Source organism: Cricetulus griseus, chromosome 3, assembly GCF_003668045.3.
Source record: "Cricetulus griseus strain 17A/GY chromosome 3, alternate assembly CriGri-PICRH-1.0, whole genome shotgun sequence".
NCBI classification, from domain to species: domain Eukaryota; kingdom Metazoa; phylum Chordata; class Mammalia; order Rodentia; family Cricetidae; genus Cricetulus; species Cricetulus griseus.
The window spans coordinates 231,176,348-231,320,526 of record NC_048596.1 but is presented as its reverse complement, the minus strand read 5'-3'; the positions used below and the strand labels follow the sequence as shown (position 1 = coordinate 231,320,526).

Genomic DNA, 144,179 nt, shown 5'->3' with positions numbered 1-144,179 from the left:
TATTAGTAAATGAAGGAATAAAAAAAATGTTGTAATGTGAGGTCATGGGGTCTGAGGAGAAACTTCTGCCATGTTCCTAAACCAGTATAATTCCCAACTGCATTCTAAATGTTTATCCTTATACCCAAAGGTGCATGTAAATCTTCCTATCTTCAAAGAATCATCATTTTGCACATACAGACATTGTAGAAATTTGCAACTGGTCAAAATGCAGAAAATGACTTGGGGTACAGGCTATGATAGATACTTCTACAACACAACTGTTACAATTAAGGGTAGGGAAAGTTCATAGAATAGGAGAGCAGAAAGATCATAAGATCAAAAGTTCTGCTGTGAGATAGTGTCTTCTCTCTATGATAGGAAGTTGCATCCATGAAACCTCAACAATATGGTCACCTAAACAAGACCTGCACAATCACAAAACCAGTTAGTATGTCAGTAGACTAAGAGAGTCTCAAAAGACCTCTTCCCTAGATGAAGAGCTATAGGCAATTAATGACAGCTTAGAGATAGAGAGTGGGAGAGTCAGTCTGTTTCAGGGACAGGCCTCCTGATAGGTTAACCAGTCCCAAATTGTCAATCTTAAGCAGATATGAGATATGCATGTATGTACATGAAAGTAATACTAAAGTCACTCAACAGGGTGTTGCAGGGATGGTGTAAAACAATGGTAACTAAAGAAGAAATCATAAATTTGAGAGGGAGTTGAATGGACAGAGGGGAGTTGTAAGAGGGGGTGGAGGGATAAAATTGAGGCAAATATAGTACTCATATATGAAATTTTAAAAGGATAAGCAGTATACATAAACACCTTAGTCACAATGGTGTTTTTTTTTTCACAAATGTCACTTGCTTTTCACTCAGTTTTGTAGAAACCACCAACATTTGTCACTGGTGAATGAATAAATCATAATTTGATAGTTAGAGACCTCAATCAACAATATAGACAATGGGACCTGAGTCTATTTCTATCTTCCAAGTGCTGCCAAGGTAGCTTACATAGGGATACTTATTCATCCATAAGATGAGAAGAATTCTCTGTCCCCAAGAAGCCACAATGAGGTTCCAAATGGGGCTTGCACACCTCCTGGAATGTAGCCATGGTTCTTTCCTCAGTGCTTTATCGTATCCTATTCCAGATAATATCACAACTCTGAGATAAATAGAGCAGCCGTTATTGTTGCTACTTTATAGATGAGAGTACAGAGGCACTCAATAAGGAAAAGCCCCACAGTGACACGGAAAACAAATGAGGCTACTCTAGATCTCATATCCCCTGTCTGTTATCACAGAGCCTTCTCACTGCACTGGGAGACATGTACAAAAAGCACCACACATTTCTGCTTCTAGGGGGAAGTAGTCTGATTTCTTTCTAGCAAAAGGAAAATCAGCAAGGAGTAACAAAGTTGATGCCCTTTCTTGTCAAAAGTTTACTATTTCTGCTGGGGCAATGGTTCAGACAGAGGCTGAAGAAACTGTTTGTTAGACAGCCCGGTTATAAGTTGTACTGTTATAGCATACATTATTCAAGCATCAGAATGTCGTGGGAATACATAGACCAAAACCCAGTGACATCAGTGAGAAAAACTCATTGCTCAGTGGCAGGCAGGTACCTACCATAGGACCACGTGTTCTGTAGCTGTTCAGCATGTGCCAAGACTTGTATTGTGAGACATGTGATTGACATGGATGAACTAAAGCTAGTCCACACTAGTTGTAACTGGTTGAGGAGAGAAGGCTTTCTGAGAATAAAGATTATTAAGAACGTTGAAGAAAGGAATATCCATCCCTTGTGTGCCTGGTGCATGCAGAGTACAGACAAATAGCCTCAGTGAACCTTTAGAATAGTGCCAAAGGTGATTTTTAAATGATGATAATAAGCAGCTTAAAAATACTTTAAAGAGCCATTAAAAAATGCACAGGTGGGAGAGACATAGTATACAGATCATGTCATTTCTATGTGCAGGACCTGTGTGTAAGTCACACATGCTCGTGTGTGTGTGTGTGTGTGTGTGTGTGTGTGTGTGTGTGTGTGTGTGTGTGTTCATCACTGGCTGTCATTCCTTGGGAGCTAGGCACCTTGTTTTTATAGTGTTTAATTTTATTTTATTTTTTATTTCTGGGTGAGTAACATAGGGGTGCGTGTGTACTGTGATATACATTTGGTGGTTAGAGTACAAATTTGACAATTGTTTTTTTTTTTCCTTGCATCTTTATGTGGGTTCTGGGAACCAAGATCCAGTCATCAGGATTAGCAGCAAGCACCTTTACTCACTGAGCCACCTCAGCTGTCCCCACAGTTTGTTGTTATTGTTTTAAGAGTGTCTGATTTGGTTAGGCTGTCTTACCAGCAAGCCCCAGGTAAATAAATGTCATGTCTTATTTAATTTCTGGGAGACACAAAATATTACACTCAACTTTCCTTGTACTTCTCATCTAAAAACAGGATTCAGAATAACAATCAAGGAGCTTTGTGCGATTGCGTGAATCTGTGTAAAGTGCTGCGCAAATATCCGGGTACATCATCTGGGTGTCTGCCACTTAGTGAAAACTATAAGTGCCTATCAATTCATTATAATGACCATGAGTCCCTGCTGCAGACTGCCTCTACTATGCTATGCTATGCAGGAAGAAAGCTACCTGTGTTTAGAGAAGTTGGTTCAGTGAAGGGTAGCAAGGTGAATAATTTGAGACTTAGAATAACAATCTGCCTTAGCCTGGCTTGAGAAAGGTAATGGGAGATGATAGAAAGGTCTTGGGTTGTTTAATTCTTCTATAGTAAGGACAGTTATGTGCATTCCAATGCATAAATTTTCATGCAAGAGGGCAGTAAGCTCTGTGTCTACCATTCTCCCCCAAAAGCCTTGAAAACGATGTAGAGATGTGTAAGTAATATACCAATGCCCGTTGCCTAAAAGTTATTTTGAACTGAAATGACAATTTTGAGGCCTTTGCACCAAAGACAAAAGGTTACATCTGTACAGCTCACTTGTGACAAAATAAACTGCTGTTTGTCCAACAGCATCTGTTTTCAGTTATGTACCAGCCTCTGCTAATCCTGCAGGCTATGAAAAACTAACTCTTCTATAATTCATCATTTGCATTTTTGTTATTAACCCTCCACACTAAGCACAGCTTGGGGATTCAAAGGTCAAGAAAGGGTCTCTGCCCATCCTGCTAAGAGCAGGACTAATGTTAAGTGGATATCCATTGCTGATTAGCTAGTGTTGGCCTCCCTCTAGTGGCTTGGTGATTTTAAACATACTGGCAGGTACAGATTTTAAGGAGGTATCAAGGTTAAAAAAAAAAAAAAACAATTTAAAAACCTCTGAGCTAAGTAGCAAATAAAACTATTCTCAAAACTAGAGGAAATCCCCCTATAGCAAATGATGGCCTGCTTTGTGGTATTTATTAATGAAGTGACTTAAACAAAAATGATGTGGGTGGGGGTTGTGGCTTTTTGTTTTTCTTTTTCTTTTTTAAATATCTACTACAGGTAGCTGGAGAGCTGCTTAACAATAATGCATGCTGCTCTTTCAGTGACCTAAGCTGGATTCTCAACACCCACATAAGACAGTTCACAACCACCAGTAAGTCAAGCTCCTCTGCCTTTGCAAGCAAGTGCACTTGTGAATACCCACAGCACACACACATACACACAACACACACACACACACACACACACACACACACACACACACACACACACACACACTTAATAATGAAAAATAAAATGTCCTCTATGGAAGACTAAAGGACAGGATTTGTACTATTTCAAGGCTTTTTATAGGTTAACATGGATTTATCAATTAGGTTTAATTGTAAATTATGTACCTGTAGATGCTTCACACATTCTGAGTCATTTACCACTTTCTGTGCATCATACTAGTGTTGGCTATAACAAAATCAAGCTCTGTCTGCAACCTTTACCTCTGGTGTTCCTTTGATCCTCTCTGGACTCTATGTGATGTGTACACTGCTGTGGCTCTCATTTTCCTGGTAGATGGAGTCATGTCCATTCTGAACAGTAAGTGTAGCAAATAGCCATGACTGAATTCCAGCACAGAGGCTCTGCATTACCCTCTGCAGAGATGAAAGGGAGCATCCAGAAGCAAGGTAGACAAGAAGGCTAATCCAAAATGGAAGGGAATAGTGCCACTTTTGTTTTTATTTACTAGATTGAGATGGCTAATCTTTGTTGTCAACAGGACTACATCAGGAATCAACCAAACCCCAAGCTGCTGGTCACCCATGTGAGAGATTTCTGAATCAGATTATTTGAACAGGAAGAGTCAGACTGAATCTGGGACTTCTAATGACAGCCTACGTAAAAGGGCTTGGAAGAAGGAAGATTGTATATGTTTCTTCCCTGTCTTCACTCTTGCTGGAAAGTTCATCCATCCTGTTGCTGAGGCATTGCTGATGTACTAGAACCAACTTTTGGGGGATTCCAAAGTAAATCAATGGTCAACAGCTCTTAAGGAATCTTCCAGAACTCCAACAACAGATTTAGATGGCTTAGACATCCAGCCTCACATAATGAACAACTACTGGATTCTCATCCTTTCTGTCATAAGACACACATTGCTGGATTACAAGGACCTAACCTCCTGTGACCAGTCTAATAACCCCTATTTATAGTGTGTGTGTGTGTGTGTGTGTGTGTGTGTGTGTGTGTGTGTAAGTGCTCTTGAAGGGCCATTCTTACAGTTCCTTTACAGAATCCTGACTAATGATGAACATATTAACAAACATTAACAAAATTTCAGGATTAAGTATCAGTACACAGACCTAGCAGGTTCTAGTTGGGGATATAAAAATATGTACATATATGAATGTAACAATGATTAATGACAGAAAGAGGCCACAAATTTGAAAGAGCAAAAAGGGGTCTGTAGAAGGGCTTGTGGGGAGTAAAGGGAAGAGGGTATTGGTAGAATTATGTAATAATCTCAACTTGCAATAAGCAGATGTAATTTTAATCTGTACACAGTAACTTTCACACCAACAAGATATCCAGGGAAGAGTATGACCGATGTGAAGCCCTTGCTGATTTCTCTCCCAACAAGGAAGATGTATAGCAGATCCAGCCTCTTGTATGTAAGGAAGGTGACTGTGGGAAAACCATGGTGCTGTTCTACCCTTGATCATTACGTTGGTGACCATCTCAGTACTGCAGTCCTTGGACCATCATATATGCAATGTGAGAGAGGGAAAGCAAGTTCAAGCCAGCTCCAGCATCTCCACATCTGGATGCAGATGAGAGGAGATACAATAAAGAGTATCAATAAAGAACTCAGTAGTGAGAACTCAGGGCTTTGGAGAAATGACCCAATTAGGAACAGGACACAAACACAGTCGAGCCAGAGCACAACCAATTTACTAGTTACAAATTATTGTGACTCAAAGCCAACATGAACATTATGACACTGGACAGCTGTGAGACAATTTGAATTTCAGAAAGGGTAGCTCAACAATGAGATCCATCAAATATGTCTATGAGTTCAGATTGACGTTAAATGTAAAGTAACAGGTAGTCTTTAGAAAGTGATGGGTGTATTAGTTATCTTTCCATTACTATAGCAAAACACCCGAGAAAATTAAATTATAAAGAGAAAAGGTTTATTTATGCCTGATGTTTTGGTGCAGGGTCTGTTATCAGCACTGATTTTAGGCCTGTAGCAAGGTGGCAAGTGTGTGGTAGAGAAAAGGTGCTCATGTTCACTTCATAGTTACCAGGAAGGAGTTGGAGAGTCTGGAGTCTCAACTGTGCTTTCAAGTGCCTACCCCATTGACATTGTGCCATTAAGCCCCACCACCTAAACATCTCACCCACTGCCCAATGCCTCATCACCCAGCAAACATGCCTTTGGAGGACATTTAAGATCCAGGAAAAACAATAGAAAATTAATTCGTCGTGTTGCAAACTATTTAGTCCATAGAATGGATGAACAATGTCCTCTTATCAGAAGTATCCAGTGCACAATCAAATAGTTACTGTAACTGGAAGCCATCACAGCATTAAATCATCCCATTAGTGAATCAAATGAATTATTAAGTTAGGATAACACTATTTTGTATGCTCCAGTAAATTAATAGACACAGGAGTAATAACTGAAAAGCAACAGCTGCCAACATCACAAAATGAGACAACGGGTCTTATATGGTTTCTAGAAAAGGAAAGTGTGTCCCCTGGCCCTGTTAAAATGATCTAATGATATGTCCAACCCAGTTTCCAGATCTCGCTGCCCATCCTCGGGAACATAGCTTATGGTAAACGAAGTCAAACTTCACCATGAGTATGCTATCACCAAAACTCAGACTTCGAGAAACTACAACTCAGTCAGGCCTGGCTCTGCAAGAATTAGGTACAACCAGCTATAAAGGCTCATGCCTGCAATTCCAGACTCAGGAAGTTGAGGCAGGAGGATTGCCAGACATTTGAGGCTAGAATGGGCTACCGAATGAAAGGGTGGGAGGATAGAATTTTTAAAGAAAAAATAGGAAGTAATGAAGGAGAGACCATAGATTAGAAGAGACTTAAAGATAGTAAAGGGAACCGGGCGTTGGTGGCTCACGCCTTTAATCCCAGCACTCAGGAGGCAGAGGCAGGCAGATCTCTATGAGTTTGAGACCAACCTGGTCTACAAGAGCTAGTTCCAGGGCAGCCTCCAAAGCCACAGAGATACCCTGTCTCAAAAAAAAAAAAAAAAAAAAAAAAAAAAAAAAGATAATAAAGGGACTGGCAATTTGGGTCAGTAGTACAGTAATTGCCAGACATGAAAGAGGCTCTGAGTTCAAAACTTTAACTGCAACTGATTTAAGAGCTCCCTGATTGGTTGTACAATACCAAGTGGTCAGCTCTGAAACTGACTATATCCCAGCAACATTAAGTGGACTTATCAGCTTGTTTATATATATTTATGCATTATATATATATATATATATATATATATATATATAACATCAATAATCAAAGGAAAAAGATGCCATGCTAAAGGATGAAGACATGGGGTGGATTAGAGGGAGGAAAGGGAAAGAGGGAAAAGACCTAACTATGTTTTAATTACATTTTTAAAATAATAATAGGAGAAAAATCTAAACAACTGTGTCTCAAAACTTACATTTATGTGTTATAACTGCTTTTCTGTGAGTCAGAACAGCCACTCACAGAAGGAAAGAATCACACTGTGAGCATGGGGTGGCAGGTGGGTGTTGTTTCTCTGACAAAATGGCCAGATTCCTGTTCCTGAAATAAGGCTGAGCACAAAGCATAATTTAGTTCACACATCCATGTCTGCATGCTTTTCTTTGCTTATATTTTCTTTAACATGAAAATGATTTTTAGATTTGTCACTGTCACATAACCCAGATGGAATTCTTAAATTCAATGTATGGGGGAGGGGCATGTATAACCCCGTAGCCTTTTTGCTTCAGCATTTCTTTCCAGGGTAATTCTGTCACAAGCAGCTCACACTCTGGCTGGCACCTGTTCCTAAGATCAGGACCACAATGCTGGCTAGATCTTTCCTTGGGCTTATCAGGGTTTTGCCTTGAAACTGTTGCAATCTCCCATGGGAAGAGCACTGGCTGCACTACAGCATGTTCATTTCTTTGGACCAATGAAGAATAGCACATCCTTCTCTGACTTCCTGGGACCTTGTAGCTGTACTTTGCATTATTCCTGCAATAATGAACGAGCTTCCTCAGCCTCAGCTGTGGCCCTATTCATTTCCACCTTTATGTCTCATTCTGCCCAGTGCACTAACTGAAGTACACAAACTCTGATCAATGATTGGCCAGGAGTCTATCTTTTGATTGGTACTCCTCCAAACCCTGTCCCACACTGAAACCATAAACACAACCACAAGCACAAAAGACCAGTCTCCTAACATAGCCACAGCCCATGAAGGCATGATGTTAAAATGAGGAACTCTATTCAGTAGGACTGAGGTAAGGCACATTGATTTTAGTTAACACTTTGTGTGGGAGGGTGTGTGTGTGTGTGTATGTGTGTACATATGTAACAGCATGAATGTGGAGGTCACAGGACAAATTGTGAGAGTTGGTTCTCTCTTTTCACTATGTGGATTCCAGGGAGAAAACTCAAGTGATAAAGCTTGGTAGAAACAGCCAGCACACATGGGGGAGGGCCTAGGCCCAGCCCAGGATGATACGGTGGACGTTGGGGAGCCCCCATCCAGGGTCCTACCCTGCCTGGGGAGTGGAGGGAAGACGGGGTGGAGGGGTAGGTCAGGCGTAGGGGAGTAGGGGGAAGGAGGAGGGGAGGGAGAGGGAGAAGGGATTGACATGTGAAATAAGCTTGTTCCTAATTTGAACTAATAAAAAAAATTGCAAAAAAAAAAAAAAGCTAGGTAGAAAATGCCTTTACCTACTGAGCCAACTCTTCAGCCTCTATTTCCTTTCTAATAAGATGGTACCAAATAACCTGGGTGGGATGTTGCATGCTCCTTCCATGACATACTACCAGCAAAAGCATGTAGTGAACTTATAAATCAGAAAAGAACAAACTAAAGTGTCGTTTTGGTAGCCAGAGCACTCCTACTCTAAGCCATTGTAAGAACTACCGTTATGTCCAACCACTAGGCCCAGTTATATTGATAGTCTAACAGTTTAGCCTGACTAACTCATTGCAAATTTGATGACAATCAGACACACCTAGTTTACAGCACGAAGAGCATAGGCATTCTACTCTAGAAGCATGATGCCTGCTAAGAACACTCAGAAAAATGTGGGAGCTTTGCCTGCAACCCATTGAGGAGACTCAGGCAATTCCCCAAAAGTGACAAGTATAGGAATGGAAGCACGATGCATAATGATTACAAAAAAATAATTTGACATCTTTGCCTACCATCACGCCATTAATCAGAAATTATCTTCTGTTCTAGATTTTTGTTGTTGTTGTTGTTGTTGTTGTTGTTGTTGTGATAAAATGCTGTGGCCAAAGCAACTTAGGTAAGAAAGGGCTTACTTCATCTTACTCTTCACATATAAGTCACAAGCAAGACAGTTTCTGATAGACATGGCCACAGGCCAATTTGACCTAACCAATCCCTCAGCAGGCATTCCCTCAGATGACTCTAGTCTGTCAAGTTGAAAGCTGAAACTAACTAGGACATCTTCCTTAAGAACTAGATTTTTAAGGAGACTTTTAACCTGGCATTTTATTCTTTGGTATCAGGTAATGCTAATGTAATACATGGAAAACAATTCATTAATTGGAGCTTCACAAAAATGAAGAACTAGAAAATTAAGTGGAACAATGACTAAATACTCAGTTACTATCTAAGCTATGAAAGCATTAACTGAATGACAATTCATTGTGCTCATGCCTCAATAAGTGACTAGTGACAACCTGGACCTGATATGACTCCAAGGATGTGCAATACCTGTGCAACTTACCTTTTCTGGTCCAGATAAATTCATATCTCCTCTGAGGAACCTGCTCCTCTTCTCAAGGTTTTTATTTCTTGGTTTAGTCTTTTCTTGTAAACTCATTCAGGTAATCTCTGTGTGTTTAAATGTTTATGATGAACTGTGGTCCTCTTCTGCATGTTCTAGGGAATTTTAGACCTCTTTATATGAGTCCTGCCTCTGTGTTCCCTTCAGAGGGTTTGTTTTCATCTCCTCTGTGGCCAAGGAGGTAGGCTATAAGGCTCACTTTTTATCAACAAATCACTTTCTGCTTAGAAGAGAAACCGAAAATGGTTTGGGATTTGACAAGCTCCATGACATACATGTTTTGTGACATTAGACTTTAGACTCCTCTCTCCCTCCCTCCCTCCCTCCCTCCCTCCCTCCCTCCCTCCCTCCCTCCCTCCCTCCCTCCCTCCTTCTCCCTCTCTCTCTTTCTCTCTCTCTCTCTCTCTCTCTCTCTCTCTCTCTCTCTCTCTCTCTCTCTCTCTCTCTCTCATACACACACACACACACACACACACACACACACACACACACACACACACCTTCATGCACATACATTTATACCAATAGTCCTCAGGAACATCGCTGTTTAATCACCCCAAACTCAATGTCATGAGGGTTAATCATGGTTATAAAACATCTCAGAATTCATGATTATCCTTACATATTGACTGGCCAGATGTATAATGGGACCATTCAGTAACATTATTGCTAGCATTAGAAAAGACAGTATAAACCTACACCATGATAGATAGCCACTCTTGCTTTAATGGTACAGCCCCATCTGTGCCAGATAATGGTCTACTTCAGAACTGTCTTTAGTTTTGGGCAAATTAGAAGCTTGATATTCTGAAGAAAAATGTTTCCATATGTAATGATACAATGCATTTAGTGTAGAAAGTATTCAAGGTTGTATATGTTACTTCTTACTGATGGAAAGTGGTATGGATATCCAACCATTTGCCAATGACAAAGAAACCATCACAGAAATGACCCGTTAACTTATTTCTTCATTATACTCTCATTATGGTGTGTTACACAAACTTAGATCATATGGCCTTACTATATTCCTAGGCTATAAGTATGTGTGAGCGGGGTGTGCTTGTAAAATAACTTTTATCCTTAAAAACAGGTACTAGACTACAAGAAAATTAAAACAAGCACAAAAGGAAGTGACTCAGTGTGAGAGAGGCAGTTCGGAGCTCTTCTCGTAAGTGTGAAGACCTGAGTTTAATCCCAGAACCCATTTTTAAAAGCTGGGCATTGTGGCACATGGTTATAATCCCAACACTGGAAGAGATGGAGACAGGTAGATCTCTGGGGCTTCCTGGGTAGCCCAAATAGCCTTATGGGTGAGCTCCAAGGCAATGAGAGTCTATTTCAAAACAACAAGGTGGATATTGCCTGAGCAAGGGCAATCAAGTTTGTCCTTTGGCCTCCACTTGCATGTATGTGTGCAGACACACACACACACACACACACACACACACACACACACACTATTGCCTCTTCAGTCTGAGCATTACATTGGTAGAAGTGAGAATTTGCTAGTGGCTGGCCCCTTTGCTTCTCTGGTCTATAACTTTAGCCCCAATATCTGTCTCTGAATTTTTATCATTCATGGTACATGAACACACATGTTATTCTACATTACAAGATTGTGAAAAATGTCAACAAATCTACACAGGCAGGAAGCATATTTTTTTCTGCAGAAAAACAAGAAAGGTGCATAGGGAATATTTTAGGCCAATAAATTTATTTCTTATATTTTTGGGTGTGAGCCTAGCCTTTAATGGCTGAACCATCTCTCCAGCCCTAAATTTATTTCTTATTGTACTTTAAATCTCATTTTGTATGCTTATATAAGAGCTCAATTTATAAGTTATAAATATGGCTTGTTTTATTACGCAACAATGATACCTCAATAAAGCTATAAACAGTATGTGTCAGGTGGAGGGGGGATACTAATAACCACAACAACAAAAACTATTTGTCTTATGTCGGAGGCTGTGAGAGTTATGGCAGGTGACAACTAGTGTTCACATGTCAATCCACCAGAGGCCTTAACTTGAACTTCAAAATATGCAGGAAGACTGTTTAAATTTTAAAAGAGACAGTTTTACTCTAAAATGCTGAGTCCAGAAGCTGGGATGTTGCTCCCTTGGTGAAGGACTTGCCTGACATGCATGAAGCTCTGTATTCCGTCTTTAGGTCCGTATGTAACAGCTAAGATGGCATACACATGAAATCCCTACACTGGGGAAGTTGAAGCATGAGACTCGGGAATGCAGTCATCCTCAACTACATAGCAAGCTTGAGGATAAGCCTGACTCAAAAAAAAATAAAACAAATAATTTTGTTTTGATTTTTCTTGTTGTTTTTCAGTGTTGCGTATTGAACACAAGCACTCTGCCACTGAGCCACCTCCCCAGCTTAAGTAATAACTTGTTATGGTAATAAGTTACAACCTGTTGTAAGTTCATCCTACATGGGGGAAAATGCATTGTGTTGAAATAGATAAAAGCCACATTACTTAAAGAGAGCAGAAAACACTTACAAAGGTGGGAAGTGATGGCTTGGGGTAGAACTACCCACACATCTGCTCCTTATTCACTCTCTTCAAATCTTTCTATCAGAAACCCACTATGCTTTAAGGAGCTACTTAGCGTGCTGTGCCTGTTACACATTTAGCGTGAGTCTGGGGCCATCGTGTGGTGGGATCGAAGAATGCAAATGCCAGATGCTTCTAAGTCTGTTAGAGAAGAGAGATGAATGGAGGTTTTAGACTGAAGATTTTAGGCCGCCAGAGAGTGCACTTACTTAAAGCCTGCAAAGCATCGGCCAGTAGCATAGAAAAATAGGTGCTTCTCAAGTTACTGTAGTAAGAATTGCTTATGGAGCTGTGTTTAAAGACAAAGAGGAGAGCTTGGGGCTGGGACTTACATTCTGCTCAACACCAACCTGGGACCGCTGGATGCAGATCACAGAACATTCTCCAAATTCCAAGGACTTAGAAGGAAGGAAAGAAAAATAGAAATGAATTCAAAGGGATGAGTTTTAATATTTTGAACTAACTCTGAACAAAAATTTAATGTTAGAGTGTTCATAGACACAATGAAAAACTCTAGCCTTGTCACCTATGAGAAGCACTGAAGGGCTCTGAAACTCCCTAATAGCTTGCAGTTTACCAGACAGATACTGAAAACCTTGATAAAGCTCAAGTTAGTGATGCCAGGGTTTTGCTTTCTCAATACACCAGGCACAATAACACTCAAGCAAGACACTTATTTGAAAATGTCATGTTCATGTTTTCCTATCCCCAAGTCAGCTGGCTAAGGAGTAAAGCAAATAAAAGGTCCCAGGAGTTTCCATTAATATAAAAATGGAGAAGGGTGAGGGGATGGCTGTTGGTAAAGTGCGGATAAACAGGAAGACCTGAGTTTGAGCTCCAGAACTGTCTTAACACCAAGTGCCCTGGATCCAAACCCTAGTGGATAGCACTGGAGGATCCAGTTTCCTCAAGCTTTGATATTGCTGGTATCCCCAGTATCCCCTGACACACCAGTGTCTACCTTGTGATTGTACCAGTGCCTGAAATTGGTGTTGGTGCCTATAGGACAGTATACAAGGCCCATGATTTCCACAGTGGCCACTTTGTGGCCCTCAAGAGTGTGGAAGTCTCCAGTGGAAGAAAAGAGGGGAAGCCTTTCCATCATCACAGTTTGTGAGGTGCCCTTACTGAGGAGATGGGAGGCTTTTGAACATACCAGTAGTTGTCGGGCTAGTGATTGATGTTTGTGCTACTTCCCAAACTGACCAAGAGACTGAGATGACCCTAGTGCTTGAGCATATAGACCAGGACCTGAGGACATACCTGGGCCAGGCATTCCCACCAGGCTTTCCAGTTGGGACCATCAGTGACCTTATGCATCAGTTTCTAAGAGGTCTGGATTTGCTTCATGTGAATTACATTGTTCACCAAGACTAAAGACAGAGTACATGCTAGTGACTAATGACAAGCAGTGAAACAATAAAGCCACCTCACTTAGGCCTAGTCAAAATCTACAACTACCACAGGGGCCACAGCAAGCTCCTGAAATTTTTCTGTGCAACTCCTATGGACATGTGCAGTGTTGGGCATCTCTTTGTGAAATGACTAAGGTAATGCCATCCTGTCCTGGCTTAATTTTGTACCTGCCTGGTCACTTCTCAGCTTTCTACCCCCAGCATCCACTTTCACACTGGTGACACTTCTGTGACTGACCATGATCTTGACCATGATTCAAATGTATTATATAGTGTCTTGAAGATACCAGAAGAAAGCAGATGTTACCAGACAATTCTAAATCTCTCACTAATGCAACCAACACATACAACTCATGCACTAATGTAATTATGGTTTTGTCTTTTAAAATGCTGTATTCCTGAGACTGAGCATGAAGAAACTGTCCTCAGGTGAGAGTCTACTTTTGGTCTGGCCATTAATAAAAGAATCAATACTTTTTATTGGCTTAATCAGCATGGTTGTCAGTATAGATCAGGGATCCTCACCATCGATGGGATTCTGCTTAGCTCCTGGTATTCTGACAAGGGAGGCACCCCCTGACACATGATTCAGGGCTCCACTCTTCTCAGTGAGTTCAGAGAGGTCTGGAATCACAGCCATTTTCCAAAACTAGAAAATAGAGTTCTTCTGACACTCCTAAGAAGTAAATGTATATACTGGATTTAGTTCTGATTCTAGTAGAAGAGGAATAAGCCCAAGGAAGTCTCCATGAGATTAGATGGATTCTTTTGGTGGGGAGACCTCTTCCTTATTTGGGAAGAAAAATATCCAACTGAAAATACTTCCCCAGTCCTCCACACTAAGCTGGGACCCCAATCGTGGAGGGTATGGCATCCTGACACTGCTGCTCATGAGTGGGAATAAGCAATATTGCAGTCAGAAATATTGCAAGAATCAAATGCTAGACTGGAAATTGAACCCAATATCAAGAGGCTGTGTCTAGAGAAGGCAGATAAATGGACTCGAATCATTCAACTTACTGGTCCAAATCTGTGTATTTTGCTCAGTCTCCTCACACCAGACCACCAGGTCTACACAGTCCTGGAGGATGCTTTCTTCTCCATTTCCCTGGTGCCAATGAGCCAGCCCATATTTGACGTTTAATGGACTGATCCAATATCCAATGAGGCTAGCCAGCTAACCTTCACATAACTTCCCCAAGGATTCAAAAATTCTCATACACTCTTTGGGAAAGCATTACAAAAATACTTAACAGGACACAGTGTGGCATACCCCAATTCAACTCTGCTTCTGTTGGCAGCAGCCAACACCACCACCTGTTTGAGAGGCACAAAAGACTTCCTCCAACTGCTCCAGATATTGGGATATTGTATCTCCATGAAAATTACTCAGTTCTGACAAATAGAGGTCTCCTATCTGGGATATAGGCTTGCTCAAGGTAGAGAACTTTCAGTGCTGCCAGGAGGAAGTCATCCCCTGTATCTAACTCCACAGACCATGAAGTAGGTGGGAGTACTCATGGCGGCAGCAGTATATTGCAGGTTCTGGATTCCTGAGTTTGCAGAAATAGGCCAGCCCTTTTATTCTGCCACAGTGTGAGACTAGTCTTTGAAGTAGACTGAAACCAGCTCTCTGAGAACTAAAAGCAGACTCTAACCCAAGCCCCAGGTTTAGCTACCAGATGTCACTAAACCATTCCACCTTTTCATCCATGAGACCCAGGCATTGCAAAGGACATTTTGACTCAGACCCTGGAAACCTAGCAGAGGCCTGTAACATGTCTGTCCAAATGGATCCTGGTAGCCTCCCATTGGCTATGCTGTGTTCATGCCATAGCCACAACTGCTATACTGGCAAATAAAGCTGACAAGCTCTCCTTGGACCAGAACCTGATTTTAACAGGAAATTATAAGAGGGGAAAACCTGTGACATTGATGCCTGATGACAATCCTGAAGTCCTCCTCGACGATTGTGAGGACTCACTGGACATTTCTCTGGCAAGTCATCCAATCTCTAGGACACTCCCCTGCCTGAGACAGAGGCCAATCTGTTTACTGATGGAAATAGCCTGATCATCCATAGAGTCAGGAGAGCCAGAGCAGCAGTAACTACCCAATGAGCCACCATACAGACACAAGCCTTGGCACAGGGCACATCAGCTCAAAGGGCAGAGCTGATTGGTCTCATTCAATTCTTACCTAGGGAAAGAACAAACGAGTGGTCGTTTATACAGAAGCAAGTATGGTTTTGCTACCCTTCATGTCCATGCCATGATTTATAAAGAGAGGAACCCATTGACAGCTGAAGAAAAGAAACTACTAAAACAAACAGAAAAGTCTTGCTCTCCTTGAAGTGGTCTGCCTCACCAAGGAGATGGCTGTTATTCATTGCAAGGGGTATCAAACAGTCAACAGACGTGAAGCCTAAGGAAATCAGAGGGCAGGTAAGGCAGCCTGACAAGCAACAGTGGCACCTGTGGAGCCCCTTTCTCTCTTGCCCATTGCTTTTCCTGATGAGCGGCTTCCTCTCCAAGCCACCTACTCCCAGGGTACCACCGTCGGTCTGTATGGAGGGGAACTACAAGGGATGGCTCCAACCCTGCCCCTGTGACTAGTAACCCTGTGTACCTACAAGTAAACAATCCCCTACAATTTTCTTGGGTTGCTGGATCCACCTTGGGAATAAAATTGTATTTAACTGTACACATATGGCGGCGGCGGCGGCGGGCGGTGGTGGTGGTGGTGGTGGTGGTGGTGTGTGTGTGTGTGTGTGTGTGTGTGTGTGTGTGTGTGTGTGGTGGTGATGGTGTTGGTGGTGAGAGGTGTGTTTAACATCCAAAGCAGACTGTGTTGACCCACCCCCTGCCCTATTAGCCAGATAGCCCAGTTGGATAAACCTCTGATTGCCTCCCCTCGTCTTCCCCCTCCAGGTAAATGGGAGCCCAAAGCTCCAAAGGCTGTTGGCAGGTATTTCTTAACCTGGGGGTGGAGGGTAGGGATGGGGGAGAGGAGCTATGCTAATTGACTCCACTCCTAAGGAGGTCCCTGGCTCACCAGACCATTTTATTGTGCTTCAGAGAATGCACCTCCTAAATCACACCTATCCTGAGCTGCGACAAGACTGCTGGACCTGTTTTAAAGTCGGGCTTTCAAAACCACAATTACCATGGGAGACAGTGACTAGAAATGCCTCCTATCTTGACACTGCAAATTACCGCCTTGCTAAATCCCCTTTTCTGCCTCTTGCAACACTAGTGTCATGGTTACTCTCAACTCAGAAGTTTATTTCACTCCTGCAGAAACGTGTATGTCTATTCCACCAGTTTCATCTGCTGTATGGCCCCAGAACATCTGTATGATAATCCAGTGTTGTGTATAGTTGTACATACACTTCCCCAAGTTTATTTTTATTCAGAACCAAAAGGGACCTACCTCTTACTCCCCTTCCAGCTGGATGCCCCACTGGTGGTACAGGAGGGCTGCCCCTCTCCTCCTTCCAATGATGGTAGGAAGAGGGAGGCAGGGACTGCTGCCCTGAGTACTGTAGTCCTAATCAGAGGAGAACTGGGCCCACAACAGATAAGTCATCAGATAGATGCAGATATTAGACACTTCCATTCTCAAGTAAACATCCAAAGAACAGCACTCAGAAGGCAGAGGCAGACAGATTTCTGTGAGTTCGAAGCCAGCCTGGTCTACAGAGCAAATTCCAAGACAGGTTCCAAAGCTACAGAGAAACCCTATCTCAAAAAAAAAAAAAAAAAAAAAAAAAAAAAACAATGAACAAGTGACAAAGAGGCCAGGAAGTCAGAGGAGTGAAGTGATTTTTTTTTTTATTTTGTGGGGGATGCTACAAAGGTGGAAGGACCAGGAAATGAAAGGGATCAGAGTGCATGAGGTGAGATCTGATGGAACCCCTCTGGAAGATGCTTGGCATGCAGGGATATCTCTGCCCCAGAGGGACTCAATAGCACCAGAGTCAGAGGAGCCTGGGGCACAGACAGCTGCAGCTGCAAAACGGACTTTTAACCCACAAAAGGGAATCTGCCTCCCATGTCCTGAAGCAGACCTGAAGCATCCCATCTGCGTAAGGAAGGTGAGATGGAGTGAGTCCCTGAGTGGCTACCATCACCATCTACCCTCCTGCCACTTGAGAGGAAAGGACACCAATGAAAAGGTGGCTGTGCCTTCTTCCAAAGCTGTGAACACTACTCCAGATTTTTACAGAGAATGTTTTACACACTAAAATAACATCCCATCCCTCCTTCTGGGGCTCAACCTCTTGCCCTCCTATTTCTCTACGTTAGAGTGTGTGTAGTTGGGCATGGTGATACACACCTTTAGTCCCATCACTTGGGAAGCAGAGGCAGGTGGATCTCTGAGTTCGAGGCCAGCCTGCTCTACAAAAAGAGTTCCAGGACAGCCAAGGCTAGGAAGAGAAACCCTGTCTCCTATAATGGAGGGGGGAAAAGTGTCTTGTCTTCTTGTCTTCTTCCCTCCCCACGTTCCTATACAGGAAAACAAAATGTTACACAGAAAAAAAGGAAAAAGCCAGGTGCTTGTGATCTCAGTGCTGGACAGGCAGGGACAGGTGAATCCTTGAGGCTGATTGGCCAGGAGCCTCACTGACTTAGAAAGTTGTGAGCCAGTGAGAAACACTGTCTCAAAGAGAAAGGTGAACAGTTCCTGAAGAACAAACCCTGAGGTTGTCCTCTTGTCTGTGTGTGCACAAATCCCCACACATATATGTATACCTACATGCATATGAACAGTAACATGTGCGGGCCCTGAGTTCAATCCCCAGAAATTCAATAATGATAATAATAAAACAGATCATAATAATCACACATAAAAATTAATTTGATTTCATCCACACATATGTAAGTTTCATTTGGCAGTAAGTATGCTATATTCATATATGTGGTGTTCTACTTCATTTTTTTTTTTACTTAAGCAGAAAACATTGCTCATTGCTGTGAACCAGTGTGCACAGCCCACTAACAAGGGTATGCTTTCAGCCAGCACTAACGCCTCCAAGGCCCCATGGAGCTTCTAGCTTTAGCTCATTTTTGTAAGAAAGGGAAAACAGCCTGGGCTATTTTAAGAGCCCTTCTCCCTTCCTCCCCAGCCTGTCTGCTCTTTGGAATCTGCCCAAAGCAACCCAGACAGATACTGCAGGAGGCCCAGGGTCAGGCCATCCAGCACCACCCTCTAGCTCTACATGTCTGACCATACAAGGAAGTCTAGGCAGCACCAGAGTGACTAAGCTGCTGATTGATCCAGGCAAAGGGAGGTCCCGTGGCAGAAACTGGCCTCCTCCTGCCAGCCATCATACCAAGATGGCTCTGATAGTGTCCTGTTAAGAACCAAGATATCCACTAATGTCTAAGCTCACTGAAAAGAGCAAAGTTAGCTTTTGAGGTCAGAAGAGCAGAAGGAGACATATATAGATGACAGCACCTGCACACAGCATCAAATTGAAGAATTAGAGTAGAGGGTCTTGCCCTAGCCTTCCTGGGGCTGCAGCAGGCAGATTCTGACTTGACTTTGCAAGTTACTTCTGACTTAGAGAAGCCCTGTCTCCCAGGGCCAGAGCGTTGTCATCTTTGATTTCAAACTTGAGTCTGTATTGGCAGGTGCTTGCTGATGGGAAACCTGTCAGGCTGTCTGCTTTCTTCTGTCTGCTCCCTCCACCTGTTCTCTCTCTACCTCTTCCCTCCACCTGCTAAGCACTAGTTTCTCTCTCTCATTCTCTCTCTCTCTCTCTCTCTCTCTCTCTCTCTCTCTCTCTCTCTCTCTCTGTCTCTCTCTCTCCCACTCCCTCTCCTCCTCCCTTTTCTCTCTCCTTGTTCCTCCATACCTGTCCAGGTTGATTCCTGGTACAACATAACTAGACCTTCTTCCCACACACATTCTGCTTTCTTAAAGCTTCCAAAAATAAGACCCTCATTTTGAACTCTTTCTGTTTGTTAGGTTGGTTTTTTGTTTGGTTTGGTTTATTTTGTTTTGTTTTGTTTTTCAAGACAGGGTTTTACTGTGTAGCCCTGGTTGTCCTGGAACTTGCTCTGTAGACCAGACTTGCCTGGAACTCACAGAGATTCACCTGCCTCTGCCTCCTGAGTGTTGGGATTAAAGGTGTTCACCATCACTGTCTGGTTTGTTCATCCCTCAGGTCACCATTTCTAGGAAACTAGCTTAGTCCCCAGGGGCTCAGTTGGACCGTCCACTACATGTCTATGTAACCTAGTCACCTCTGCTATCTGTCACTGCTCCTTCATGCTAGGGACATTTAAGCTTGAATTGACTCTAATGACACTGCATATAGAGATGCTGTATCAAAGATACAAGAGGTGATTCCAAGAGAGAAGGTCAAAACTCTGACAACAGTTTGGAATCTTAAAATCATCCTTGTTTTCTAGAAAATATAGGCCAGTGCATGGCTGGAAGGCTGAAGTCACCAATGGGAAATGCAAGCTAATAATGGCAAATAGTTCACACTCCATGTTGATAACCCATTCCTGAAAGCAAGAGATACAAATAAGTTTTCTTAAGCTCCTTTTGTGGTGTGTGAACACACACACACACACACACACACAACACACACACACACACACACACACACGACTCACACTTCAGGTATTCATAACACCTACATGACATTTAAAGGACAGTTCAGGTTCCAGACACAGGTAAATCTGAAGACCTATGAAGAATAGCTAGAAATCAGCAAGCAAAACTAGTGAAGACTAATTACTTTTGATTGAAAATCTCAAAAATTCATAAACCCACTCTGGAGCTAGGTTCTTCAGGAAGAGTTCCAGAAGCAGGTTTCATAGAAGGAGATTTGAGGGCCCAGCACTCAGAAAATTGAAATCGTTTCCAGAATGATACCAAGGTTTGGCTTCGAAGGCAGGAAAACAAGCTGTCCTATAAAGGTTACTTTTCAATGTGGAGAGTAAGGTATACACCAGGCAAGGGAGCGTCTGGTTCTACAACATGAGCAGCCCTAGACAGGTAGTGGTGGAGCATGCCTTTAATCCTAGCACTGAGGGGGCAGAGGCAGGAGGATCTCTGTGAGTTCAAGGCCAGCCTCATCTCCAGAGCAAGTTCCAGTACAGCCAAGGCTACATAGAAAAACAAGCAAACAAAACTCAGAAAACAAAACAAAAAACAACAAAACCCATGAATAGCCAGTGCTCCAGGAACTTCTAAGGAATGGTTTTTGCCCTCAAGACAATTGTTCCTGGTCCCTCTGAAATCATTCTCCTAGTCCCCCGCCCCTCCCCCTCCCATTGTCCTCTCTTCTGCCTGACCCTGTCCTCTTTCTCTCTTTTCTTCTGCTTTTCCCTCTCTGTCTCCATACTACCCCCAGACACTTTGGCAGGAAAAACCTCCTATCTTCACCCAGTGTCCTTGCACTGAGTCCATACATCTCAGCCCACCCTGCCGGGAGCACACATTTGACTGTAATGCTCATATGTTAAGCCCCATTGCTAGGAAGAGATGCTATTTTATTCTTTCTATAAATTCAGTCCTCAGAAGAAAATAAAACCTATAAAATCCATCAACCAAAAAGTGGAATGTTAAGTTGTATTATCCCATCCTCTCTCCCTCCCTTCCTTCCTTTCCTTCAGGACTGGGCTTCTGGAAGCTCAGACACACACAGGATGCCTACAGATAATTCTCTGTGAGCAAATGTGCATATTCTGTCCCGTCATCTAACCTTTCAATTCAATATATATATATATATATATATATATATATATATATATATCTGTGTGTGTGTGTGTGTGTGTGATGTATGTATCTGATATTTTATGGGTGAGTTGTCTACTTACAATATTTTTTTTTTAATTTAAAAGAATGTTCTCCCAATTGAGTCAAAATGTTGAAGCAAATGAAGAAGCAGCCTCAGCCAGGAAGTCAAGCCTTGGCAGCCCTAAGCCTGACACTAACCACAGGCTAATAGAATAAGGCCTTCTCAGAGCAGTGCCTCTGCCAGAGCACTTGAAGAATAAATGTGTCTGAGCCAGATTCAGAGGCCATATCAGAAAATAACACAAAAGGAGAGGCGGCTTTTGCTTGGCTCAAGAACCAGTGTGAGGCCCCAGGAAAGGAGTGAGGACCTGAACCTCAGAGATTCTCATCACAGGAGGATGTTACAGCCAGGTGACAGCCAATGGACATCCATGCTAGAGCTATACAAGGACATCTCTGCCAAGACTGGTACCACTTGTTCTTGTTCTGTCTGGCTGTTGCTGGCATATGAAAGTTTTTGATTGCTTTGAATATTGGCATTTACTGGATTTCATTAATTCAAATAGTGTTTTAGATTACCTTAGTGTTTCCAAGAAACTAATCAAATTGTGCTGAGAACTGTTATCTTACCCAGGTTAATTGTTACACTTCTTCTTTCTGTTTCCTACCCATCTTATGGGGTGTAAGTGGATCTCTGTGAATGTTGGAAGTGAGAAAAGGTACAAGTGGAGATACACACACTCTCACATGTTATCTCCAGCACACACATTCATACATACTCCATCACACGCACACATGTGTGTGTGTGCATTCATGTACATATGAATGCATACATATGCATATGCAAACACAAGCTTACATAATACCTGCAAACTAACACACATGCACAAATAAAAGCACGTTTGTGTACATGTGTACACACAATCATATGCACACACACAAAGGTAAAGGAATATACGCAAGCAAATACAAATATCTATAATATACACACATATCTATGTATACACATACGCAGACACCTGGGAATGTAAAAGTTTACACACACAAAGGCCTAAACATTTGCACAGACTCATCCAGATGAGCACATACATATACACCAACACATATACAAAGACACATTCACACACACACACACACACACACATACACACACACACACACACACACACACACACACACACACACACACACAGGAGACAGTCATATAATCTAGGAAGAGAGTGAGATCCTGAGTCCACAGGCCATCCCTGAGGCTATGAGAAATCACTGTCTGTTATACAACACCTGCACACAATGCAGAGATCAACTGACCCTGGTGAGCCTGACCTTTATAGATACATCTACACCAAAGCTCTTATATCTACAACTCAGGGAACATCAAGGAAGCTGGGGGCAGGGGTGGATTTTAAGAGCCAGAACACCAGTAAGTCTGTTGTGGAAAAATCTCTTCTGCATAAACAAGGCTGGAACAATGGCAACGTCAGTGACCATGCATCTTAGTTAGGGTTCCTATTGCTGTGATCAAACACCATGACCTCATGCAAATTGAGGAGGAAGGGGTATTTGGCTTACACTTCCATATTCATTGTCCATCACTGAAGGAAATCAAGATAGGAACACAAACAGGACAGGATCCTGAAAGCAGGAGCTGATGCAGAGGCCATGGAAGGGTGCTGCTTTCTGGCTTGCTCCTCATGGCTTGCTCAGCCTGCTTTCTTACAAAGCCTAGGATTGCCAGCCTGAGGTAGTATCGCCCACAGTCACTAAGAAAATGCTCAACTGACTTGCCTACAGCCCAATCTCATGGAGACATTTTCTCCTCTCAGATGGCTATAGCTTGTGTCAAGTTAACATAACCAGCCAGCACAACAAATATGTCGATGTGGAAGAAGGAATATTTCACAGTTCCACCCCTAGACAAAGACCTGCAGGCAACTAATGACTATGGGCAGTGAATTAGCCTCTCTCAAGATGAGCTCCCTTATTGGTTGTCAAATGCAGTTGTCCAATGCCGAGTGGTCAACTTTGGAACCATATACACACCACCAACAAAAACAGGCTTAACAGGTTGTAGTTATATATATGTGTGCATACACAAACATACATACACACATATATATGTATGTAGCAATAATAATCAAAGAAAAGAAACTGTCAACTTGAGAGTCGGGGGAACATCGGAGGGGTTTGAGAGAAGATAGCTTGGAAGGGGCTGGAGGAATCCATGGGAAGAGAGACAATGATATAATTCTATTTCAATGAAAAATACACCTTAAATTGTTTTTTTTAAAAAAAAACAATTATTTGCTGTTTAAGACACTGACCTGTGTTATTTTGTTATAGCTGTCTGAGCTGACTAACATAGTCCTGCTCTCCTGAGGTCTGGAAAACAGGCTTTGACCTTTCATATAAGGAAGCCCAGCAAAAGATATAAACTGACCTCTGTATTTTGATCCAGGCAGCCCACAGACAATGAGGCTGAAACCTCACCTAATACCAAAGCTCTAGGCCTTTTGTCTTCACTCATATTTTTCATACCATAAAAAAAAAAAAACCACTTCAAACTGAGCGTGGGTGGGTGGGTGTATTCCTGTAATCCCAGAACCTGGAGAGGGCAGTAAACTCTAGGCTAGCCCCTTGCTGCAAAAAATTATCCTGTCTCAAAAAAACAATAACAAAAACAAAAACACAGAAACAAAATAGGCAGGCACCATTGCATACTTGGAATTCCAGCGCAGAGGAGGCAAAGAGGATCCCTGGGGCTTGCTGGCCATCCAGTCCAGCTGAAGTGCAGAGCTCCAGTTTCAGTGAGAGACCCTGCCTCAAATAACAGGGAGGAGAATGGTAGAAAAAGACAATGTCAACCTCTGGTCTTCATACTTGTGTGTGTACACACAAGCAAACAAGTATGTATACATACACGGACACACAAAAACAACAAAGAAGGAAGGAAATACACAAGAGCAGTACCTGGAGGGGGAGAGCCTTGTGCACAGGCAAAAGAGAATATTGAAACAATGTCAGGATTCTGCCCACTCCGCACCTAGCATCATCTTCATGCCTCCACCCACCCCCTACAGGAAGCCAGGCCAACAGGCAGCTGCAGACCCCACCTCTGCAGATCTGGCTTCCACTTCACTCACAGTGCCTCTGCCAAGAAGATGTGCAAATTCTGAGTCACAGGGAAGAGCAGCTGGCAGTGGCACATTGTGGCTCAGATACTGGGCAGGGGACAGACAGAGAGTATTGCATGAGGATACTATCCAGAAAGCTCCCTTGACACAAAAGACAGGCATAGAAACAGCCACTCTGTGTGGACAAAAATCACATTCCACAGCGTTGAAGAGACAAAACGTTAGAATGAGAGGGTCCTAGGACACTGGAAAAGGATTTGCTCAAAACCCATTTCTGAGTGTAGTAAAGAAAAGGGAGAACCCATCAGTAGACTGAGGAGTATCTTCTCACTGTACAGGTCAGGGCTGTACTGCTAAACACTTCCACATGGTCTGTCGCTGTGTAATCCTGTCACTAAGATGGCTCCATCATAAAAGCAGAAGGCAGAACTGTGGGGAGGGAATGGAGACAGCCAGAGGAGAGACACAAGGAATAGCAGTGGGAGACAAAGTGACTTAGAACAAACCATAGTGAAATAAGGCTAGGTCAGAGGTAGAAAGTTTACCTATCATGTATGAGGCCCTAGGGTCAACACATAGCAACCATCCCCCAAATAAGCTTAATGCTATATATGTGATATATATATACATATATATATATATCATTAAATATTTCACACACACACACACACACATATATATATATATATATATATATATATATAATAGCATAATGAGACCCATTACTTTACATGTCATAACATATATATATATATATATGTTAATATATAACATATATATATATATATATATATATATATACACACACACACACATATATCAGGGACTAAGTGTGTAGATCAGTTGGTAGAGTGCTTATGGTAGGTGTTCGTGAATGCCTGTGTTCAATCCTCGGTACTGCATAAACTAGCTGGGGCAGCACATGCCTGTAATCCCTGCACTTGGGGATGGGGGTGGAGACAGAAGGACCTGGCATTCAAGGTTATTCTCCACTGCACAAAACTCTTTTGTCTATCTCAAAAAAGCATGTCCTTTCTCTGTAGTTGCATGGCAACAGTATGTTGCCTTGTCTTCTGTATTACTTGACAACAAGATGCTGGTGGTGGTGATGATTTTGGTGATGGTGAAAACTAAAGTAAAAATTATTAAAAACCCAAACTTTGCAGAAGAAAAGGCTCTGCAAGACACACAGGGGTGGGCCTAGGCCCTATCCCCAAGGATATGACGGACTCTGATGACCCCCTATGGAAGGCCTCACACTCCCTGCGGGGCAGAAAGGATAGGTGATAGATAGGGTATTAGTTGGGGGGGGGTGTTAGGGGAGGAGGGGAGGGAGTGGGAACTGGGATTGGCATGTAGAACAATCTTATTTCTAATTCAAATAAAAAAAAATAAAGAAAAAAAGCTCTGGTACAGCTTTGTTTGTTGTTGCTAAAAGCAGGTACTGGTCCTAACAAACTGAAGTTACTGACAAAAACTGACACAAGATAATATTAGGGAACTCTGGTGTTCTTGGTGTTCTTGCATGTGACTTAATTCGGGGTGGTGAGGCAATGTCAGGATTCAGGGAATCTTCCAATTCTGTTGCTCAGCAGCTGAAGAACCATCCATCAGTTAGTTCTTGTGGGCTACGTGAAGTAGGCTGAGCTTACTGCAGTCTAGGACACTGGGCCCTAAGCAGCAGCTTCAGCAGGGTTGAATCTGTGATGACAACTGTGTTAGTGACGAACAGGAAGCAGGTGTTAGGGATTTGCAGGAGGGAGATACTACATCTGAGAAGCCTTTGGTTGGAGGGGGACACAAGTCTCATTTGAGAATAGCTCAAGGTGGTTTCTGTTCAGATTTCTTTCTCCAGACACTGTCAGTAGCACTTAGAAGTAGACAGGGGTGGGATTTTGCGAGCAATTCCAAATGACAACAGGGATCTTGTGTAATAAATCTGTTCTCTGGGGGATCATGAAGAACTGGGTGACTGATTAAGGCCTGGAAAGAAACATGCAAAATAAAAGAGAGAACAAGTGTTGAGGATCTCACGCTTCAGGACCAGGAGAAAATATGCTACAATATTCAAGCACTCTGTGTTATTATATTTTGTTTTGAGATGGGATCTCATGCAGCCTAGGCTAGCTTTGAACTTACGTAGCTAAGGATGACCCTGAACTTCCTGCCTTCCTTTTGTATACCTTCTAAGTGTCAGGTTACAGGTGAGCACAGTACTCCCAGTTTTTAGTCAGTCCTGATGATCAAAGCCAGAACTTCCTGCATGAAAGCCAAGCTCTCTACCCAGACTAAGCTACCCCCACAGCTCTCATTCCATGGTCTTGAAGCTGATCCACTGTTAGGCTGACCAGCTGCAATACTTCAGTGAGAGTCCACCTCTGAAAGCCTTCCCAGGATACTTAGTGAGCTTTGGGCTGCACTGGGTCTTCAGTGGGCAGGCTATGGGAAAGAGCCTGTGTAGGAAGCCTGCTGAGCCCTGAAATTCAGCAGGCTGCTGCTACTGGCCCTGTGTGTTTCCCAAATGGGTTTCTGTCCAGAAAGCTCTGCAAGGTGGGAATTAGCAACCCAGAGTAATAAAAATAGAATGTATCAAGCAATTTGGTTTTATTTACCAAGGGAGAGGGAAAGGGAGGGGGAGCAGAGGGAGAGAGAGAGGTAGAGGGAGGAAAGGGAGAGGGAGGAAAGGGAGAGGGAGAAGGAGTTTTAAGAGGAGATTGAGAAAGCATCATGCAATACTGAAAATCTGAGGAAAGAGTAGAAGCAGGTAGATTTTTTTCATTTTTTAGATGTTTAGCCTGTCAGGGAGACATTTCAGAGAAGTTGAGTTCAGAAGGTAGATTTTCAGAGGTTTGAGTGAGACTATATGGAAGGAAGAAGAATTAATGACTTCAAAATATTTCTATTATTACAGACACAAAAATAGAATGGGAACTTGAGTGGGGAAGCAAATTCTAAGAATGGTATATATTTGCTTACTCTGTCTTTCTTCCTATATTTTCTTTTTTCCCCCCTTTCTCCTCCTTCCCTCTCTCTCTCCCTCTTCTCTTTGGCTACACTATGCAAATTTTCTCTGATATTCAAATAAATGCAGAAACTGTCTTTCCCACCAGCGCTTAGTGTGATTGGCAATAAGCCAGTACAGAGTGCTGTATGCAGTACCTGTCCAGGGCCAAAACAGGGGATGATTCACCTTCCAAATTGGCCAGGTTGGCCAGACCCTCTCATTGTGACCTTAGGCTGTGAGAGAAAAGTAGTTTCCAGAAAGGTTATGAGTTCTATGGCATGTAGACAGATGTAGGACAAATCAGAGGGGCCCCAAAATACATTAAGTACAAAAATGATCATTAATACAAAAATGATCTTCATTTGATCCATAGTAGCAATAGCTCAGCATTGCAGGTGTATAGTCCCTGAAGGAATGTCTCAATGTGGTAGAAAGCTTGAGAGACAGAGAGAGGGAGGGAGGTGAGTCTGTGTGTAGGAATCAGGATAATAATAATCTGAAGCCAGGCAGTGGTGGTGCACTCCTTTAATCCCAGCACTCAGGAGGCAGAGACAGGCAGATCCCTGTGAGTTCGAGGCCAGCCTGGTCTACTGAGCGAGTTCCAGGATAGCCAGGACTGTTACACAGAGAAACCCTATCTCAAAACAAAACAAAACAAAACAAAACAAAACAAAACAGCTAATAATCTGTTCCCAAGGAGAGTTCAAATGACAACTGCTTAAGCCATAGAAACAGCTAGAGCTATGAAGTAACCACTTGCCAAAAAATGCAACTAGAGGAAAGACAGAAGGGTGAAATCAGAGCAAGCCTCCAGGTTTGGCCCCCACACTCAGAACCAAAAACCCTGGGTTGTTAATCTATTGGACAGCTTGCTTTGTCTGTGGACCAAGAACTCTCTATGACTTGGCTCACAGTCTGCCAGCTCTGAGACAAACAGGGCATCTCTGCCACTGACAAAGAACCAGGATATCCTCCCCTGACCTCCATTTGGCCCTCAACCAGGGCTGGGCTTTTGCTCTGTCCATTCTTAACTTCCCTTTCTCATTTGCCAGCCTCTGCAAAAGCAGTGGACAAGTGAATAAGGGTTTGGGGCACAAGAAGAGGGTGTGGCTTCTCAAAGAATCTCTGGAAGCTTAGACTCAAACATGTTAAAAACCCCAACTGGACCCAGGCATACTGGCATGTACCACCAGCTCCAGGTATATACATGCCTGCAGATTGAAATAAAATGAGTAGATAGAGAAAATGTCAGAAAAACAGACAGTTACACACAAATGCATACATACAGTGGACTGCTAGTCAGTTTCTGTTAATTTGCCATGGGCAGTGCTAGTTTTACTAATAAAATAAGACATGTTTAAAACTGTTTTTGAAATTTTTTTCCACAACAAAAGTTTCATTAGAAATTCTTCTAGTAGATAAGTATACAAAATGTATTTGATATTAAAGGTGAAAAATTTAATGTGAGGTTTCACAGCTTCTGTTTTGAATGCCAATTCTCATAGTATATGAGTTCATAAATTGTATAGACTGTGAGTCTGGTTAATTTTGGTGTATGATGTTTTTATTTACTAGTAAGTTTTTAATAATAAATATTATAAATAAAATAGCTACTTTAAAAATAAAGAATTTAAAATGGAACAGAATCAACCAAAACAAACTATGAAAATGTCATAAGGAAACAAGTTACTTTGTAAGCTCGTTTAAAACATAGGTTTACTTCAACTGACAAGTCAAGATGTGTTTTGTGATGTGCTGTGCAATGTTTGCTGTGTAGACAATATAAAATAATTGAATCCAGTGATTTGAATACCCATTGTCTCCCTTGAGTCTCACCTGCTCTACGGTGAGAACAGTTAAAAGGTCTCCCAGTTATCTGGAGACATATGATACATTAATGGGTTAGTCACCTTTCTGTTGCTGTGACAAAGTATCTGGCAGTTGGAATGTAAGGGAGGGAGTGTTTCAAAGGGTTCAGTCCATCATGGAGGGAGGCTCTGTCTGTCAGAGCAGCTTCATAGTGGCAGATTTACAGGGTGCAACAGGATGCAGAGAACTAGACCAGGACAGGGTTGAACCATTCATTATGTTTAAAGGCCTCCCCCTAGGGATCTGCTTCTGTCAGCCATTTCCTAAGAGCTCTATAACCTTCCAATTGAAACCATAAACTGGGGGCTGGGGGCTGAATGTTAGAGCAAAAGCCTGTGGGGACACTCCAGATGCAGTCAGTAACCACTGCATTCTACAGGAAGTAGATGTGTCTCTGAACCTTAATCCTGCTACTTAAATGAAACTTTTAAAACTTTGACCTGCATCTCTTCAGTCCCTTCCAGCCTCCAGTACCATCATTCTATTCTCTGTTCCCATTAGTTCGGAGTGTGGGCGATTTTGTTGTTGTTTGTATAAATGAGGTCACCTAATGTTTGGTCTTGTCTTTATTTCACTTAGCAGTTTCACTAAGTTGCCATAATTGACAGGATTTTCTTTTATTTTTAGGGCTGAGTAGCAGTCCACTGTATGTATGCATTTGTGTGTAACTGTCTGTTTTTCTGACATTTTCTCTATCTACTCATCTACTGAAGGACACCTAGGCTGCCCTTTGTTTTGGCTACTATGACTATTGTTGCAACAAACAAGAGGTAAATATGTCTCTTTAACATATCAATCTCATTTCTTTTTTTCAAGTAAACTCAGTAATTACATTGCTGGATTACATGGGAGTCTTATTTTATTATTCAGGGAACCTCCAGACTGTTTTCCATAATGATTGTACTAATTTCCATTCCCATCAACACTGTACAACTGTTCTCCGTAAAGGGAGTTGAAAGAGCTAGTAGTTACAAGCTCACACTTGTAAGTAACAACAAATACCACAGGTCTGTGTTTACACATACAAAGACACACACACTTGCAGCATTTCATAACTGAGGAGGGGACACATTTATTCTTACTGCAACACTGCCAAAATAATATCTTTCTTTTCTCTTTTTAAAGTGTCTATTGTACAAAATAATGAGTGTCATTGTGACTTTCTCATGAATACACATAATGTACTTTGGTTTTATGAATGTTCTTTCTTAAATGTGTGTGTGTGTGCGCGTGTGCGCAATTGCACCCTGGTACATGTGCATAAGCATGCATTCTCACACATACCAAAGTCAGATCACAACTTTCAGGTGTCTGTCCTTTCATTCCACCTTGTTAAAGCAGGGTATCTCTTTTCCCTGCTGCTGTGTTCTGTACTCCAGGCTAGCTGACCCTCACGTGTTAGGTAGCTTCTTACTGTACAAATTCCAGGATTAGAGATGCATGTCACATTATCAGCTTTCTATGTGGGCCCCAGGGATCAACCTTAGCTTGTCAAGCTTGTGCACCTAGCACTTTACCCAGCAATCCACCTCCCCAGCTCATTCATTCTCTCCCGCCTCTAGACAGGGCTCACGAAGGCCAAACTGGCCTCAGACTTACTATGTAGCTGAGGATGAACTTGAACTTCTGATCTCCTGCCTTCACCTCCTGAGTGTTGGGGTTAAAGGCGTACAACACCATTCCCTTTTTTTTCAGGCAGGGCATGGGATCTAGGTCTTGAGGCATGCTAGGCAAGCACTCTATTGCCCAAACTATGTACCTACCCTCACCTTCTCCTCATGCAGTACTTGCCTTCTCCTGCCCCGCCCCACCCACCTGCTACTGGTCCTCTTCCTATTCCCAAATAGCCACCTCTCTGTTTTCAAATTTTAAGTTAAAGTCCAAAATGAGCTCTTTTGTTACCAGGGAAATAAATGTAACTTATTTTCCAATAAATTACCACTCTGCAAAATCCCCAGTAGGTAGCCCTGAAGGGGCAAGTCCATGCTTTCCACTTTGACACCATGCTTGCTATTGTTTTCTTGTTTCACTAGGTGCTGGAAGAAAAAGTGGTCTCTGTTAATTGACCTAAGTACTAAGGAAAAGAAAAAGTTATTCTTCAAGATAGCCTTTAGTACACAACACCGATTCAATGGCTTAGAGAAATTAAAATTAATGATTGGATGCTTTAAATAAATGATGTGATGTCTTAATTTACTTTCATTCCAATTTCTAGATATTGTTTCAGTGCGTCATAGATCTGCTTCAAACTCTTGAGAAACATCCAAGCATACAACTTAGTTTAACAACTAAATAATATACAGGGGTCTGAAAGGGAATGGGTAGGGAAGGCATGGGTTGAAGGAAAAAATTTCTAGGCTAGCACATAATTTCCTTTCTTCCTAAACTTCCCCAAATCTGAAGGAAAGGGACAAGGACATGAGGAGGAGGGAAAGGCATGATGTCAGGGAGGGTGCTTGTATGACTTCGGCTACAGAGGAGTCTAAAGTCCACCAGATGGTTGGAAGAGGAGGAACTACGCCAGCTGGGTGGAGGCACAGTCTGGTTCCTAGGAAGTCTGGCCCACTGGTGGGAGGGCAGAGCACGGAGCCAAGGGGGGCTCTCCTTAGCAACCACAGCCTTTGATAATGCTTGTGTTGTTTACCCATGTTTGATGTATCTTAACCGAGGCACACAGGGTGACTCAATCAAGGAGGAGGATGATGGTGGCTTTGGAGTTCTACCCCATCCTGCTCTTGTCTTCATTCCATTCTACGTCGATTCTGTTAACCAGAATCTCAAGTAAGAGAATATGGTGGTGTAGAAATGTAAGTGAAAGATTTCAGGACTGGAAAATGATGTAAAAAGGAAGCCAGAAGTATCCCTAAATGCGTGAAATATCTTTAATAGTCCATAAAGAGCCACTGCCTGTAAATGTGGTTATTGGAGAAACAAATAAAGCCAAATGATGAGAGAATACATTTCTGCCAGGTATATGTCAGTCTCTTTCCTCAGCCATGACCACTGTGGCATTTATAGGTGGAGCACCATTTCTCCTTCTTTCTGTGAAAGATAAATGTGCTCATTTGTTCATTCATTCATTCATTCATTTATTCAATTCAACATGTGCTCATGGACTGTCTGGACCCTGTTGGAGGATCCAGGGGCAGTAGTTATGAATAACAAAGTCCACTGTGTTCATAGCACTTGGAGCCCAGTGGTAAAAAACCTGCCAAAATCCAAAGTAAGCAGGTGCAGTGAATACAAGGTATACATGACTGGCTAACTGGTCCTTTGGAGAAAAACAGAGAGGTGTCTGTGTTGAAGCCACAGTTTCCAAATGGCCTATCCCAGAAGACCTCACTATGAAGGTGACCTTGATTAAGGCCCCAAGGCAAGAAGGAAGGGTGTGGAAGAGGAGCGCTTCTGTGACAGAAAAGAGCAGGTACAGGTGCAGGGACTGAGGGTCTTAGAAAAGTAACCAGGCCACCCAAGGGGGCAGTGGACAGGGAAGCTGGATGCATTCCAATGGGAGGGAAAGCTTTCACTCTGAGTGAGCAGGTGTCACTGGTGCAGGGACAAGGCCCTGAATTTCTATTAACAAAACAAAGCAAACTTTTGCATGTGTATGTGTGTGCATTTTCATATTATGTGCAGGCTCATGTGTGTGAAGGCTATCTTTGTTGTGTCATTCCCTAGGATGTTCTCCACTTTGTTTGTTTAGAGACAGCCTCCCTGGCTTAAAGCTCACCCATTTGGCTAGGCTGGCTGGCCAGAACTCCCCAGGGATGTGTCTATTTCCGTCTCCCAGAGCTGGTATGTCTATGCTCACCCATTTTACACTGTGCCGGGGATGGACTCAGGTCCTCATGTTCGCAAAGCAAGCACTTTAGTGAGCTATCACTTTAACCCCCAAATTACATTTTAATGGATGCATGTTGACATCTGTGTTGAAGATACACAGTAGGAAGGTAGAGGAAGGGCAGAATATAAGGACCAGAAAGGGAGCTGTTGCTTAGACTAGGGCACTAATACTTGTACAGTCCAGGTGGTAGCAAGGTGATGAGCAGATCTGTCCTCATGGTCTTAGATGTCAGGACTTTACAATTACCCTTAAGGCTTTGGCCTCTGCATCTGGAATAATAGAGACACCAGAAGGGAGATGAGGAAGCCCAAAGAAGGGTGTATACACTGGGTATGGAGACATATAAGCTTAGGCATGGTCGTCACAGGTGTGAGGAGCCAATACCTAAAACTTTCGGACTGTAGCAAGAGAAAGAAGCTCTATCTCATGAGATATAGGCAGCAGCCATAGGCACCCTTTGGGGGTCAAACATCCCTTTCTCAAGGGTCACATATCAGAGGTCCTGCAAATGAGACATTTGCATTATGATTCATAACAGTAGCAAAGTTACAGTTGTGAAATAGCAACAAAAGTAATTTTATGGATGGGTGTCACCACATGAGGAACTGTTTTAAAGCGCTGCAGCATTAGGAAGGTTGAGAGCTACTGATTTAGAGTGTTGTCTGCTCCAGAAAGACATGTTTTAAAATTCCTGGAGCTTCTCCTTGGACCTTGAAATCTCTGTGGGCAGAGGTGCTTGAACTCTGACACCTCCACCCCCCCCAAAAAAAAAAACATAGGCACTGCCTTTGGAAGGTCAAGGGCATCCCACCCACTAGTATTCTCCTCTTCCCTTTTAGAATCATACTCAAGACCAATCCATTATCAAGCCATTAGATTCGTGCTGGTGAATTCAGCACTCATCAGAATAATCTAGAGAACCTGTTAAAATATATATTTCTTGGCTGCTTTCCCAGAAGTTGGAAGGTGGGGGTTGGGACCTGATGATGGCTAACTTCTGTTGATGATGGGAGTTCAGGAATTGCTCAGTGGATTCTGGAAGGCTGAAGAGATCAGACTTTACCCATCCTGGTGTACAGCCAATTGTTTTTCCTTTGAATGTGTGATGCTTAGAGAGTGAATTGGAAGACACAAATGTGTGCCTCCATCTTTTTTTCCTAGGGTTGTCGTAAAAGTAGAAAGACTAATTTACGTTACTTGCATTGTCTTTTGCTTAGTTTTGCTATTTTGTTGCCCATTTTTCTGTGTAGTCAACATGTATCATTTGCACAGGACAGAGGATCAGTGCTGCCAAGCCTTCTGAGGGCCATCCAGTTTAGCTGCTTCAGAGCTCTCATTCTTGGCGTGACTGCTGAAGGAACCTACATGCCTTTGGAGATTAAGCTCCACAACAACACAGGATTTAGGAGGAAGTGGACCTCCAAAACAACTATTAACTACAGGTTGGATATACCCATATTTTAGCATTTGTAGTTTCTAGTAGAACCTTCAGGCAAAGCAAGAGCAGGGCTTCCATTGGATGGGAAATGTCTGTCTTATCACACCTGTCAAACCTTTCTTCTTGTACATTTTTTGGGGGGGGTTTCTTTGGGATTATTCAGAACCCAGGCCTGCCTGCTGAGAGTGTGTCTAAGAAAGGCCTTCTGACATTCGTCTACACCCAACTCCTCCTCTACAGTCAGCGACACTATTCGATCATTCCTTCCTGATTTCGGAATGGAGGTGAAACCTGGGGGATCCTGAACAAAAAGGCTGATGTGCCCTGATCTTCCAATTGTCAGGCCAGGGAAAAATCCGGCTGGAAGCAAGGCGCGTGCCTCTGCTGATGCATAGACTTCTGGGCTTCTTCAACCGCCACCCTAACAGCTAGAGCAGGCTGGGTAATGGACCCGCCACGAGCCTAGGCGCCCACGTGGTGGGCCCGCCGGCTCCGCGCCCATTTGCGGAAGCATCCCCACAGCGGAGCTGCCATTCACTTCTGGGATCTACACCGGGAGATGACCCTTCCATCCCCTGTTTAGAGATGGCACCCCACACCGGACACCACCTCTCAGGGCCAGCGCCGCCGCATCCCAATCACTATGCGATTCCACCCTGTCCTCCTCGCCCATCCCACTGCTTGCAGGAGTCCTAGACCCGATAGGCCCCGCCCTTGCGAGAGCCCCGCCCCTCCACCGCCCATTGGCGCTCGGGCGGAGCGTGGGCGGCTCCTGCGGGTGCAGGCGGGGCAGCGGTTCCAAGGCTGGCGCGCGTGGGCCAGGTCTTTACTGCTTACTGAGCACCGGAGCGGGGGAGCTGTCCGCATCTTTAGATCTCGCAATGGGCTCCGATGACTCCTCGGGCTCCAGTGTCTGCTTACCGAAGTACTTGGAGCACCTCTCTGGGGATGGCAAAGCCATCGGTGTCCTGACCAGCGGCGGGGATGCCCAAGGTGCGCGCCTACTGCCTCTCTAGACTGTCTCCTGGGCCGGGTGGGAGGGGAGGGTGACCAGAGAGAGCTGCAGAAGAAGTTAACCGGGGTGGGCAGAGAGGGAGAGCTGGGGGTAAACGTTGGGGGATGTGGATTTGGGAGGAAAGAAGAGGAAAGGGTTAAAATGACGGATGAGAGCCGAGGCGAACGGTGACCCAGAGCAGGAACAGCCAGCCCTAAGCTAAGAACAAATGGGATGCCTGATTAGCGATCACAGATGGTGGGGTCCCATTGCCGGGTGACGTGAAGAGGATGTGGTGTATGGTTGTAGGATCCTTCATTCGCAAGATGAATAATTTTTCCATCCACAGGTTTTTTAATTGAGCTAGCCAATGGGGTCGTCTAGTGTCTGAGTCATATGATAGAACCAGGCGTTCTTTCCTGAAATTAGGTACAGGGCAACTGCTCAGATGCCACAGCACTCGCCCCACCCCATCTCTGGGCATCGTAGAAAAAGCAGCGGGGGGTCCCCCCAGCGCCTCCTGTCAAGTTCCGCCTCCCACGCGCGGCGTCCCTGCTGCTGCATTGCGGGAAGCAGGGCTGGGGGCGCGCAGGGGTCTCTCTGGGTGTGGCATTGACCGTCAGGCCTCGTGTTTTCACTAGGATGATCCTTTAAAAGGTTTTCTGTCGCCTTCCTGCCCGAGACAAAACTGAAAACTAAGATGGGTCACTAGGCCCTCCCCGCCAGTCTCCCCAGGATGGGAAAGACCAGGAAGCGGGGACTCCGGGACGTCACCGGCACTCACTGGAGCACCAGCTCCAGTCTTCCCTCTTTTCCCAATGGCGAGGTTGATTTCAGAGCTAGAGACCCGATTCCGGGACGCGTGAACTTGATAAACTAAAACTATTTAAGCTTTAAATGAGGTGGGGGTGACCACATCAAGCCCCCGGACTCTGGCCCTTCGTACACTTGGGGAGACAGGGGTTCCCAGACAGTGGAGGTTCCAGTGTTAATTCCTAGATGGGGATGCCCTCTAGAAGCTAGACTTATATTTCTATAGTGTAGATGCCTTCCAAGCCTTGAGGTTAGCGCCGGCAGCAGACAGTTCCCTGAGCTGGGTTTTGCTTTTGATTTTCCGTTCTTTCCTCTGCCCTAGATGAGTCCAAATGTCACATTTTATTTTCCCTGGTTCTATGCCAGCGCAAGATCGGAGGCTTAGGTCGGAGCCCGTTGTCCTTGCCTTCCGCCCACCCTACGGATGACCTTCACTTCGCCCTTGAGCGGGGCGGGGCCGGCGCCGGTGCCGCAGGTTGGGGCTTAGGGCACCGCCCCGCCCGGCGTGGGAGCCTACGTGATGCTGGGCCCGTCGCCTCCGGTGTGCTTAGGTCTTCCACACTGGCCCACACTAGAGTAGCTTCCGAGGCGTCTAGTATCAGGCTTACTGGAAGCTGGGTCTGCCCAGCCTGGGGTCCCCAGTGCTCTCCCTCCCATTATCTTAAAGGCGCCAATGGCAACATCAGTCACCCTAGGCATTGCACCAATCCTTCCTCCCCAGAAAACAGGCTTGCAGCAGTATTAGTATTTTAGTAAGAAGCTCCTTGGTAAAACACTTCTCCATGGAGGGCTGGTTTCTCAGAGACAGAGAATGTTGTGATATACCGGAGCCTGGAGAAACAGCAAATTGAGACGTGAGATAACATCACCAGAGTTACCCAAATTTAAATGCCTGAAGATGCCCATCAATGGGGCAGGCAGGAGTTTGTACCCGGACACCCAGTGGTTCCCCACCAAAATGGAAGGGCTTCAAAGGTACTTGCATCCTTACACAGAACCTTGCTAAGGCAAAGCAGGAAGTACTTTGGATCTTACCCTGGGCAGCAAGAGAAGAAACTGCCACTACAGGAAGAGGCTTAAGGCCCTTAGGGCTGCAGGCTGACGTGGTAAAAGGTTTTGTTTTAGAATTAACATCCTGGATCTGTTAGAAAACCAAGATTGATGGCTTATCCCTTTGAAATCCCTGTCCAAAAAACGTTTCCTGAAATATTTAGACTGTGTACAGCTGAGTGAGATTCTAGGGTATTTGGCCGAAACTCCATTTTCTTTTCTGCTTATCTTGGATCTATCATAGGTGAGAAGTGGGGAATCTGATTTTTAAATTCATTTGCTGTCTCTTCAGTGGAAAAAAGATAGGTTCAAATTAAACATCCCTGGGGTAGTACAGTGCCAGGTTCATGGAACATGGCTGATCTCTGCTAACTAGGGGCATCTAATGTGTCTGTCACACCTTGGCTGTTCCTTGGGCAGTGGTCTGAGCCAGTTGAATGATACTCTGCCTGGTTTTTCTTAGAACTTGTGTAAACAGCCATGTTTTGTTGTGATACTATATTGGACCTGTTTGAGGGGGTGCATGCATTTCTTTTCCTGGAAAATTCTCCCAAGATGCTCAGAGGACTTAGCAGTGTTGCTACTCCTGGGACAGATGGTGTTTATTGTACACCAATTCTTTCACAATTTCATTTTGGCTTTATCAGTTCCTGTTTTTCTTTTTTTTTTTTTTTTCCCTGAGAGAAGGGTTTGTTTATAGCCAGAGGTCAGGGGGCAAATTTAAATTTTACACTGACAGAATGACAGTATGATTTTGTGCTGAAATGGCCATATTTAGCACAGTACATATTCTATACATCTTATATGCCAAAGTCTTGCAGTTCTCATCTCTATGCCTTAAGACACGACTCCAAGATACTGAGTTCTTCATTTTGAAGATGGAAAAAGACACAGCTTTAGTAACTTAGGCAAGGCCATGGGGCTCATACCGGATAGTAGTAGGTTTTAAATGATGCTGTATGAAATCTCATCCTCAAATTCTCTTTATTGGACCATGTCTTCATGGGATCTCTCTCTGTAAGACTGTGAGAGTTATTGCTCAAAAGGGAATGGAGCCCAGCTTTCTCAAAAGTGTACAGAAATCTCTTTGGGCAACTTTGTTAGAGGAAGAGGTAAATGCCTTTTTTTGGTTTTTTCATACTAATAGTAACAGCAAGGTGGCCTAAACAATGTAACATAACAGTACAAAAGCAGCAGAAGACTTTCTTTTTCCAAAGGAATTTACATTGTATCATTATAAAATGAATCTGAAAATTTACCATTAATTTCACAGTAGCCTAAAATCCTTGCCAATCCTTGCTGGATTGGCAAGTTTACTATGACCAAGTGGCCACCTTCAGGCAGTATTACTTCCTGGATAAAAATGGTTAATGATTTTAGATCCACTGTGGCAGGTTGCTGAGATGGCTCAGTGGGTAAATGTGCCTGTTGCCAAGCCTGGTGAGTTCCCTCCTGAGTCCCACATAGTGGAAGGAGAAAACTGAGGACTGGAGATTGTCCTCCGACTTCCGCAGGTGCACCATGGCCCGTTCACACCCCCTCCCATACACAAAAATAATAAATTAATGCAATAAGTAAAAAAAAAAAATATTGTGGCCTCTCTAGGTCTGGTGTCTGGTGGCACTGAAATCAGTTAGAATCCATGGTATGAGTTTAGGGTAGGTTCAGTGGTTTTATTGTCTACGGAGACATCAACATTAATACAATATTTACAAAACATCTACTTAGATTCTTTAAGAATCTCAGGATTAGCCAGGCATTGGTGTTCATGCCTTTAATCACAACACTCAGGATGCAGAGGCAGGTGGATCTGTGTGAGTTTGAGACCAGCCTGGTCTACAGAGTGAGAGCCAGGATAGGCTCCAAAGCTACACAGAGAAACCCTGTCTCGAAAAACCAAAAAAAAAAAAAAAAAAAGATTGTGGAAATAACTAGCCCTTAAAGACTGCTTGCTGTGTGGTATGCTGAAGTACTCTGGGTGCCAAATTACCCCCATCTGATGCATGAGCCAGTGAAGTTTAAGATGAATTGGTTTTCTAAAGTTCACAGAACTGTGTGTCAGGGTTAGAACTTGTGGCTGTAGATGGGATACAGATGCAGTGTGCTGTTGACGTAGTTCCCAGTGCAACTATAGCCACAACATGGTGGGTGGCGAACATTGTGATATTTGTTGACTGCCTCCCACCTGGCATCACCAGTGGAAAGTGACAGGGAGTAAATTTGACCTGTCTTAGGTGAATTAAACCCTCACTAATCGAGATTACTCTTTCAGCCTTTGAGCAATAGGTACCAACTACTGGCAATTGCAAAGAACTTTAAAATTGTGATTAGAAGCTAGAGGTGCCCACAGACTTGACTTAGGCGCTGAGTTGGCTCCTTTCTTTTCTTTCTGCCCTCCATATTTGGGGATTTCACATTTGCAAATGCCATCAAACATGGCTTGAACATATATTTCTAAAATATCTGTGAACTTAGCTATCATTGCCTCCTAATCAATACAGCATAATAACCATTTGCATTCCATTTGCAGAGATACTTTAAGGCATTTGGGAGGATGTGCAAGGTCATGTAAAAACTTTTGTCATTTTTATAGATGGACTTCTGAGTGAAGGATCCAAGAATCAATCAGAAAATGTCAAAGCAAGTCTACATTCATTGAAACTCAGATGAGAGCCCTGGCTGTGCCCCTTCAGTACCCAGAGCTGTACTTGTATGGGACACCAGTATATGCAAAAAAGATTTTTCGAACAATAGACATGTGGCCTCATACAGTTCCACTTGTGTCTGTGTGCATGAGCAAAGCACACACGCACATGTGCTTATTGTCCTAAAACTCTGCCTGTCTGCTCTTTGAGTGCATCTTTCCAGGTCAAAATAATTACTTGAGCAAAAATATAGGGCAAGTCTATCACAGAGGAGGCGATTTGTATGACAGCGTAGTGTTTGTTTATTTTCTTGGTGCTGGGGATCAAACCAGAGCTTTGCTCATGCCATGCAAGTGGTCTACAATTGGGTTGTTCCCCAAGTCACAGTGTATTATCTTCTATAAGGGCAGATATTTTCTTTTCTTTTTTTTTTCTGCAGATATTTCTTATTTGAATTAGAAACAAGATTGTTTTACATGACAATCCCAGTTCCCTCTCCCTCCCCTCCTCCCATACCACCCTCCATCTCCCCCCCCCCCCCAACTAAAACCCTACCTATCACATATCCTTTCTGCTCCCCCTGGATGGTGAGGCCTTCCATAGGGTGTCATCAGAGTCTATCGTATCCTTTGGGATAGGGCCTAGGCCCACCCCCGTGTGTCTTGGCTCAGGGAGTATTCCTCTGTGTGGAATGGGCTAAGGGCAGATATTTTCTGTGACATGTATTTCTATGACCTTTTGCAAGCTAGGTATTTCGTTGAAGTAAGAAGTAAGTAAATAAGATGAAAACCCAAGAGGCATGCTTTCCTCTGGTTAGAGTGAACTCAAAGCTTTTGGTTGGGAAGAAGCCTTTTATCAGGGGAATGAGGCTGTTTAAGATTTGATCTATAGATTTGCTGTCAGAAGCCACCAGAATTAGAAATAAGGTCACCACGTGTTGAAGACAGATGTCAAAATACAACACTGCACTCGTTCACTCCCACAGTCACCACGAGATTACCTTCAGTAGAGTGCACAGAGATGGAGAGCCGCTGGCTGCCTGGATTCAGCAAGCAGCTGAGTCACTCTTTGAGTACTCTTCAACAAGCTTCGACTGATCTTATATTTTTACTTGTTACGAAGTCCCTCTGTAGAGGCTGGATTCTTCCTTCTATTTTCTTTGGAATTACAGTAATTGGGCCTGTCTAAATGGATGAAGCTTTAAAATGGCTGAACAGTCCTCCTAGACTCAGACTTATCTAATATAGAAAGGCAACAGGGGCTTCTTTCTCATTTGCAAGGTGAAGCAGTCAAATGTCCCATCTCTGCCTTTCTTCAGTTCCTTTCCCCACCCCCAGCCTATGCTCCCCTATCTCCTAACATCCTCAGGCAAAAGTAGGACCCACAGCCAAAGAGGAAGGGCTGGACTGTTCTGGGCTTCTAACAGCACTGCCCCAGTAGGATCCATTGGACTACCTTGTCCTTCCTCAGTGTGCTTTCCAGCTATCTGAAATTTGAAAGATGCTGTGAAGATGCCCATGCTGACAGAGTAGGTCTATGAAAGGCTGGAAATGTTCCCTAATATTCCCTCCATCCCCAGGTGTGCGATATGGACCACACAAGATTCAGGAATCAATAGGGCTATTGTTTGTAAACCCAGGCTCCCAGGAGGCTTCCCTAATACATCAACCCAGTGGCCCTATGTTACTGTTTTCTCAGCTTGGTCAGCATTTTGACTGAGAGGATTCCATAACATAGGGTCCGTTATCTAAAAAACGTGACTAGAAATAATTGAAAGGGGTGGGCATGTAGTTGCCCCAAGCAGTCATTCTGTCTGGTGTTTTTCAAACCTGGATTACTTTTATTTGGATTGTTTATGCTCTTATATGACCATTCCACACAGGGACAGGTTGCGGAATATGAGAAGCCGTAGGTAGAATCATGGAGTCCTTTATATCACTGTTATGACGTGAACCAATGGTCTGTATCTCAGAGGCAGCTTCGAGCTAAGAAGGATCCTGTACCAGGATGGGGGAGGGGAGTGTGAGCTACTTTTTCACAAAGGCCTGCAGAACTTTGAAAAGCCTGGAAGGAGCCAGCAGGAAGTAGCCCAAGGCCAGGGAGTCAGCCCTCATGGGGGGTGGGAGGAAGTGGTCTTGGGTAGGTAATAGTCTGCACAGGCTGTGGGTAGATTTTAGATTTACCTTGTGTGAACTGGGAAGCCATGCTGAGGTTGTTGGCTGCCTCTGATAAAAGGTCACTTTGTGGGACTGAAGAGGCAGAGAGTTTAGTGACTCAGAAGAAACAGGAGCAAGTCACAGATAGAGTCTTGAGGAGGCAGGGCCAGGGCATGTGACTGATGGGATGCTACTGTGGACACACAGCCTAGGAAGGGACAGACAGAGGGCTTTTGAGTAAGTGTGGGCACAGGAAGGTATAGGAAGGCTCCTGAGAATACATTCCTTTCAAAGGTGCTGGTAACAGCAACAAATAAATCAGGAGAAAAGTCAGTGAAAAATTATCCATAGGAAGTTGGTCCAATCAGCTCCTGAAATAGAACGTTCACCAGTGTCTAATAAGGACCTAGTTGTGTAGCAGGCTGTGTACAGTACTTGCACATTAACGAGTCGGTTTCAAGAGCACCTCTGGCCATTAAGAATAAGGTTTGCATTGGTAGCCTGTATTTTATAGGTAATTATTGATATAGTAGCCAGATTAATGAAAGTAACAGAAAGAGGTGAGATAATTGTATGTGTAATTAATTCAGTATTTTACAGCATAGCTATTGCATTGGTTATTGATGTGGTCGTCCCCCCCCCCCCATTAAGACTGGAATCTGTTTGTACTCCCATTATAGAGCACATTTAAATTTGGGCAAGAGACATGTGACCAGAAGCTACCCTGATGGTCATTGTGGTCAGAGAGCCACAATGGTGTGTCATCTCCTTCATTTAAAAGATTCTACCTAAAGTGGGGGCATCTGTTCCTCAGGGAAAAGGAGAGACTGTGAAAACTGGAGATGGTAGGGATGCTGCAAACTGCTCTGGCAGTCAGGAGATGCTATCATACATGTGCTGACCGTGACAACGACAGTGTCCAACTGCACAAGACCTGCACAGGGGTGGGCCCACCAACATTCCATTGTCCACAGGAGTGCAGCTCATAAGGTCCCCAGAGGAGTCACAGGAGATGGAAGTGTGTGTATGTGGGGGGAGGATCATATTCCTCAGTGTTATAGCTACTGATACTTTGACCTTACTCAAGCAAATACCCACCCATCCATGTTCTTGCAGAGGTCTCTAATTGCATTTATCACACTATAAACAAAGACAAGAAAAGTAGGGAAGGGGACTTGGGAAGAAGGGATTTGGTGAGAGAGGGAAGATGATAAGAGACGATGATGGGAGAATGTAATTCCTTTGATCAAAGGCACACACACACACACACACACACACACACACACACACACACACACACACACACGAAAATGGGAAGAATTTAGTTTTAAAAATAACTACATGTTTGTCTGGAAGTTGTGAGTATAAGCAGGGATCAGGTGGTCTCTGTTTGCTGTGGACACCGGGACAGCTCACACTCTCTGAACCCTCTAGCTTCAGGGCCTGTAGTATTTTCCAGCTGTCTGCCTGGCCAACTTCTTCCACTTCAGTCTCTTTCTCAAACAGGGCTCTTGAGCAAAGCTCCTGGTTAACCACTGTAGTGCTTCCTGAACCTTCCATGTTCCCAGTCTCCTGTACCACTCTGCTTGACAGTTTCCTCCTTGGCATCTGTGCCCTTTTAATAGTAGCTCTAATGTGTTTATTTGCTACTGATTTATTTATTCAGTGTGTGTGTGTGTGTGTGTGTGTGTGTGTGTGTGTGTGTGTGTTTGTCTTTCTTTATGTATACATTCATGTGTGGGTGCTCTTGCTGTGTAGAAATCTGTGGAGGACAGGAATGCACATCAGAGAACTTATCCAATCACTTCTCTACTCTATTTTATAAGACACTCTTACTTTATATGAACCTGGAGCTCACTGACTCAGCTAGACTGGCTAACCCCCACCCCCACCTGTTTTCATGGGCCCCTCCTTGAAGCACTGGGTTTTCATATGCATGCTGTTGTGTCCATCCTTTACCCACAGAACCATCTTATCAACCCCTCATTCATTTATTTACTCCCATGGCAGGACAAATGCAGGCTCTCCAGATTGTCCTCTCTCACTGAGCTGAATTCCCACATACTGTAGGTGGGCACTATTGGTACTTAGGTTACTGCTCTTTGCCAACTCCTGACTGCACTGAGCTGTTCCATCAGCAAAGTCTCCCAACAACCCCTGGCAAAGAGTAGACAATCAGTTCACATGTATGGGGTGTATATGATGGCCAGACACATGAGGACACCCTTATAGATTTATCTGAACTCTTCTGAGGTTGACTCTTGGACCTGAGGCCAGAGTAGCTCCCAGCCTGATAACTGTGAGGGATCCAGTTGTCTCTCCATCCACACCCCTTCCCTATCAACATCATTTAGAGACAGAGCTTAATGAGTAACCACAGTAGCAAGAATAATATACATACGGCATGCTTTAAGTTACTCTTTTAAGAAGACCTTCCTGTTTTATTTCTGTATATGTGTGTGTCTATGTGAATGAATGCCGCATGTGTGTGTGGGTTCCTGCAGAGGCCAGAAGAGGATGTATGATCCCTGGAGCTAGAGTTACATGGGTTCTGGGAACCAAACTCAGGTTGTCTAGAAAAGTGGTACTCGTTCTTAACCACTGTGGATCTCTCCGGCCCTCATGTTCGTTTGTTTGACATACTAGTAGCCCCATTGAGACACTTGACTTTCTCTTTCCCAAAGGAATTCAGCTGTGGAAATTAATAAGAGAAATGACTGTAAGTACGTTGGAATAGAAATGTACTGTCAAAGATTAAACTAGGAGATTGGTGCACTCTTCAGATCTCAAAGACAGTGAAATGATGAGCCCAGATGGTAGGTTTTTATTAGACAGATTGTTTTTCTTGGTCTTGATTCATTTTACCAGTAGGTAAATATTAGTTAATATTTGTACTACTTTATAGTATATAGGTTTGTTATTAGGTACCGGTAGATCATGGGCAATGGTCGAATGAGGATGATTGGTTCTTTCATCTCAAATAGTATCTTTTAAATGACTCACAGTTTAAGTGTAGCCAGAGTTTCAAAGCCAGCCTTTGCAACTGGGTGGAGGGGGTGGTGTTTGCCCCACGGCAGCAGGTGAATAAAGATTTACCTAATGTTTGCTTGCATGGCCTTTGAGTGAAAGAAAGACTCTGGTCTCAAGAAGTGAGCTTGCTGCTACTTTGCCTCCACTGTTATAAGCACTGTTAGCTGCTTATGACATGTCTGCCCTTTCCATTGCACCTCTGCCCAGTCACACATTTCCTACCTAACAGCACCATCATTGTCTCCATGTTAAATTAGTTTCAGTTCTATAAGAACATTGTCCCTGTTACTGGAGTTGATAGGGCCAGTGCCTGGCTGGCCTGACAAACTAGGCTCTGTCACCAGTCCTCAATATGTTAATTAAACACGAAAAGGAATAGGGAAAAGCAGAAAAAGGAGATTTATTTACTCAGAGTGATGACACCTGAGAAAAGAAACAAAGATGTTCATACCCCAAGTCTTCCATCCAGGTCCTGAAACCTTCAGGGTTCAGGTGAATTTGAAGACAAGAGGTGTGCATAACTGAGAGACCTGGTCTAGCATGAGCATCTGTGACTTACCACTGTCAAGGCTCCAGTCTGTCCTGCAAGGTGTTTAATTTTATTTTTAAAGTTTTTCAAGACAGGGTTTCTCTGTCAGTCCTGGCTGTCCTGGAACTTGTTTTGTAGACCAGGCTGGCCTTGAACTCACAAAGATCCACCTGCTTCTGCTTCCCAATTGCTGGGGTTTAAAGGTGTGTGCCAACAAATCCAGCTACGAGCAAGGTGTTCTGACAGTTTAGCAGAACTATATGCATCTTCCTTTGAGAGAAAACTCACTCTGGCCAGTCCTTTTCTTCTCCCAGCATGAGATTCCTGGGGAAATTCCAGTTCCTTGGGATCCATTGTTTCAATAGTCAAATTGACGAAGGGAGGGACAACAGTGTCTCCTTAGATTATTTTTATCCCTGTTCCAAACCTTCTGTGGAGGACTGGGCTGGGATTTAGATTTCTTTCCAAACACTGTGATTATTGCTTGGTAGGAAGATGACATTTCCCCGGTGGAAACACTCAAGAAGGTTGTTTTGAGTCCCAGGTCAGACCATAAAACCAAAACAAATGAATGAATGAGCCCTATGCTGTAGCTGTTCTGGGAAAAACAGTAGGTGGAGTGTGAGTGAAAACTCTTGAATCTTCTCTTTGTCCCAAACGACCAAGTGGCTGAGGACACGAGGACAGCCCTAAGCAAAATGACAAACCACAGATGTAAACTGTAAGGAGACTGTAAACCCCCAAATTGTGAGGATACATGTCTCTATATTGGTTTCTTTGTTTCCTACTTGATCCCTGTTCACCTCTTCCAGAACCTTCCTGGGGTTCATCTCACTCTGACTGCATTCCTTCAAAAGGAGAGCCTAAAACCTCTGTAGCAGTTAGCTGGGAATCTGGGTCCCACTTGCCATCTTAAAGCACAAGGAACGCTTAAAAGGAAGCTTCTCCTTTAATTAGTTCTGTTACCCCCTGCTGGGCCTTTAGAGCCCACCCGCCCCCCTCCGGCTTTCTCAGGCTTCCTGAGAGGTATCAGGGCCTCAGCAGGCTTCCCCTAGGAGGTTTCACTCCATGCCGGCAACACTTGTGTTGTTCAGGGAGTAAAGTGCTACCTTTGAGGCAGTTAAGGCAATCCCACCCAAAGGACACAGGTGGGTTCCTAGTGTTTAATGTTTTAAGACTAGTTTGCCAGTGAATGAAAGCCTCCAGGACGCAGGGCTGTGTCTCTTAAAGCCTTCTGGGGCTAGCGTGAGTATGGGAGGAATGCACACTCAGCCTGTACCCGAAGCTCCTGAGGCAGCTGACAGCCTATATAGGCCCAGTCTCAGCAGCCTGCCTTGGGCCTGGGGTCAACTGCTGGAGTGTAATCACACCTCTTTCCTGGGAAGTTAGAGGTAATCATGATAATCTCTACAGAGGCAAGTGGTTTCTTTTCAATCCTGGAGTCTAGCCAGATTCCTGTCACTCTTCTCTACAGCACTTTAGCTTTCTCCTTTCCTCATCACCCTCAGCTTTCAGCAATCTCATTCCTTTGGCTTCTTTTACACACACATTTTTCAAACAACCAAGGTTGTTCATGAGATCATGTTTCTGTGGAAAAAGAAAGTTAAAAACAAACAATCTTCAGAGAGGAGAGGAGCAAAAGGGTCCAGGGCATTATTCCTTGGGGTGCTACATCAGCTCATTTTCCCAGGGTTTGTACAGCTCAGGTACCTAGTGGTCTATTTATTACAGCTGGAGCTCAAAGCCCCAGAACCACAGCCGTTCCGCAGGAAGCAAGAAGTGCTGCTTTTATCCATGCAGCTAAAATGGAAGGGCCAACACACAGTTCACCCTTCCCATGGAGAGATGCAGGCATCATTAAGTCATTAACACATAGCTGTGAATACAGAGGGGGCAGGCAGCTCTGGCTGGCTGGGAAAGGGGGAGACTATAGAAGCAGAACTAGGAAGTTAATTAAAGAAGGGCTGCAGGGGAAGAGGATGGGTGGTGGAGATGAGAATGAAGTTCCAGCAGATGTCACAGGTCTCACTGTCACCAACTAGCAAGAGAGTCCTCAGGGTATGGCCAGGTGCCCCCCCTTCCCCATGCCAGTTTGGTTATCATTTCCATGGATCCTTTCAGAGGAGGACCTTGGCATATGTGTGTATGTACACCTTAGCAAAAACAGTTATTCTCTTGGCAAAAAATTCTTCAAACATTGTTGCGTCCAAGAACAAGGGTGAGGCTCTCTGTAGGACAGCAGTTACATGCCTTACCAAGTATTCTAAGGGGTGGGGGTGGGTCTTACTTAAGAGCTAAAGTTAGTGATACAGGATTCTTTAGCTGTTATGCCAAAGGGGACTACCCAAATTAAGTCTTTAGCTTCTAAAATATGACTTCAGTGGAAAGTAAAATTGAGACTATGGATTTACATGATAAAAGCATGTGTGTTTCTAAGAGATTTGCAGAAGTGAAAATGAGAGAAATGTGTGTGCATATTTGTGTGGGCATGCACCCTTTTCTGTGGAAGGCCAGAGTGCCTTTAATTATTCTCCACCTAAGTTTTCAGACAGGGACTGAAATTGAATCTGGAGCTCATTGACTTGGACAGGATAGTTAGCCCCCAAGTTATAGCAATCCTCCAGCCTTCACCTCTTCAGGAGTACAAGCACACCGCCTTGGTTGGCTTTTTACATGGGTGGCAGGGATCAGAACTCAGGTCTTCATGCTGTGCAGCAAACACTGGATGAAGCCATTGCCCCAGTTCCCATTTGATTTTTTGTACTTATTTAAGGGTGTCACTTGTCATCCCTCTGCATTGCAGCATGCCTACTTTTGATGTTTGTTCCCCACAGTTTCAAGGTCCAAGATGGGAGATTTGGAGAGAATGGTAGCCTGGGAGGAACTTGACTGAAAGCCCAGTTGGTCTTCATTTTGAGGCTGAGGACTGCATCCTTTCTTGGCATGGTCGTTCCTCCTTGTCCTCTCTCCTGCTGGGCCTTGGAGCCTAAGCTAAGATGGGAAAAGGTTCTCCAAGTGTTATGCCACTAGCAGGCTATGAAAGCAAGCTCTCAGCTTCCAGAACTGTTACTTTGGTAGAAAGTAAACTTGAGTTTTTGGTCTTGTATTCTAAAACATTGCACACTGTTGTTTTCCCTTTAAGTGTGGAAAATGTTCTTGGTCTATTTTGAGGACGTGCGGTGATTTCTAGTAGGCTGGCTTGTTTTGCCTTCTCTTCTAACAGAAATGCCATGATTTGTTTTGTGGTTAAGACCATGGCCCATTATTTACTTATTTGTTTGTTTATTATGGTTTTTCAAGACAGGGTTTCTCTGTGTAGCTCTGTAGCTCTGTAGATTTGGAGCCTGTCCTGGAACTCGCTCTGTAGACCAGGCTGACCTTGAACTCACAGAGATCCACCTGCCTCTGCCTCCCAAGTGCTGGGATTGAAGGCGTGCACCACTGCCTGGCCCGTTGCCTATTTTTTTTAAAATCACACTGATAGGTAGGGATGAAATAGCTATTCAACTTCTCAAGCCACAGACCCATTGTCCCCTTCACAATTAATTTCTTTAAATTTGGCTATCAACACCTTCCCTCTATTTTCTTTAATGATGTCTGGAGTTGCCTAAAATTTTGAACGGCAGAACACATTTCTGTCATCCCAGCACTCAGGAGGCTAAGGAGTTTGGAGCTCTACTCAGTCTCAAGCTACACTCGAAAAGAGAAAAATCTCTAGCAAGTTGAGCAGTAGTATTCTGAACTGAAAATATCCTTGACGATTTAATAATGTGAAACCACCTTTAGATGAACCCCACTTTTACGGGTACCTTCATTTCCAATCATTGTTTGTATTCACTATACTAATAATCCTTGAGGTATGGGTCATAGTCATGGTTCAGGAGGAAACAGAACAGGCAACTCTGCAGTCCACCCAGGTCTTGGTGAACTAGCCTCCAGCTCTCTACTGACACCTGCTCCCGTTCCTTCCACAGGTATGAACGCTGCTGTCCGTGCTGTGGTGCGCACGGGAATATACGTGGGGGCCAAAGTATACTTTGTATATGAGGTCAGTGCTTGCTTCCCATTTGTGCTTTCTCTGACTCAAGAATTTGGACTGCCCACTGGCTGGAGCCCTGAGCTCATAGGTCTCTCGATCCTGCTGCCAGCCCTGGCTGAGCACCAGAAGTGAGAGGAAGAATGAGATAAGACAGCACAAAAGTCATGCTAGGTATCAACTTCCTGGTCTTGATTACTGGGTTAATGATCCTGAATGTGTTAACTGTGATCTGAAGTCAAAGAATAGTATGAGAAATGGAAAAACAGCCACTTTGAGCTTTCTGTCATTAATGTGAAGCTGGGGCCACTCGCTGGTGTCTGCTCTTGTCTTAGACTCACAGCGAAAAGTCTGTGGGATAAATGGAATTTTATTAGTGCACAAATAAAAATGATGTCATGAATTTGCCTGGAAATGGATGCAACTAGAATCAACACATTAAGCAAAATAAACTAGACTCAGAAAGACATATCCTGCCGATCTTAGATTTTAACGTGTGTGTGTGTGTGTGTGTGTGTGTGTGTGTGTGTGTGTTATGAAACTAGGAAGGAGACTATGGCAGGAAGAAAAGATCTAAAGGGGTAGAAGAAGGTAATAAAATTCCTGTGACTTGAGGACACAGGGGAGATGATGGGAGGGGGAGAGCAAGAGGGGTTAAGAGGGTGGAGGGAGAGGAAGAGAATTAATGAATAGAAATAAGTATGAAGATGCCATAATGAAATCCATTATGTCCTGTGTTAACTTCTACTAAAACTAAGTAAACGGGAACTGCTCTTTGTCTCTTGTGTTCAGATCTTGGCAGCTTAGGAAATATGTAGTATGTGAAGAGGAACCAATATACAATATATACTGAGTCACTTTATTTTCAGAAGTATGGGGGAAAGCATTTGTTGTTGTTGTTTTTCTTTTTCTTTTCTTTTCTTCTTTTTTTGAGACAGGACTTCTCTGGGGCTTCTCTGGTGAAGACTGTCCTGGACCTTGCTTTGTAAACCAGGCTGGCCTGGAACTCACAGACATATGCCTGTTTCTGCCTCCCAAGTTCTGGGATTAAAGGCGTGCACCACCTCATTTTGTTTTTACATCTATAAAATGTAGCTCAAAATAGGAAAGGATTGTTTTCAAGATGATCAGTTCAGGGTTGAGGAGATGGTTCTGTTGGGTAAGAGCTTGCTTGCTACAGAAGCATCAGGACACAACTGTGAGTCCACAGAAGCCTTGTAGAAGCCACTGTGGTCACATCCATCTGTAATCCCATTAAGTCATATGACATGGTTGGAGACAAAGACCGGGGATTGTCCTAGATGCTGGGGGTCAGGGGTAATGTCTTACTTATACATCAAACTGATGTATAATATTCCTGTGTCCAGAAGAAAAGATTCCTATTTAGTTTATTGCCTATTTCTTAAAAGCTACTTCCAGGTCTACATTGCTATTAAAAATTCTGTGTTTTGGATCAATACTTTTGGCCTGTAGATAATGGCATCAATCACTTAAAAGCCATGACCATTGTGATGGATACCTCTGGCTGAAGAAGCATTTTCTGAAAGCCCTCCAACCCTAATTCTCAACCCATTTCAAAGATGATCACTTCAGATCCCTGCAGACAGGGGTCTGAATGCTGCTAGCTGGTTGTCTTAGGGTTTCTGGTGCTGTGAAGAGACACCATGACCATGGCAACTCTTGTAGAAGAAAACATTTAATTAGTGTGCCTTACATGTTCAGGGGTTCAGTCCCTTATCATGGTGGAGAAAATGGCAGTGTGAAGGCAGACATGGTGCTGGCTATATCTTGATATACAGGCAACAGGAAGTAGACTGTGACACTGGCAGTTATTTTGAGCACTCAAAGCTCACCCCCCCACAGGGACACACTTCCTTCAATAAGGCCACACCTACTTCAACTAGGCCACACCTCCTAATAGTGCCACTCTCTTTGAGTTTACCAGGGTCAATTACATCCAAACCACCACATTGGTGCTTACCACAACATCTCCCCTTTTGTGAAATGTTACACCTATGTTTCTTTGCTCATGTGTTTATCATTTGCTTGGGAAAGGTTTCCCTGACCTTTGTGTTTTAATTTGCTTTTCAAAATCCTTGGCTGTGTGATATTTGTTTATTACATTTGGACAGGCTGAAAACAATGGTTCTAACCCTTGGTCCATTTAGACTGTTGTAACATTTACTGTTTGGAGCATGTGAAGGTCAAATTCTCCCTGTGAATTTCCATGCCTGGGCTCCAGTTCTGTTCCTGCCATCTCTTGCTCTGCTCCGAGAGGTGTCAGCACAGATTAGGATCCATGCTACACAGAACACGAGCCCTTCTCCTCTTCCTCCTTGCCTTAGAGGTTGCATTTGTGTGTCAGGGTCTCTGGAGAGAGGCCATCGATTTATTCAGTGGGCTTCAAGTGTCACTACCGTATTTCACCTGGACCTTTGCTTTGTTCCTTTTGTTGTTTCAGAGCTTGCGTGTGAACACAGAGGTAGGTTCTCTCCCCCTTTCCCACCCTCTCTGCTGCTCTCTCCTGCCATGAGCCTTGAGAGAGAACTGTGGCCTGAGAGCAGTTCCTAATTAGTAAATGTGTTTTTAATGAGCTCTTTGGGGCTGGAGCAGTGCCAGATGAGGTTTCCTGTTAAAATTAGCAGCAGTTTCAAATTTGTTAGTAGCTTGGAGTCTATAGAATGTTCCCCCAAGAGCCCATGTGATTTGCACACGGGCCACAGCTAGCCTCTTCTGCTCTTGCTGCATGCAGCTGAGCACCTAAGAAAGGAGAAAGTTCCCCATGAGTCACTGCTTTGATCTGGCTGGTGGCTCTGGAGGGTGTATGAGGTTAGGGCGGAAGTTACTTCTGTCATAGTCAAACTGAATCCTCCACCAAACGGCTAGTGTTCTCTGTGTCCTTTGCAGGACCAGAAAGAGCTCAGCTCTGTGACCCCCCAAGCCTAGTTGTGAGTGATTTAGATCCAAGGACATTTACCTTTGCTTGAAGACATTTTTGAAGATCTCATTGTTAGAGGGAGATTGTTCCTGACATCCAGATGGTAGCTTCAGGATCCTGCCTAACAATTTTAAACCCAATGAGGCAACTCTCAACCTTGAAAAATCTGTGGACCACACGTGTCAGGTCAAATAATGTTGAGAAGCCCACTGTTCCTGAAGAGCCATGTAAATGGAGGTTTCTTTCTCACCCACCAGTTCTCGAATAAACACTCAGAGACTTAATACTAATTGAACTTGTCTGGCTAATGGCTCAGACATATTACTGACTAGCTCTCACAATGAAATTAACCCATGTTTACCTATCTATGTATCACCATGTGGCTGTGGCTTACTGGTAATGTCCTGGCATCTTATCCCTTCAGCAGCTACATAGCCTCTCCCTGTTTCTACCTTCTTTCTGTCTGTATCTCTATCTGGATTTCCTGCCTCGTTATATTCTGCCATGTCATAGGCCAAAACAGCTTTATTCATCGACCAATAAAAGTAACACAATTGACAACACACAGAAGGACATCTTACATCAGAGCCAACTCTGTTTTGAGTGTTGTTAGTTGGGGAAGAGACTAGAAGTTAGTTGGAGAAGACACGTTGGCTGTGTGAGGTTTTAACCTGTGCTAGAGACTGATAAAGTTGTAGTGCTTTCTCAGATGCTCCCTGTATGCAGCTGTTGTTCCTTGTGTGTCTGTATTTCCTCATCCTGTCTTGTGATTGTCTGAGTTCTGCTGATATCTAGCTATCTCCAGACCTGTGTCTACCAGACTCTGCACATTTACAAATTAAAGAAATGTTAGGGGGAACATCTTATGGCCCTACAATGAAGGACTTTTGATCTTTGAAGTTAACCAGATTTATTCTCTTTACTGTCATTTTTAGAGTTCTCTAGAGAAACAGAACCAACAATATGTAATTATAAGACAGGGCTTATTAGATTGGTGCACACACTCAGAGGCTCCCTCTGGCCGGTGAGATGGAGGAAATGAGTAGATGTCCAGTCTAAATGATCTGGAAGCCTCAGTATGAGAGAGAGGTCAGTGACGCTGTAGGACTTGGCACACGTGTAAGATTCTGTAGTAGCAATAAGTATTACTGGAGTTAAATCAACTGGGAGTGTCCTCATCTATATAGATGTAAAACTTCTGCTTCTGTAATTTTAAAATCCAAAAAGAACCGGAAAATGTAAGCTTTTACCTCAATTGCTTGACAGCAAAGCCCTGATGCCCTGGAATGAGACTGAGTATAATCCTGGCTCTGTCTACCCTGGTGTGAGGGGCTGTACCTTTCTCTACAGAAACTGACACCTACAGAGATGGCCTTCACTGACTGAGCTCCTGATCACCTCACGACACATTTGTAGTCATACCCACATTGCCTCTGAATATGCAAGACTTTAGAATCCTAGCATACCTCTTACAGCGGTTAGGTAAGGGATTGTGCATTTCCAGCAGGCAGCCAGTGCCTGGGAATGAGTGAATAACCCTTTGATCCTGTGTCCTCATTTGACCCATGGGGGTAATATTTGTGCTGGGTATGATGGAGGTAGGAAAGCTTCAGGAGTTCAGAATCATCCTTGATTACCTAGTAAGTTCCAGGCCAGCCTGGGCTACATCAGATCTTGCCTCAAAAACCCCTAAGAGAAAAGGAGTAGGGGGTGAGGGAATGGAGGGTGAGGCAAGGGGTAAAAAGAAAGTGAAGGAAGAAAACAGAAATCTTCTGTTTCTCTCCCTCACTGGTAGAAAATGCCTGGAAGAGATTTGAGTACCAGCCCCAAAGGGGCTGTTTGCTGGCTGGATGCAGGACAAGAAGACATACTTGCCTTTGACTCAATTGGTTTGTGGCCAGGCCCAGAACTGAGGCCTGTGACTGAAGTGATGTACTCCTGGACCTTCTGGGAATCATGAGTTGTCTAATATCCAGGCTTCGTTATTAACCTCACGGGTGGGGAAGTCCTGTACATTATAGGACTTTACCCACTGGATGCCAGAGGCACCTCCTCTCCTTAATCATGGCAGTAAAGATTGTCTCCAGGTGGTACTGTTCCCTGGAGGCACAATCCCACTTGTTAGGGACTGCTATTCTCAACCTATTTGATTTGAATTTAAAAGGTGCCCGGTATTATGTTTTTAAGCCTCATTTAGTGATTCATACCAACACGTTTGTTCATGTATACTCTAGTCTCTCAGATTGCCTAGTTACCAGCAGATTAGAACAGTTAAAAGGATTAGTGTTAATTAAACAGTGGGTTCTCCTTCCCCTCCTTTACCCTCTCCTCCTCTTTTCCTCCTCCCTTCTCCTACTCCTCCTCATCTTCATCCTCATCCTCCTGCTCCTCTTTCCCCCTCTCCCCATTTCTTCCGAATGTATGTGAATAATGTATGAAATACTTTGGTATTTCTGGCAAAAGCCTGGCGCCTACTTAGGCTGAGCTGTTTTGTCTGGCTGCTACTTGCAGGCTTGTAGATCTGGGTCAGGCCTACGTGGGATGCATGTGGAGCCCTTGGGCTCCACTCCAGGAGAGATGGGAAGGGTTGGTGGGTTAACCCAGTTTTTTTTCTATGTTGTGAGCTGATTGTTCATTAATTTCTTTCTTAATTGCTCTTAAGCTGGGTTCTTTCCTTAACAGCCCACAGAAGGCCATAGCTACTCAGTAGTGACAGGGAAGATTATGTCCAGAGCAGGCTGCCCTGGATTAAGCGGGTCATACCCAGGGTGGGAAAAAGTGAAATTAAACCTCTTCCTCCCATCATGGCTGAAGAAGATGGGCTTCTCGTTGTTCTTAGTTTAATATGTGGGTTTACTATCCTATTGTTAAAGGTTTCCTGCAGATTTTAAAAGAACCATTCCTAAATGACTTTTATCTTTAAATGAAAGCAGTTTACTATTGTACATGGGCAGCCATTTATAAATGCTGTCCAAACTCATCTCTCAGTCCATACTGTGAACAAAGGCCAGAATTCTTACCTTTTTAGCAGCTGATCTTCTTGCTAGTCTAAATTTTAATTCCAAATTGGAAATGTGTTAGAAATAAAGGTGGAGGAGAACTGTTACTCCCACGTCCTCACAGATCTACCCCACTGGTACCTTTGTCACTTTCCCTGTTTCAGAGGCCTGAGGGTCTCTGCTGTCCTTGTCACCTCCACTTGACATGTCTATTTCTGGTTTCCACCAGACTGGCTTTTCATCTCGAATTCAAATGATTAGCCTGTCATTTTGGCTTCTCCTGTTTCAGGCCCTGAGCACTATGGCCTGACTTAAGATCCTCGGAAAGGCAGTTTGGGGTTGGAATGTGGTACAGGTGGTAGAGTGCATGAAGCTTTGCCTTTGATACCCAACACAGCAAACTTGGGAGAGTTCCTGTGATCCCAGCATTCAGGAGGTGGAGGCAGGAACAACAAAAGCTAACGGCATCCTCCAAGGTCCAAGCTTTTCTGGGCTGCAGGAGAATGTTCCCAAGAGAAAACATAAAATAGAAATATAAAAGCCCAAGAAATTAAAGAAATGAAGGTTGTATGCTAATTAGTGGATTGGCACCAGTTTTTTTTTTTTGCTGTTTTTTTTTTTTTTCCTTCCTTATAGATACTTCTCTACACTCCTCCCTTTGAGAGAGGAGTGATAATTCTTGTTCCCAGAAAGAATGTACTCCCAATGCCTGGTGTTTAAAATGAGAAATGCTAAGCTGTTACTGAAAGCTCTTTTAATTCTGAAGTATGAGTTATTGTTTCGTGCTGTAATCTGGGTAATACTTATGCTCTTGAGATGCATGGACAATGCTAGCTGCTAAGATTCCTTGGCTTGAAAACAGGCCACGGTATCAGTGCTGACTTTTTTGTACATGTCTTGGTTGTTCATTGTTGTCCTCAAATGCCACTCTTTCTTTTCTGATGCTGGCTTCCACTTCCCCCATCAAAGTTTCAAAATTCAGCAATGCTACCCACATCTCATTTAAGCACATCACTAGGATTTTTAACATATCTGTTCACATGCATTTGAACTTCCTGAACACCCAAACTAGTTAACCATTATATCTGCCTAAAACTAAAGGCAATGGCATTTGAAGGTGGAGCTGTATTGCATCACCACAAGCTGTCTCCTGTAGGCTGTTCACCAGCACACTCTGCCAGGCCCAGCCCTTGTATTAACATGCATGACTCTTAACGTCACTGGCTAGATTACATTGATTTACAAGAGGCCAATTCATATGATCAGTGCCTGCTCCTTTCACTGGAACACTGTTTATACTATGTCTTGGGTCATGATAATAGCTGCAGGTCTGAGTACTGTTTTTTTATTAAATGCTAAAACTATGCTGGATGTTACATTAAATTTATATGCCATTTCTAACCAGATAATCCTTACAGCCATATATTTGTATATGTCATATACAAATGTCATAACCACAGTGTAAACTCACAACATTGTTATATTGCAAAAGAGGATGGACACTATTCCCATCTCCACTGTCACCATGGTCACAGTGAAGCTGAGTGGGTTCTCATGGAGGACATTGGTGTCATAATCACCCATGTAGAATTGACTGTTATACTGGAGAAAGGCTGACCTGCCTCCTTGCTGTGGCTGTTAGGTTTATAGTGCGCTGTTAGCTTTGGCTTAAAGAAATCTAATAATGCCAGAGGATCAAATAAATCAAATCAGTGTATCAGGGGTTTGCTCATGCTCCAAGTACAGGACTATACAATGGCTTGCTGTGTTCTTACCTATTTTAGACCTGACCCAGCCTTAGCAAGGACAAGTTCTATGGCTTCTTTCTCTATAGGAATTTTCCATGAAGTAATTAAGCCACTGAGAACATTTTTTTTTTTTTTAAATGGGCAGAGGTGATCAGAGCACTCCTGGTTGGGGAAGGAAACATTCTACACTCTCAGGTTCTGCATGGGCCTTTCCTGTGGGCAAAGTCAAGCCAAGGTCCTGAATTTGAAAAATCATTGGTAACCCTGGCCTAGTGATTCATGTCTGTAATTCCATTGTCAGGAATCTGAGACAGGAGGATTTCCAGGAATCTGAGGTCAGCTTAGCCTCCAGACGGGTCTCGGCTGCAGAGTGAGATCTTGTCTTGGAAGAAAAATGGGGTTGGGACTAGAGAGATGGCCCAGTACTTGCTTGTATTTACATGATTTCAGGGCTGACCACATGGTATTGGATAACCATTTTGGGGGCTCTTCCCTGGGGAAGACCACTTCTCCTACTCTTAGAACTCCTTAGTTGCCTATTGTTCTTTATGTAGGGTTGAGGCCTTATTAGATTTCTCTCTTTTGTGTTTTCATGCCTATTGAAATCATATACACACTAGTAATATAGAGGCTGGGCAGGTTATATTTATATATTTAGGAATATATGTATCCATAGACATATGCACACATACAAATATATAGAAAGAGCAACAGGAGGGGTGTATGGGAAGGGTTGGAGAGAGGAAGAAGAAAGAAAAAAATGAAGAAATTATAATTTACATATATTTAAATAAAAAAATCCCACATGGTTCTTGCTACTCTACTCTTACAGAGGGCTGCAGTTCAGTTCCTAGCACCTACTCCAGTAGGTTCACAGCTGCTCTTAACTCCAAATGCAGGAGATCTGATGCCCTCTTCTGGCTTATAAGAGTACCTATACACATGGCACACACACACACACACACACACACACACAACAATAGAACAAAATCTTAAAAATAAAGAAAGATGCTGGGCAGTGGTGATGTACACTTTTAATTCCAGTACTTGGGAGGCAGAGGCAGGTGGATCTCTGTGAGTTCAAGACTAGAGCTTAGTTTATAGAGCTAGTTCCAAGACAGCCAGGGCTACACAGAAAAACCCTGTCTCGAACCAGGAAAAAGAAAAAGAAAGAAAACCATGGGCATAGAGGAATTTTGCTGCATCTCTCTCTCTTTTTTTTTGAGCAGCTAGTTTTGATCAATAATTTTTTACTAGTATAAATATTCATAGAATGTAAAACTAGAGAGCCATCCAAAGCCTCTCTACATGCCTGCCTGAAAGCATTTTTTTTTTTTTGTTTGTTTGTTTTTGTTTTTACGAGACAGGGTTTCTCTATGTAGCTTTGGAGCCTATCCTGGCACTCGCTCTGGAGACCTGGCTGGCCGCGAACTCACAGAGATCCTCCTGCCTCTGCCTCCCCAGTGCTGGGATTAAAGGCATGCACCACCAACGCCCGGCTGAAAGCATTTTTTTTGTAGCAGAGAAATTCAGGAATTCTCATTGAGACAACACCCTGCAGATGAGAAGAAACTGACCATAGATCTATCAAAAAAGACTAAGAAAGAAAAAGGCCCAATTTAATATGAGATGGTAGTTTTCCATATGGCCTTTTAATTTTGTAGAAAAAAATATGAGATCACTTCCAAAACTACCTGTGAGTGGGCTGGGTCTTATTTTGTTTATGGAAGAGTCAACACATAACTAAACATAGTGGCCGCAAGGTCTCCTAAATATAGCAATGGATTCCTTCAGAATCACTTGGGAGCCACTAATAAATACCCAGTCTGGCAATGTTCAGGATAGAGCCCGTGACCTGTGTTTTCATGGGAGTGAATGACCTGATGAGAGAAGTTCTGGTGGAGGCTGGGTCTGATAGAGCCAGCCAGGGGTCTCTTAGGATTATCATCTAAAGTAGAGTAAACAAAGCTGGTAGTGTTTCTTTGATTAAGAACTTAGTGTGTTTTTAAAAGATTCAATGGTTTGCTTTTCTTAGGTGAGTCATAAAACTGGCTTTGAAGGCAGAGTACAAAGTAGAATTTGAGAAAATGCTTTGGCTACATTAAAATAAGTATTTAGCTTTCTGTTCAATAGGGGAAAAATGATCTAACTTTCTGCATGATAATAAATTAGGATAAAATTAGTTCTAATTTGGTAATCTTTTTAGTAAAAAGCAGCTTAAAGCTGCAGGTGGCAGCTATTATTCTGCTGTGATGTGAGCACAATGACTGTGCAAACTACGGAGTGAGTCATTTCCTAGCAAGTTACCACGTGTACAGTGGAGTGGAAGCTTCCAATGCAATAGTAATTGAGTCATTCTCGTGTCATTTTCTTTCAATTGCTTTCTTCACCAAACATATCTAGACTATGCAAAAATACTTAAATTATTATTGCCAATCACCTTTAAATGTGTTGAGGCTTGTAGAGCATTTTCCTTGTTTTCTAAGTAGCAAAATTCTTTGTAAAAAAATTAAACAAAATTTAAGGTATCTCATCAGTATTTAGGGCTGGGCTAGCACATAGGAAGCCCTGAATTCAATCCCCAGCACCAAATGAAACTGGGTGTGCCAGTACAGTGCACACCTCTAAGGCAGAAGTATCAGAAGTTCAAGGTCATCCTCAGCTGCACAGTAAATTCAAGGCCAGTCTGGGCAGTAGTAGCCTTTGTATCAACAAACAAACAAAACGTAATGTTTAAATTAAAATAATAAAAGGAAGGGAGCATTTCTGTTCACTGTGTGGCATAATGAAATAGTAAAATAGCCTGTGGTAGTTGAGTGGGGAGTAGTTTTGTGAGTGTGGATGCTGCAAGAATACTGTGGACCCTGATGCTACAAAAGGTTTACCTGAATCCAGCTCTGGGACAATCTCAGGATGCATTTGACTTCCAGATATTCCAGAAGAAACATTGCCAAATTAATTTCATGAGGCCACAGTTACTCTGATTCCCAAACCGCAAAAAGTTGCAACAGAGAATTTTCCCTATGGACATAGATGCAAAAATTCTTGCAAACCAAATCCAAGAGTACATTAAAAAGATCATCCACCATGATCAACTAGGCTTTATCCCATAGATGCAGGGATGGCCCAACATATGCAAGTCAGTCAATGTAGTTCACCATATAAACAAACTGAAATAAAACACACACACACACACACACACACACACACACACACACACACACACACACACACACACATGATCATCTCATTTGATGCTGAAAAAGCCTTTGACAAAATCCAACATCCCTTCATGATAAAACTCTTGGAGAGATCAGGGATACAAGGGACATCCTAAACATAATAAAGGCAATTTAGAGCAAGCCTACAGCCAACATCAAATTAAATGGAGAAACTGAAAGCAATTCCACTTAAATCAGGAGCAAGACAAGGCTGTCCACTCAGATGGTCCTCTTCTTCAGTGTGTAAGCTATGGCCTCCTTGTCTCCTTGGGCCTCTTTTTACCCTACCATTGAATGCCAGACCTTATTGCAATGGTGTGTGGGAGCTTGGCCAGTCCTTATGTTACATTGTGTCAAAGCCTTTCGTGAGTGCCACTCTGTGTCCTGGTCTTTTGAGAGTGCTCCTGAGTTGTGACTCTGGCTGCACCTTTCCCTGTTTTCTTTCTGGCTGAGAAGCTTGCGAATTTGGATAAAGACACTGGTACTCTAGGTAGAATCCATTTCATCACAGTGGCAGCTAGGATCTGACCCATGGACAGAGCATGCACCCAAGCTGCTGTTCTACTTGCTTGTTTCCTTCCCTTCCAGGTTTGTAGAAATGAAGGAAGTTTTTCTTTATTATTTAACCATGGTTTACTTTTAGCCAACTCTTGCATTGCACTGTCTTCTAATGGTTACTTTGAAAACTAGGTTCTTTGCCACTTGTGTTTCTATGTTATATAAGTTGTGGATCTATTAATATATAATAAAGTCTAGCATCTTTTTAATAGATGTTTATGTTTTCTCATTCAGGGTTACCAAGGCCTGATGGAAGGAGGCTCCAATATTGTGGAAGCCAAATGGGAGAATGTCTCCAGCATTCTGCAAATAGTAGGTGCCATGCTTCTCTTTGTTTCTCTTTATTAAGGTTAACATTTTAATTTGAAACATTTCATGCCTATGCTTCAGTCAGTTCTCAAGCGAGCTCCCCTCCCAGCTAGCTAATTATAAATTATAATTAGTTCATTGTTTTAAACTAATTATAAAGACAGAAAACACCCATTGCTTACTGAGTACCATGGTTTTTCTTGTCTCTGTGACAAATACCTGACTGAAGGAACCCAGGGAGAATTCATTTGGTTCATGGTTCAGTGGATACAATAGATGAGAGGCTGAGTAGTTCAGTTCCTGGTGGCAGGGGACTTGTGGCCAAGCTTGTAACAGGGAGATTCTTGCATGGTTTCTCACACCTTAGCAGATCAGAAGCAGAGAGCTGGCTGGGGTCAGAAGCCAAGGTGGTTGTCACCTTCGAATATCACCCCAGTAACCCACTTGGACTTCAGCCAGTCTCAAAACAGTCACAATTCTTCCAGACGTTACTGCATGAGGACCAAGGGTTTGACCACACCTGTCTGTGGGGTATACTTCATGTTCAATCTACACTATGGGTCATTTAATGATTTTTTGTTTTCATGTTTTGTGTGTCTGTGTGAGTTTATGTGCATGCGTTTGCACCTGTTCACAGAAAAGCCAGAAAATGATGTTGCATCTCCTGGAGCTGGAGTTTTAGCCATTTGTGCAATACCTGGCTTGTTACAAGGGAGCTTGTTAAATGAGGACCAGAGTCCTCATGATTATGCTGAAAGTTGTTTTAACCAGTGAGTCATCTTCCAGGCTCCTTCATTAAGTCTTAAAAACATCAACATGACCTTAATTCAGGAAGTATCCTTGCAATACAGTCTTGTATGCCTCAGCCTCAGCTACTGTTCATTGTGTTACTTCTGGATATATATATCCAGAAGTAACACAATATATATATATATATATATATATATATATATATATATATATAAATTTTTTTTTTTCTCTTTGAGAGTAGAGGAATGTAGTGGTTACTTGGGTTTGCTGGTGCTATGTGTTCATTGGCTAATCTCTGTGCCCACTGGGTTTTTATATATCCTTTGGCATGAGTAAAACAAAGCTGGGGAAAGATTGTGCCTGGCAGCCCCTAGGGCTGTGAATTTAACAGGGACCTTCATCCCTGCACTAGCTTGAAGCAGACACAGCTAATTTCTGCCTTGTGCATAAGGAAGAAGTAATTGCTACTTCAGGCAACACAGTTGCTTGCTTTGGAATTTAAAAGAAATTTGTTCAGGGAATTTACACCTCATGCATTTTGGCTTAAGAGAGGGTCCAAATTAGCTGAGAAATAAAGGGATGCTGTAGGAAGAAAAGAATATAAAAAGCTCTTTATTTGTGGCTTGAGCTTCTAAAACCTAAGGATTAATCTCTGACTCATCTTTTCCTTTGATTTTTACTTTTTCTTTTTGTTTTTTTTCCCCCAAGACTGGGTTTCTCTGTGTAGCCCTGACTGTCCCTAGAACCCACTCTGTAGACCAGACTGGCCCCTAACTCAGAGATCTGCCTGCCTCCGTCTCCTGTATGCTAGGATTAAAGGTGTGTGTCACCACTGCCCAACTTGAATGCTTTTTTTTTTTTTTAATAATTTTTTCTTTTTCCTTCTTTTTTTTTTTAAAGATTTTATTTATTTATTATGTATACAACATTCTGCTTCCATGTATATCTGCACAGAAGAGGGCACCAAATCTCATAACGGATGGTTGTGAGCCACCATGTGGTTGCTGGGAATTGAACTCAGGACCTCTGGAAGAGCAGTCGGTGCTCTTAACCTTTTAATACAAGTAAAATTGGCAAATTATGCTAAGGGGTTGTGCACTTTAACAAATGTCAAAGACTCTGAGATTGCATTTGGAAATTTCCTAGCTTTGTTATGTACCTGGAAAGACAGTGAAGGACATTTTGGCCCATCCATAATTAGGCAGAGTAATGCTTTCAAGACTTCAGCTCATTATCAACATAGCACATTGTCATTCTGCTGTTGTGATAGAGACAGCAAAATAGGAAATGCACTTGTAGTTGTGAATGGGGAGGCATAGGTTGTCTCTCACCCTTGGATAGAATCCTAGCTCTCCATGGGTCACTCCAGGACTATAACTTCAAAGGAAACCATGGAAACTGTACACCTTTCATATTCCTTTGGTTCATTGATCTGACTCATAGGACAGTCAGGTCACCGTCAGGAGGCAGGGCAGGTTTGCAATGTCCACTCGAGTGTTAACACATCCCTCTTTGTGTACCTGCTCCATTTCATCCCCTGTTGGCACAGCTCTGACCCAAACAAGCTGGGAGGCTGCGGTGACCCTGTAGACACTAGCGCTGTCCCTTTCAGCAGAAGGCTGACATCCATTCGTCCATGGGCATCAGGCTAGTGTGTTTCTTACGGATTTCCAGGGTGGAACTAAAGTGGGGAACTCAGACTTTGACTGCAGGACTGATGGCAGAGATGAAAATGAAGAAAACACGTGGAACGTTCTACATAAATAGTGGATCCATGCCTGTGCTGATCCATCTGGCTTCCTGTCAGTGAGCATGATTTATGTCCTCTCCAGGGTGGAACGATAATCGGGAGTGCCCGTTGCAATGCCTTCCGCAGCCGGGAAGGGCGTCTGAAAGCTGCCTATAACTTGGTGCGTTTGGGCATCACCAACTTGTGTGTGATCGGCGGGGACGGAAGTCTCACGGGAGCCAACATCTTCCGGAAGGAGTGGAACGGACTTCTTGAAGAACTGGCTCAGAATGGTATGGTTTAAGTTTCTGTTTCTGCTCCTGTCACTGCTTTTCTCTGAGCTGCCTGCTTCACATTTCCTTGTCGGCGCTTTTCAGGAGCTTGTAAAGTCATACACGTGCCTTCTTTAAAGAAATACAGAAGGAGGTATTTATAATTGGTATGAGCCTACATACTTTTGAGTCAACTTTTTATTTTTTATTTGATATTAGTTTTTGAGACGTGGTCTCACTATATAGACCAGACTGGCTTTGAACTCACAGTGATAGATGCTTGTGTACCGGCCTCCTGAATTATGGGGATTAAAGGTGTGCACCACCACACCCAGTGCCATTTCATTTTCAGCTGTTGACAAATTGTGGCTGTGGTTTTATTTCAGGATTTGGCAGCACAGGATTTAAATCTGTGCCTCAGATGGTTGCAGCAATAACAACAAGCCCCTGATGTGCTCAGCCTATGGACTCCTCATGACAGCAGTCATATACACCCCTGTTTTCTAAGTGAGGAGACTCAAGCAGCCGAGTCCATGGTCTGGGTGCATACCAGCCCTTGGGTGCCAACATCCACACTTTCAGCCATCACACTGCATTCCTCCTGCTATGCTGGACGTTTCCGGACTTACGCTGTTACAAGAGTTTAGTTAGAAGATGCTGATCTGCTTTTACTCATTTTTTAATTTAAATCGCTTTTGTGTTGCTTAGGAATGGATGTCTGAGAACTCCATATGAATTGTCTCTATCTCTTTAATGCTGTTAATATATAATTGGCAGTTCTATGTCAAGTAAAGCCAGCAAGAATGTGTTACTCAAACAACAACTTGTGAAAATTGGAAGCTTTAGATAAAGCATATGTCCTCAAATTTCATTAAAAAAAAAAAAAAAAAAGCAAAGAAAACCTTCAAAATCTAGCTCTGTGAATTCGAAGCCAGCCTGGTCTACAGAGGGAATTCTAGGACAGCCAAAGCCACACAGAGAAACCTGTCTTGAAAAAGAAGCAAAACAAGTCTACTCAGGAAATAGAGCAGAGAGACCTTACGCCATGTTTTCATTCATCAGCCTGTTGGTCATCATGGATGAAGGCCTAGAGACATTCCCCCTACTCCCACCCCCCAACATTATTCTAATTTCATCTGTGATGAACTACCAGACCAGGTGTATTTATCCTGTGAGGTGTGCTAGCTGCACACGTACATAACTAGTTCCATTGGCATCTTTAAGAATCTATATGAATGTGACCACATGTTTCTAAAGTACTTAATTAGGAAATTATGATGTATTGAAAGTCACTATTGTCCAAAGCCACTGCTAAGAAACACTTAAGTTTTTATCTTAAATTGAAAACTTTGGATTTTTAAATTTTTTTATAGTTCAGTGTTCTTGCTTGATGCCCAATGGCAATTTATATTTTGTGTAATTCCTTCTGTCTTCCCGTGGCTTCTCTTTCCTTCATTGTGCTGATTCAGGGTGTGTATAATTCTGGGCAGATTCATAAAAACAAGCTTAGCGGACTTGCCGTCTATACCACAGCCATTGTCTTTCACTTCTGGTGGAGCACAAGGAGGCACGGCGGCTTTTCCTGGGTGTGACAGGTGTTTCTTGTCTCCAATGCAGGCCAGATCGAAAAAGACGAAGTCCATAAGCATTCCTACCTCAACGTGGTAGGCATGGTGGGCTCCATTGACAATGACTTCTGTGGCACAGACATGACCATTGGGACTGATTCGGCTCTGCACCGGATTATTGAAGTTGTTGATGCCATCATGACCACTGCCCAGAGGTAAAAGGACTCACAGAAACTAATAGGTTATTTCTGCTGACTTCTGCCCATTTCCTAGATAACGCATTAGTATTATTATTTTCCATGTGCTTATGGGAGAGGAACTAGAAAACAGAAAGAAATAATAATAAACAATACCTAAAGCCCCACCCCCTCCCACCAACGGTCTTCTCATGGAATAATAACAAAAGAGAACGATTTAGTGAGTTTGGCACAATTGTTAATGGAGTGAAAAATTATAGTGTTACTTGGGATTCTCAGCTACAGATGAACTGGAATATGAGTGGACATTAACAGCTCATCTGCAGTAATGTAGACGCACGAGGAGGCATCACTAACAACGTTCTAGAGCATCACTGAGTCCCAGAAGCCTTTTCAGGAAAAACATGTGAAACACTGAGTTGGGCAGGTGCCTTTTGTTTTGTGAGTTGGTAGCCTAACGCTTGGAACACTGGAACAAGCACTATTGAGGGAGGCTGGGGCTTCATGGGTTCCTTTGAATATAATCTCTGGTTCTTAGCTGCTCTCTGTCCACTGAACGCTGTGACACTGGAAAATCACATCACCTCTCCAGGACAGGAAGAATGGCTTAGGGCAATTGGGATTTTCCATTTCAAGGAAAGATAGTCATGTGTTGATGGAGCTGGTTTGTAGCATTCATGGTCATGTGCTTACATGGATAAAGGCAGCCTATGGCTTTGCTTTTCCCTCTTAGATCAGAACTCCCAACTTCATGGCCTCTCCAGTTCTGAGATTACAGATATGAGTCTGGCCAACCCCTGGCTTTAAGAAGAATCCAGTTTAGTTCAAGGGTGATGCTTTTTAGAAAAGGCCACAGGAAAGCACCTTCAAAGTATAAAGAGATTTTGGGGAACAAGTGATAGATGTAAAATATGTGACTAGCAGCAGTACCAAGGATGTGATTTAGTTCACATAGTGCTTGCCCAAGCATTTAGGAAGCCCTAGATGTTTTCCAGTACCACACATCTGGAGGTGGTGGTGCAAGCCTGTAGTCCTAGCCTCTTGGATGTGGAGACAGAAGGATCAGAACTCTGTGTACCCACCCTTGGCTACACAGAGAATTAGTTCAAGGTCAGTGTGGGGTGTATGAGAGCCCATTTCAAGAAACAAAACGCCCCCAGTGCAGTTGTTGAAGCCTCAGTACTCCTTAGTTCTGAAACACTGGCAGCAGAGCTTGCTTTTTGCGGAAAATGAGTCAGCTTTTGGAAGCTTGGTGCCAGCCATAGTTGAGAAAGCAGGATCTCTGTTTCTCTTGACTATAAGTACACTTTCTTGTTGTGAGTGGTAACATGTACCCTTTACTGCTTTTCCAGCCACCAGAGGACCTTCGTCCTGGAGGTGATGGGGAGACATTGTGGGTAGGTATCCGCAGACTCCATCATGGTAGGTACAACCTTAGTGGCATCTGTGATCGTTCCACATTGTGTTGTCCACCATTCATTGTAACAGAGGGCAGTCTCACAGACCTCTCCCCCCCAAAAAAAAAGCTCCTGCAGGATATCAAGGGCCGGAGCTGACCAAGGTTGTCTCTGAGCATGGGTGGCACACTAGCCTTGCAAACAGGCGCTCCTTCCTCCCTGTGTGTTAATGACTCCTTTTCCCACACAGTTACTTGGCCTTGGTGAGTGCCTTGGCTTGCGGTGCTGACTGGGTGTTCCTTCCGGAGTCTCCACCCGAGGATGGTTGGGAGGAAAGCATGTGCTTGAAACTCTCAGAGGTAATTGGGAGTCTGGATATGTTGCTCGAGTAAGGATCCACAGGGCCTTTTGGGGTGGCCAACTTGGATGGCTTTGTTTAAACACTTAAAACCTTGCGGCTCATAAAACGAGGTCTAGCCTGTTCCTGTATGGTTCTCTGTCCACTGTTTCCATCGAGAAACAGCTGGAACTGTTGACTGTCTTTCGTCCAAAGCAGTAGTTCTGTTTCTAAGTGGCTCTACACCATGAGACGAAATCATGGTGGTTAAATGAAGTCAAGATTACAGAGAAAACTCTTGTTTGCTGTTTAGGACTTTCTTATCACTGAACTCAGACATGCATTGGACTCTCTAATTTTAAATATTGCCCCCCCCCCCACACACATATAGGGTGAGGTGTTGTGACATTTCTTTCCACAGTGTGTGGGGAATTTTAGGATCTTCTGTTTCCTAACTATTTTGATCCATGGTCCTCTCTTTTCCTGTCAGGAGTATGTTGTACGTTGTCTTTCCTAGGACAGTTGCTTATTAGGGTGGGTGAATAGTCCCCTATGAAGGTCTAATACACAGTGTGGGAGGGCCTTTTTAAGAGCATGTGTAGCTTTCAGGGCAGAGACATTAATAAGGACGTTACTCTTCTCTCCCTTAGTTTTGAAGCAATCTTTTCACTGTTCTACAAGAAAATTATGTAAGTGTTATATCACAGACCAATTTTATTTATAGCCAGCAAGCACATAAAGGTTGTCTGTCTAGGAAAGGCTGTGTGTGTGTGTGTGTGTGTGTGTGTGTGTGTGTGTGTGTGTGTGTGTGTGGAGGGGGAAGGGAATAAAGCATTGCTTTCCAGTAACAGTCTCACAGGAGGGTAATAATGCAAATCTTGAACCAGATAGATTTTGCTGAAATAAAGCCTTATGGGTGGAATGCTATTGATTGAAGTTATATCATAGGGAGGAAAATGAGATTTAGCATCCTTAACTTGAAATAAGCCACCTATAGTAGATAGCCAAAGTGCAGCTTTTGCCACTGGAAGGGAGTTTCCTCTGCTTTGTTCCTGCCTGATCTGGGGGACATTAGCAGTGTCCTTAGATGTCTGGCTCCATGAGATGAGATGAGAGGTGGTATTCCCATATACTGGCTCTTTTGTATGACCCAAAGACTGGATTACCACCACACACAGGACCCCTCTACCTCCTTAGAAGTCATATCTGGTCCCCTTCATGTCTTCTTCCCAACATCCCTTGAAGCCTGATTACACAGTGAATTGTCACAGGTCACAAATCCATAGGTAATGAGTCAGAGATCCGGAAGACTGTAGGAGCTTGGCTGACAGGAAGTACGAAGTCCGTCCATGTGGTCAGAATGGTCATTCAGTTTGTAGATAATTCACTTTAGATTTAAAGACTATTTCTTAAAGTTATCCCATCTGAAAACCTCCTTAGACCCTAGACTTTGTATACTGTGCTCTCAAGTAGGAAAAGGCCAGGATATATACCTTTCTGTTCCTGCAAGTTTTGGCTGAGTTAGGGCAGAAATGTTTGATATCTTTGTACCTGTCATTTGTTTTTATGGCTCACAAATACGATACTGCAAGAAGTTTACCCAACATTTTAGAAGATCACCTAGCCTGAGAAACAATCTCTATAATATGCACTTAAGTTTAAAACCTTTCAGAGCTTTGCATGGCTACAGAATTCCTTGGCCTGAATATTGGCTGCACCACTAATAGGATAGCATTGGTCAAATAACCTCACTTTTCTTTGTCCAGAGGTGCTCCTCCCTTACGTGGAAAAATTATATTCCTCAGTGATTTTGTGAAGGTCAATGGATCAATTAATTCAGTCTAGATACCAAACATGGAGGTGCTCATTAAGTTGTAGTGGCATGGCGCCTATCTTCCTACTTAAATATATGAGGATTCCATTGTTGTGCATGTATTTCCCGTGCATGTATGTTCATGTGTGTGCAGGTACTTAGGCGTATGGAGATATTGTAATTTGTCTCTGTGTTGCTGTGATGAAACATTAGACCAAAATGAACTTTGGGAGAGAAGGGTTTACAGTCTGTCATCTAGAGGAGCTAGGGCAGGAGCTCAAGGCAGGAACCTGGAGGCAGGAACTGACACAGAAACCATGGAGGAATGCTGCTTACTGACTTGCTCTCTCTGGATCATATTCAGCTACGTTTCTTGCTCAGAATAGGTCCAGATGCTCAGGGATATAAGGGATGTCACTGCCCACAGTGGGCATAGCCCTCCTACAATCAAGAAAATGCCTTTGGGTCTTGTTCTTCAGACACTGTCTACCTTTTTTCTCTTTTGGGGAACATTTCTAATTGACAAATTCTGTCTTCATTTCTCCAGTACACTAGAGTTACTAGTTACATTATTTGTCTCCATCTTTTTTCTTTTTCTTTTCTTTAACATACCTTGGGAATCAAATTCAGGTCCTTATGCTTGCAAAGGCAAGTATTTTACCAAAAGAGCTATTTCTGCAGGCCACAGATTCCAGTGTCTTTTAATCACTTCAGAATATTGTGTTGTGTGGCTGAAGCATTTCCATTTAGCTATCCCATATTTATGGGTATTGTCCTTCCAGTACTTTTTCAAGTAGTGCTAAGGTAATTACCCTGTTCTTGTATCTTTATCCTTTAAAGAAGTTTTTTTCTTTTTTTTTTTTTTTTTATGAGCACATTGTTCAAAGCATGGAACAAAAGTCACAACAAGAACAAAGTCTTTGTTACTTTGATGCCATGTACCTCTGATCCATGTCAGCATGTTACTTGCTGCCCTACCTTCAGGCATGGACAGGGCCCCACACACTTATCACTAACCTTGTCTAAGGAACCATATTTTGTTTGGGGCTTTATAGAAAGCAAATCCATTGAGAACGAGCTAACCCAAGTCATGATTAGTTGTCATGCACACTTAGGTTTATCTTAGCCTTGCATGACCTTGTGAGCTAATGTAAGACAGTGTATTAAAGGATAAGTTCATATGACAGTGTTCCAGAGTGTGAGTACAGAAGACAGGGTCCCAGAGTGTGACTACACAAGACAGGCACTGGAGTCTGACATGGGAAATATGGGTAATTGTTTGTCTTAGAGCCTTTATATGGGCTCTGTGTCTGTTAGATTTCTGTTACTGTAGTAAACATTTGAGCTAAATCAACTGTAAAGGAAACCATTTATTTTGGCTCCTGATCTTGGAGGTATTGGCCCATGGTTGGTTGAAACTGTGATGATATCATGAATCATGTCAGGGTTATAGGACAAAAGAGTTCTGTTTACCTTATGGTGGCCAGAAAGAAAAGAAAGAGGAAAAGGAGTAGAAGTGTCTTAGTTAGGGTTTCTATTGCTGTGAAGAAACACACACCATGACCTCAACAACTCTTTGATGGGGAATGTTTTCTGTATATATGTTTGTCTATTTATCAATAGGTTGATGAATAAAGCACTCTTGGAGAGTAGGGAAGCAAGACAGTGGGACTAGGAGAGGAGGATGATTCTGGGAAACGTAGGCAGAGTCAGTCACCATGTAGGATGTGAGAGGAGTAACAGGTCTGGACTCTTTCTTTGGTAAGATACGTCCACTTGGAAATACTTACATTAATAGAAATGGGTTAATAATTTATACAGAGCTAGCCAATAAGAAGCCCAAGCCAATGGCCAACAATTTCAAAATTAATATAAGTCTGGTGTGTTCATTTGGGGCTGATGTGGCAGTAGGCCCAGACTGGTGGGAAGAGTTATCGTAACAACTCTTATAAAGGAATACATTTAATTTGGGTGGCTTACACCTTCAGAGGTTTAGTCCACTGTCATAATGGTAAGACATGGTGGTATGGAGGCGGACACGGTGCTGGAGCTGAGAGTTCTACATCTTAATCTGCATTGGCAAAAGGAAGTGAACTCAGCTCTAGGCATAGATTGAACATAGGAGACACTTTTTCCAACAAAGCCACACCTAATAGTGCCACTTGCTTTGAACTAATGGGGCCAATTATATTCAAACTATCACAAGTAGGGATGGGGTCATAATAACAACCCCCTCCCCACCACACACAGCCAAAACACTGCCTTCTTCCACTAGGCTCCATCTCTTATATTCTCATCTAATTGTTCCATGGGCTGGGGACAATGTGTGGACCTTGTGACATTCCAGTATCCTTTCCTGATTTCTTATCTGATTTCTTACCCACCTGTCAGATACCATGCCTGTGTGCAGTGTTAGCTAACATGATGGGGAAGAATTGTTGGATTCACAAGACTAAGTTTAAGGAATTCCATGGGGCGATGAGAAAAAGCTCAACATAAAGGGAAGAGAAAACATGGTTTGGAGCAGTCAAACTGGGAGAGTCCAGCCTGTGTGTGTTCACTATCAATCTACATGTCCATGCACCCCCCACCTCGGCCCTCACAAAGGCACCTTTCACCTACTTTGGGGGTTACTGAGAAATACTCCTTAGGCAATGCTTTCTACCTGGAAAGAAGCCATTTCCACTTAGGACACATTTCTCTGGGTTTGTTGTCATTAAAAACAGAGTATAAATTTTAGGAGTTTGAATTTTCTCTTTTCTTTAGAACCGTGCCCACAAAAAGAGGCTGAACATTATCATTGTGGCTGAAGGAGCAATCGATAGCCAAAATCAACCAATCAGCTCTGAGAAAATCAAGGAGGTAAGCATGTGTGATACCTTACCTTTGTTCTGCTGCCCAGCTGGACATCAGAGTTGTCAGCATGATGGACAAGACTTAAAAATTAGAATATTAACTCAACTTTCATAGCATGGAGAGCATAAAACTTAGGAGCTCTGGACAGCCAGCATTCCTTGTGTCTTGTCTCCAGTGGTCCTAATGGCTTCATAAATAACAATAGAGGAAGGACAGTTGAGTGGATAAGCATGTTCTTGGGTTAGAAAGGACCGACCCTTAAGCAGACTTTGTACTGAAGATAAGGTCTTGACTACTTGGCAGCCAGCACAGTCTGGGGGCTTCTCTGTTTGGAATGATATACAAGGAAATGTCCGATTTTCCCTCTAATTTCTCTCTAACATGGAGCATCAGCTGGTCACATTCCCACCAATAAAACTGCCTAGTTGACTATGAGTCACTGATTCCTTATGGCCCTGAGGAAGGGCTGGGTCTGACGGGCTGCTGCTGCTCTGCTACTCCTTCAGGCTGGTACTTACCAGTCTCTACAGGACTTTGACACACTCACAAGGATCTCAGAATCACTGAGGAACCTCAAGCTAGGCTGTCTTGTTCTAGCCCTGAGTCAGGGCCCACAGGCATTACTAATCTGGTTTTACAAGTTTGTTTTCTTTCTCTCTCTCTCTTTCTTTCTTTCTTTCTTTCTTTCTTTCTTTCTTTCTTTCTTTCTCTCTTCCGTCTTTCTTTCCTTTTTTCTTTCTTTCCTTCCTCTCTCCCTCCCTCCCCTCCTCTTACTTTTTTTTTTAAATTCTTGCTAATTAGCCCTTGTTGGACTCAAACTGGCCATCTTCCTGCCTCCCCCTCCCAAATGTTAGAATTGCAGGTATGACCATACCATGTCTTACTCGTTGTCTTTTGCATGCAATACTTATGACTGGAATCCATGAGTTCATGTTTCTGGCAAGTGCTTTACCATTGAGCAACACCACTCCCCACCCAGCCCTTATAAGTTGTTTTTATCATTAAGTTATGGTTATTTAATGAGCCAAACTCATTTTTTATTGACTCCAGTACCAGATCAGCACCTCAGCATTAAATCATCAGTAGGTGTCTGTAAGAGATATTCAAGAGTATTGCTGATAGCTCTCTGCAAAAGCAGGGCAGGGGATTTCTTTATCATAAAATAAAATTAAGATTAACTCCAGCAATATGGAATCAAGAAGTGTCAACAAATGGATGTAGGTAGCTCTAATACCATATATATATATATATATATATACATATATATATATATATATATATATATGGTATCAGAAGGTCACCAGCCAGTACAGCTGTTGCTTGGGTTAGTATCTTCACAGTAGAGCTGTACACTGTCAAGGGAAAATGCTTGTAATATAAACAGTGCTTTGCTTTAAATACAGCTACTTGAAGCAGCATCTTTGTAGAAAAGTCGGTGTTACTTATCTCCTTGTTAGCAGATAGAGATTTTAATTTTACTAGTCTGAGTGTGGCGATTCTTGTCCATAACCCCCAAACCCAGGATGCTGAGGCAGGAGGATTGTTAAATTCAAGGCCAACCTGGACTGTGTAGACTGCTTCCAGGAATCAAAACAAACAAATAGCAGCAGCATCAAAAAGATTTTACTTGACAGTGAAAACATTATTTGGAAAAATAAATTTTAGAATTGTGTATAGCTGTTGTTGCAAGGAGAAACGAAGCAACGGTCAGTTTTAACATTTACATCCGAAGACCAAGTAGAGTTCCCTTTCTCAGTGCCAGCACCCTATGACCACACCTGGCTTGATAAAGCCACAGCAAGGTCTGTTTGGTTCTCTGTTTTCTGAGGGACATCTTTCTCCACAGCTTGTGGTGAATCAGCTGGGCTTTGACACCCGGGTGACCATTCTTGGGCATGTGCAACGAGGAGGGACCCCTTCTGCATTTGACAGGATTTTGGTAAGTGGGCATGGAAAGGACTAGACCTTTGCACGAGGCTCCCTAGAAAGATATTTAGAAGCACTAGTTTATTATGGAGGCTGACTAGCAGCCTCATCCCTTGAGACGATAGTGGCCCATGTCCTTATTTAAAGGTCCTTTGAGACTTATTGACGTAGGATCATTTCCTGGGCTGAGGTCACAGCTGACATAGGATGTCAGTATGTCTACTGATAGGGAAGGCATGGGTGCCAGGAGAGAAAAAACAAGGATGTAGGAATGTGTTATCCCAAGTGTAAGCTTCCAGAACTAAACCAAGAGGACAGCAGGTATCCTGAGTACAAACCCTAAGTTCTCAGTATTACCTAGTAGTTCTTACTGGAGTTAAAAATTTTCCTGTTACAGAGATGAGTAGAGATAAGCAAGACAGAAGCAAGGTTGATTGAATCGTTGTTTCACAGCATAGAAAGCAGAGAGGGAATCCTGGTGTGGTCTCGGGCTAGGCACATGGTGCCTTCTGAGCATAGGATGAAGGGCTCACTATCTTTAGTGTTTGTGATTATCATTGGCAGGCCAGCCGCATGGGGGTGGAAGCTGTCATTGCCTTGCTGGAGGGTGATCCTGAAACCCCGGCCTGTGTGGTGTCGCTGAGAGGAAACCAGGCTGTGCGCCTGCCTCTGGTGGAATGTGTGCAAATGGTGAGCTTGGGTATGGGTGGGCATGGACACTGGATAGGCTACCTGTAGGAACAAGTGGATGCTTCATACTGAGTGGTCTGCTTAGGACTCAGTGGAGTACTGGGTCAAGTGGCCTCTTGGAGGGCAGAATTATCTGCCCCATAGATGATGGCAGCAGGCTTCCTGTGTCACTGTCTAGTGTGTAAAAGCATCTCCATCTTTTGCTTCTTTTCTTTTGCCACCCATGAGGCATTTGTAGTGGTCATTTCTCCTAACCTTGAGTCTTCTCCACCAAGAACTGGTAGAGAGTTGGTGACTGTTTCCACCTACAGTCACAGATGGTCCAAGTAGCTCTTGTGCACCAGGAACAGCAAGACTGAGTTCAGGAAAATGGTCCTGCCAGGAATTGGTGCTATAGGTGTGACATGCCCAAGTTTCTGCAGTTTTATTTCTGTCCTTTGTTCCTGAGGACATTCTGATCAGTGATAGGACCTTGATATAGATCCCAGTAATGTTGAGATAGGCCCACTCTTTCAGGTATGTCTACTGATACATGAAAGAAAAATGGATTCTGCTTTTCAGTTTCTCATTAGATTCAGTGACATTGGGGCTTGCTGCATTAGAAACTGCTATTTTCATTTTTCCAATTTTTTTTTCATGAAATGTTGCAATATTTAGGCTTTTGGACCATCCGGACATGTATACCTTTTATAATGCAAACACACACACACACACACACACAAAGTGTGAGTGTCAAGGTACTTGTTGAAAGTACACTTATCTTAGTTCCCAAATAGGGATGAAGGCATTACATATACATATGTGTGGTGATGTATGTATATGTGTGTTCCTGTTTATCCTTGGGGAATGGATGGACAAAAGAAGTGTCTAAAACTATATGATATAGGTTTAAAAGGTTAAAACCCTGAACTATGTAGGTTTCTTTGGAGTTCATCCCTGTGTCTGTGTTCACTTCGGACAATGGATTGCTTGTATCTTGCCTGATATTCAAATAATCACTAGAGCTTTTGTTAATAAACAGCCACAGAGAGCCACTTTCGGGAGTCAGCAGTTAACTGAGGTAGTTGGGATGTGTAGCCCTGAGCTCTCTGCCTTGAGGCTACCTTCGTCCCTCTGTTCCCCTTTGGCACCCGTGAAGCACACTGGAGATCTGCATTCCCCAGTGAGGCAGTGAGATAGCTGTGTTTTCTTTTTCCTTAATTGGGCTGAATTGAGCATTAATCAGATCCTCTCCTAGAAGACCCATTTCCATGAACCTGGCCTTTGTGGACATCAATCTTTTAGATTCTGAGGCCATATCATAGGACCTTGATATAGGCCAGCAAGAATCTTGTATCCCCCCCTCCCCCCAGCTCCCCTGCCCGCCTTTTCTTTGGGGCTCTACCCTCACAGAAGGATACTGCCATGTCAGCTCTCAATTTGGGGACTAGTAACAATCCAATAGGGTCAGACAGTGAAGGTTCAGCCATAGAGCATCATTTATTACCTTTTTTTTAAAGACCCAGGCTGTACAAAAGGCAATGGATGAGAGGAACTTTCATGAAGCCGTAAGACTCCGAGGGAGGTGAGTTATCGTGAATAAAACTCTACTAGAAGTTTAGGTCCTTGTTTGGTGATTGAGACTGTACTTGGCCTCAATATAAAAATTTAAGAGTTTGGGCTGAAAAGATGGTTCAGCAGTTTAGGAAACAACCTAAGATCAGTTCCCAGAACCCATGTGCCATAGCTCTTAATTGCTGTAACTCTAGCTCCAGAGCAATTGATTCCCTCTTCTGGCCTCCACAGGCACTGCACTCATGTGCACAAATCCATATTAAATTAAAACTAAATTGCTGGTTTTCCTTAGGAGTTTTGAGGGAAACCTGAAAACCTACAAACGTCTTGCCATAAAGCAGCATGATGACAAGATCACCAAGGTAGGTAGCCAGCTTCCATCTTCTGAGTGACCCAGGAACCTTTTTACCCCATACCCAGCTCAATGTGGACCCATGGAAACGTATCTTCACCTTTCCATTGCGACCTTAATGGTCACTTCTGCCAAACGTGGCACAGTATGGCCTCTTATAAGTGTGCAACAAATGGGAACTCGCACTCCCATTTGACACTGTCCTCTTCTGTTTTCAGAGCAATTGCAATGTTGCTATCATCAATGTGGGGGCACCTGCAGCTGGAATGAATGCAGCTGTGCGCTCTGCTGTTCGAGTCGGGATTGCAGATGGTCACAAGATGTTTGCCATCTATGATGGATTCGATGGCTTCGCCAAAGGCCAAGTGAGTCTCCCAGGAAGTGAGAATATTATTGCACATGCGGAGGCCAGACTCACCACAGCGCCTAATTCAGGATGGTGGTGGTTCGAGCATACCAATAATGGAGTTGAGGGGTTACCTTCTGCTTAGGAATCCTGCCTTAAGTCAGGTTCTACAGAAAGTTCAGGGTGTCATGTATTTTCAGATTTTCTCAAAAGACACTAAGGCACGGTGATCTGTTGATACTCACCTCACAGGCTGTTAAATTTGGATGGCATGGACAAAGTGCATGGTTTATTCCACACATTAGAACTTTCTAAAACCTTGATTAAAAACAATTGTAGGCTGAGATGTAGCTCAGCAGTGAAATACTAGCTGAGTGCATGTAAGCCTCTGGGTTCCATCCACAGCAAGGGACAACAATCAGAAAACAAAGGTCCGGAGCGTTCACTGTTTTCCTTTTGCTGCATGTGATTTGCATACATTATCCCTTATGACCTTATACCACGTCTAAGTTCTAAGTACCATTTTTCTTATGAAAGAAGTGAGGATTAGAAACATTGACTGACTTTGTCTACTTCTCATGATGTAAGATTTGAAGGAAGATGGTGAGGCATGTCTGTTCTCTGAACCCAGAACTGCTGTAATCAGTAGGTTGGAGATACCAGGTTGGGAGATGTCTGTAACTTACCTAAAGACCTCACCAGAATGCGTTATTAGTAAGAGGTTCAACAAAAATCACATGACTGGAAGCTGTCAGACCTGGAGTTCTGGCCCACTGTGTTCTGCTCTGTGACTAACTCATGCCTCACCTAATATGGGAGTCGCCCCCAGCTGACTAAACTTCACCTACTTAGCCAAACCGTGTTTATGTTTCTCCCTTTACTCTCTTTTTTGCCTCCAGTGATAAATTACTTTAACCTTTACCACTTTAAAAACCGTGGTGTTTATCCGTTTTCTTTACTAGTGACAGATTCTGGTCATCTAAGGTGTCCACCCAGGACACATGCTTAGGGTTAGGGTGTGGATGTCCCCCACAGGCAGGGAAGGAATAGTTTTGTTGAGGCTCTGAGTTTTGTTTAGCCTTAGAAGGACACATCATGTCTTTGCTGAATCAGTACCCGCAGCCTTACCCATCTCCAAGGGACCCAGCCTCTGAGAGAGCTCAGAACCGTGAGCTGTTTTCAGAGCCTTCTATTCCTTCCCTTTCTTCCTCATTTCAACTGTTTCACTCTGTGTTGGAAATTTAGATAAAAGAATTCTCCTGGGAAGATGTCGGAGGTTGGACTGGACAAGGAGGGTCCATTCTTGGGACGAAACGGTAATTGCTAAATTTTAGCTCTTGAACAAGTTCTGTTTATTTTATTTTCATCTTATGTGTATGAATGTTTTGCCTGTATGCATGTCTGTGCACCATGTGAGAGGGCATTAGATCATCTGGAACGGGAATTGAAGATAGTTGTGAGCTGCCATGTGGGTTCTGGGAACCAAAACTCAGTCCTCTGCAAGAGCAGCAAGTGTTCTTACCTGTTGAGCAATCCAACAATCCTTAACAAAGAAGGAAGAAGCAACTCCTAGAGTTAGTGGCTAAATAAATGTAGAGGGTATAGATGCCTCTTGTATGTTTCCTGTAATGAATACCTAATAAACACCTGTCTGCCATTGCCCCAGGAACTCAATCATGTCTTAGGCAGCTCAGTGCTAGGAAAAGCAGGCAGATTGGCACAGATATGTGCCACACTGGTTAGAGTGTTTGCCTACCATCTATGAGGCCTTAGGTTCAATCCCCAGGACTCTAAAAAACGAGAAGTCAAGTACCTGGTGGACCTTTCCATTAATTCCATATTTCCATTTATTTGAAGGGCAAAAACAACATGTGAGAAACTTCTGTCCCATTCTGGTCATTAGAATGAGTGATTATGAAGCTGCCATTAACTGTGCTATTATGTGAACAAACACTTTTATCTCAGCTTTTGGAGAGAAATGTGGTGTGTCTGGGTATAACAGAACAGAGCCACACAGTGACTCCAAGCTAAGTTGCACGGCTGAAGAAATTACCTGAGTATTTTTAAAGTAAAATCATGTTTTTCTGCCTTATAAAATCCTTCAGTTATACAAAACTAGGATTAATGCATTTTAACAAAGTGTGTGTATATTGTTTTATCTTTGCTTATTTCCAGAATGCAAGTATTTATACCAGCTATTATTGTAACATTGTAACTTACTTTTTTTTTTTTTTTTTTTTTTTTTTTGTAAGGAAGCAAAGTAGTTTTTAGGTATAGGTTCAGTCATTGTGGCATTTTAGCCTGACAAGACTCAACTTTTTTTTTTTTTTTTTTTTTTTTTTTTTTTTTTTTGCTCACTTCAAAATCAGGGTTCTGGTGTCAGCTAGACAGGTGGGGATTCTACATGGTGGCTTCCCAGCCATCTGGATTGCTTCTTTGGTGCCATGGCAGTGGTGCTTTGGATGGCAAAGCCCCATCAGACTGATGGTTATGCAAATAGACTCCTAGGCAGAGAGGCTGATCCCCTGCAAATGCAGCTGTACTTCTTATAAAGGAACCCGAGCATCACTCTTGAGCAATGTGGGAGGGAGCTGACAGCTTGAGACCCTGCTGCAGATACCAGGTTTGCCCCTTGGGTAGATTCACTTGTCTCTTTTTTTCCATATTCCATTTCCAATATCTATTTCCATATTCCAATAGCTTCACCTTAAATTTACATGTCTACCAACCATATAAATACTTCATTTTCTCCTCTAAGCGTGAAAGAAAGGTTAGGGGTGGTTGTGAGGTGAAATGTTAGAATGGGGCATAAATCAGTTTCCTCTGCTTAGTGGTATCTCTGCTGACTTTGTCATTTGAAGTAGGTGACAGTATAGGAGAGGAATGTGAGTAGATGTGGTTTTGAAAGAAATTAAATTGATACATATATATATTTGTATTTATAATATACAATATACATGAAAGGAAATCTGTATCTGTTAGCATGTATGTATATTATATATTTATATACACATATATTAAATTTATTTAAAATATATACACATATATGTACATGTATGTAATTTGGAAAATGGAAATTTCTATGTAAACAATTTCTGATAATATTATAAGCTACCTGGGCAGTTGCGGTGCACACAACACACGCCTTTAATTGCAGCACTCGGAAGGCAGAGGCTAGCATATTTCCATGAGTTTGAGGCCTCCCTGGTCTACAGAGTGAGTTCTAGGACAGCCAAGGCTACACAGAGAAACTATCTTGAAAAACCAAAAAAGCCAAAAAATAAAAACTGTAAGCTAATATGTATTTTCTTTTTTCTCATGAATCAATGTAATTCTTTTTGGGTTTTATGAGCCAGGGTCTTATGTAGTTCAGTCTGTTCTGGAATTCACTATGTAGCCTGCAGCATAGGTTGGTCTTGAACTCAACAATCCTCCTGCCTCCACCTTGATTGTTGAGATTACAGGTATGCACTGCCACACCTTGTTGAGGCATCGTAAGTCTTCTGGGGTAGTATTATTTCGGTCTGTCTTTTTATTTTTGGTGATATGAATTGAATTTAGCATTTGACACATGTTAGGCAAATACTGTTATCACTCTTTGGGGGACCTGATACCTTGCTGCTCCTGCCTTGAGTGATCTCCAGGACTCTACTGTCATAGGTGTTGTCAACTGTGGAGGCATAGGGAAAGTAGCCCAACTGCCCACTGTACCTTACATGCCACAGAGTTCAGACATAGGTGGGAGGTGGGAGATGAGACCCGAATGGGTGGGTAGATGATTTCCAAGAAGTTTGCCAGCTTTTGGGTGTCCTCTCAACTCTTGGCCTGTCTGTCTTCAGCACCCTACCTGGAAAACATTTGGAGAAGATCGCCGAACAGATTCGTTCCCACAGTATCAATGCGCTTCTGATCGTTGGTGGATTTGAGGTATATTATTGTCTCTGTCTCCCCACTTTTTGGCTTTGGAGGTGTGATTGGTAGCCCCATGTTTGCTTCACATAGACCTGGTCTTATTAACTATTCCTCAAGAACTATGATTTTAGTACCCAACCCAGTCGCCCTGTAATGCAGAGTGGCAGGATAGTGACATGTAGCACAAGGCTGGCCCCTTTCTCATAAAGTAAATTAACCGGGCCAGCAAAAGATGTTTTCCGATTTGTTATCAATCTGTAGATATAATTCCATACTTGGCTTTTGAAATACACTGATGATCTAGAAAGGAAGCTTGTTTATATGGTTAGTTTCTCTCTTCAGATGTTTAAGAAATCATTATATTGGACTGTAGTTGTGAATTTTTATTTTAAAAAAAGATTTATCTGTCAATTTATTATGTATGCAGTGTTCTGTCGCATATATTCCTGTATTTACAGATGGTTGTGAGCCACCATGTGGTTGCTGGGAATTGAAGCTGCTCTCAATGAGCAGCTACCAGTGCTCTTAACCTCTGAGCCATCTCTCCAGCCCTGTAGTCCTTAATTACATCCTATTCAATTGGGGATGAGTCTCACAGAAATCTTGATTTACTTAAAGACATGTAAGAACTTCACATATTTGTAAGACTAAGAGTTTAGTCTTATTACTATATGCTAATACCATGTCTCCCCTTTGTGCCTAGGAAGTTGCTTCTTGTCTGTGCTCTTAACTCGCCTGTGTTGATTTTTTTTAGTAGTGCCTGGTCTCCTCACTGTACTCTGTGCACCGTGGTGACATTGGCTCCCCAAGACTCTCCCATACTTGCTCATTCCCGATCACACAGTGTCCATGTCCCCCTCTCCCTCCCTGGCACCACAATCACACACGCTTATCTGACAGGCCTACCTGGGACTCCTAGAGCTGGCAGCTGCCCGGGAGAAACACGAGGCGTTCTGTATCCCTATGGTTATGGTTCCTGCTACTGTCTCCAACAATGTGCCGGGTTCCGATTTCAGCATCGGGGCAGACACGGCTCTGAACACTATCACAGACGTAAGTGCGCGTGTGCCAGCAAAGCAGGTGCAGCTGATGCTAACCCAAGGCCTGGACCCTTTTATCTACCAGTGCACTAGAAATAGCCTTTTAGCAGCCACCAATTGGATACCTAAGTATTTTTGTTTGTTTCAGGAAAGCACATTTTAAAATTTCTTTTGGACTCAGAACGTCCTTGGTCTAGCTTCCTCCTTCCCTAATTTGTTTCAAGGGCTCACCAAAGCAGCTGATAGCCTAGAGTCTCTCCATTACCAAGACCTGTGGAGTGACAGCCCATGCTAACTCAAGCAGTGCTAGACCACTGTGTTCTGCTCTGCTAATCAACTAAATTTAGTGTTTTTAAGTTTTGCCTGGATATAATTTCCTTTCAGCCTGTAGCCTCTTATTGCAGCTAAATCCTGTGCCCAACTACTTTCTCTACTTGATGTTTAAGGTAGAAACTGAATTAAGAATTTCATAATGTTATTTTCCAAACCACCTGTTGGCACTTCACTGGATTTTTGGCTGTGGTTGTCATTGGTTTTTCCCCTTTTATAAATTGGCTATCTTAAGTCAAAAATATTGATGCCTTCTTATTATTATTCTTTCTGCAAAAAATAAGTAACAAAATATTTATTTTTGAATTACAATTGTAAATTATACTTGTTAATTCCTATGGGAATTTAAAATCACTAAGTCAGAATTCCAAAATTTTTCACTAACTCTTAAGCTGTTTTTCCTGGGAGACCTAATTCTTACACATAGTTTTGTAGGTGTTTGATTTTTCTTAGGCTCTTGACATCAAACTCATTTCTAGTACTGGTCGATAAAAGCCCCAATGCTTTTCCAATAAATCACAGAGTGGTAAGTAACGCTTAGCGCTCATTTCTTGCTTCTCTGAATGTCAAAAACTTTCCTCGGTCTGTTTACTGCAGCCATGTGCCTGGTGTCTCCTGGAAGCAATGTCTGTTTTATTTATTTTCGATCACTAACTTCTCCCTTCCATGTTGCATGTGTTGTCTGGTGACTGTTGCTATTGCTGTTGCTGGATTTGGGCTCTTGATGGATCTTCCTTTGTGAATGAAAAGAAGGGTGTTTGTCACAAAATGGATTGGGACCCAGGGCTTTGTGCTTCCCAGATGCTGAATGACAATCTACAGTTTACCTAGGAGGAATTTAGAGGGGAAGCAATTAAAGTGTCTTTTTCCAAGCTCCTTATCATCCAATTCAAAGCCCACTTGCAGGTGAATCTGACCAGTAAGTAGCCTGTGGATAGTAGCAGCTGTGAATGTGGCCTAGCCAAAAAGAATCATGAAGTCATTTGAAATACTATGTGAATTATTTTTTGCCTCTTATTTTTGAAAACTCTTCCATGGTCCTTGTGTGTGAACTTTGTAGATGGCAGCATCCTGTCAAAATGTTGAAAGGTAGGACTCTCCTACATACTGTCATTTGCAGTTAGTGGGAGCCTCTGCACACTCCAGTCAAGGTGGGTATTCATCTCCTTGTGGATATTCAGTGTGCACTGTCAGGACTGAAGGAAAGATTCTCTCTTTTAATTATAATGTCCTCATACCATATGATTCTTAGCTCCCATGCTAGTAATTGTTTTGTCCCAGGCTTGAATGTATGGTGTATGCATAGTGTTGAGAATTTACAATTCAAAATAGAGAAAAGAGGAAAAAATTATCTACTACTCCCTATTCCTTTTACTTCCCTTAGAGGGATTGTGTGATGTTTTTTCTTTAATTTCTTTTATTCATTTGAGTATGTGAGAAGGAAAATGGAATGGTAGGTAGGTGGCTATTCCTGGGGGCTTCAGGCTTGCTGATGTGTGGTAAGTAGGTGTTTATGTGTGGTCTTCATTGCCTATTGCTTCTGTGGTTCCAGGGAGCTGGGTCATCTTGGTTCTGTGATTTCAAGGTGGGTGGCTAAAGCTGGGCCATTAAAGATAATGTCAGTGAAGGCTGCCATTGCTCTGGAGCGGATAGCTGAGTAAGGATGAGAGAAAAAAAAAAAAAAAAAAAAAAAAAAAAGCGGAGTCCCTTTGTGTACCCTGAAGGCAAAAGGACTAGAATGTGAAAAGTCCTGAAGGCAAAATGAAAGTTAATTCTAATAGTTGGAAGTTGGACCTGATTTAAGCTGGGCTGGCCACAAAAATGAAAGGAGGTTGACACTGTGTCTAGGAAAAGAGGACATGAGGAGGCTCTATCCTAAGCTACCATTGCCTCCTGCTCCTGCATCTAGGAAGCTCCTGTGTAGAGCTGGCAGGGAGTTGAGAGCAGTTGCCTAACCTTACAGTGGAACTTAAAAAACAGGTGTCCTGAAGAACAGGTATCCCCTAAGTCACTTGTTTCTCTACACTCATCTGTTTCTAGAGGATAATGGCCTCCTATTGGACCCTGGATAACATCTAAGCTTACCATCCATGGCTGTCTTCAAGAACCAACTATTTCTTTAGTTTTGAAGAGTCAGGCAGTTCTCAGCTTTGGGTGATTATGCATCTAGTAGACAGCTGCATAGATGAAGGACGTTTTGCATCATCAGAGGTAGGAGACAGGAATCCCTAACATGTCGTGGGTGGAGGTCAGGAATGCTGTTCACTGCTTTATGGTGTTGGGGACAGTCTCAGAATGTCTACTACCTAGAGGTGAGAAAACCCAAGCTACTCCAATTTGATTAAATAACATCATTGCCCTTGAGTATTGATCATTGTCTTCACTAATCGCCCCTCCATGCCAGCAATAATAGTAACCCTCTCCATTGGCGCCTGCCCTCCTCATATACCCCTGACCCTACCCCACCCACAGGGAAGACTGGTCTGCCAGGCATGTTGCCTATATCCCTCTTTGACTCCAGTGGGAGGCTTCTCAATGACACAGCTTCTTTCTATATATTTTGTTCCTGATAAATACCTATCTAAAATAGTCCTCAGCAAATGAAAACTCTTAGAAAGTTCTGAGGAGCCTAGCTAATGTGTGGGGCCACTGACCTTCAGTGGGCATACCCAGATGACTTTGACATAAGGTACTGTTTTGAATGCAATTAATTGTAACAGCCTCAACCTTCAAAAGAAACGGTTGAGCACATGGAGAGCAGTGTAAAGACTCAGGGCCAATGGGGGTGGGGTGAGGTGTGATGGTTGTCTTGGAAACAAGGGAAACCCTGTCACTGGACTGTGCTGGCGGCCCTGTCTGACCTTTAGACTGATCACTCTAAGGACTAACTTATCACAGGTCTATGACCACTATCCAAAATCCTTGGAGCACAAAGGTTTTAAATCTCAGGATGATTTGGTTGCAGAAAGATGGTATAGAACATACAATATTTATTACAGCTGCCTTGTGGGGAAGCAGAGTCCCATGATTCATTCTAACAATAATTCTGCAGCAATCTGTATTGATGATTATACTGAGAAGGATAAATTAGATTTATGGGTCAGACTTGCCACCTACAATGGTCTAAAAATACCCTACCTTACTCTGGGAGCTGCCTGGATTTAGGAACTGTGGGTGAGTAGACCTGTATCCTACCACTAACCTGGCTTTAATACCTGAGGCAGGCATTTGAAACCTCTGTATACGTACCAGCTAGTAGACCTCTTTACAACAGAGGCAGGCATTTCAAGTTATCCTTTCAAAGCAGTGACTGAGGTTCCAAATGATTTATCTTGCTTCATGTAAGCACTGCCAAAGGCCCATCAAGGATGTTCCCTCCAGGAGGGAGACAGGAATTTCTAATGGGGAGCAGAGGGACACACAGAAGCCAGGGTGGGTTCTGTGATAGACCTGCAGGTAATGTAAAGTGCATGTCTCTCTTCCTGTCAGCATTTGGTGGTGGCGCAGTGTCCCCACTCTGCATTGGTGATACCAGTCATTCGATGTCATCCTTGCAGCCATATGCTCCTCCCCACACTCTACCCTAACCTAAAGAAGTGTTGGGACTGGTTTTGTGCTTAAACAGCCCAACTTCATTTTCTTTCCCCACCTCTACTGTAATGCCAAGAGAGGAGCAGCTGTTCCATCTAATGACTAACCCATGACGCACCTCTGTCCCCTCGGCCTGATGCCTGCTTTGCTGCCTGCTTTGCACCGCCTTGACTCTGCCACTTGTGTCTTCTCTCCTGCGGGACAAGAAGGACAAGGCTGAGGGATGCACCTAGTAGCCCATGAATAGTTTACGGCATGCCCTGCACCTCCTCAGAAGCCAACCCAGGCCCCTCATGGGCTCTGCTGACCCAAGTGGACCAGCTTCCTCCTGGTTACTTGGTTCCCTCCCTGTCACATCCCTGGAGTTGCCATCTGTGCTCAGTGACTTGGCAAGCGGAGTGGCACCCCTCTAACTGCCATGGCCCTGCTGCTTCAGGCTTTCCATGGTGCGATCACATTGGCTGATGCTCGAGACAGCCACAACGAGTTTTGCATCCCAATATGCGTTTTGCCTGCCACTGTTAGTAACAGTGTCCCTGGCACAGATCTATGTATCGGTACTGACACTGGCCTGAATGTGGTTGTCGAGGTAAGAGACCTTCTGCTTCTACTCACATTTTGCTTTGTTTGTTTTAATGATGTTTTTCTTCTGTCCTAAGCCTGCCTGTCATGTCAGCTCCAGCTCTTAACTTTCGGTCTTTAACTTTTGCTTGTCTGACCTTAATTAGAAGTTAAAAGAGAAACCCTTTCATGTTTTTCAGAAAGAATAAGCCAAAATGTATCTTTACCTTTTGGCCACAGTTTTGATAATAGGATAGTGTTTCCTTGTTTCTCATGGTGAGCACCTTTTCTTTATTAACGCAAGATAAAATGCTCTATACTGGCCTCTCCATAGTGTATCTGTACCATCTGAATAGGAGAGCTGTGGACATCAATTCTGGTAAGGTCAGCTGATTCTGTCCAGCATCCCATTGTTAGAGTTGTGATATCGAGGAGGGTTAGGGAACAAGTTGCAGGAATAAGCACAAAGGATTGGACCTAGATGTCCTGTAAGTAAGTATAAGAGGTCTCAGATTAAGCACTGTCAATATAACTGCTCAAACAAAGGAAGCCCCAGGCCATTGCTTGGAAAGACTTCCTGGTGTGATGCATGCGAGGCACTGCAGGAGACAGTCGCTCTCTCTGAGGAAAGTGGCTTTACTTACCACATGCTGTGTGGGGAGATGGAGCAGCAGGTGCTGCTGGCATGAGCCTGGTATCTACATTGTAACACAGGTAGTAAACTGAACTCACTAGGTACTGCTGAGACAGGAGGATGTCTGCCAGCTCCAAAGTCCTTTGCTGCAGGTTGTGGTTATACAACAGCAGGAAGGACGGTTGTCAAACATGTGGGGTTAACTTGTCACCATGCTCAACTCCTCCTACCCCAACCCAAGGGCAGCAAGCTAGCTTCTTACCCAAGATACTCACTTCCAAGCTGGCTCTAGAGCAGTGGTTCTCAACCAGTGGTTCATGGCCCCCATGGGTGTCACATATCAGATGTCCTGCATATCAGATGTATACATTATGATTAATAACATAAAAAATACAGTTATGAAGTAGCAATGAAATAACTTTATGGTTGGTATTGGGGTTGCAGCATTAGGAAGGTTGAGAACCACTGCTCTAGAGTTAGCAATGAGTTATAACTGTTGGAGAGATTCCTTAGATCCCAAGTTCTTTCTTCTAAGTTAAATTCCATTGCAGGAAAAGGGGGAGGTGCCCATTTGGGTCAAGCATCTGAATTCACCACTAAGATGTAGCATGGGGCTCAAAGAAGTTGCCATACCTTTGAGATCTCCCTTGTAACCTGTCTTGTTGGTATAGCTCATGAGCAGCATGGAAGCTCCCTTGGCTCTCACTCACCCTCCCTGGAGTTTAATTTCTTAGTGTGTTAAACAGAATCACAAACATGCCTTTAAATTGAACCCTAGTTACTGAATGCCTTGGTGCTCAGGCACAGCCAGAACTTTCCCTTCTAAACACCTTTGTGGATGGGTAATATCACAGGCAGAAGTCCTAGATCATCCAACATGCTTCAGCTTTCTGCCTTGGAAACTGGCTTCACTGACAGGGAAATGAGTATCAGTCATTTCTCTGCCAGCGCATAGTAGGAAAGGATTCCTCCTGCCCATTGCCAAGTCCTTCTCTATCTGGCTACCTGGGTTCTTCAGTGAGTATTCTGAATACCAGTTATGGGGTCAGGGACAAAATGGGGAGGGAACCTCTTAACATGTAAGATGTGATTACTCCCACATTAAATCCTGTAAGATCTATTTATTTCTCTTAAAAAGAACTAGCTCTGTGGTAGACTCAGCCTTATTGTCTTACCTTTATTACATTTGGAAAAGACAGTATGTGTAGCAGAGTGGCCACGATGTTTGAACAGTAGCTTGATATTCTTTCTCCAGAAGGACTCCTTCCAGAGGCTTTCCCCAGAGGAATCACCACCCTGTGCCCTTGGAGCTCCTCAAACTTGGCTATGAGGCATTTATTCTAGCATAAGAGGCATTGTTCTAGCATAACCCTAAATGGTTCCTGCTGTCAGCTAGAAATCAGTGAGGCCCCTTAGCACATGGCAGATGGCATTGGTAGGCTGACCCTTTCCATGTCAGTACTGCTTTTAGTAATTGGATGAGACGTGGCTAGGATGGCTTACTATTTTTAGAAGCTAACTGAAGTCTTCAGATGCAATCTGAAGTAATCTGGGTAATGATAGACTATAGGAGGAGTGTATGTAAGCTCCAGGCAGAGGAAGACTATTCCAAACCCCTGCCGTTGATTTTCCAGCCAGTGGCAAAGAGAAAGCCTGGGCTTTCCTTCCATGTCAGGTATGGTCTAATCAGTTTATTTTTGTATCATCAACAATCTGTTTGGATCAGAGCTCAGACCTCTGTATAAATGAGCCTTGTGTCCAAAGGCTTCTTTCTTAGTAATATTCTTATATTGTCAAGTGACTACAGCATAGTTCTTTGGATTAGTAAGCATTAGAAAGGACATATGGGAATAATTAAATTGGAAGAATAATCCATGTGGTTTTGCTCCCCTTGGGACTGGCCACCTGCCTCAGCACAGACATTTGGATCTGCAGCTTCCCTTCACCTTGCAGGATGGCTCTGTAACAAAGACCACACATGGAGCATCTCAGTATTTGAGTGTCCTAGAGAGAGGACAATGTTCAGTACAACACTGATCCCTCTTCTGTCATTACATCTCTCTTGCTAGGGAATGCAGGGCTTCCCACCCACCAAAGCATATATTAAATACTTTTGGGCAGGACAATTTACAAGAGAACTGCAGATTGGAATGCTTTTCATAAAACCTATGTTTGTTCTTAAGCACGATCTGTTAAATATAACTCAAAGTAATCATGTAAAAATGTCCAAAGACTCACTTTCTGCTCTCGCTAAAGATAAGTGACTGTTACAATCCCAGAGTCCTTTCTCCCATCATGATGTCACTGTCTTCTTAGCTCTGGACTGTTGACTGGTAGGGTGAGTAGCTCATGCACTTTCATTTAGGATTAAGCATCCACTGTGTTGCAGACACAGCTGTCTGTGGAGGATAGTGGAGCGGCATTAGCCCAGCTCAGGGTTCCTGCCTCTAAAGGAATAGCATCAGAGAGGAGAAAACACCCAAATCTAATAAGCATACATTGCAGGAAGACTTACTGGGTGAAGAGAGGACACAGTCACGAGAGTTCCTACTAGAGGGACTATCCAGTCCTGGAGGTCACACAGTGTCTTCCTGAGGAAATGACTTTTTAACTGGGGCACGGGTCACAGATAAGAGAGCAGGAAAGAGCCTGAGTGAGTTTCCTATGGTTGTTGTACTAAATGAATGTACACGTTTTAACATAATGCCCATTTTCTCACAGCTGTCAGGGGCAGAAGTCAGGGAATTGAAGTCAAGGTGCAAGCTCTAGGAGAGAGGCTGTCTGTGGTGTCTATTTTTCTGACCTGCATCCCTGGCAGGACATGACCCCTGACCTCTCTTGCATCTACTCAGCCAGCATGTAGTCTCTCACTCCTTTGTATAGTAGCCTGTTTCTGTACCCTGGCTTCCTTTGCCCACTTTACAATGACACACAATGGCATTCAAGGCTCTCTCAGATATTCCAGAATAATCCCATCTCAAGACCTTTTACTTAACGGCATTCCAGGGAGTATGAGTAGAATTCCTTTGGTGACTTCTACATAGATTTTTTTTTTTTTCCACTGTGCCTGGAGTCTACTGTGTCTGAAAGTCTCATGGAGGCTCAGACAGCAGCATATCCTGAGTTAGGACAGCAGCTGGAACTGGGACTGGACAGGGTGCTGGGGATTGGCAGGAATGCATGTTCCATAGGAAGGCGTTGATGCATACTTAAAAGTTCAGGACTGAAGGGTTTGGAAGAAGGCGAGAACACAATCTGGTCCGATTGCATATTTGGATCTTCATGGGTACAGAATAGATGCTGGGAATGAAGGGAGAGCCTTTAGCTGACTTCTGAGGAAATGAATGGTATCTACCTTGGTGCTGTGGGTGTGAGGCAGTGGGTAGTTTTTTAGTGTGAAACCTGATGCCAGTGCCTGGAAGATGTGTCTGGATGCCTTTGTCCATGAAGTTGTTCTTTATGGACAGAGGTACCCTTATTAAACACCCAAGGATATACCTAAGACAAACAAACAAACAAAAACCTCTGTTATCACAAAGAGCTTTGCACATCAAAACAACGTCAGAAAAATAAAGATAGCATCTAGGATGCCAGGTAATCAACATTCCCATGGGAATATAAATTCATACCAGCTAAATACTGACTTGCACAAATCCTTCCAGTGAGGACATATTCAGACAGCAAAGCAAGTGAGTGAGCTGAATTAGGTGACTACTCTGCAGGGTAATGGCCCATCCAGGCCCCCACTACAGGTGATCACGGAGATTCCAACTCCCAAACTGCATCTAAGTACTTTTATCTACTGCTCTTCTCTGTACCCAATGCTTGCCTACTGCATGCGCAGGTTTGGTGGAGGGAAATGCAGCTTGTGGGGAGAGCAGGCCCTGAGCTAGTGTATATGTATGTGGCACTAGCCAAGGTTCTGGATTCAAATGAAGGATCTCCTTGTCTGTGACCAGACGTGTGACCGAATCAAACAGTCAGCCAGTGGGACCAAGCGCCGGGTGTTCATCATTGAAACGATGGGTGGATACTGTGGCTACCTGGCCAACATGAGTGGACTTGCTGCAGGAGCAGATGCTGCCTACATCTTTGAAGAACCATTTGATATCAGAGATTTACAGGTATGTCAATGCAGTGCCGAATAAGGACACCTTATTTACTAACTCCCCATTGGTTTTTTTGAAGGCTGGAGATGGTGTTAAAAATCATTGCAAGCTGTTTGTTCTTTCAACTGTCATCTCCAAATCCAGATATTTGCACTTGAGTCTTAGGAGCTCTTTGTATGGGTGACCATGACTAGATAATCTAGAGGATTCCTCTTGTGTGTGAAGATATTTTATACATATAATTATTTTGTCAGTATGTTTGTATGTGCACATCTCAAGGGCCAGAAGATGGTTTTAGATTCCCTGGAATTGGAATTAAGAATGGTTGTGAACCACCATATGGGTGATGAGAATAGAAGCTGGGTCCTTTCCAAGAACTGAAAGTGCTCGTAAGGGGTCTTAACCCCCTTTCTCTCTCTTTCTGTTTATGTATGTATATGCATTTTTTGTTTTGTTTTTGTTTTTTGAGACAGGGTTTCTCTGTATTGCTTTGGAACCTGTCCTGGAACTCACTTTGTAGACCAGGCTGGCTTTGAACTCACAGAGATACACTTGCCTCTGCCTCCCAAGTGCTGGGATTAAAGGCATGCACCACCAACACCCAGCTTGTATATGTATTTTTTAATGATCATTCTTATACCAGTGTTTGGCATAAGTCACTTAAAGATATGTGTTTAATTACTTCAAACAAGAAACTTGAGTGAAGCATTGATGGGAAAGTCCTTCTGTGTATATGATTGTCTTATTGGTTGATTAAATAAAGCACTGTTGGCCAGTAGGAAAGCAAGAAAGGTGGGGCTAGGAGTCGAGGAGGATTTTGGGAAATGTAGTAAAGACAGGAGTCGCCATGTGATCCTGGGAAGAGGTTGCATTCTGCTGTCGTCCTCGATAAGTCTTTATAAAATATATAGATTAATGGCTATGGTTGATAATTAAGACTGAGCTAGCAGAAAAGAAATCCTAGTCATTGGCCAGCAGCATTGTTTAAAAAAAAAAGATATGTGTTTAATGGGACCTGCTGTTTTAAATAGCATCCCTTAGGCTTTTGAAACATTGTCATTGTGCTTTGTTTCCCATTGTTATGATAAAATATCCAGGTGAAAGCAACTTAAGGGACAACGTGAATTTCACTCCTAATTCCAGGTTATGGTCCATCATTATAGGGAAGTCAAAGCAGCTGGAACTTGAAGCTGCTAGTCATGCACAATCAAGACCACAGAGAACAAGTGCATGCATGCTAGCCATCAACTTACTTTCTCTTGTATATAGTTTAGAATCCCCTACCTAGGGAATGGTGCCACACACAATGAGTGTGACTCTTCCCTCCTCAGTTAACATCAAAATAAGCCCTCATAGATATGCCCATAGACTCAGCCTGATAGATAGTCAGAGACTCTTAGGTGGCTGTTGATTGTGGCAGGTTGACAGTGAAAACTAACCATCATACTCATCAACATGAGGCACGTAGATAGAGTAAATATTCTAAGAGGGAAAACTAGTTGGGGATGGAGCAGTATTCATTTACTAATACATATGCCCAGTAGCATAGCCCCAGCTCTTACACATTCCATATTTATCTGATTCACTATCAATATATCATGTTTCCCCATAACCCACTATATTCCTGTGTACTGTAATACCCCCCCACAAGCATTTAAGCTATAAAGCTGCTGACCGTGTTTATACATGTTGTTATATTCTAGTGTAAATGGTTTTACACAAGGTGTCCAGTAAGTGTACTGTCTAATTGACTAATAAAACATTCTTTTCTAGTCCAACGTGGGTCACTTGAGAGAAAAAATGAAGACCACTATCCAGAGGGGCCTTATACTCAGGTAATGGAAAGCATTTGCATTCTTCCATTTTAGAAATGGCTTCTTGGGCAGAAGCTGTCATGTGATCTAAACCCCAGCAGTATCTTTGCTTTGCCTCTGATTCTATGAATCCTGAAGAAACACAGGTGCAGACCTGAGTTAAAACAAAACAAACCAAAAACAGGTTTTCCTTTAAATTAAAGGCAATCCTTTATAGTCTATTTTTGCTATGTAATCTATAAGTTGTTATTTTCAAGACATCTGCCACTCATTTACTTAAGCCCTCCTGGCCTTCAGGAAGAAAGGGAATTATACAGAGTAAGAGTTAGAGACAGAGGTGAAGGAGGCTGGTGTGGCAAGTGCCTGGGCATCCTGAGCCTGGTGCAGTCTGACTGGGTGGAGCTGTTCTCTACAAAGCCCTCAGCCCCTCTCTACAGCCTTGAGTAAACTTGACTCCTTCACATTCATTTCAGAAATGAAAGCTGCAGTGTAAACTACACCACTGACTTCATTTGCCAGCTCTACTCAGAGGAAGGCAAAGGAGTGTTTGACTGCAGGAAAAACGTGCTGGGCCACATGCAGCAGGTAGGCTGAGGTCTTCTGTGGTCCCTGAGCCTCCAGGGGTCCCCTTTAGAATGGTGCTATTCTGTGGGAAGCAGCATTGTAACAATAAGTCTTTCTGCCAAACCGCCCGAGCCCTGCTACCACGTGGGTGCTTTCCGCCAGGCTGCCCTTGTTCCTTATTTGCTGGCCTGTGTGCAATGCAGGGAACTTTTTGTCTTCATCCATTTGTGTGTGTGTGTGTGTGTGTGTGTGTGTTGCTCATGTATGTAGATGCACTGTGGTGTTTTGAGTAGATATGGCCCTCATAGACTCGTGTGTTTGAATGCTTGGTCTATAGAGAGTGGCACTATTAGGAGGTGTGGCCTTGTTGGAGGAAGTGTGTTACTGTGGAGGTGGGCTTTGAGGTCTCATGCTCTGTTACTATAAATCTTTTTGCCAAATGCCGCTGAGCCCCACCGCCACATGTGAGCTTTACGACAGCTGCCTGCCCGAGTTAGGCCCAAATGAATACACAGAGAGACTTGTATTAGTTACAATGCTGTTTGGCCAATGACTAGGATTCTCATCTGTTAGCTCAGTCTCAATTATCATACATCTATATATTTTATAAGACTTATCTTATCGGACGCCTTATTGGCGTCCTTCCTAGCTGGTGGATCACATCGTGCTGCTGGAGCAGGAGCCGAGGGGAAAAGAGAGGGCCCTTCCTGTTTCTCTTACGCTTAAATATGAGTCTCCTTGCTATGTCACTTCCTGCCTGGATCAGCACTTCTCTACTACATTTCCCCAAATCCTCTTTGACTCCTAGTTCCATCTAACTTGCTGTCTCATTGGCCAAACAGTATTTTATTCAATAATCAATAAGATAAACATACACAGTAGTACATTTCCCATCAATGCTCAAGTATATCCAGTGAGACAGTTCACTTCCTGTTGCTTGTGGATTAGGATGTAGAACTCTCAGCTCCTTCTCTATAGCACATGTCTGCCTGCATGCCACTCTCCATGATGATAATGAACTAAACCACTGAACTGTAAGCTGGCCCCCAATTAAATGTTTTCATTTATAAGAGTTGCTGTGGTAGTGGTGACTCTTCACAGCAATAGAACACTGACTAAGACATGCACCCCTTTCCCTTTTTGGTATGTATGTACATGTGTGTCCACTGTGTGGAGCAAAAGTGACAGCATACTTGTTTAGTTGAGAACACCACAAGGTTGTGTAGCAGGCTGAGGTGAGGCTCCAGGACTCGCAGACCTGTTTCCTTCTTGTCCTATATATATGCAAAACCAAACCATATTTGCAGTTCTGAATGACACATGGATCTTGGTAAGTTATTATTTTTTGGATAATTTTTTTAAAAATCTGGAGAAATTGCTGTGTGACTTACATTTCATATATCTTGCTCACCACAGGGGGGAGCACCTTCTCCATTCGATAGAAACTTTGGGACAAAAATCTCTGCTAGAGCTATGGAGTGGATCACGGAGAAACTGAAGGGGTCCCAGGGCACAGGTAGGAGTCAGTGGGGAGCATAGGGACACTCACTGGGAACCCTGTGTTATAAAAGCTATGATGTTTTTCCTTCTCCTTTAAATCTGCCATTGAGATGCCCAGCATACCATCTTATCCTTCCTTGCCCATGAGTACTGAATACCATTTATGACTTCCCAAGGTTATAATTAAACATCATTAACAAAAATAAATGTTTTATTTCTGCTGGTAGCATTTTTGTTAGCCAGAAGATTGCTGGGCACACATTGCTCGCCAGTAGCAAGACTGTAAAATGTAGCTTTTATTTATGTCTCTGGTGTCATGAAACACATTCAGGGTCCTTTTACTTAGGCTATATAACAGTTATTCATTGATTTGCTTCACAGATAACTTTAACATAAAGGGTGAGAAATATGCATAACTGACTGGGAGGCCTCTGTCCTATTTTCCTCCTTCAAACCCTAAATATTGTTTTTTATTTATGTATTTATTTTTTTATTCTCTCATACAGTACTTCCTGATGACAATTTCCCCTCCCTTCCCCCTCTTTCCTCTCCCCTAGATCCACTCCCTCTCAGGGATATCAACTGAACATGGCATGCACAGCAAGATATAATAAACTAGGCACAAACATTCATATCAAGGCTGGGTGAGGCAACCCAGTGAGTAGAAAAGGTTCCAAGAGCAGGCAAAAGAGTCAGAGATACCTCCCACCTCCACTTTTAGGAGTCCCACAAAAACATCCAAGCTAACAACCAAAACATATATGCACAGACTCATGCAGGCTCAGTGATTGCTGCTTCAGTCTCTGTGAGCCCCTTTGAGCCCTGGTTAGTTGATTCTGTGGGCCTTTTTCTCCTGGTGTCTTCAATCCCTCTGGCTCCTACAATTCTTTCTCCCCATCTTCTGCAGAATTCCCCATGTTCTAAGGGGAGGGACTTGGTTGATGGCATTTTCCCATTTGGGCTCTCTCTTTACCTAATGTTTGGCTGTGGTATTAGATAGTGTCTTTCTTCAATATTTTATTCTCTCCTCCAGAGCTAACCTTGGGATTTTATGATAGCCATTCTTTTGATTTCTTCTAGATTCTAAAATGTCACTATGAAATGAATACATCTCAAGGTGTAATTCAGCTCAGCTTTTTAGATTATCTGGAGGAAGGGTGTGTTTCTGTACTTTTGTGATGGTCTTGTTCACACATTGATGAACACAGATGATGGAAATGCTAACTGCTAAGACCAGCTAACTCTTGGTATCTCCAAGTTTTCTGACTCAGTATGCTGTAGTGTCTGAGGTCCCTCCCTCCCCCCTGCACCTACCTCAGATGTATCTTAGCGTAGGCTATAAGACAGATTCACCTCTGCTCACTTACAGGCACACTGGTTTCCTTTATGCCCACTTGGCCCATGACTGACACCCAGACTTCTCAGATATTCCAATTCTTTGGGTAGGACACTTGTTTTGGTGATGGAAAAAACATCTGTCAGCTGTTTCCCCACTAGTATTTTCCACAGGATCATTTGAAAATGAAGGAGGCAGGGGGCTTCCCTCATAGTTGGTGCAACATGGGAGTTTAGCTTTCCTGTGTTTGGTAGACCCTTCCTGTGAAACCATCTGTCAAAACCTCTGGTTTCCTTTATGGAAAGATTTGAATGCTAAATGGATTTCATTCATGCTTAAGGAAAGTGCACACTTTTTTTCTTCTTGGATAATTTTTGTAACATGTTTTCTAGGATAGTTTAAAATCATTTACATTGTCAAGAATTTACATGAAATTTTTTGAGGTCTGCAGTTTTAGATCCTGTTCCCTTTTCATAGTAACTATTGGCACCAGGGTTTTTGACATCCTCTTCCCACCCCAGGCTTCTTGATCAATCATACCAGATGTGTTTTCATCAGAATAGACTTATACACTGACCAACATGAGGCTCACAAAAGTGGCACTCTACAAAATGGATATAAATAGTTCCAACTGACTTTTAGTTTTTTCGAAATCCTAACTCTGCCCTTTTTTTTCTCTTGATAATTTTTCTACATCACTTCATACTCCTGTATTATTTCTTTCCACCTAGGTTTCCTTTCCCAGTTTGTCCTTGAACATTTATTATTAAAGTGACATCTTCCTGCAATTTGATCATCTTTTCTTATTATGCCATTTAGTGAAATACTTGACACTATAAAATGCTCCTTCGCAAGGCTGGAGAGATAGCTCAGAGGTTAAGAGCACTGGCTGCTCTTTTAGAAATCCTGAATTCAATCCCCGACAACCACATGTTGGCTCACAATCATCTATCATAAAATCTGGTGCCCTCTTCTGACATGCAGGTAGAACACTGTATATATATAATAAAATGCTCCTTTCCAGGAACCTCTCCCACTGATGGCCAATATACAGAAGGTGTACTGTATGTGGGAAGCAGGTAAAGGGCTCTTTTTTGGGTGTGTGACATAAAGAAGGCCCCAGCACAATCTAAGTCTCTTTGTACCCCATCCTGGAGGAACCTTGAAGGTACCTAAGAAGACAGAGCTCAAAGACCAGAGATGTGTTGGCAGTCTGGGAAGGACCCTGGTCCTAGAGGTCCCCTCAAGAGACTGGACTATTTCTCAGGAGTGCTCGACACCTGCACTGGGCTTTGCACTGAGCTGGTGCTCTTCAAAAGGCCTCCGAAGAGCTGCAGTTCTTCCTCAATACAGATACGCTCTCTGATGGTTTCTCAACTTTCACTGTCTTATCTTTCCTACACTGAGTATTTTTTCTTAGATTTCTTATTTTAACTTTCACAGGGAAAAAGTTTGTTGACGATGATTCCATTTGTGTTCTGGGAATAAGCAAAAGAGACCTCCTGTTTCAACCAGTGGAACAACTGAAGAAAGAAGCTGATTTTGAGTAAGTCCATAAAATATTCCTTATCTAAATGTCATCATGAGAAGGGATGAGAACTAGCAGCTCTGAGGACAGATCCAGTGCTACTCTGGTTACCATATGGAACTCACTTATTGAACTGTCTTAGGTAATATATGAGCTTTTCTGAAGCTAGGTAAGAGTGTGTGTGTGTGTGTGTGTGTGTGTGTGTGTGTGTGTGTAACACTAGAGCAAATGTTTAAAAATAGAAGTAATAGTTTCAGCTGACCTGTGGAAATTGCTCTGTGCAGTGGGGTGTGGTGGAACAGGCCTGCAATCCCAGCACTGAGGCTGATTTAGGGCAATTCTAAATTCAAGGTCAGATTGGACAACAGGGTGAGACTTTGCTTCAAAACACTAACTATATAAAGGTCTAAGGACATTGCTGGCTGTAGAGCACTCACCTAGTTGTATGGGGCCCTAGGTTCAATCTCCAGTGACATACACGCATATATACATACACATGCATAAATACATACACAGAGACACACATGCACACACATACAGACATGGGTATACACACACACACACACACACACACACACACACACACACACACACACACACACACACACACACACAGGGTATGGTGGTGATACTTGTCATCCTAGTATTCACTTACAAACTAAAGGATGCCTGCTTAAGGTCACCCTGGGCTACATACTAAGACTTTGTCTTGAAATTAAATACAGTTGCCATAACACCCAAATTTCTTCAGGTGACCACAAAGTTCATCTTTTCAGTCCCCCAGCAGCCTGTTGCAGTCAGAAGTTGTTTTCCAGTACACATACAATACCCGATGGTTTATCTTTCTGACAGGCACCGGATCCCCAAGAAGCAGTGGTGGCTGAAACTGCGGCCTCTCATGAAGATCTTGGCCAAGTACAAGACGAGCTATGATGTGTCTGATTCAGGCAAGCTGGAGCCCTTGCATCCCAATCAGGGCACCTCCGATGGAGAACCGGCAGCCATCTGATCAAGCATGCTATCACCTGACCTACACACTTGTCCAGGGACGCCTGTAACGTTCCCCGGGGGACCATGCTTTTTGTAACATAGTTATTTATCAGCACTTTATGCAAGTATTCTTGACCAAGTATTGTCTGCAGTAATAATCAAGAGAGCACCACTTGCCATAACCACTGAGAAATGAAACCCAGCCTCATGTGCTTGATCGGGTGTCAGTTTTCTACCTGTCTTGTGCATTTTACCATGTGTGTATCTCGTGGAATTAAATATTTGGTTACAACTCCCATGGTACCCACTTTATTTTAAGTTTTAACTTAAGAGTTTGAAACCTCATGAATCTTTTTCCTTGCTACCAAGGGTTTCCTCAGAAGTTTTGTGGACAGAGGTTAGCAATGTCTCCTTAGATACTCTGGGGCAGGGGTGTAGATAGGGATTATGTAAATATAGTCATGAAAGGAGGGCAGAGAAGAACGCTATGATAAACACCAGCTGTTTGCGTTAAGTGAACGTGGGACGCCTCTGAGGCTGTACTGAAAGGGATGGGTCAGAGGACCTGAGCTTGAGGCTCACAACCCATTAAATAAGGAAAGTGTAGTGCATGCACTAGCAGAGACAGGCAGACCTCCGGAGTGCTGGCCAGTCATAGACTGCATAGTGAGAGACCCTGTGTCAAAATACAAAGCAAACAAATCAAAACATGGTGGATGATGCTTGATGAAGGACACCACAGGAAGTCTGCTGACCTCTGACCTCCACATGCTTACCTAATGCGGATTGTCATCTTTCTCACATGCTCTCCCACCTATCCGCAACTCCGACATAACAGAAACCATCTGCCCCTCCGACGTACAGTGCTGGTCTGGGACCTGAACTTATCTGGCTCTAATGCTGATGATCATCTAGGTGGAGAACATTATTAACTCCCGAGTTCTGATTTCAGTTATTTAAATGCACATCGCTACTCTTAGCTAGTTGTTCTTGTAAAATGAGATCAAGTATAGAATTTTAAAATGACAAGTGTGAACCAGTGATACATACCTTATATTCTCGATTTCAGCCCTAGTTGTACACTAAAGCCACCAAGGGGGTTTTGAAGGACAATACGACACCAGCTTCTCCAAAAGCAGTGGTTCTGAGTGGAACTTGGGCTTTCACCCCCTGAAAGACTCTAATAACTCACCATAAGGGTTAATGATGGGGTCCTAGGCAATAGCCTCTCTTCACTTCAGACCCTAAACTGAGGAGTCATCTACAAGGCAAAGCACACCTGCCTCCTGCCCCTAGTCTAGGTGTTCTCACTTCTACCTAAGGCATCCTCTAGATATCTACACAGCAGTAATGTGGAAAATTTTACAGAGGCAGGGAGTGACTTAAAAGTCAACTGTGTTTGAGGACAAAATAATAAAAGAAACAGATATTCATTGAAGACAGAGGGCAAAGGCTTGAGTTAGCATTACCGCAACTAGGTCTTGAGGGGGATGCTAACTGGAGAGCCCTGTGGGACTCAAATCTGCACTTTGCTTCAGGCCTGTGGTGTGATCACACACGCACCATGCAGATTCTATGTTTGTTCTTGTGTTCCTTCTAAAAAATGATTTATTCTGTGTGTATGAATGTTTGCCTGCATGTATGCCATGCATCAAATGCATTCAGTGTTTGCTCTTCGGATCCAGAAGAGGACATCAGATTCCCAGAAACAAGTTACAGATGGTAGTGAGATGCTATATGGGTTCTGAGAACTTAACCCTGGACTCCTGCAAGAGCAGCAAGTGCTTTTAGCTGCTGAGCTATTTCTCCAAATGAATATTCATTCATTCTTTCTTTTTTTTTTTTTTTTTTGGTTTTTCAAGACGGGGTTTCTCTGTGTAGCTTTGGAGCCTGTCCTGGTACTTGCTCTGGAGACCAGGCTGGCCTCGAACTCACAAAGATCCGCCTGCCTCTGCCTCCGCCTCCGAGTGCTGGGATTAAAGGCGTGCGCCACCAAAGCCCTGCCTCTTTTTTTTTTTTTTTTTTTTTTTTTTTTTTTTTTAAGAACGACTTTTACTTTTAAAATACATGGTCTAGGCTTAGTAACATTTCAAAATTTTAATTTGTTCACCTTTGTCACTGATGCATGATAATTTTAATTAATTTCGTCATAGTCACAGTATTTCCTTAAGAGTTTCTGCTCAACTTGTAGGTCAATAAACATCTTTGGTCAGATTTTTAATATGATACAACTATGACTTTTGGAACAACACTCAAACAGTAACACTTGTGATCATTCAAAATAAATTCAGTTCAGAGGCTTAGTTTTTAAGGGTCTCTGATTTCTTACATATACTCAGAAATGTGCAAGACTCATTATCTTATGAGCCAGGATGGGTCTTTGGCAATTTTTGAGTTCTCTGGTCCGAGTATAGCCAGGCCATGTGTGCTCTTCCCGATGCCAAGGTACCTACAAGGGAGATGGCACATTGGACTGTTTTCTAGTTGAAGCATTTTTAGTGGTCAACAGGGGGGCTTTACCTTTCTGAGTTTCCCTTCCCCCAGCTAACCCAGACAGCCAGGGCACACATACTCACTTATGGCTCACAGAGGTCAGTTTGTCATGGCTGACAGCAAAGAGCTGTTCTCGGTATGCCTGCTTCATCTCATCGGAGAGGCCATACAAGAAGTGGTCCATTCCTAAAAGTTAAACCACAGGTATGGCTAGGGAGATGGCTTGTACAGGGACCTCTGTGCTCAAAGTATAGCGGGGACACTCATGTCACTTTATGACACTGTATGTTCTTTAATCAAAAAGGTTACATGGGCAAGAAAGATCAAACTTGACATCCATCTCTACAAAATAGTACCAAACCCATTATAAACTGCCTTTTCCAGGAGTATGGATGAAGAATCAGTACAGGTCACATGGGTAGGAGTACCACAAATACAAGCATTATTGAATGATGAGGTGGCCAGTCTTGTGCTGTGTCAAAATGTCTTCATTTACCCCAACTAGCTGTCAGATCCCGAGAGCCAAGATACAAATGGGTGTGAACTCCCAGAGTCAGATGCTAAGCTCCAGACCCACATCTTTAGCAGGAGCAATAATCACTCTTACTTGCTGAGCCTTGTATCACTCCACCCACCTTGGTTTTTGAGGAAGACCCTTCTTCACCAGCCTAGAGTGAAGTGTGTGTGTGGCAGTCTGACTGGTGAGCCTCAAGGATCTACCTGTCCTCAACTTCCTAGTGTTGAGATTATGAGGTACCTACCACCGTGCCTGGCTTTTTACGTGGATTCAACGCAGGTCTGATTTGCTGTTTAACTCATACTTTACTGATGAAGCTGTTTTTAAGGTCAATGTCCAGGTCTTCAAGTGTGAACACACAGGACAGAGAGATGGGAGAAACTGCAAGAACACAGTTGCTACTGTGTTTCATTCATGTGAGTCAGAGACACATGACTAAGAAAACTGTCTGGAATTCTGCCCCCAGGGGAAAAGCATGCACCCAGGTTACTAGGATTTAGAATACCTTTATCCGATGGAGCAACAGGAGAATCCACGGCAGAGAAAACGGAAAGCTTGGCTTCATCGATGTCCTGCTGTGTGAACTTTCCAGATTTAGCCCAATCTATGGCCTTCCCAAAAGACTGGAGTGTTTCTATGGAGTTTGGATCCCTGGAACCCAAAGAGTCAGCACTGAAGCATTATATTGGGGGTGGCTGGGGGGGGGATCCATGATAATCATGCAAGTTTAACAGCTCTAATTTTTTCCTGATAGTCAATGCCTCTGGAGAAATGTAAATCTGATCCAGGAAGACTGATGACACACTCCCTCTATATTTAATACCACAGTCACCTGCTTACCTCACTGCTCAACTATGACTTCATCTTAGAGGGGAAGTTACATGGATGGTGGTGGTGGGGGGGTCAGGAATACTAAGGCATTATAGAAGAGCCATGGAGACGATACACATTAAACTAGCCCTTACTTTCCCAGGACAGACTCAGTATAAGCCAGAAGTGAGCTAGAGTTGGGGGAATTTCTGGAGTACTTTCTTGTGCCAAAAGCTCTTCTTAGCTTTTTAGGTTCACTATGGAAGACCTGAGATTTGTCAGTGGGACTCTCCCTGTCTAAAGTGCAGTTCTGTGAGACAGTCAGGGACAAGGGGAATGACATCAGTGGCAAGCCCTGTTCTTAGCACATTGGCATACAATGCTTCAGGAAATAGTGCCTGAGAGACTAACACTTACAGAAAATGGTAACAGACTCACACCTGTGAAAACCCATCAGAAGGTTCCCCCAACGGAAGAAAGTTCAGAACCCATTCTACCAAAAGATGCTAATTATGAAGCTAGAGTTGTGTCTAATTTATACAACAACACAGCCCTTATACCACTGTGTCTGCGCCTTGCCACAAGAAAGATATAGTGGTTAGTTGACCAAGATGAGGACCAAATAAACAGATGTAACCTTCGTTGCACTAATGTTCACATAGACCTGTGACATCGTGATGAACAGAGCCAGTGGCTGGGAAACATGACAACCCAGAAACTCACCTGTAAGAGTACAGTGTGAAAATCCCACTGTGGCTGAGTTTAGCACCTCCACCATAAGCACCTCCCTTTTCTCGAATTTCTGTATGCAAGAATTTAGCCGTCATTAAACGGGCAAGGATCTTAAGGCTGTAATGAAGGGAGCAGAAAAACAAGTTAGAGCATGCCTCATAGGAAGTATAGCATAAAACCAATGTCAGAAATGGGGTGGACAACTGAAAAGGAAAATACAGTCTGGTTAGGTTGTAAGGTCCCTCTTCCACGGCATTCTGCCTCCTCTATCAGGGAGGGCCTTTCTAAACTTCTGAGGTAGGGCAGAGCACGGAGTCTAACCATTCCTCAGAGGAATCTCCAACTGCCTCTGGTTTCCAGATGCCCTTGCTTTCAGAGATGGATCAGTCTAGGTTGCTGCCACTTCAGGGCTTCAGGACAGCCTTCCATTCTCCTCAGGGATCTGTCCCTCTGCAGGACTCCTAGTGTACACCAACCATGTACCACACTATCTGTCACTTTCAAAATTCCCTGCAACTCTCCCATGTTGTACACCATGTCACCTAGATAGCTAATATTGACTGTCAGATTGAGGGGACACATAGGTGAAGGAGTTTCCAGACCGAGTTCAGTGCCTTGGGAAAACTGAACCTGAATGTGGGCAGCACTGTCCCATGGGCTGGGGGCACAGACTGTATAAAGGGAGAGTGTGAACTGAGCAACAGCATCCCCTGCTCTCTGCTTCCTGGCTGTGGACACAACATGAGCTGCTTCAGGGTCCTGCTGCCATGGCTTCCTCATCCTGATAGAATGCAGCTTCCAACCTTGAACCATAATAAACCCTCCCTTCCATAGTGACTAATACACTATTTTGCTTTTTCTTCCTGGTGGCTTTATGGCCTTGTTAACGTCCTTGCTGATATTCTACAGGGTGACCTGTGTGTGTGTGTGTGTGTGTGTGTGTGTGTGTGTGTGTGTGTGTGTGTGTGTGTGTGTATGTGTGCGCACGCACATGTAAGTGAACATATGTGTGTGTCTCAAATGCAAGCACATGGGTTCATTCTACATTTATCAGACAGTTTTAATATTTAATAACTGTTAGCACAGTAAGTTGATCACTTTGAAGGACATTTGCATTTATGGGCACAAGTACGCTGCCACATACAGGACTGCTTAGGGATAGAAACAATTCACAACAATAACTGCCCACAATACTGGGCATTTTATTGATAAAGGTGCTGTTTATGGGCCACTGGTGGAGTGTGCTTTGTTCTGCATATGAGCTCTTGCTGACTGGCACAGTCAGAGCATGCAGGAGACAGACTAATACAATGTAACACAGGGTCCAGTGTGTGAAGCTAGTGCAAACTTTGTGAGCACAAAGCATCCCTTACCCCTATTCCACTCACCTGTAGACCTGTGTGTGTGTGTGTGTGTGTGTGTGTGTGTATGTGTGTTTGTGTGTGTGTTTGTGTGTGTGTTTGTGTGTGTGTGTGTGTGTATGTGTGTGTGTGCAAGAAATCAATGGTATCTTCCTCCCTCCCTCAGTCTCTGTAAAAAGCATCCCTTACCCCTATTCCACTCACCTGTAGACCTGTGTGTGTGTGTGTTTGTGTGTGTGTGTGTGTGTGTATGTGTGTGTGTGTATGTGTGTGTGCAAGAAATCAATGGTAAGTATCTCCCTCCCTCCCTTAGTCTCTGTACAAAGCATCCCTTACCCCTATTCCACTCACCTGTAGATCTGTGTGTGTGTGTGTGGGGGGGCAGAAATCAATGGTAAGTATCTCCCTCCCTCGATCAGTCTCTGTATTATAAATCACATCAGTAAACTGTCATATGCTGCTTGCATTTCCTGAGAGCTGACTAGGCACAGGGTAGGCTCCCTTGTCTTAGACTTGAGAGTATTTATTTCAAGTGTCCTCTAAGATCTATTGCCCTGTGGCAATGTTCTCTGCCCCAACCCCCACACCCTGTAGCAAGGAGAAAAGAGAAGAGTCTAATGGGCATTAAAAACACCATGCCCTGAGAACAGCTAAGCCTGATGCTCACACATGGGGATAACACTGCCAACACTTTGAATCTGGACTCCAGTTGACAGCTTCAGCAGTGCTTATCCAGTCACTTTGCCTGCATATTGTGGGTGCAGGATTTGATACTCTGCTATCAACCACTTGCTATTTGTTCTTTTACTTCTAATTGCTATATGCTACTTATTGATCTCATTCATTTGTAACTGAAAGTTCAGCTATCATGGCCATTCTTCTGACAGAAAGTTCTTTATTGTTGGAAGTAGGGCTTCTCACTGAGCCTGGAGTACACTGATCTGGCTAGTCTGATTGGTCAATGAGCTCTGGAAGTCTGCCCATCTCTTGCCTCTGTGGCACTGGGGTTATAGATGCCACCACATCTGGCTTTTCCGTGGGTACTGGGAATCTCACCTCAGGTCTTTGCCCACTACCAACAAAGCCATCTCCCCAGGCAGTCCCCTTTCTACTTTCTAACATGCTAGATGAACAATTTTATTCCCATCTAGATGTCAGAGAGGGGATGCACTTCTACCCTTCCTCCTACCTGGCATGATCAGGATCAGCATAGGGGACTGTTCTGACACACTCGCCAACGTAATTCACAGGGAAGGGCAACACGAAATGTGTCTTCATCTGGCACGGTTTGAAGGTGGGGTCCTGAGGGACAGAGACAGGCCGATGGGTCAGGCTGCACAACCAAATATGGCTCACAGGTAGGAAAGCCAGTCAGCACCTTCCCAACATCTCCTTCTCCATGGGAGTCACTAGTGAGGTTCTGCTAAGGCCAGCACAGCAGAAAGTCACATAACAACAGTACACTTAGGAACTAACAAGAATCCTCACATTTGGCAAGCTGCATTAAAATGCAATTACTATTAAACAAAAAGCATTCCAGAATGCAGCTGATTTTCCAGGAACACATTAAACTGCTCTATTCTACAAAGACCCAGACCAAGCAGCATCATTGTAGAAACCAATGAGTATAAAGGGACCAATGCCACTGCCTAACTGAGGTGGCTGCTGTGACTTAAACAGGATCGACTACATTAAAATGAGGGTAAACTGAAGAGTGATGAGACCATGTGGCAGAATAAGTAGAGGCTTATTTTCCCAGGAGAAAAAGCTCAGGGTGGCAATGGCAAGGGACAGTGAGTCCCCACATCTAAGGTTGCGGTTCAGTCCTGGAAAGGCCCACTAGAAGAATGCTGATAATCGGAGTGTGCTTGGTCACACAGTAAGGAGCCTGATAGCCTGTGGTCACTTACTGTTATCAGCTTTCTGATGATCTGGGAGCCGTTAACATGGGCACCGCCATCGGGACCATTGTGTGTAGGTTTCTGAAAAGTGCGAAAGAGAAACTTCCTTGAAATTGTTAAGAAGGTATGGACATTGTAAAGTTCACAGGGTTCCTTACATGGGTTAGCTAAGGCAGACAGGCTTCATGTAAAGAAGTGAAATTTTAAGCATATTTTTCAAATAGTCAATGAATAAAGCTACTTTACAGTCATAAAACTGTCTTTCAGAGCTAGTGAGATGACTCAATGGACCTGGACCCTCAAAGTGGAAAGCAGCAACCAACTCCTACAAGTTGTCTTCTGATCTTCACATACATACTTCACATGCTCACACACATATTCACACAGAAATCAATGTAACAGCAACAACAACAAAAATGATAGTTTCTGTAGTTTCCAAAGTATGAGGTTAGGGCAACATGACAGAGGGCCAAAGGAGCAGTGGGCCACCTCCGTGTGGTCTCTCGTCATAGGGTGGTGAAGAGGACAAAGACACAGGGAGACAAAGTGACAAATTGAAGAAGGGACATGTGAACCACAGCAGAGAGGACACTAAAATAATTCCTGTAAGATCTGCAAAGTGTCAACCTTCTGCAGTGACAAGTAAAGCTTCTAGGGATTCGGCCTCAAAAGACAACAAACCTTTGTAAAGCAACTGGACTGATAAGATTATCATCGACAAGTATCCAAGAACAAAATCACAATGAAAAGGCTTTTTACCAACTTGTGTCTGATTCCAAGCTTAACAAAATGCAGGGAACAACTGAACCAGATCAAGGTTTTTGGTTCTTTTTATGCTACTACATCCCAGGCCAAAGTCTGTTCTTCCCTATCAGGAGAAAGCTCACCTCTAAGCACGAACAAAATTACATGGTGTAGGGTCCAAGACCAAACCACGGGTCTGAATTCACTTAACTAGGTTGATTAAGTCATTTATTCCTCCCATGCACCTGTCTCTCCAACTATGAATATAAGGATATCAATATCTCATGTTATTGAGAACAGGTGACATGGTTTCTGTTACCTCGACAATATGTGGGCGGACAGGTTTCCGTTCCTTTTTGCTGCGGCCAACATTCCTAAGGAAGTTTTCCACCTCTTTCTCTGCCTGGAGCATCTGCTGAGGGGTGGCATTCACTGAGCATCTGCAGAGAAGAATCATGTACATGTAAAACCATCTAACTAAAAACTTTTTTTTTACTAACTTGTCACATTTTTGTATAAATGACACAGAAATATGAAGTGATTAGCATTGTTTTTGTTATAAAATGCAAAAAAAAAATGTTCAAATGAAACAGCATCCAGATGTAGAGCTCAACAGCTGTCTCATTCTCTAGAGTAGCTTTACCATCAGTGTGGTTGATGGGACATACATGTCACTGCTTCCCAGCTGTTAACGAAGAAAACACTTTCTGAAGAGCATGGACACTAACAGCTTCCACCAATGCCTTCAGTTTTATAACAGAGTGTAGAAAACTTAAAAAAAAAAAAAAAAAAAAAAAAAAAAAACATGACTATCCACAAAAGAATTCTACAGTCTGAAACTACAAACTTGTTGCTAAAGTAGAGAAACAAGAACAAAAATTATGTATACATATCTTACACGTATTATGTATAGGCACATGTGTACAGGTGCCCATGGAGGCCAGAAGACATTGGATTCTCTGGAGCTGGAGTTACAAGCAGTTGTGGGCTGCTCAGTGTGGGTGCTGGGAACTGAACTCCAGTCCCCTGCAACAGCAGCAAATGCTCTTAACTGCTGAGCTATCTCACCAGCCCCATAAATCAGAAATTAAAGGTGCCAAAAACATTGTAAAACATCCTTTTACGAAACTCCTCCAAAGATTATGCATGCTTCCCCCCTTTGGTGTTAAATTCACAGCAGTCACTCTTGAATTAATACTATGTATGGGCTCTACACTTATGATTGTATATATATTGTCAATTTTATTACATGTAAGAAACTCGAAAAGATGGTTTTATGGAGAAGGAAGCAGACAATCTAAGTGGTGAAATTCCCCAGGCTATTCTTGGGTGTTATGGTGAATGCTGGCTAAGCTAGTATAGGGTGTCAGGGTAAATACAGGACGAAGCCAGCCTAGGGTATAGATGAATGCTACAGTGTAAAATGAATTCTGCAGAAAGTTAGCCTGGGATGTAAGAATGAATACCTGGCCAGGCTGGCCTGGGGCATTATGGTAAATGATGGACTAACTAAAGCCTGAGGTGTAAAGGTGAATTCATCTGGCCTGGGGTGAAAGGGAAGGAAATGAAAGCCGAAGGCTGGAGCACTGGTGACAACTAGGCCCTACGCCTGCCAGCTAGTCTGCCATGTGGCATCTGTTAGTGATTATCAAGAACTGACTGGAGAAAGGTACCAGGAATCTATGCAAAACAGTAGCTTTAATTACACATGTTCTTATTAATCATCAGTGAATACCAAATCAAGATAAGTGGTAGCAAGACATTGCAAGTAAATTACTGATAATTCATTTTTATTCATGCTCAAGTCTGAGTGTGCAAAACTAATTTTAATGTACACAAACTGCTACAAGACACTGGTTGTCCTGGCTAGTTTGTCAACTTGACACAGGCTAGAGTCAAACGAAATGAGAAAACCTCAATTGAGAAAAACCCCTCCATAAGATCCAGCTGTAAGGCATTTTCCTAATTAGTGATTAATGGGGGAGGGCCCAGTCCATTGTAGGTGGTGCCATTCCTGGGCTGGTGGTCCTGGGTTCCGTAAGAAAGCAGGTTGAGCAAGCCTTGATGAGCAAGCCAGAAAGGAGCACCCTCCATGGACATACCAGTCCTTGCCTCCAGCTTCCTGCCCAGTTTGAATTCCTGTCTTGATTTCCTTCAGTAGACTGTGTGACTCTGGATACGTAAGCCAAATAAAGCCTTTTCTCCCCAAGTTGCTTTTGGCCATGGCGTTTCATCACAGCAACAAAAACCCTAATAGGATGCCAGTCTTGAGCAAGATGACCTTCCCTAGGTCTCACTGATTCCTTGTTTATGAAATACTTTTAGAAGCAAAAAACTTTTCATTTGGTACCCTACGTCTACTTTGCAGTTCTAGACTTAAATTAGTTGCTTTCTTCTCCACTTCACCCAACTTTTATTAAATTAAAATGCTATTCTTTTCACTTCCACAAAGCATTATTTTAAAATCTAGAAGCAATCCTGTAAGTTGACACCCACACCAGCACACTTTCTGTTTTGAAGATAAAATCAGGTAATTACATCTTCAAATTAAAAATACTGAAAAATGACACCTCATAAGATGGTGTGAATCATAAGATCTGTTTAGAAACAATCGGGGCACCCACCTCATGTTATCACAATTTAGTAGATATTTCTTGATCCGGGGGAGTTTTCTCAGGATAGGCTTGATGTCTGTCATTTCTGCAATTCTTTTCATCAACCTCACCTGAACCAAAGAGGGCAGATACTGAGTTAGACCACACTGACAGCCAATACATTGAACAATTCAAACAAATTGTTGGTGATAGCCGTGGTGCTTGGGGTGAGAAAAGTCCTCCATGGATACATGTACTTGAACACTTGGTCCCTGATGGTGGCACTGCTTGGGAAGATTTTAGACCTCCTTGGAAGCAGCCTTACCGGAGGGGCTATGTAACTAGGGGTGGGCTTCCTGTTCTCTCTCTCTCTGCTTGCTGAGTATGGAGGAAAATGTGGCCTCTGTTTCTGTCTCCTGTTGCCGTGCCTTTCCCTCCATCGTGGACTCTATCCCTCTGGAACCACAAAATAGATCTCTTCTTCCTCAAATTGCCTTTGGTTATGGTATTTTATCACAGTAGCAGGAAAATAACTAATACAGGAATATTTGTGATTCTCTCGAATTTGGCAGTTACAGAAAAGTATGTTTACAGAGCATAGCCATTTTTTTGGCACCTTGTAATGTCTGTTAGTAGTAGTTTCTTAGTTTCAAGTTGTCTGTTTCTTCTCTGGACAGGTCTGAAATGCAAACATCCCTAATACAGGTCCTGACTGGCCACTGGATATGTTCTGGTTCTGGGTGCACATGTGTGTTTACTGCCAGCATAATTTAGGTGGTGTTGAGGGAATGTACAGAACAAAGAGGAAAGTGAGTCCAAACAAACATTTTCCTCCATGAAGTCTTCGAATTAGAAATCAGAATTAAGCCAGGCAGTGGTGGTGAATGTCTTTAATCCCAGCACTCAGGAGGCAGACACAGGTAAATATCTGAATTTGAGGCCAGCTTGGTCTACAGAAGTGAGTTCCAGGACAGTCAAGGATACAAAGAGAAAGCCTGTCTGTGTATGCAAAACTCATAACAAAACAAAACAAATCAGAATGAAGTTAGAAAGTTAGCCTTCTGATTTAGGTGTGTGTGTCTGTGCACATATATGTATTTTCATGGTCATGTTGTGCAAACATGCATGTATGGAGGCCAGAGGACAACTTCAGCTGTCATTCCTCAGGATCCACACACCTTTTTTATGAGACAGAGTCTCTCACTGGCCTGGGACTCCTGAAGTAGGCTAGGGTGATTGGCCAGCAATCCTCAGGGATCCAGCTACCTCTGGCTTTTTGGCACTGGTATTACAAGCCACCAAGCCCGGCTTTTAGAAAGTTATTACCAGAGAACATTGCCAATTCCAGGAAGCCTTACCCATCCCAAACAAGCACCTGCCCTGGCTGGTGCCCACCTGATCCATCCCACCGAAGGTCTCCTGCAAGTCTCCTGAAGGTGTGAGCGTCTTGCTCGCTCTGAGAGATGCGTAGAGATGCCCCGAGTCTGGAATACCATTGGAGAGCTCCTGAGCAGTCATCTTCACCAACACTTTGAAGTGCTCTTCTTCTTCAAAGCATGGGCTGAAAAACACAGGGAAGTCTTAAAGACCACCCTAAATCCACTTTCATAGTGCAGCAAGGTTATTGCCGAGTAACGCAGTAGCTTTCAAAATTTTCTATGTGCTTAGGAATTAATAACGTGTAAAATCGGACTAGAATTGACAAGTGAAGAAAATCTCTTGGTAAAGCACTTCAGAATTAGGTATGTCCAACTCCCACTTATTAATATACAGCGGAAGTAGAGTTACTTGTTAAATATTTCACTCCACAGATGCATCATGTCCGGCAGGTTCCGTTCCAGGCAAAGAGATGAAAATAGCACACCCTATACCACCAAGGAAAAATACAAGAGATGAAATTAACCATGGTGCCATTAAAAATAAGGACACTGTAGAGACAAACCTTTGACTAGAGCCATGACGGAGAGTGGAAGGCTACCTGCTCATACGTATCCAGCTGTGAGTCATCAGGGAGCACATATGGCGAAACAGTCATGCCTCCTGTCTTCAACTCAATCTGCTGGGCTTGCTCTCTGTAGTCAAGGATGCCACAACCCAGCCTGGTGAGGAAAGAAATGCCTGAGTTACCAGAGCTTCCTATCATTTTCAAAAACTGCACAGATTATACATGCTAATTGAGAACCACAACTCTCCATATCTCCCATATACTTCAATGTTCCTGAATGCATGTTAGCAGATATAAACCTCTACACAGCTCATGTGCCCACTCACTGAGGTACAAATCCACTTCTCCATGTGGAACTCATGTCCAGCATCCAGGATGCTAGACACCAGCAGTTAAGTGTCAGTTGCTAAAGGTAACAGGATAAATGCGCTTTTATAGCCTTTAGCTAGTACAGTTTTCTTGAAAGTTCTCTTCCCCCTAAATATTTTCACACATATTTCATTTGTTCAAATATCTGGGAGGGACCTGAGAAATATGTGCAGAAATTCTCTGTGTACTGATGTATCCAGAAGAAACATTATCAATCTGAGTGCAGTGCACTAGTGTGTGCTGTCCCTGGAAACTGATTTTAAAGGACAAAACACTGGGAGTTTTGTTTAAAATGGTTGAAAATTGAGACAGAACTTCCTAAAAGTCAAAGATGCATTTTCTATGCAGGCCAATCCTCAGCCAGCATATAGGCTCCAGAGCCAGGCAGCATTTGGAACACTCAAGCAACTTTAACTTCATAAAGTATATGTTGGACAGAGGGGAGGGGCCCAGCCACTGTGCTTGGTGGTTTAGGTTTCCTCTACTTTTTCTTTTATTTTATTATTTTTTGTGTATAAGTATTTGCCTGCATGAATGTCCTGGTGCCTATTGAGACCAGAGGAAAACATCAGAATCCCTGGAACTGGATTTATAGACAGTTTTGTGAGCCACCATGTGGATGCTGGGAATAGAACCTGGGACCTCTAGAAAAGCAGCAAGTGCTGCTGAGCTATCTCTCTAGCTTTAGTTTCCCTTTATCGTCCTATAATAGGAGAGGAAGTCTGCAGCAGTTAATCCTCATCATGCAAATGTCAAGAAAAACTCCACATACAATTTCTAATCTGTGCACACACTGGCCTTTGGGGGAAAACAGTCAGTGCAGAGTTGGCTCAGGAGAAAAACAGAGATGAGGAGGAGGCTGTCTACTTGGACAGACAGTCCTCAGGCTACAGTTTTCCTTACACTGCAATGTTCTTCATTCCTGACTAAGTGGAGTCCCCTTCCTTCAAGATCTTTGGTGATCGTTCTGAACAGATGTCTTCAAAAGCATTATTCACCTCTCTAGATTCATATTTTAATGTAATATATTTAAAATAAGAAAATATGTCCATAAGAAAACAAATAGCACTGTGCATGCTGTGACAAACACTAAGTTTTAAAAACAAAATAATTCCCTGGCTGGCGACACCCATCAGGCATGAACATAATACAAATACTCAAAGGACACACACACACACACACACACACACACACACACACACACACACACACTGTAAAAAAATATGTTGAACAGCATGGATATGCATCTATTATGCTCTACAACTCACTTGGTCAGCACATTGCAGAAGAGAGGCACATAGGGCCTCAGTTCCTCTGGTAGGGTGTTTAAGCTGGAAAAGGCTCGGAAATACACCACGCCATTGGTGGGCTGGGGGCAGTACTGCACAGGGATGTCTCCAGCTGGAAAACAAAAGCAATCCTTTGGTTTAATTAATAAAATCTGAATGAATGGATTTTTCATTGTTTTTGAAGCAGGGTCTCATGTACATAAGGCTGTCCTCAAACAAATGTTTATGGAAGGATGGCCTTGAGCTCTTGGTTCCTCCTGCTGGAATTACAGGTAGGGGGTCCTCACACCTGGTCTAAGTGGTGCTAGGGATGGAACCCAGGACTCTGTGCATGCTGGGCAGGAGAGCTCTCAGCCAACTGAGCTACATCTGCAGCCCCTAATCATTCTTTAAGAAATCACACTACTGCTTTTCGAGGATGCAGGTTTAAAAGCTGCAAGAGCACGGTGCTCATTTTGGTACACATCTCCTCACTGCACTTTCATTACAGCTCGAAACAGAATCACTGCAGCAGAAGGTAATTGCTGTTTGCTGAAGCACCGGGATGGGAAATGATCATGTTTCTCGGATTTCACAGCTAATTTCAGCAGCATCTCACTGTCAGTTTCACCTGTATCTGACTCCTATACTGACAGCTTTCCTTCATCAACATGCTTGAGTCCTCTTTGATGGCCCTTCCCACAACACCTGACTTCATTGTTGCAACTCTATTATGTTGCTGGTCCCCACTCCCACCCTTCAGGAGCAGAGTATAATGTCCTGTCCTCCACAAGCCCTCATTATATCTTAGGACAACATGACTTTAGGGCATCTCCGCATCTCTGGAGTAAGTTTCCTAGATTCTGTTTTATGTATCCCCACCCAACATAATGTCCTATACTGAAAAAGGAATGAAAACATTTGTTGCTGATTTATTGTCTCTATTTCTTGAGATTCACTTATAAATAAAAATATAAGAGGGTTGGGGTGATTACTCCATAGTTAAAAGGCCTGCCTCACAAGCATGAGGACCAGATTTTGGGCGTCCAGACATCCATGTAAAATGCCATACAGGCCTAGCAGTCCACCTGTAATTTTCGTCTTGAAGGTTGGAGATGGAGTGCCCTGGAAGAAGCTGTCTATCTAGCAAGACTAGCCATACTGGTCAACTCTGGGTTTGATTGAGAGACCCTGCCTCAATAAATAAGTTACAAGATCAATGGAGAATGAATCCAAATATCAATCTCCATATGTCCATGCTTCCCCCACGTGAGTTCAACCACATACAGAATCACACACACCCGTACCCACACATGAAAATGATTTCCAGTTCTCATTCCCTGCCTCTGCCCCCTCTCAACTGAATACACAACCTATACAAATAAACCAGTGAGATAATCACTATTAAAATATTCAAGGCAGGTTAGAGATGCCCCACAGGAACTGTGTTTCAGCCCTGGGGCTGTCATCCTGTGCTTGCTAGCATACAGGAGGCTCTCGGTTCCAAAATGAAATCCTCCCCATAGTCCACAGTACACATGAAAGCCCACAAAACACTACCCAGGCCACTCACAAGTTCATGTGGCAACATCTTCCAGGAAAATGCTATTCCAGAGACAACTGTCTCACATGCCACTGACCACAAGCAAAGAGAAAACCGACAACTCTGAGATCTCATAGCAGTGAGACAGAAGGCCAACAGCACCCCCAGATCAAGTCCTTTCTCTGTAACTCCTCAGTACCTAACTTTGCAGGTGTTTATCGCCCTCCCCACATCCTCTCCTATGGTGACTGCCAAGCTAGAGTGAGGGAAGGCCTCAGAGAATTCTGACAGTCTTCTCAATCCATTCTGAATTGAACCACAGGGAAATGCATACCCTCAGCTGATTCCAGCAGCAGTGAATTCCCTCAACACCACCAAATCTACTTACAGGAAGAAACAAAGCTGCTTACTGAATAAAGAAGTCTGTCATCATTGAAATCTGAATAATTGGCAAGGATTAGAAAAAACTCAGCTGGTGAAAACAGGGCCTGAGTCTGATTCTTACAATTCACTTAAAGCAAAAGAAACCAGGAGTGGGGGTGCACACTTGGGTAATCCCAAGCTGAGAGTTGAAGACAGGTCACCAGCTCACTACCCTAACTGAACTGCAAAACCCCAAGTCCCAGTGAGTGACACTGTGGTAACAGTATTTTGAAAAACAGGTGGATCGTACTTGAGCAGATAGAAAGAAGACTGGCTTTTGGCACACACACACACACACACACACACACACACACCAAACAATAATACTTTGCAAGGCATATAAACAGCAGGGCTATCAATAATACTTTTGCCAGGCATACAAACAGCAGGACTATATAAACAGGCTGCTCACTCAGAAGTTTTCCAGAAGACATCTAAAACATGACCCTGTCTGTTTGCAAACTTCTCCTTATACAGTCAAAGGACCCAGTCACCCAAGAGAAGGACTTGATGGTGACCTGCGAGGGCGATGTCAAACTTGGTGAAAGGCATGATGGGCTCAATGTCAGAGACTTTTAATGCAGGGAGACAGGAGGCATCTTGAGGTTTACTTTGCTGAGTCCGTAATTCTAAACCTAAAGTGGAAAAAAGAAAGTGAAAATGAAAACCGAACGACCCTTACTGAAAGTTTTAGGGTGTTATGCTCTCAGTCTGCTATTCTTCACTGTAAAAGATCCAAAGTGAGTCACTGAGGCCACAGGTAGAGAGGACGTGATCATCAAAGTATGTAAGGTGCTTGCCACGCCGTGTCTAGGCCACCCGATGTCATTGCACCACTCTGCAACTACCCTGGCACCCCAAATGCCCTTGCTTGTCATAGTCAACATTTGAAATGCTCAGCTATTTTTCTTTTTCCTTTCCTCTAATCAAAATGTCCCTGTTGTAAGGGCTTCAGTCTCTCTTGGCAGTAAGACACCAAAAACACTGATGTGAATTTAATAAACCTTTTCCCATTGCCAGGCATCTTCTGGCTGGGCTTTAACCCAGAGGTTCCCAATACTGAAGCTTACACTTTAAAGCCCACCACATGGAAACAACCGTGAAAGGCATCAGCACTGTGCCTACTTTAAGCGAGGCTCTGCAGAGAATCTGCACAGAAAAAAGCACTTTCCATAACATGAGCATCATTATTAACATCTTGAGCTACTGCTATACTTTAACTTTCAACTTGGCACAACCCAGAATCACCAGAAAGAGAGTCTCAATGAGGAAGTTTCTATCCATGCTGAACCTGGGTATGTCTGTGAAGTATTAACTTAATAGAGTTAACTGAGGTAGGAAGATCCACCCTGAATGCAGGTGGCACCACTTCATGAGCTGGGCTCTGACTTGCCTAACAATGAAGAAAGCTAGCTGCATGCAAGCCAAGTAGGCAGGTGGGCATGCACGCTGTATTCTCTCCACTCTGATCTTGACCCTGGATGTGATGTGACAGCTGTTTCACAGCCCTGCCACCTTAACTTCCCTCTGATGGATTGTCCATAACCTGGCACTGGGAACTGAAACAAATGAATGAACTAGAGAGTCAACTTTCTGATATGGTCAAATGTCATGGTTGGAACCAATCATGACATATCTAAAGTCTGTAGCTGTCCATAAAATACCCTGCCTCTAGTTATTAGGAATAAGCATTAAGACAGGTACATTTAAAACAAGCCTTTAAAACAAGCAAAATTGTCCTACTGCTAATCCTTTTTTAGGGTGGGGCATGTTGTGTGTGTGTGTGGGGGGGAAGATAGCCACAATGGCCTTCAGTTGAGAACTACTACTGAGGTAATTAACTACATTTCCAGGCCTGGAGGCACAAGCCTCTAGTCCCAGCTACCCAAAGGCAGGAAGTTGGAAAGTTCAAGGTCAGTATTGAGCCCTTATCTCAAGATAAACAGTGAAGAGGCCAGAGACAGAGCTTAGCTAGCGGGAGTGCACTTGCCTAGCCTAGCTCCCACAGCACTCGAGTTCATGCCCCAGGAACTTCATGTCAATCATATGAATCAGATGCATCACATCAAATTAAGTAAGCCACATCACCCCAATGCCTCTGACCTTTCTGATAGATCTGCTGCTTGTCCGCCTGGGAGAGAGAATTCACCTTTTGCTCTAGCTTCTCTGTCTCCATTTGCGTTTGTTTCTCATAATATTTGTCATCTGGCTTCATGGATAAAGTCAGCTTGTGCTGATTGTGCTATAGGAACCATGGCAACAACAACCCAGATTAAAACAAGAAGGAGTGAAATTAAATCCAGCAAATTAAAACATCTGAGAGCAGTGTGCACTTGGGCTTACGGTTCTGTTTACCCACCTCTCAGACACTGAGAACTTCGCTAGGGCTGTTTGGCCGCTATGAGCACACAGGCTGTATGAAACACTCACACCTGCTATACGCTCACTGCATGAGTCACAGGTGCTGTTACTATAATCGGGCCAACTGTAACCACTGCCTTTCCCAAACGGTACAATTTTGTTGTAAAGAAAACCTGCACTTTCTAATAGTATGAATTATTTTAAAGATAAGAGAACTCAAAATTAATTTTTATCCAGTACTATGAATTTCCAAAAGGCTAGACCTATAATCTTTTGTTTGTTTGTTTTGAGACAGGGTCTCAGGTAGGCAGCCCATGCTGGCCTCAAACTTAACTATGTAGCCAGGAATGACCCTGGACTCCTGATCCTCCTGCCACTGCTTCCCCAGTGCTGGGATTACAGTGATGTGCCATCATGTCCATTTCTGGAACAACACTTAACAATTCACCGATTCATAAACTAAGTGAAGGAAACAGATGTTGATAAGAAAAATGGCAGATGTTCTTAGCATGTTTCTGTTATTTACTTCAACAAGTAAGCATGTGCACACGATGTCCAACAAAGAGAGGATGTGGATTAGATTACAATAAGAACTCCCAACAGCTGGATGTGGTGGAGCTTGCCTGCTATCCCAACACTCAGGAGGCAGAGGCAGGAAGGCTGAGTAGCCAGCTTGGGTGTGTATGCCAGGACTCCAATCAAAGTGTGTATGGTGGGTATATTTAGGACACAGAGAAATCATAGATCAAATGATCACATTCCTTGTCCCAAACAATGGCAATTCTTACCAGAAAACTATCCTTCAAAATAGGTAACAGTGTGACCCTCAAAAATTAAGTAGAGTACAACAGAAAACACATAGCCAAGTACAGCTTGCTAGAAAGCAGGGTGAAACAGACATCAATAATTCATGCTATACACTGTAGTAATTCATATTACTGTAATAAAATAAATACTGAACTTGCATTATAATCTCAAAAACAGAATTTAAGGTGTGTAAGCACATGCATTTCTTATCACACACACACACACACACACATACACATACACACATACATAGCCTATTAACAGGAACTCACATAGATTGTGATCTTAATTTCACATTTTTCAATAATTTGACATTTTCCAATATTCTGAATCTAAATACCAAGTTATAGACAGAAGATTCTCCAATTTTCTTACCTTAAAATACTGCTCTACTTTTTCCTGTAAAAATTTTGGATTTTCCTTAAGGCACTGCCTAAATTTAGTCAGCTGATTTCCCATCTGCAGGAGCTCCACGGGGTCCCCATCGTGATTCCAGCAAGAGGCTATATACTACAACAAAGGAATTTAAATGTACAATGCAGTGTTATCACCTTAGAAAAGCTAGGCTACCCCAGTAAACATCAAAGGCATGACAGTCTACCAGTGTCTGCTTAAGCACACCATGGATGAGGGGTGGGAATACAGCTCAGTTTGTACAGCACTTGTCTGGTATCTCCAAGCTCCTATGTTCAATCCCTATTATCCTCCACTCCCAAGACAGAACTGTTTATAACAAAGTTTGAGTCATTATTTGATTGGATAAAGGCCTACTAACTCTATTTTGTTTATGATATATTAGTTATATAAATAAATAAATCTATTCATTTATATTTATATAAAATATTCCTAAACAGCCAATTAAGGGGCTGGGGAGATAGCTTAGATGGTGAAACACTTATCCATCTGCACCTGATCTCTAGAATCCACATTAAAAAGAAAGAAGCCAAGCATGGTGCTACATGGTGGGAAGGCAGAGACGGGTGGGTCCCTGTGGCTCATTGTCTAGCCAGCCTCACCTACTTGGTGAGAGGCCCGCAAGAGAAAAGGAAGAAATGGTAGACAGTAGCTGAGGAGCAACATTTGATATTGCCTTCCCTGGTCTGTACATAGACATCCAAGATACACACACCTTCATACGCACATATACCTGCGCACTTAGACACATATTCACAGACAAATAAAGGAAAACAAAACTAACAGCCAACTAAACAAGCCAATCAAAGAATAATAAGAAGAGCTGGCAAGACGCTCAGTGGTAAAGAGAGCTACTGTTCCTGCAGGGGTCCCAAGTTCCGTTCCCAGGGGATTCAATGCTGTCTTCTGGCCTCCAAAGGCTCCTGCAGGCACACAGTGCACAAAAATTCTCATAGGCATTCACTCATCCATGTACATTTAAAAAAATCTTTAACAAGAAAGAAAAACTAAATCATAAGTAGATTTGAACATGATTTGAAACTAAATCATGAGTATATTTGTGTTTCATTCAGGATAGTAGAAGTTTTGAGGCTCAAATGAAAATCAATTATCAAAGTTAATCAATATATTCAGTGCTGTCAAGAACCACAGTTCTGGTGAGCAGCAGGTGCACTCCTGTAACCCTCACATCCAGGAGGCTGAGACAGAACTGAGCTTGGAGCTACATGGCAGGACCTTGTTTCAAATAAAAATAAAAATAAAAATAAAATAAGTTAAATAAAGAATAAACAACACACCAAAAAATAAACTCAGAAAGAACTACTCGTTATAAAACTAAAATCAAGACAAAAGGGAAAGCAGTGGTAGCAAGGAGATCACATACTGATGTCAGGGCCAGGCCAAAGCTGGTAGACTGATGCTTCATTTGGATTTCGATTTTATGAAGCAAAGCTTCAATCCGATCATCTTCAAACCCTTTTCTAAAACAAAACAAATTAACAAGTGAGATGCTGTGAAGAAAGAGAGGTCTCAGAGGTGATATTGAAACAATTAAATAAGTGATATATAAGGACAGACTATATGAAGGAGGAAGGAACAGGGGTGGGACATAAAGATGGGAGAAGAGAAAAATAATATACACATATATATATGTATGAAAATGTCACACCACCCATTACTTTGTATGATAAAAAATCCAGAATAAAAACCAAATATATAAATAGCTAAATTGAACCAACACATGTCACACATTACATCAACAGGAGGTTGGCAGTGCTAGCGTGGAGACAGCTCAGTCTCCCTCCCACAGAACATTCATGAAGGGAAGATAGAAGTGGGTCATTATGACCCTCGCACATACTCAATAACTTCTTCAATTGTCCTGTCTACGAGCTCTCTGACTGTCTTGACATCTTTCTCTGCAATCCCTTGGAGGCCAACACTGAAGAAAGCCTCCCTCGTGTAGCCATTATATCTAGAATACAAAAGGCAACAATGCATCAGCAGCCAAGCACTTTGATTTACTGACATACCACACTAAAGACTTCTAATGCACGATCCCACTGCAAAACACATTAAAGCAATATACTAAAATAATGGTCTCAGACACTTGCTTCTCATAGCTACTCAAATGTACAATCATAGCCTTTTAAAATTTCTAAAAGTCTACTGCTGAGTTTTACAACACCTTAGTATTTTAAGGAATACTAAATGACATGAATTTTAAAACACTAAGTAAGTGGTATTGACGTAAACTACCGGACCTTGGAACGCAGATAGGCTTGTAGTGCCAGCTATCCCAGAGGCTGAGGCAGGGGGAATGAAAATGCAAGGCCAACCTGAACAAATCAGTCAATCAATCAATCAATTAGGCCAGTAAATCCGATTAACTAAATCAATCAAGTCAATTTCCATCAAAGCAATCAGTTCATCCTGCCATCAACTACATCATACCCTATCCATATCAGTTAAGTCACAACAACGAAGCAATCAAGTCAATCAAATCCAACCAAAGAAATGCAACTTACCCAACATCCGGAGAAAAGTCTGTGCCAAGTCCAGATTCAATCAAAGCTTTGTAAAAGGGGGAATTGGGCCCAGCAATCAGGAGGGAAGACAGAAGGTTCAACGTGAAGGCTTCAAATGTGTCAGTGATACTTCATTGAGAGGTTGGGTGGGGAGAATAAGTAAGGGTGGGTAAGAAGGGAACACAAAAGAAAATTGCTGGTGGCTATACATATATTCTTTTTAAAAGATGTCTGCATAAACATGTTTGTAGTTATATACATAAACATGACAGCCAACTTCATTTGCCAATCCTTGGTGCTACCCAGCTTGCTTTTGGAGATAGCCTCTCTTATTTTTACTAGAAATTTTTGATGCTACTAGGCTGGCTGGACAGTGAGCACTGAGGATCTGTCTCTGTTCACTCCCTGCTCCAAGCACTGAGATTACAACTTTGTGTCACCATGCTCAGCACTGAAGTTCTGGGATTGAACTCAGGTCCTCATGCCCTACGTAATGAGCTCTAAGGGTTTTTAAAAGTCATTCAAAACTCCTCTTAAATGAGCACCTGCATCTCCAACCAAGCTTAAGGTCTACTAGAAATTCTTGAATTTTTATGTGAATAATTATATGGGATGGGGGGGGGGTGTCAGTACCAGAAAATTAAATGAGTATCACAGCAAATGCTACCACAAGATGGTCTGCTGTGTCTTTGGGCAGAGTGTAGGCTCAGCAACAGGACCATGTCAGCTGCGTAAGAGACTGTGGAGTTATGAGCAGCAGCCAGAGCTTGGGTGGGGTAGATGAGTCCTGCCCTTCCTTTCTGAAATGCTCTCGGGACATGAGTGTAAGGCTGCTCTTCAGCAGTTTTGTTTGTGCCGTATTCTCCTGAGGATAATGGTCACAGGGCACTTAAACCTAGAGTGGACCAGTGAACCCCCAAAGCTCAAACATTAAAAGCCCTCTCTGATTCACTATAATGAATCAATTACCATCACTATATACTAAGGAGGGAAGGGGCTGAGGGTCAGGTGGTAGAGTGGTAGAGTACTAGCCTAGCACACATGAAACCCTGGATTCATTTCCCAGCACTGAATTAAAACCAGGAGCAGTGGCCCACACTTATTTGAGAGGAGGAGGCAAGAAGAGCTGAAGTTCAAGGCCATCCTTAGCTACATAGCCAGTTCCAAGGCTGACTGAACTGCAGAGACCCTGTGTGAATGTGTATGAATATGTACATGCAACAAGAAAAATTATTTTTCCCTGATTGGCTGGCAGAGTTGATTTTCCCAACCCTATTTGCAGATATTAAAAACTTGACATTTGCTCTCTATTCTTAAAACTTGATTCTTAGATCCTCCTACCTGTCCATTAAATTACTCCTGATTGAAGAATTAATCTAGACTTCTATCTGCGTATTGTCTTACTGCCTGCCAGAATAAAGTTTTCAGCACATACTTACTCTGGTAAGAGGAAGCTAACGCTCACAGTTGTTTGTTTCGTGGCATCCGTAGCTAATGAATCTGGGCCACATGTTATATGGAATTCTCGCTGCAAAATGACATAATACTTTAGGCAGGCACTGGGCATGAACCAACCAACCATAGATTATCTAGACATGTCAAATCCATTGCAGTAAGTTAACTTCTAACAAATAACCACTCTCTGGGTCTTGAATAGCTCGGAAACACTGCACACCCCAGGACAACTTCTCAAAGCATTAGTACTACATCATTCAAGTCTTCATTCTAATATACTTAACAGGCAAGATAACAACACTGACAAAACTGGATGGGGCACTCACTGGCTTGTCCCAGTGCTGCTGGGCCGGCACTGCTGTACTCTGCTCCATTTTCTGAAATTTACTCAGGGCTTCTTCGTGGATTTGTTTTAGGTGCTGTTCCAGTTGAAAACTGCCATAAGTGAAGAACCTAAGGATTCCAGGGAACATAACACCTTATTTGCTTGAAATGGACAGGAATCAACATGGAAGGATTTTGCATGAGAAGGAGAGTACAAGGTGTATACCAGCTAATCTCCCCATGAATGTGAACTGCATACAGGGATACTTTTTTGTTTTGAGGCAGTATAACTACACACAGCAAACATGAAGACTTGGCTAAATGTAACAAAAATGATTTAATTTGATTTTGAACCTGCTGTAAAGGCATCAAAAAAAAAACCAAATGAGTTCTTATGACATACAGTGTATACCAGAATGTATCAAAGATTGGCAGTCCAAAATAAAGAATTTCATAAAATTCAACTTTAGGCTACAATTACCAGACTGCATGTTTTTAATATAACGCACTTATGTAATCATCAGGGAAAAACCTACAAATGCGAGAGGCAATCTTTCTTTTCCTTTAGAAGCTACCATTTAAAGTTCAAGTATTAGCCTGTTATAGTGGTACATGTCTTTAATCCCAGCATTTAGTAGGCAGAAACAGGTGGATAACTATTCGTTCAAAGCCACATGATCTACATGGATCTCAGGCCAACCAGAGCTACACAGTGAGACCCTGTCTCAAACAACAACAACAAAACCAAAAGCACAGTATATATAAAAATACACACAGATAACCGACTGAGCAAAAAGAACTAACAAGAAAAAATAAAGTTCAATTATTACCATTCACCATTTACAGAGCACTTCAGTCTGCCAAAGACAACAGAAGGCTTCGTGAGTACAGTGAACATGGGTCCCAGAGTGGACACCACCATTCACACTCTATATGTAACAGACCAGGATGGGGAATTGGGACTCCAGCAGAGGCAACTCGAAAGGTAGTTTGTAACCACTAAACACTTCCAGCTGAATGTTATGGCTGTAGATGTTTACAGTGATGCCCCAGTAGGATTCAGAGGTCAACTAAGGCAACACAATCTTACCCCAGAGCTATGAATCTGCTCAGCAAACACATCTTCCTTCAAGGAGAAGCCATATCACTTAATGTAAGAACTGTAAGAATGCAAGCAAGTCAACTATTGGTCCACCCTCAAATCTCTACACCCAACACTACCTGGCATTGCTTGGGTGATAGTGAGTAGCATGGAACTGTTTCAGCTGCTCCCACGTGAGCTCTGGGATGCACAGTGGGTCCCCTCCAGAGACCACAGAGTACGTGTGGTCAGGAAGAAGCTTGTTCTGGAGGTGCTGGGAGAAAATCCTCTCATTGTCTGTCTTGAAATTGAAAAGAAATACGTTAATGGAAACACTTATAAATCAAATGCTACCGAAGAGCAGCAGGGATACAGTTTAACTTAGTGTTCAAGTTACTCATAATCTGTGGACCCCAGAACTGGCTCTCTTAGAAGTGCAGTCTGAGGTCAGAGAGAAGGGCATGGTAAGGTAAGGATGGATGTGCAAGACTTCCTTGTCTGCTAACTATACAGACACAAATATGTTACTACACGGAGAGTCATGAATAAAAGGATACCAACTGGAAGATGGAAGATAAAGAATTTGCTATTCCAAGAGGCCACAAGAATCAGAGATTGTCCTGGTATATATAAACCATCCCATGTGCTTCTGAAAGAGTAGACCAGGCCAGGGCCGGCCTTCACATCCCATGATGTTATACATCACGTATAACAAAACCTGGCCCTCCCACCACCAAAGGGTTCTGCCCTCAGTACTGACTCCAGATAACTGAAGGAGTTAGGTGAGAATATTAAATAACCATAGGTCTCCTATATCCCACGTGCACACACATTTCAAAATTTTACAAAGGTGGGCTGGGGGAAAGGCTCAGCAGTTAAAGAATTTAGTGTCAAAGTATGATGACATGAGTTCAAATCCTGACAACACACATAAAGCTGGACGCATTAGCAACCCTCTGTAAACACAGCACTCCCTTAGCAAGATGAGAGGTGGAAAAAGGACAATGTGCACAAGTTCCTGGGCCAGACTGCCAGGTGCAAAAAGCAAGAGAACCCTGCCTCAAACAAGATGGAAGCAAGCACCAACACCTTATGCTGTCCTCAGACCTCCATACGAACCTTGGCATACTAGAGTCTGCACTCATACATGAGCATACTACCTACAAATACATATTTTTTTTTTTACAAAGATAATTTTAGTACAGAGAAATGAGGAAGAACACTTACAAATGCCCCTTTCATCTCATTAAAGACAACTCCTTTAAAGATCAAGGGAGTCTGAGGGTCACTTGGATTCTCATGTTCTAGTCGCCATCCTTCCTGCCTATGTAAACAATAAATGGATAAATAAGAATACAGTAGTGAGCCAACTACTAAAACCTACATCACATAACTGCTCATTACATACCAGAAGTCCAGTTCCCTCAAGCATGGGAAGAAAGTTGCATCCAAATACACCGAGAGGAGGTTCTGAAAGTCTTTGGGATTTTGTGTGGAAAATGGATACATCGTATAATCGCTAGCTGGGGAGAAAAGAAGAGCAAGATTTTAAAATATATAACATGCCTCCAGAACCTCATGACTGAAGTCTCACTTCTTGACATCCTTCAATATTTAACTCCCATGGAAAGGGAAGGCGTAGCCCAGCACTTGGCATCCTGTCAGCTCATCATTCTGAGCTTTAACCTTTCCCAAACACCACTGTTGTCTCTGAACAGACATTAGCACCAGCCCTTCAGTAACCTTCCCTGAGCTTTGATTTGATTGACTGCTTGACTTGGATGCTCCACTGGTTTAACTGGTAAGACTGACTTAAGTTAAGCGATACAGATATTAATCACAACATTATAGATGCTATTGGGATATCCCCAATTTTATTTTATAATTTATCAAAAAAACCTCCCATACCATTGTCCTAAAACTCCACTTTTCATTTACTTATTTGTTAATTGTTTGTGTGAATGTGTGTGTGTGTGTGTGTGTGTGTGTGTGTGTGTGTGTGTGTGTGTGTGTGTGTGTGTGTGGTGTGTGTGTGGTGTGTGTGTGTGTGTGTGTGTGTGTGTGTGTGGTGTGTGTGTGGTGTGTGTGTGTGTGTGTGTGTGTGTGTGTGGTGTGTGTGTGTGTGTGTGTGTGTGTGTGTGTGTGTGTGTGTGTGTGTGTGTGTGTGTGTGTGTGTGTGTGTGTGTGTGTGTGTGTGTGTATGTGTGTGTGTGTGTGTGTGTGTGTGTGTGTGTGTGTGTGTGTGTGTTTGTGTGTGGTGTGTTCAGGTGCATGCACACATGTGCTTGTGTCACTGTGGAGGCCAGAGATTGATGCTGATACTTTTGCCAGTCACTCTCCACCTTATATTTTGACACAGGGTCTTGCCCTGAACCTGGAGCTCACCAATTCAGCTATACTGACTGGCTAGACAAGACCAACGATCCTCTTGCCTCCACCTCTCCTGCATTAGGATTGTGGGTACACACCATTAAGCCTGGCTTTCATGTGGGTGCTGGAGTTCTGAACTTGGGTCCTCACTCTCATGCTTTGTGTCAAGCACTTTATCAATCCAACCATCTCCCCAGCCCCTAGTACTCCCATTTTTATAATCTAACCAAGATGTAGCTTCCCTAAAATAATTGAATTTCTAGCGTCTTTCACCTAGTCCAGGGATGGATAAAAATGATTCCACTACATGAAGTCCTCTGTTGCTCTTGGAAAATAACTTGATTCTCCCACTAATATCTGACAGAGAAAACGTGGTTTTGATTCAGGATGTCAGTCCTACCTGTGAAGGCATTCATAAACGTGGACAATGACCTGTTGAGCATTTTGAAGAAAGGATCTCTGCATGGATATTTCTGAGAACCACAGAGGACAGTATGCTCAAGAACATGGGGGACTCCAGTGCTGTCCATCGGGGTCGTGCGGAACTGTACGCTGAGGGAAAGGGATGATGACAGACAGGTGACAAGGAGTTAGCCAACATTCTCTAACAGAATTCCTACCTGAGGCCACCCTGTATCATTAAAAACAACCATTCTCACATCACCATCTTTTGATAAAACACTTTCTGACTATAATGTATGAATCAGTATGTCATACTGCAAAATTTCAATGTACCTAGATGACAGAATTCTTAGATGAATTCATATACTCTTCCTTTTTGGAAAGAGGAGACGGGGTGGAAATAGATTCCTGCTCTACAGATCAGTCTGGTCTGGAACTCACTATGCATCTTGGCCCCACCTAGAACTTACTGCAATCCTCCTGCTTCGGCCTCCCTAGTACTATGTTTACTGGTGAGCCACCATAGCCAGGAAGGCACACTTTTTCCTATCATTTCAGGATGTATGGTAGATGTGTTAGACAGAGACATTCAAGAACATGCTCTTCAGGAGATCACCCACCTGAATAAGTTGTTTTTGTCTTCCCTCGCCAGGTGCAGGTATCTGGCTCCCGTGTTGTCATGGCTGAGCTTTACTGCTGTTAGGAACAGTTCAGGGACAGGAGTGACCTGGGGAGAGAAGGACAGTGTGAGAACACTGACACAGTATGGCTGGTTTCAACACAGGAGAGCCAGCTTCTGTTCTCATGTGTGTGTGGGGGGGGTATGCATGCATGAGTGTGTGGAGATCAGAGGACACCCTCACTGGCCTGGAACTTGCCAAGTACACTAGTTTGACTGGTCAGTGAGTACCCAGCATCCACCTGTCTGTTAAGGGACTGTAGCTGCAAGCCACTACCCCTGGTTTTGTTTTAACATGGATTCTGGGGCTCTAATTTAGGTCCTCTTGCAAGTATTTCACTAACTAAGTTACTTCTGGCCAAGAAGAGGCTGTTCTGTCTTAAACTAGATGCCAGGAAGCCAGAATTTCAGACCTGGTAGAGACAGACCATCTTATCCAAATCCCATAAACACAGAAATTAAGACTCGACTAAAGCCTGATGAGAATGCATGCTGTCTCTGGCCTTGATTACTTATTCTTTACCCATCGTTTTCCAAGCTTGTTACAAACGAACTGCACATTGTCATCCATCCTCTCATTTACATATGAAAACAGCTGAGCCTCAGAGTTAATGACCACTGAGCCAAGATCCACCCAGCGTCCATGTTCTTGCTACTGAACTACTTCATAAATGCCTACAGTAAAAATGAGTAACAACCCACTCCTCAGGGAGGGAGCAGCAGCAGCAGCAGCAGCAGCAGCAGCAGCAGCAGCAGAGAGATGGAGGAATGACCTCTTACTTGAGCCTGTCACTAGAGTCCTTGATATAAACTATTCTGGGGGCTGGGGAGATACGTAAGTCAGTAAAGTGCTAGCTGATTAAGTAGAAGGGCCTAAGTTCGATCCCCTGCATCCATAAAAAGTGAGATGCAACAGTGTATGTCTGTAATCCCAGCATCAAGGAGGCAGAGACAGGAAGATTTTTTAAGTTCTCTGGTGAGCCAGGCGGTCTAACAAAATCAGCAAACTCCAAGTTCAGTGAGGGATTCTGTCTCAAGGCTGTGAAGGCAATTCAGTTGGCAGACGATTTGCTGTGTATGCAGCCCTGAGTTACATTCCTAGCACCCTATGAAACAGAGTGTGGTAGCACACACCTGCAATCCCAGCTCCTGGGAGATAGAAGCAGGAAGATAAGAGAAGTTAAAGGCTGTCCTTGGCTATACTGCACATTTGAGGCCAGCCAGGATTATATGAAAAACTGCCTTAAAAAAGTAAAGTATTGAGGAAGATACCTCTGAGGAAGATCTCTGGCACCCACAGGGACACACACAGTGTCCTGTCACACATTCCTATCAGCTGGTCCCTTTCATTCAATCACAAACCATCCATTCTATGTTAATAATACCACTATCCTTCTCTCTTCTCAGATGGTAAGCTGTCCACTTTTCGACAGGAAGTTCCTGGCAGAACAACAATTAGAACCAAGTCTCTCCAGTCTAACTTAGGGGTCCAGATACACAAATGGCGTGAAAAAAGCAGGCTCTTAATACTCCTGTAGTTACAGCTAGCTTCATGTTCTTGAATTTACTCAGAGAGATGATCAATATACTGAAAACCAGGAGATAATGTGAAGCCTGCCCAACAACAGCTTTCAGAGCAACTGTTTTCAAACAAGAATTACCATTTCTTCCACATTTCTCTTTAGTTTGAAACATAAAGAAAAGAATGCACCATTCTGAACAAGGACTTCATTACCAGCAACTTGTTCTACAAATCCAAATTCCTCTGCATGGCCTTTTAGAGAGTTCACAATGCTCTCACCCCCTTTTTGTGACTCACCACTCCAAGACCTATCCCAGAACTAAAGCTCCATCTTCACTGGCCTTGCTTATTTGTACAAGTGTACCAAATTCTTCCTTTTGTTGCAGCCACATGAGGCTTTCTAGCTTATAGTTGCTCTCTTCTCGTATTTGTTAAATACCAGCATAGAACAAAGTTTATGACCAAAATTTTCTTGTATGTATGTATGTATGTATGTATGTATGTACACACACACACACACACACACACACACACACACACACACACACACAAATATATCCTGTTTCATATGAGACAAGAGTGCTCCAGGCTGACCGTGAACTTGCTAAATATCCAAAAAATGACCCCGAAATCTTGATCCTCCTGCCTACACCTTTCATTTATAGGCACAGGCCACCAAACAAGGTTTCATATTGTGCTATAGATCAAACCCAGGGCTTCTGGATCATAGACAAACATTCCACCAACTGAGCTACATCCCCAGCCCAAATTTTTCAATAATCATATTAGATAAAAAAAAAAAAGTAACATGAAGGTTTCAACCTAAAAGTAAAAAATAAAGACAAGAAAGAGAAACAACAAAACCTATTTTTCATGTAGATCAAGTAGACACTGGTGTACCATCTCTTCTTTGTAATTCCAAGACCACATAGCTAAAAAGGTTCTATGTAAGTCTAGAAGCTATTATACTTGGTGACAGCATGTGAAGGAGGAGACACAGGAACAGCACACAGCATCTGCACTCATCACAGTGAACGATCAGGCTTGGTTGCAGAAATGTCAGTGTGTTTGACTACTAAGGCCCTACTTTGGTGATGGTGTGTGTGTGTGTGTGTAGGGGGGGTCATTTTCTAATATCTGAAATGATTGAGGCTTTGAAGGGTACAATTAAGGACCGGCCATCATTTCATGTGTAAGACACCTGGAGCACCTGCCCCAGGTCAGGAAGCTTGCCAGGTCCTGGAAAGTGAAGGACAAAAACCTCGGTCTCTATTCTGAGAGAACCTATCTGACAGCAGAAGCTGAATGTGGACCAACCTTGATTCATAAAGAACATGGAAAGACAGATGTGTGGGTACCTGCTTTACGGTGAACCCATGGATCTTGTCGCCCACTTTATATTGTAGAGCTCGCTCGCAGGCTTGATCACTCTTCTCTCTCCATACTCTGTGGTGTACCCTGCTGAGTTTAAGGAAAGTTCTCCAAGTTAGTAAATTTCCTGGAAAGTTGTTTGGTTAAGTACTTTAGTGACATATGTAAATAATACCATAGAATAAAGATAACTAAGTAAAGGGAACTTGTATCCTGCATCTTCTAAGATCTTGGACATTTCAAAAACTAGTTTCTAGTTATGCTCTTTCTGTTTTAACCTTGAGCAGAAACAAAAGCACAAGGACTTCTAAAAAGACAGTGCAAGAGTATCATGTGACCAGGTAAACACTGTAGGAATGTACATAAATAATAAAAAGAAAAAAGCAAAAACATTTTAAGTCTAGGGAGGATGACTACCCAAAATAGATAAGAGTTACAATCTTCTTAGAGCATTCTTGTCAAGTAATGATTACATCATTTAAAGTAGTTACTTTCTCAAACTGTATGCTCTAGGGAGTTTTCTATATCAAGATCTCCAAAATATCTCCTTTAAAGGTTATATGGACAAAAAGAAAACAACAACAATAAACAAACCCCAAACCCCACCAGTTCAGTTATTGGCAGTTATCAGGGAGATATGCTAAAATCAACTGGTTTTCCTTTCTGTCAGAAAATTCCAGATTATGGGTAGAAATCTTAAGAAACTGTTGATCATCAGATCAGGATCTGCAAGACAGCACTGAGAGACAAAGGCCAGGGTGGCTCACTCACTTTACATTCTGGTAACTACATACACGAATAAAATTGCTGCTATCAAGTTCAAACGCTTTTAAAGCCCACACCCCCACCGAAACCTACACCTCCACGTTTCCTCACCTAGACTAAGAGCAGTTTGGCTGACTACAAAATAAGGGTTTGGATTAGCATGAAAGCCAAACACTTTTGAGAAGCATCTTTACTTTACTTCTCTATAAATCGAGTCGCTACAAAAATGTTCAAGTCCGGGAGGCACAACCTTGAAAACAGCAGCTTGTCATGGAGCCCTAAAGGACTCTGCCTCCTAACAAAAATGAGATGGGTGCAAATCTATTAATGAGAGCCATAAACTGCCTCTTTTATTACACAGTTAAAATTCACATCAAAGCCTATGTTTACTTCAAACAGCCTTGGTAACCCACACTCAGGACCACCCACTCGTTCTGGGATCACCAAAGGTCCAAGAAGGGAAAGTGGGTCAGGACAGTGCCCTGGCCCTGGCTCCCCTTTGGAGCACTGGTGTCACCCCAACTGTGGCAGCTGGGACAGCTTGGGGCGAGCGTGCTGTGCCACCGGCCGGTGATGGAAGGACTACTGTACAGGCTCTGATGGAAGCACTTGGTTTGGGGAACCAAGAAGTGGGTTTGGGGGTACTTGAGACACCCTCAAGAAGTTCTGGGGTGCAGGAACTCAAGAAGGGGCTGTCACCCGTGCCCAGGAATGGCAGAGACCGGAAATCTCTCGTACCGGTCCTGCCCCTTCCCATCCGCTGTTGCCACCCGCAGTGTCTCACCCGCAGCTCAGTCGCTGTAGAGCGCACAGTCCCCGATGACCGCGGAAGCGCCACATGGCATGTGATCAGCTTGGGGCATGTGTGGGGACTGCCTTTAACCTGACGCACGGCGCGGGGCGGGGAGCGACCTCGAGACTCTCATTGGACAGGCGAAATGGAAACGTCGTCTGCAATAGGCTGGAGGGGAGAAAGGCGGTTCCTCCTGCCATGGGGCGGAGCGAGGTGCGGGGCGGGAGATAAGTGATGGGCGGGCTGCAGAGGAGAAGGAATGAGAAGAGGGCGGGAAGGAAGCAGAGCTGGGGAGGGGGAACCTGGCGGTGGCAAGTGGTAGGGGGTTTGCTGCAAGGGCCCGGTTCGCAGCAACAAGAAGGGGGCATTTGCTAAAGAAGGGCATGATGTGGGTATGGAACACCGCATAGACAAGTAAGGGGCGGAGCATGTGCTAGTGAGGGGTACTTGGGCAGGTGAGCGCCTGACTAGAGGAGTTATTGGTGGGAGGAGGGGAGACTTGTGAATGTGAGAGGGAGCTTTGCTAATGAGGAGCTGGTCTTAGGCAGATAAGGGGCGGGTTAGATACAGGTGCAAGTGAAGCACCTAGTTTTTGCAGTTTCTGGACCAAGTAGATGCAGATAAGGGGTGGGGAATATGCTGGTGAGTAGTCGGGCGAAGCGCTGCACATTAGCACCTGAGGAGGTGGAGCATGGTGCCTGAGTGTCTGGAGTTAGGGGGTGTGAACCTTGAAATTCCCTTTGGCCCATTCAAATGAAACTGTGAACTTTCTTCGCCCACCTGTAGTACTAGAATGACATGTGAAAAGTGTGCAGATGGGTACCTCTACGGTGTCTCAGCCTCTTGCGATGGTGGCTTCAAGGATGCTCCACTGGACTGTAGCCAGGTCCTAACACCAGGATATTACCATTAGGAATGGCCTCCTCACAGATAATCCCCAGCACACCCTAGACAGTTCAGAGCTCCAGCAGGGGCATGTGGTCCACTGAGATTGCTCTTCTCGTTCTTCTGCCCATTTTGAATTTAGATAGAAGACACAGGTGCGTCTTAGGGTGTGCAAAGTCCCCACATACCCTTCTCAGAACTAGAAGACCTAAGGAAGTCAGTACCTGAGTGGGCTAGGTCCACTCCTATGAATTGGAAGGGAATTTGGGATTTACTACAGCTAGGAAGTGTTTGGATGGGACTAGGAAAATGTCAGGACACTTCAGACCTCAGTTTCTTTTGTTTTAAATTTTATTTATTTATTTATTTATTTATTTATTTATTTATTTATTCAGCATGTCAATCCCAGTTCCCTCTCCCTCCCCTCCTCTCACTCCCCTCATCTTTGCCATCCGATCCTTAAAGAGGTTAAGGAAGCCCATGGGAAGTCTGTCCTATCACCACTTTGAGGCAGGACTAAGCCCCCACCCACCTCCACCCCTAAGCTGAGCAAGGTATCTCTCTCACAAAGTCAGTTCATGCACTAGAGTTGGATCCTGGTTCCACTGCCAGTGGCCCCATAAACTGTCCAAGCCACACTGTTGTCACCTGCATTCAGGGGCCTAGTTCAGTCCTATGCAGGTTCCCTAGTTGTCAGTCCACAGTCAATGAGCTCTAACTAGCTCAGGTCAACTGTTTCTGTGGGTTTCCCCATCCTGGCCTTGACCCCTTTGTTCATGTTATCGCTGCTCCCCCTCTTCAATTGGATTCCAGGAGCTCAGCCCAGTGCTTAGCTGTGGGTCTCCACATCTGCTTCCATCAGTTACTGGATGAAGGTTCTGTAATGAAAATTAAGGTAGTCCTCAATCTGATTACAGGAGAAGGCCAGTTCAGGAACCCTCTCCACTAATGCTTAGGGCTTTAGTTGGGGAGGGTCATCCTTGTGTATTCCTGGGAATTTCCCTAGGGCCAGGTTTCTTCCTAACCCCATAACATCTCCCTCTATCAAGATATTTCTTTCCTTGCTCTCTCTCTCTGTCCTTCTGCCAACTCAACCATCCTGTTCCCTCATGATCTCCTCCCCTTCCTTCCTCCCCTCTCCCCTTCCTCCTCCTGCCCCCCCCATGTTGCCAATTAACTAAGGAGAACTTGTCTATTTCCTGTTCCAAGGGAGATCCATGTATGTCTCTCTTAGGGTCCTCTTTGTTACCTAGGTTCTCTGGGGTTGTGGCCTTTAGACTAGTTGTCCTTTGCTTTATGAATAATATCTACTTATGAGTGAGAACATACCAAATTTGTCTTCCTGGGTCTGGGTTACATCACTCAGGATGCTTTCTAGTTCCATCCATTTGCCTGCAAATTTCAGGATGTCATTGCTTTTTACTGCTGAGTAGTATTCCATTACCCATTCTTTGGTTGAGGGGTATCCAGATTGTTTCAAGATTCTGCCTATTGCAAATAATGCTATTATGAACGTAGTTGAGCGAACGTCCTTGTGGTATGAGTGTGCATCCTTTGGGTATATGCCCAAAAGTTAGACCAGTTTCTTAAACTTTGCTTCTTGCCTTCACTCCTCTACTTGACCCCTGGCCCATTCATACAAACAGTCTCTGCTAAAGACAACTGCTAATAGGTAGAATCTGTTCAGACATGTAAAGGCTCCAACTTAAATATGGAAGGTGATATGCTGTGTTCAACAGCCATAGGACACCTGCCCCAATCTCTCCACAGTGCAGACCAGACTGTACCTTCTTGTTGATGAACCTAAATGAACCTTGGCAAAGGTGAGAATAGGAAGGTACAGATGCCTGCAAACACACTGTATTCCTTTCTTCTAAGGAGGATTGGAGTGATGCATCTTAATGAGGCTTCACATCGACTCTATGATCTTGATGGAGACAGCTGGGTATTATTAACCCTGTTGTGAATGCTCAGGAATCAGAGGCTCTGGGGTATTATAGTGTTTTCCTCTCTCTAAGGGATAGATACTATATAAATCCAGTAATTACCACTTACTAGTATGTTCCCACAGGACACAACCTCACTGAGGATAACCTAGATACACACCCAGCCAGGATTTATAAATACTTATCCTGAGTAGCATTTGACCTAATATTAAGACTTGTATGGAAGGTAAACTATTATTAATAAAACAATTACAGTGCAGAAATGGAAACCATGAACTACAATTTTCTATATTATAAAATGCAGGTTCTCTATCACAGTGCAAATCATAATTTTAGTAAGGTTAGCAAGTGAGTTATTTTTAGTATTATAGGTTATAATCCAGGGGAGATGCAAGTGAGTATTGTGGTTCTAGAGGTTTGTTTGTGATGCCACATGAAGGCATAGGAATCTGGGCCCCAGATACATCCCTGGGAGAAAAGGCTTTTGACAGGTAATCAATCCCCAAAAGAAGGCATTAGGGGTAGGCTGTACTCCTTTTGATGTGTGTCTGTGTAACACACACACACACACACACACACACACACAGCAGACACTCACAAGAAAACATAAAATGACAATAAAGACAACAATTAGAGAATGATGCTTTGTAAGCCAAGGAATGCTAAGAATTTCCAGCAAGCCACCAGAAGCTAAGACAGACACAAGGATTCTGGCATAACCTCAGAAGTAACCCCCTGCAGACACTTTGACTTGAGACTCATCCTTTGTAAGGCATTTGGTGGTTAGAGATCATCATCTGGGGTATCCATAGCCTCTCTGATCAAGAGGACAGGTAGCTTATTGAAGATGTAGGGCATTGGAGATGGGTCCATTACACTTTAGGTCTGGCCTGAATTTGGAGACTAAATGCCAAAATATTGACTATCCTTTTAGCTCTCTCATGTCTTGGATTTGGTTTGTAAGCTTTTGTTGGTGAACAATTGGAAGTTTTACCAGTTTTGCAGAAGGAGTAAAGAATTTTAGTTTATCTTTTGAGGGTAACATTTAAATAAAAGCCTAAGGTTTTTGAATAAATCCTGATTTTAGTAAGGCTCAGCTTCTTGGGTTTTTTTGTTGTTGTTGTTGTTTTGTTTTGTTTTTTTTTTTTCATGACAGGGTTTCTCTGTGTAGCCTTGGCTGTCCTGGAACTGGCTCCAGACCAGGCTGGCCTTGAACTCACAGTGAGCTGCCTCTGCCACCTGAGTGCTCGGATTAAAGGCATGTGCTACCACCACTGTCTGGCTGAGACTCAGTCTTTTATGTAGAAAAAATTTTTAATAAATCTAGAAGAAAATATACATAACTAGCTTGAAAAAATATGAAATCTTTGTTCTTTAGTTCTGTTGCTGTAAATATTACCACCAGCAGATAAATATCTTAGACAAACATTATTGTTTTCAATAAAAGGCAGATTTTATTTTTATGTCAGTGACCTGAATTTTGACCTGAGGAATTTTAATAACATTTACTCCTGACATATGGAACATCTCTGAGTTTTAATCTTTTGCAAAGCTTTTGTGACCTTTTGTAATGCGCTTAAGCTTTCTGATTTTGCACTCCTCTTTTCATTTTGAAAAAAATACAGCAATTATATCCCAAGTCAAAATTTGTTTTATTATATAAAATTGTTTTTTTATGTTTTCTTCCCTTTTTAACCTTCCTTACCAAAAACTGTGTCCTCATATTTACATCTTTTTGACCCTCCCCCCATTCACTGGTTTCCTTTTATTTTGGAATATCATGAGATTTAATGAAATAACAAAGAAATGTGCAATGTTGATTACAACACGTAGTTCAACCTGCAGTTTTATTTTTCTGTCCACCAAATATTGTGCATGAAGAAATCTGAATTAGGAGCAGCATAGCATGGCAGCACGCACCTATTGTCTCAGAACTTGACAGGTGGAAGCAGGAAGATCAGGATTTAAGGATTCACATATATGGTGAGTTTGAGGTCATCCTGGACTACATGAGACCCTGTTGCTAAACCTCTTCCAAATTAAGTTAATTTGAACTGGGGCCAGTTATACACACACACTCATGTAAGCCCAGCACTCAAGAGGCAGAATATTGTGAGTTTGAAGTCATCCTGAGGCACTGAATGAGACCAAATAAAGGGAGGAAATTAAAGATAAATTCAAATTAGTTAGGTTGATTAGATTTCCCTCCTGCTTCTAAATATGTTAGTGATACCTATTCTTTGTGTATAGTGTATGTGTATGCATATTTGTGTGTGTGTGTGTGTGTGTGTGTGTGTGTGTGTGTGTGTGTGTGTGTATGTGAGTGTGTGTGCTCATGCTCAAGCTCAAGTGTGCATAGGCATTTGTGAGCTTGTTTGTGGAGTATAGAGGTTGATGCTGTGTGTCTTCCTCACTTGTTACCTAATTATTTTTTAAGATAGAGTCTCTCATTGAAGGCCAGCAGTCCCTAGGCATCCTCCTGGCTCTGCCTTCACAGATCACTGTGCCTCATTCTATTTAAGGATCCAACACATCAGGCTAATCTTATTTTTAAAAATATCAGACCATCAGTCTTAATTCTGTCTAAAACATCTCCATTCTCTCCCTCCACACCCCTCCCTATTCTCCCTCGGTTCCTTCTCCTTTCCCTTCTTCTCTTCATACTCCTCCCTCCAACACTGGGAATGAAACCCAGGACCTAGGACATGCTAAACAAATACTGTACCACTGAACTATTTTTGTAACCACCACCATTACAATCTTGTTCTTGCTATAGAATCATAGGTTCTTCCCTAATCATAGGGATTAGGATGCAGACGTATTTGGGTACTTTTGTGTCTACTATATTGCTTCAGGGATAAAATACAATTTCTTTCTTGTGAAACACAAGAAGATCCTTTAAAAACAAAATATTAGAGTATAGGCATGGTGTAGCATGCTTGTAATTCTAGCTCTCAGGAGGTAGAGGCTAGAGGTTTATTAGTGCAGCAAAAGTAGTATGTTGTTGATTTGTTGTTTCTTAAAAAATGAAACAGATTCACAGGGCAGTGATAGCACATGCCTTTAAACCCCGTACTTGGAAGGCAGAGGCAGGAGGATCTCAATGAGTTAGAGACTACCCTGGTCTACAAAATGAGTTCCAGGACAGCCAGGACTGTTACACAGAGAAACCCTGTCTGGAACAAAACATTTCCCCACCAAAAATAAAAAAATAAAAAAATACCCCCCCCCAAAAAAATGAAAAACAAAAACCGTAGTCTTTTGGGAGTTAGAGAAACGGCTCAGGTGAGTTTGATCCCCATAAAACATAAAAGCCCAATTAAATGGAGAGCATTTGTAATCCCATAACTCTTATACTGAGGTGGAACATGGAGACAAGAGAATACCCAGGAATCTGATTGCCAGCTATTTTGGAGTATGCAGCAGCATGGCACAAACAAGAGACCCTGTCTGTGACCTCCATTATCACACCATGGAACATACGTGTCTCCACATCTCTCTCTCTCTCTCTCTCTCTCTCTCTCTCTCTCTCTCTCTCTCTCTCTCTCACACACACACACACACACACACACACACACTTTTCAAAAGGTATTCCTTTGTTACCAATTGATACTTTTTTTGCAGGCTTCCCTCCAAACTTCCTTGTCCAGTTTTATTTAATGAACGGATCAGATGTGCAAGTTGCTTGTATTTTCAGAAAAATCTGTAGTATTCTAGCTTAGTTTTCTGAAGAGGAAATTTTAATGTGCTAGACACAAAGAGAAAAATGAATATGACAATTTAATTATTAGACACTAATTTTTGGAGCCTTGAAACTGCAAATCTGTTTATAATAAAGAGAAAAATTGTGTATATGCAAGAGAATAGAGGAAGAAAAGGATGCCTCTGATGGCAGTTATGCACTGTTATATGCATTATCATTTGTGGAGTGAGATAGAGAATAATTTGTGCAAAGTCCTTTTAATACAAACAAGCCATCATCCTTACAGGACACAAAGCCCGATGGGAGAAAAGCTGGTTTTGTTACTTCTCAGAAGAGTCTTAGATTGACTCAGAGAACACATCATTGAAATAGATTCATACCAGCATATCTCCCAAGACCGTCATTTTTAAAATAATTGCTTTCTTGATAATATAGAAACCACCTGTTGAGGAAGAATATTTTTGGGTTTGAGCCCCATAAGTCTGTGTCAAAGAATAAAGGCCAAGGACACAGACTTCTTATTCCTATACATCTAGTCTGAAGGAATAAGAGGAAGAATAATCCTATGTTAGTACCAAGGTCTTCAAGGAGTGTGAGTGTGGTGATGGTTGATTTGGTGGTAAGAAGGGCCTAAAGTCAAATGATCATAGCTCAAAGAGGAGAGAGAAACAAGTCAAGCATTAACCCAAGTAGCTCCTGGGGGATTTCTGCAAATCACTTTTGTGTATTCATTCACCAACCCTCCTTCCATCCCAAAACAAGCATGCCATATCCAGAGAGAGGACTAGATTTTTAAGTAGATGCCTGGAGTTCAGGATATTTTGACTCATGAATGAACCTCCTAATTTGTATCTTTTCAAATGCAATTTTAGAGAAATGAAATGTTTGTCTTTATTTTGAAGGAGGTTCTTTGGATACTGAGTTCTTAAGAAGTTGAAGGAGATATATGTAAGCCTAATATTTAGAGGAAATAAATAAATATGACATGAGTGAATCTGGATGTACTTTCTTGGTTATTATTGTAATTGATTTGGATCAACTAATTGGTGATGTAATTAATTGCCTCATAAGGGTAATTTTCTTCAAATTCATTCCAACAGAGTTCATTTGCTGCATGGTAGATACTGAGTTGCTCAATAAGTATGTGCTGGGTTTAGAGATAAATGGACTTAATTTGAACACTGCATTCAATTGCTTGTTCATGATTCATCATTATGTGAGATGAAACTGGATTTCAAAATTTTTTATTGCTCTTCTTTCAATAGACCTGCCTCTAATGATATGCAATATAAATATGCAAACTTCATGAAAGGAGCACTCCAAACTCTCCAGGGAGCCTCACTTGGATGAGACTGTGTTTGTGTCACTGTGGAGAGGTGGCCCAGATCTGTGCTGTATAGATCTACAATAAAGAACTCTGAAAAAGAAATTAGAGTTCTAAAAGTAAGACTTTATAAATTGAGTAACTGAGTAGACCAGGCGCAGAAGTAAAATATGCAAAATATAAAATCATACTGCATTTTAACAAAACTCCATTTTCTTTCTCTCTTTTTCACGTGTATGTTTGTTTGCTTGCATGTATGCATGTGTGCCATGTGCATGTAGTGTCCATGGAGGCCAGAAAAAGTATCATAATTCCTGGAATTAGAGTTACAGACAATTAATTGTGGCCTACCATGCAGGTGCTGGGACCTGAACTTGGGTCCTCTGCAAGAACAGTAAGTGCTCTTAACCACTGAGCCATCTTTCCAGTTCCTGCCATTTTCTTTAAATCTAAGGTGAAAGTTTTTATACTATAAATTACCTTATTTTTCCTTTATTTTTATAAACTTGAATTTATTTTATTTTTTTTCTAGTAATTACTATATTTTGAAAAATCACCACCCCACAAGGACAGAAATGAAAACAAGCAAAGAACAAAGCCACTTAGGCTTATTTGTTCACCAGCTCTCCATCCTCCCAAAGGAGGCATCTTGGTCTCAGGTAGAAGACTGGATTTCATATCCAAGTTTGAAACATATGCCTGAGTTCAGGGAATTTTTACTGATAAGCTATACATTGTGTCTTTTCAAATGTATTTCTAGAGAAATGAAATACTTATCCTGGTTTTGAGGAGGCGTTTTAAATACTTGAGTAATTAGGAAATGCTCACAGATATATTGGAAGTGTGCATGTTAAACAGACTTCCCATGCAACAAGAGACAGATTTTCAAGTGGTTTCTCAGTCATGAGAAAGGGACTCACACCCAGCAAGTTCTCTTGTCTCTTCTGAAAGACAAGGGCTATATTTCTTCCACAAAATATGAGCTGAGATTTGCAACAGGGGTGGTAAAAATACTGAGGTTTGAGGAGGTGCCCACATGGATCTTAGAGTTTGTGGCCATGTGCGCTTAATGCTCATGTTTCAGACCAAACTCAACAAACAGATATGGAAATAGAATTATTAAGTACGACTACAGAGTCGGTGAGTGTTGGTGTTTGGCTCTTGAGAAGGCAGTTACCAACATGTTGTTTTCAAGCCAACACCACCACAGCCCTAATAGTCATAACACACACACACACACAAACACACACACACACACACACACACACACACACACACACTTGTGGCAGCTTCAGAAAAAGAAGCTAACAGAACACAGTGATGTTTTCTGTATAGAATCACACAGTGCAGTGAAAAGGACTTCAAGAAAGTTGATGGGAGTAGGCAAAATGCACACTCAGCCTTTCCCCAAAGGCCATTGAAATGTTCACCAGTTCCTCTATGATGTAAACTGGATGTTAATTCCAGAAATGTACTTTGATAGCTTTTTGAATATACAAAACCAAGTTGTTTAGCTAATTCTTGAAATTATTTCCAGGATAATTTTCAAAGGATAAAATATTCAAGAAGGTGACAATACTTTGTTGAGTTTGCAAATTCCTAAGGCCACTGTCATGTTTAATAATTCACTGGAAGACCTCACAGAAGTCACTGAAAATGACTGTTGTATAGATACAGATTACTACAGATGAAGAGTAGATATTAAACCAATCATAGGAAGAGACAGAGAGAGCAGAGGGTAGAGAATACCACTGAGAGAGTTTCCAATTAGTTTTTTCTCATTTAAGTCAAGGACAACCCTGGAGTCTTGCCAGACAGAGAAGTTTCTAGACCATGTTCAGAGGTTTTCGTTGGGACCTGGTCACTTGTATATGGCTGACTACCAACTTGGCTGTCCTTCATTCCCCAGATGTCAAAGTCCATTTGTGTTGAATAAGGCTATAAATTGATTTCTTATTAAGACTGTGATGTCTATGATCAAGACATCAGCAAATTTAGTGTCCAGAGAGAGCTGGTCTCTGCTTCCATTATAGCACTTTGTGGCTGCACTCTTTGAAGTGCTTCCTCATAAGACAGAAGGGATGGAGAAATTAAGAACCAGCGCCCTTCAACTTCAGATCCATGTGTGAGGGTTATAATTTCCTCCCCAAAGCCACACCTTTTTATTCTATTGCCTTCAGGGCTGTGATTCAGCATGAGTTTAGTAAAAGACCATCCCCTGCCTGACACAAAGCCCCATGACATATTGTAAAGCTAGACTATGCTGCCCAAGACATTCATGCCACACAGGACATTCAAAGACCAGAAAGATCTTTCAGCTTCCAAGAGTAGAAGTGAGACTTCTCTTTGAGCAAGGTGAGACACACTATGTAGGTTCTGGGAATTATATGTGGGTCCTCTGAAAAAGCATCCAGTGCTCTTAACCACTGAGCCAGCTCTCCATCCTCTTATACAAATATTTTTAAATTTCTATGACATTTTGTTTGAACGATACAACTGCCCTACAGTTGCTCAGAGTGAAATAAGTAACACTCTTGTGATTAATTAAGGTTAATTATGAACCTGACAGAATCTGGAGCTATTGAGGGAAATTGCACTTCTTCTCATGTGTGTGATTGTGTTAGAAAACCCACCCACCAAGGGTGGCACCATTTCCTGACAATGCTCTTGGACTATATAAACTGAGCACTAGAAATGCATACATCCATTGCTTTCTTTTTCTGATTGTGGGCATAATGTGGCCAGCTGCTTCTCAATGCTGCTGCCCTGATTTCCCTGCCAGGATAGACTGGACCTGGAACTGTGAGCTAAAATAAACACTTCTTTCCTAAGTCACTTTTGTCAGTGTATTTTATCACTTGACTGAATTCTACTTAACAACGTTGAAACTTGAATTTCTATAAAGGCTTCAAAATGTATTTCTTTAAATTATTGCACATGTCAGACAAACCAATCACAGACTCTGCTGAATCCACAGCCTCTCCCCAGAATATAGCTATTCATTCAGTCTCTGTTGGGGAAGCCAGACTTTGTCAACAACAATGTGTAAAACCTTGGGCCATTTACAGTCTGTTCCCAAACTTGTTCTGAATCTATGATTTGACCCAGTACCATAGGCTCTGCACAAGTCCTTCAAATGAAGTTATTGGCTAAGCCAATCATAAGCCCACTCCAGTCATTTACAGTGGAAATGAAAGGAAGACTAAGCAAATGAAATGAACAAGTGTGTGTCAGACTACAGAGTAGGTGAGTTCCCTTAATAACAAAGCTGCAGGGTCTCTCTTTATAGCCCCTTGGATATTGAATACAGCTGCCTTCCATAAAAGCTCACTCTCCTATGATTTTAATGTTCTGAGGTTCATTGCCTCACACACATGCTTGCAATGACCCTTTCCAGCTTGGCCTTGACAAGTGACGAGTGACCCTCCACTTACTGCAATCTACTCTGGAGATTGAACCAACCCTCAGGGTCAATCTTGAATCATGGCTGACACACAGAACTTACGTCATACT

General features: G+C 42.9%; 2 protein-coding genes, 1 long non-coding RNA gene and 1 pseudogene across 6 annotated transcripts; 2 read left to right on the top strand and 2 right to left on the bottom strand.

Moving 5' to 3' along the window:
• The first annotated feature begins 12,823 nt into the window (after positions 1 to 12,823).
• On the top strand, positions 12,824 to 13,597 carry LOC107979932 (annotated as a pseudogene).
• A 21,696-nt stretch (positions 13,598 to 35,293) lies between these two features.
• Pfkp (phosphofructokinase, platelet) lies at positions 35,294 to 99,532 on the top strand. 3 transcript variants are annotated; one of them, XM_027405083.2, is made up of 22 exons: positions 35,294 to 35,507; positions 49,706 to 49,779; positions 61,466 to 61,543; positions 64,123 to 64,312; positions 65,909 to 66,074; positions 67,409 to 67,453; positions 67,704 to 67,812; positions 72,370 to 72,465; positions 74,306 to 74,398; positions 74,950 to 75,075; positions 76,575 to 76,639; positions 76,922 to 76,991; positions 77,200 to 77,346; positions 78,573 to 78,643; positions 81,167 to 81,254; positions 86,637 to 86,789; positions 91,355 to 91,519; positions 93,278 to 93,339; positions 93,792 to 93,903; positions 95,299 to 95,398; positions 98,162 to 98,264; positions 99,099 to 99,532. In XM_027405083.2, exons 1-22 carry the CDS (start codon positions 35,396 to 35,398, stop codon positions 99,253 to 99,255), a joined length of 2,382 nt encoding a protein of 793 aa, XP_027260884.1. In that variant the 5' UTR covers positions 35,294 to 35,395; the 3' UTR covers positions 99,256 to 99,532. The 3 variants fall into 3 exon arrangements, with proteins under 3 accessions (XP_027260884.1, XP_027260883.1, XP_035298738.1); XM_027405082.2 differs by lacking the exon at positions 86,637 to 86,789 and adding an exon at positions 82,140 to 82,292 and having other exon boundaries at positions 35,296 to 35,507; XM_035442847.1 differs by lacking the exons at positions 49,706 to 49,779; positions 86,637 to 86,789 and adding an exon at positions 82,140 to 82,292 and having other exon boundaries at positions 35,374 to 35,507.
• Positions 99,523 to 101,103, bottom strand: LOC118238603. Its single transcript, XR_004769352.1, has 2 exons — positions 100,287 to 101,103; positions 99,523 to 100,147 (listed from the first exon to the last, which is right to left on the bottom strand). It is a non-coding gene; the product is annotated as an uncharacterized LOC118238603 (long non-coding RNA).
• Positions 101,104 to 101,318: 215 nt separating this feature from the next.
• Pitrm1 (pitrilysin metallopeptidase 1) lies at positions 101,319 to 132,927 on the bottom strand. Of its 2 annotated transcripts, none has more exons than XM_027405080.2 (27): positions 132,800 to 132,927; positions 131,238 to 131,340; positions 128,299 to 128,405; positions 127,677 to 127,828; positions 126,315 to 126,429; positions 126,134 to 126,230; positions 125,047 to 125,207; positions 123,828 to 123,954; positions 123,486 to 123,574; positions 122,047 to 122,175; positions 121,380 to 121,493; positions 120,903 to 120,999; positions 119,480 to 119,614; positions 118,040 to 118,178; positions 116,455 to 116,571; positions 113,971 to 114,103; positions 112,367 to 112,487; positions 112,177 to 112,253; positions 111,784 to 111,949; positions 110,419 to 110,519; positions 108,114 to 108,234; positions 107,060 to 107,131; positions 106,339 to 106,451; positions 103,780 to 103,905; positions 102,752 to 102,897; positions 101,813 to 101,915; positions 101,319 to 101,685 (listed from the first exon to the last, which is right to left on the bottom strand). In XM_027405080.2, the coding sequence occupies exons 1-27, from the start codon at positions 132,853 to 132,855 to the stop codon at positions 101,592 to 101,594; spliced, it is 3,111 nt and encodes a 1,036-aa protein (XP_027260881.1). In that variant the 5' UTR covers positions 132,856 to 132,927; the 3' UTR covers positions 101,319 to 101,591. The 2 variants fall into 2 exon arrangements, with proteins under 2 accessions (XP_027260881.1, XP_027260882.1); XM_027405081.2 differs by having other exon boundaries at positions 131,238 to 131,337.
• Positions 132,928 to 144,179: the final 11,252 nt, after the last annotated feature.

Bases quoted from the DNA above. Each gene is read 5' to 3' on its own strand.
- Pfkp (XM_027405083.2), top strand. From the start codon at position 35,396: ATGGGCTCCGATGACTCCTCGGGCTCCAGTGTCTGCTTACCGAAGTAC. The intron at 72,466-74,305 runs GTAAGCATGTGT...CTTTCTCCACAG, and splicing joins GCTCTGAGAAAATCAAGGAG to CTTGTGGTGAATCAGCTGGG. The intron at 74,399-74,949 runs GTAAGTGGGCAT...TATCATTGGCAG, and splicing joins CTGCATTTGACAGGATTTTG to GCCAGCCGCATGGGGGTGGA.
- Pitrm1 (XM_027405080.2), bottom strand. From the start codon at position 132,855: ATGTGGCGCTTCCGCGGTCATCGGGGACTGTGCGCTCTACAGCGACTG. The intron at 125,208-126,133 runs GTAAGTGTTCTT...TTCAATTTCAAG, and splicing joins ATGAGATGAAAGGGGCATTT to ACAGACAATGAGAGGATTTT. The intron at 106,452-107,059 runs GTAAGTGACCAC...TCTGTCCCTCAG, and splicing joins TCATCAGAAAGCTGATAACA to GACCCCACCTTCAAACCGTG.